The sequence below is a fragment of the Xenopus laevis genome, chromosome 5S, assembly GCF_017654675.1.
Source record: "Xenopus laevis strain J_2021 chromosome 5S, Xenopus_laevis_v10.1, whole genome shotgun sequence".
NCBI lineage: Eukaryota > Metazoa > Chordata > Amphibia > Anura > Pipidae > Xenopus > Xenopus laevis.
The window spans coordinates 82,958,376-83,091,975 of record NC_054380.1 but is presented as its reverse complement, the minus strand read 5'-3'; the positions used below and the strand labels follow the sequence as shown (position 1 = coordinate 83,091,975).

Genomic DNA, 133,600 nt, shown 5'->3' with positions numbered 1-133,600 from the left:
TTCTTCAATTTACACATTTTTTTTACAGCCCTACCCGTTTCAATGCATTCCTGTGGGTGCTTTTTCAGGGTATTACTTTTTTCCCAGATTTTATGTTAGGCTCACTTGCAAATTTCTGTATTTAATGAAAACACTACTTTAAGGGTAGGACTACATGGACTTTTTCGGCGCGAACCGACGCGCTGCAACAAAATGCCGGCGTCAAATTGCATGCGACCGAAAAAAGGTATCTACTAGGATCTAGGGGAAAATTATGTTTTTGAATTATTTTGGATTTTGTCATTGTATTCTTAATATGATTGATGATATTGAATCATCCTTCTGAGTCCTACCCGAAGGCATAGGCTCCGTTGCCCAAGTGACCCAGGCACCGCCCGCGGACAGCTTGAACGGGTGGGTTCGCCGAAGCTAGGGAGGGCCCACCATCCCTGCCCCCACAAAGGGGGAGTCTCCCGTCTACCCTGGATTCTGCCAAAGCTTCCCCCAGGGTGTGTCATGGACTGTGCACCAGGTTATCTATCAGAGGAGGGCTAGTGAGTGCGTTCACACTGTTTCTACGAATATTCCCCCAGGGCTTGTCATGGCCTAGGGTCCAACCAGAGGGACTAGGACACCTATCCAGGGTGCTCAAACCAGGCACATAAAAGGTGCTGGAGAGTGCAGTGCAATGCAATTGATTGCCTTGTTAAAGGGATACTGTCATCGGAAAACATGTTTTTTTCAAAACGCATCAGTTAATAGTGCTGCTCCAGCAGAATTCTGCACTGAAATCCATTTCTCAAAAGAGCAAACAGATTTTTTTATATTCAATTTTAAAATCTGACATGGGGCTAGACATTTTGTCAATTTCCCATTTGCCCCTGGTCATGTGACTTCTGCCTGTACTTTAGGAGAGAAATGCTTTCTGGCAGGCTGCTGTTTTTCCTTCTCAATGTAACTGAATGTGTCTCAGTGAGACATGGGTTTTACTATTGAGTGTTGTTCTTAGATATACCAGGCAGCTATTATCTGGTGTTAAGGAGCTGTTATCTGGTTACCTTCCCATTGTTCTGTTGTTAGGCTGTTGGGGGGGGGGTGATATCACTCCAACTTGCAGTACAGCAGTAAAGAGTGATTGAATTTTATCAGAGCACAAGTCACATGACTTGGGGCAGCTGGGAAAATGACAATATGTCCAGCCCCATGTCAGATTTCAAAATGTAATATAAAAAATTATGTTTGCTCTTTTGATAAATGGATTTCAGTGCAGAATTCTGCTGAAGCAGCACTATTAACTGATTCATTTTGAAAAAAATGCTTTTTCCCATGACATTATCCCTTTAAGGCTCTGGCTTGCGGCCGACAAAAAGAAAGAAGAGAAAAGGAGTAGTGGAGAGAAGATTTCCCCCCTAGCCAAGCAGCTGGGCCATATGGGAAGTGAAGCAAGATTAAGCGTGTGCGTGTATTATGCAAGACCCAAAAAAAGTGGATCAAGCACTTCTCCATAAAGGATTACTGCACATTGCTTTGGTCAAGCTTCCACTTCATCGGCCTATGCTAGAGGATCAAGCGTATCTGACTACACATGATCTAAGTGGCCCAAAGACCAAGTGTTTCCACTTCCTCACATAGGATCATAAGAAGGTACTACACTTGATCTTAGCCAAAAGGCCAATGATGCCTCATATAATCTTTATACCATCTTGTTTTAGGTGTATTAATACACAGGGGGAAACCCCAGCACTATTTTGATCGGTGGAGCATTCGGCATGTGGTCACTTCTTCAGCAGTAGTTAGTAACACCCTGCTAAACATTTTCACCTTCTACTCCATCCTTTTCTGTTAGCTTTGGGAGTGCTTATAGACTTTCTGTATTAGACCTAAAGAAACTGCCTGTCCTTCTTGCCTCTACAAATGCTGGGTATTTTGCATATATTAGCTGCAGCACATAACAGACTTTGTTCTGCCTGCTTCGTTAAACGTCATTTCTTACTACCTGTTGTTGTTGCTATAACATTGGCTATTGTGCTACAGGCTGAACCCTACAAATATGTTACTAGTGACATTGCATTGGAGCGAGATATAACACCCAGGGCTGCCATTAGAAATCACGGGGCCCCACCCACCACCCGGGGCCCCACCCACCCAAGCCCCAACCCACCCAAGCCCCAACCCAGATCTCACCCACACCACAGTAAAAAGACCACACATCGCTAAAAAAGGTAACCCCCCCACACACAAGTTTATAAAAAGCTGTTGATAGCCAGGGCCCCCCATAAAAATTTTTCCCCAGAATGGTGGCAGGGACCCCCTGCAAGTAGAAAAAAATACTGATGGCCTGGCCCCTCCCCCCACAAGTTATTAAAATCCACTGGTGGATTAAGTTTAAAAAAAAAATGGTGGACAGCACCCCCAAATTTAAATAAAATTGTTTGCCACGGTTAAGGGGGGCCCGGCCATGCTTCACTTACTTTATTAGCCGGGCCCCCCTACAGTCAGCGTGCTGAAATCTTCAGAAAAGAGCAGAGGAGCACCGTGTGTGTATGACCAGTCTCCTTTTCACTTCTCTGTATCCTCATTGGTTGAGGAGGAGAGGGGAAGATCCTACTTCACCAATCCGATCCCTGTACAGCTTTACCGGGACTTAAACTTAATCAACCAATGAGGATACAGAGAAGTGAAAAGGAGACTGGTCATACACGCACGGTGCTCCTCTGCTCTTTTCTGAAGATTTCAGCACGCTGACTGCAGGGGGGCCCGGCTAATAAACTAAGTGAAGCATTGCCTGGCCCCCCTTATACACAAATACATGCAGGGGCCCGGGACAACTGTGCCCCCCTGATGGTGGCACTGATAACACCAGTTATTGTCCTGTAGCCTGTTGCAATACATCACTGTGTTTCAGCCTGGAGTGCCACCTTATTTATGATAAAACCAGTTATGGACGGCGACAGAGCACCCATAGAGGCTGCGGTGAGGCATATGAATGAGCTGTGGAGCAGGGATGTTGGGCAGAGGGTGGATCTGGAGTGGCTGTATTTGCTTGCCATAACACCAGTTTTACCTTTCTGAAAGCATTGGGACAATTTATCAATGCTGATTTAACAGAGCGAAAACAGAAGCATGTGATATGCAGCCCTGAATACTATCACTCCGTAGCACAGAATGGTGTTCAGCTGCTCAAATCAGTCACAGCATTCTGTGAAATTTACACAGTTATCAGCATTGATAACATTGAGAACTTTTTCTGACAGGAATATTTTGATACATGGAGAAAATATTGGACAAAACTCCTTCAAGTTTACCAAGCACCAAGGTATTTTTGTGTATAATATGAATATAATGTCCAGGAGGTATACAAAACACCTGCAAAATCCCATGTTCTTGTCCACAATGCAGGTCAGGTACATCTCTTTGCAACTTATTTCAAGAGTGAATTTAAATATGGACTGTCTAAGCACACTTCTATTAGCAAATTAAATATAGCACACTAACAACCTTGAAAGACAGTGTTCAAAGTGTCTTGAGAAGCAGAGCCCATCTCATGAAAGTAAATGGGCTATTATAGGCAAAATAACACTCTCATATCATGACTATGCTTCTTAAGTGGGGCTCTGGGTAGCCACATAAAACCTTTTAACCTTACCCTGAGCAAGAACTGTTTGACATTTCAAAAATGTTTAAGTGTAAAAATTGTTCATGAACAATCCCCACTGTGCCAAATAATAACACAACAAGTAACCACTTCTTTAATTGATTTATTGAATAAAAAAAAAGATGTGAAGAGATATTTACACACACTGACCTTAGAGGGACTTGAAGTTAAAATGGGGGGTATTTTCCCTTAAATGGACAGTGTACCATAACAAATACTTTTTCAGGGCTCTGCTAATTGTGCTGACCATGTATTACAGCATGTGTTTTTTCTTTGCTTTTCTTTATTGATTCAGATTGTGTTTGTTGACTCATGCACAGATGCTGTTGATCATATGGTGATATTATACACTGTACAAATAAAATAAATCAACTATTTCCCAGCACAGGAAGTTTACATTTGTTTTGCATTGATTTCTTTGGCAAGTCACTGTTAAATAAGTATTTTTTCACAATTTCTCTTCGGCTTCATCCTGCATGCTGTTCGAAGTCTAAAACTAATAATATTCCAGAAACCATTTAAATAGGAAATTAATGTAAACTGTAAAGTTTCTCAGAGCACAACTCACCAATTCATTTCTTTGGGTTAAGACCTCCTTTAAATGATCTGTATCCACGGATTGTTTCTATGCATCTGTTGCTATGCTTGTTGATATTCTTAGAAAGTCCTCACCAAAGCTGCAACTGTCCCATTGAATTTTCATCCATGCTTTTACAATACCTGCTCCCTACTTACAGTCGGAATCAGTGGGGAGTCCCACAGGTTGCAACTAAAACAATATTTTTGTCCAAAACCATACCATATATTATCGTCCATGCGGCTGAGCTTGCAGTTTTACCCACTGATGACAGTTGGAAGTAACCCTAGGTAAGTATCCTAGATATTGATCCAAATGGCCCATGTAACTTTAATGAACCTACTGTGTTCTGTTTTTTAGGTATTTTTAACTGGGATTGTTGGCTTTTCTCTACCCATAAAGCAAGTGTTTAGCAGACCTTGATGATGCTTACAAATACATTTTTATTTGGTATATGTCTCACAGCTTTCCAATCACCTAAGTTAATTTTCTAGATTTGTTCATTGCTAAAGCTACATTTAAATAAATAAAGTCACTTGAATAGCCATTATCTGTTACTACAAACATTCATTACACCTAAACAATAGGCTTCTTTCCCAATGGTTTCTCCCTTTCTGCTATGTCTTGGATAAACCTACAGAGAGCATGATGTAAACATTTACCAAGAAATATACAACTGTATTTCTCAACCTTTCTTATTATGCCTAGTACAAGCCTTACTTTATTCCCAGGTAAGGCCTAGCCCAGTAAAGTTAAATAAAAGCACAGCAAAATTACTATTATATCAAACTTATATTGAAATGCACCCAGTTATCTTTTATTGATAAAGTACTGAAATACTTATATAAAATATATTGCAGAAACCCCATAATTATGCAACATCTATGCATGAGTATAACAAACCCCATTAATTGTAAAGTCTTCAATGTTCCAAAAGAGAGGCCTTTATATATTGCCAAAGGCAACACCCAGGAACGTGAGCACAATAAGCATGATACAAGCTTGATACCCCCAGAAAGCAAGAGGTAAGAAGACACCCCTGCACAGATACTTACTTCCATAATCACCACTTCATGTGTGCAAAGTTCCAATGCAGATCAAAAGGCACCCATTTAGTAGGAGTTAAAAACAAACCTACAGACGCTCTTTAGGTAAGAGACCTGTCTAAAATATTGCAGAAAGCACTGGGCATATAAAATACTTTGTACAAATGGGGCATGGCCATCAAACCCAGACACATATGCCTAAAATAATCAAATCTGCGCAAATGAACAGAAATATGATCTTCAATATAATCAAAATATTTCTACCCAGAACAGAACTAGTATATTTTATAGCCTGTGTGTGGTCACATACAATAGAGCTGAAGCTGTCAGATTCAAATAAATGGAGCAGGGGCACTGAGCAGATCTGCTTTTCTCAGCCTGTAAACATATGCAGGCTAACAATTGCTGGAGCCAACAGCCTGTGTGCCCATAGCCGTAGAATGGTAGTACACAGAGAGGCATCAGAACTAACGTGATAACATGGTACATTTTCCCTTAGCATTCAACTCTCTGTTGATTTAAAAACAGTTTCTATACTAATCTGCAGCGAAGGAAAGTTCTTGCATTAAGTGGAAAGAGGCAGTTTATTAAATGCTGTTGTATAAACATACATGAGGTGATGTACCCTGGTAAGGCATTGCCCTTATATTTACCCCTATCTCACTAAAGCAATTGTAAACTCCTTGGGGCAAAAATACCATAAATGCATGTCATTTTGTTTGTATGACCTCTGCCAAGAAAATCCTGCCCTTTAAGGGATAGAGAATCTCCTATCTAGAAGTGACGAGACAACAGATAGATAGATATATTATTGTTATGACAAATAGATATATTATTGTTATGCTTTATTTATATCATATTCTGCAGCACTTTACATACATCATTCACATCAGTCCCGGCCCTAATAAAACTTTACAATTCACACTATAGTCACATTTAGCAGGAATCAGATAACTAAACTCATGCACAAACTAGGAAAGTATGTAAATATGTATATTTGCTAGATTTAAATATTGGACCCCAGCACTGCAATGATACAATTCTAAATACTACACTACTATGCATTTGCTTTACTTGTAAAAGTGCTAGCTTTCCATTCAGCATGAGCGCCTTTTCACTTAGAAATTAAAGGGATACTGTTGTGGGAAAACAGTTTTTTTTCAAAATGCTCCAGCAGAATTCTGCACTGAAATCCGTTTTTTTAAGAGGAAACAGATTTTTTTAATACTTAATTTTGAAATTTGTCACGGGGCTTAATATATTGTGAGTTTCCCAGGTGCCCTCAGGTCATGTGACTTGTTCTCCGATAAATTTCAGTCACTCTTTACTGCTATAATGCAAGTTGGAGTGATATCACCCCTCCATTCACTCGCCAGCAGCCCCCTTCAGCTGCATATCAACAGACCAAATAGCAGCTCCCTGACATCCCTGCTGAATGATTTGTCTGCATTGCTAAAGGTGCTTAAACCCAGCTCTTTCCTTCTTGAGTGCTATTCTCATGTTTACCACTATATGGGCTTAGGGAGCTTGACCTAGGTCATGGTAAATACAATAGGAAGGGGAGAAACAATAGCTGGTGTCAAAGCAGTTCCATCCTGAAGTGCTGGCTCCTTCTCAAAGCTCAGAATCAGGCACAATGCATTGAGATGTCTGCGTTCACACCAATATTACAGCTAAAAAAATACATTTGTTTATTTAAGAATAAATCTTTAAATGGTTAGAGTGAATTATTTGCAATGTAAAAAGTGAAATTTAGAAATAAAGAGTAAACCATAAAAACCATGACAGAATCACTTTAAGAAAGAAACACTGGACTTAAACACTGAAAGCCCTTTCAGAAATTCAGATAAAAGCTTTTTAAAGGAAAGCAATAAATATGGCTATATATTTTGTATTTAAAGTCTCCAAATAAATAAGGCTATAAATATTTTATTTTATGCTTAATTTACAGTGCCTGCAGAGGGGTTTAGCAGACCTGTAACAGTAGTGATCCATTTCATCAAATTTGTTCAGAGGAACTTGCTATAATTTTTGGGTGTCAGTGACACTGCACATCAGTATGACCTGGGCTGCCGTTGAAAAAGTTATAATAAGGTGTTTGGGAAAATCGTACAGCAGAAAATAAGGTTCAACTGTCACAGAAGTTGATGCTACAATGCAATTATTAAATTTACTAGTTTGAAAGCTGGGATTCTGAATGAATTACTGATTAATTGTCATAATTTATATTTTATATATATATCCTGTATATTGTGAATCTGTCCCTAAGTTCAGTAAGTGGCAGCAGCACAAAGCATGTGTTGTAAATCAGCAGAAAATGAGATGGGGAGCTACTGGGGCATCTTCAAAGTCACAGATCTTTACTGCTAAAAGGATGTGGTTTCCTAGGGCTACTAATGAAACCCTAAATATAATGTGTAGCATTTCTAGCTTTATTCTTTGTTAGGCTTTAGTTCTCCTTTAATGAGACACATTTGCGATTTATTATAAGTATTTGAAATTCTAATATATAGACTGCCTACAGCAAATGCAGAGTCAAATAGTACAATACACTGGAATGTTGTGCCTCTAAGTACTTTTTGTGTGTTTAGTACTTTATGAACATCTCTAGCACTAGACAATCCAAAGGGACAAAATTAATAGTGGTGGCCACATTTGACTAGTTTATGATTAGTAAGGGTATTTGCTAAATACGTTTCTGCTTAAACAGAATTTGAAGATGTATTAAAGGGCATCAAAGCAAACATGAGTATGGAGATATAGAGAGATTATGGAGATTATATACTGCCACGACATTCAGACTACATCTTGGAGTCATACATGAATGTATGAATCATACCGATTACAGTTAGGGGTCTATTTATTATGCTGTGTAAAAAGTGTAGTGAAACATTACTAGTGATGTTGCTTACAGCAACCAATCAGATATTTGCTTTTGTTTTCTAACTGTTGAAATCTAATTGCTGATTGGTTGATATGGACAACATCACTGTTAATGTTTTACTCCACTTTTTACACACCATGATAAATAGACCCCTTAGAGTTTGAAGGTTCCATTAATCACAGGTGGCAATTGTTGATTTTAGGCTAATGGCACCTGGGTTGGTTTCTCTATTGGTATATATACAACAGCAGAGAAAAAACGATCTGGACACCCAGAGCAGATTTTGGCATGGAAATGCTTAAATATGTGTGCCTGCTGATGGGCCTACTGAAACATGGAGGCTGAGAATCAGCCCATATGCTGCAAAAGGCCCTTTACCTTGCCTGCACCCAGATCCATTGGTAGTACTTCTGTACAAGGGACAGAAGTTAGTGATCTGTGAGGAAGGGGTTGGTCCCTGAAAGTTTTTGCTTCAACTTCTGCAATAAAATGTGGTAAAGGCTTATGCCAATATTGGTTGTTGTACTTCTTCCCTTTACACACTCCCATACCTCCCAACATTGTTGAAATAAAAAGAGGGACAAAAAAGATGCCACGTGCAGCAATTTTTTGACCACAACCATTTTTGTGGCCACACCTCCTAATTACCATGTTCATTTTACAAAATTTGGCAGGTTATGAAAGTATGTAGTTATTACAGTTTTGCTTATGAAGGTGAATTGCCCTTTAAAGGGGATGTATTGTCAAAAATTAAAATCCCCCTTTGCCCTTGGGGAACCGATATAAGCCTTTTACTAATTGCAATCAATTATTTTTTATTTGCGGTTTTCATTTGCGCTTCAGTTTAAAGTTGAGCGCAGTCCGTTCCCCCACATACCTGCTCTTTCAGCTGCGAGCAAAACCTTCACGGCCTGTGGCCGTCTCTGCTGTCCGACCCACCCATCTCTTCTGCTGTTCCTGCCGGCCTACCAATGAAAAACGAGTAGCCAGTCAAGCAACGGTGGGAGTGGCAGTGACGTTCTGCAAACAAGACTGCCTACTCATTCTTCATTGGTAGGCCGGCGGGAACAGCAGAAGAGATGGGTGGGTCGAACAGCAGAGACGGCCACGGGCCGTGAAGGTTTTGCTCACAGCTGAAAGAGCAGGGATCTTATCTTCTGCTGTGGCTGTTTTGGGCTCTCTGCCAGAAGTCAATTAAGTTAGAAACATTGTTTTTTTTTCCTGGCTGTTCAGTGCAGAGAAAAACGGGACTTTCAAATACAAATGAGGGACTGCAGATTGAGCTGTCAAAAGAGGGACTGTCCCTCTAAAAACGGGACAGTTGGGAGGTATGCAGTCTGGACATTATATATGCCCTGGAATCGGTCAGGGTCTTTAATCATTACTGTACATTTAAGCCATTGGACATAAATGTGTAGAATTTTTGTTTCCATTATCAGTTTTTGGTTTTTACTTTTGATTTATTTTACAGCAGTGGTTGCATATAGTCACATATTAGCTAAGATTCTATGGTTGTTTCATTTTTGATGTGCATATATAAATCTGAGCAGTAGTTTGCACAACAGCACCTTTACTGTATAATGAGTAGAAAAAAAACTATGACCAAATATCATTTTACTGTCCGAAATCTGATTCATAAAAATGGAAAATGTTTTAAAGGAGAAGGAAAGCTCCAAGACAGTTTATTGCCAACAGATTAGCCACAATAGTGGAAGCTAGAACGCTATATTTATTCTGCAGAATGCTTTACCATACCTAAGTAAACAGCGCTAGACACTGTCTCTGTTTGTTTAGGATAGAAGCTGCCATATAAGCTTGGTGTGACATCACTTCCTGCCCGAGTTTCCCCCTGCTCACTTACAGCTCTGAGCTCAGATTACAGCAGGGATGGGAGGAGCAAACTGAGCATGCTTAAATCCTGCCCTGGAGGTTTATGCTGAAAACAGGAAGTCTGATACAGAAGCCCATGTATACACAAGGAAAGAAATGCTGTGTTTCTTTTGACAGAGGACTCAGGGCAGCATTACTTTGAGGGTTTACTGGTGTATTTATATAAACCTTTCTGATAAAGCTTACTTAATTTTAGCCTTTCCTTCTCCTTTAACCAAAATGTATTATTAATAATAATAATGGAACATCCTAAAACCGCATGGTAAGACAGGGCAAAGTTGTAGGGCAAGAGACAGAACACAAAGAACTGAAGTAGGGGATTGAGAGATGACAGAGGCACAAAGATAAACACACAAACATTGGGGAGAAACTACAGAAGGAACATACCACAGAGAGATGGTGCACACTCTCAGATACCACAGACAGGCAAAGTAAAATAACAGCAAACTTTATTTTAGGCATTATTTAGGCATATGTTTGTGAAAATGAAGTTTTCTATTCTTTGCCTGTCTGTGGGATCTTTGAGTGCCTGTTATCTTTCTGTGGTATGATCCTGCTCAAGTTTTAGGTCTGGAGCATGTGCTCAAAGACCTTACGTTACTGATGAGCTAATTAACGCGTATGTGGGTACAATCAGTTTTTCTCAGATAATATGAGAAACCACAGAAGCATAAAGAGTAAAGGCAGAAAAAGCCCTGCAGGATTCTGGTGCAAAAAGATTTGACAACGCTACGATTGGTAGCGAAACGCCTGTCTGCATCTGGGAGACGGGGCCCCTCTCTGAGGACTTGTGGCGAGCCTAAAGAACAATATTGGAGGATCCGAGGTGCAATGGACCTAATAGACGTAACATGGCCCAGCGGTGATGCGACTGGACACACAGTCTGTAAAAAATCTTTTATTTTGCTCGAGCGGGACATTGCCAGCATTTGGAATCTCCTTGATAAAGTATCCACAATTTCAGCATAGATTGTTGAATTGTTGTTCGCAACATTGCGACTATAAAGTCGCTAATTCAGTCGTTGGACCTAACACACTATATTGCCTATGGGTACATAATCCAACCGATTATAAATCACCACATATAGACTCTACTGCCAGAGCATTTACACAATAACTACACCGGGTCTTTAATCCTGGCAAGCTGGGACTCGTTCAAGCTCCAAAAATACTTACTGGGACCACCAGCCCAAACAATCCAACATTTTCAATACATTCAAATGCTGGATTAACATCTAGATTGGATAATTTGTGGTCATTATGTCATCATTTGATTTAGCGCATTACAAGGCATCTGGACTTTTGAGACTAACTTTTTTCATGCTAACAAATAATTGATACAATATGATATATGCTGTTTTACCGTTATCGTGCATTACTAAGGTGGTCATAATATATAGCACATAATATAGGCAGAATTTATTGTGCATTTATTATTGCATTGCTAATACGGATATAACAGCAGTTTACACATTTTAGCTTATATGCATTTTCCTCACTTCTGATTTACATTAATTGGGTGGTAGGGTTAAGCATCCTCATGAGAAGGATCCCCTCTCCCATATGCAATACCTCTTGATTTTAATTTGGTTTTAACAAGTGTATTGTGGAATGGTTGTAAATAAATGTTGCCTTTTTACTTTTATGTTTTGATTATTTATAATATTGTGTTATTCACGGGCTTATGGTTGGGGACTAAGTCCCATTTTTATATATATTTAAAATTGTTTTGTTTGTGGACACTCCAATCCATATAGTCTTTGTTTACAACAATTATTGATATACTTTGCTTGACTCAATTTGGTAATAAGGCACAAAGACAAACATACAAACATTAGGGGGAACTACCGAAGGAACATACCACAGAGAGATGGCAGACATGCTCAGGTCCCACAGACAGGCAAAGTAAAATAACAGCAAACTTTATATTAGGCATTAAAAACAGCCTCAAATGTTTAATACACCAGGTCACTTATTTATATGCCTATGAATAAGTGCTCTGGTGCATAAAAATACATACTGTATCAAGTACTTATGTTTGCAAAAATGAAGTTTGCTATTCTTTTACTTTGCCTGTCTGTGGGATCTGTGAGTGCCTGTTATCTTTCTGTGACATGATCCTTCTCAGGTTTTAGGTCTGGCGCATGTGCACACAGAATCTACGTTACTGATGAGCTAATTAACATGCATGTGGGTGCACACTAAACAGTTTTCTCAGATAATATGAGAAACCACAAAATCATAGATAGTAAAGGTTGGTGCAAAGAGATTGCTGATTTGCAAGAAATAGTTGCAGAAGAAGCAAGTAAAAGGAAGCTGAGTTTGGTAGGGAAGCGAAAACAAAGTTGACAGAGGTGACATGGAGTAGTGAGACAGAGAGAATGATCATTGGGTGGGAAAGAAGAGAATGAGACTAATGGAGGCAGGAGAAGAAGAGGCAAGTAGAGATATAAAGTGAATCAAATAACAAAAGGCTGTAACAGCTCTAGGCAAGGCAAGTTGTAAATTGTGTTATTTTCCTCAGTATATGTTACCTGTTTGGGTGTGTTAATTGTTGGATGTAATGGTGAGGTGTGAATCTGTGTGGGCATGTAAAACCTTTAAATGGCTGTCCATGTGATTGCAAATGGTAATGTGTAGAGGTGTCTGGTTTTGGACATAACTTTCTTTTCACGTACTATATAGTGTATCTAAAAAATAAAGAGGGAGAGAGTGAGAGAAAATTTAAAGATGCTTTTTTTCATGCCTCCAAGTGAAGCATCTTCAAGTACTCCATTATCCCAGGATCTGATGCTTACAGATCCAGCTTTGTCATCTGACCATTGCTCGACTTGTGAACTTCATTCCAGAATGCTTTCCTGTTGTACTCTGCCAAGAAGGCTTTCCTTACAACTAAGGTCTCCTTGCTCTCCCATGTTTCCTGAATTTTGTGTGTCAGCCTCATAAATACCCAACCCCTTGGTATGACCCTGACTGAAGCTAGATTCCTTAAACTGTTGGCAGGTCTTTCAAAACCTTTATTAAACATTGCAGTCTCTAGGCCTATTTACAAAGCAAGAGACACAGTGCAAAACACATGTGGGGAATTGTAATATTCTTTTTTGTGCAATAATATGAAAAAATGGTACAAGTTTTTTCCTGCACCAGATTTTTTCAAGTAAATTTATAGGCAAATATGGTAAAAATGTGCCCTGGAGTTTGGTCTAAGTGATTTTAAGAAAATAGTGAGAAATTTTCCGATTTTAGTAATTAATCCCCATAATTTAGTGATTCCTATGCTTACCACTTGCTAGGGTTGTATCCACAATGGACACACTAAGGGTGAATCGGCAGGAAAGGCAGGTCAGATGTCCATCTTGCCATTGCTTTCTCATAGGGATTACAGTATATGCCTCTAGACATTTTTCTATGGCACATGCAGGCCCCTTTTCTTTTTTTTTCTGGGACCATACAGCTGGCCACAACTTGCTCTGATTTTTCCTCAGCCAAGCCCCGTTTATGTATAACACATGGTGAGGGTAAAGGCAGCTGGCTACTTCTTTGGGACCAGTAACTGGGTATATTTTGCTCCAATTTTTAATTTTCATTGGAATGACCTACAACTTGCTATTTTGTGTGTCCCTCTGGACTTCACCAAACCTCACTGTCCCCTCATTTCATCTTCCTCGCTTAGCCCAGGCCTGCTTACAGTAAAGGACCACCAGACATATCACTAGTGAGACCCGTGTTGACTCTTTACATAAAAAAAGCTTCTTATAAAAGGCATCAAAAAGTCAAGCCCGATCTTATTTACTTTGGCTGTAAGAACTATTCCTGACATGAGTCATTTGCAACATCCCTAATAGCCTTTGTCCCTAATGTTCTTGTAACAATATTTCTTGCATGTGGGAATGTTGGCACCAATTTAATGAAAGCATTCTTATTAAAACACATGTATTTTCTGGCATCAGTTGGTTTCAACATTCTAACAGCAATTAGCTAATTAAACATGGATTATTTTCTGGGCTTAATGCATTCTTTTCCGATTAAAGCAAGTTGCTGCCATTGTGGGCATGCTGATATGTTTTACAATTTATTTGATTACATATACTGTAGTATTACCTTGTGTGATCTCATGCTTTCTGGCTGAATTACAGGGAAATGTGTTTATATATTTCTGCTACTAGATTAGTTTTTTCGAACCATTAATTTAAAAAATCTTATATTTTGAGTTCTTATTATTACTCAATAACTGGGTTTTATTTAAGTTAAAAAGGGTATTAAAAGCAACAAAACGGAACAGAAAAATAGTGGGGCAGTGAGAGAGAAAATATATTTTTAAATAAATGATTAATAAAAACTATTATATATAATTATATTTCCATAGACAATAGAGAATTAAGAATAGATTGCTGTTTGAAGTGTTACAGAAGAAAAATAGATTTAGGGGCAGATTTATCAATGTTCAAATTGTAATTTTTACAGCGATTAACTCAAATTATAGTTTCAGAAACTGAAATGTTTGCGATTTAGAAAATGCAAAGAACCTAAATGCAAATATTCAGCATCCAAAACGGCAGAGTTTGTGTGAATGTAAATTCAAGTTTTTTTTCAACTTTATTTTAAAGTAAACTTATTGCCAATGATGAGTAGATTTTAATTATGATGCTTTTGGATTTCCTTTCATGCTTTTAACAGATTGAGTTTTTGAGATTCAATAAATAAATTTGCAAAAATGTATGTCCTATACCGGATTCCATATTAGGCTCAACAACATGGTTTGATTATACATCTGCCCAGAGAGGGCTAGGTTCCTTCCATGTATTGGTTAGATTTGGGCACATCTCGCCGCTTTATAATATTTTTGTAGGTTCGGTACTCCCAGTCCTCCTTTTGTTTTATGCAAGAACATAATCCAGTTGGGGAGACATGCCCAGAAAACAGGTAAAGATAGAGGAAATTAGTTGAAGATCCTCATAAAGAGTTATTTTTAATATGTAATTTGAAGACATGATACATACACATTGCCAGATGTTCCATTGCCAAGGCAAATAATATTTTAAACAATGGGCACCCCTGTTGTAAGGACTTTCCCTGGTGGACTAGTGGGGGTGCGACGGGGTCGCTCTTCGCACCCACAGCGCAGGCGCCTTTTACTCATTGCCCAATGTTAGGTCTATTTTATAATCCCTGGGTGTGTTTTCTGCTGTATTACTGTTCTGTTGCTGACCCTGCCTGTCCCTGATTGCGTCTAGTTTGCTGCCTGTCCTGGTTTTTGACTACATTTCTTGTTGCCTGTTCCTATATCCTATGCTTGGTTACCTTGCTCGCTCAGAACTCTCCCCTTGGGCCTGTCACGTTAAGACCTGGTGCTTAGTCCCAAAACCAAAGGCGGCTGCTATTGGAAGTGGAAGTTATTGGAAGTGGAAGAGTGAGGTCTAGTCTGTTCTGAGTTTGGGATACCCTGTGTTACACCTGTCTTGTGCCTTTTTGTATATCTTTGGCTTACTGTGAGGATGAAGGAGTTTTAGGCTGTCTGAGAAAGTCGAGTAGTAAGTAGAAGGTATTTTAGTGAAGGGTTCCCCTATCCCTAGTAAGTGCAATACAGTTTCAAGATATTCCTAATTAAGGGAATCAAAGGCCTTTTCTATGTCTATGGCAAGGGTTCCTAATTGCATTTTGGTAGCTTTTGCCTGATGAATTATATTGAGGATCTGTCAGTTCAGTCTACTGAACCTTTTGATGCTCAATATGCATAGATTTACCAAAGTAGGTGGTATGTATGGACCCCGAATAAAAATAGTGCATATTCATTTTCTTGCTTGCCAATTCAGCTTTTGCAATCTGAGCCACTTCGTGCATAGGGGGTGCAGCAGGTTATTGTCAGAGAGGAAAAGTGTTAGTAGGTTATAAACTAGGCACTCAAGTAGTTCAGAGATGAATGGTAGCAAGAGAGGGTTTCTTCAGAATGGAGGTGACAAATGCATAAATTGAGAAGGAAAGAATCCAGCTGAGAGGGAGATTAAATAGATGAGTTAAGACTTTGATTAGACAGGGATTGGCATTGTGGCGTTTGCAAAGAAGTTTGGAAGCAATGGGATCAAGTGGGCAGGTAGTAAGGTGAGAGGAAGCCAAGACTTCCTTATCAGTCACAGGGAGAGAAGGAACACAAAAGAGACCGGGGAGTGAAGCGGCAGGCAGTGAATGTCAAGGGGGGTTAGTAGTGTAATATCACTTCTGATGGTGTCAATAAGTGCTCAGCTATATCAATATTAGCAGAGACCAATGCACACAGAGGGAGTGGGGAAGGGGAAAGAGTGGTAAAAAGTTGTGCAGTTTTTTTTTTAAAAAGAGAGTTAATGAGTGTAGTAAAGTATTTTGTTTATCTAGACAGAGGCTGGTATTGTAGTGGAGCAGATTGGTAGCTGCAGAAGTGTGATTCTAAATAAGATTTGCACCGGTGATGTTCAAGTGTACATGAATGTCTTTGAAGAGCTTTTTTATGAGCAGAATGCCAAGGTTGAATCTGTTTGTGTCAAATGCGTTGTCTTGACAGAAGCAAGCTCACTAAGGGCAGTGGTGAGTGTGCTGAAGTAGATAGAGGTTACCAGATCAGGGCAGGGATATTAGAATGAAGAGAGTCAAAGGAAAAAAATAGATGTGACACGCTGTTTGCAGATTTTGGTAAGTAAATGTCTGGGGAATTGCAGAGAGTTTGGAGGGAGTTAGTGAGATGTGAGCGGATTATGATCAGAGAGGGGGAAAGGTGAGTTAGTAAAGTTGGAAATTTTACATAATCTGGGAAATATAAGATCCATAGAGTCACCACTGGAGTGGGAGGGGGAAATCAGAGGATAGACATAAGCCTAGGGAGGATGTTAGTGAAAGAAGTTTAGAGACAGCATGGATGTTAAGATAGTTAACAGGTGTCTTAAAGTCACCTAGTATGATGGATGGGGGATCAGATGAAATGAAATAAGGAAGCCAAGCAGCAAAGTTGTCAAAAAATTTTTTGAGGTTGGTCAAGGTGGTCTGTATATTATAGCAATACAAAGTGATACAGGAGCCTAATGCAGTGAACCTCATATGAGGAAAGTGATAGAGAAGGAGCAGTTGGAAGAACTTTAAAAGGTACAGTGGGGAGTGATGAGTAATCCTACCTCACCCATTGCTTGATTCCAGGTCTGGGAGTATGAGTAAGGTGTAGACCCCCATAGGACAGAACAGCAGGTGAAGCAGTATAAGTAGAAGATAGCAAGGTTTCAGGAATTGTAAATAGATTGAATAAATTGGTGATGAAAAGGTCATAAATAGAGGTAAGTTTGTTGCAAAACTGAGTGGGTGTTAGAGAGAGTCCTGGAAAGATAAACTGTGTTTTTGGGTATAGGGAAGAAAATAAAGCCATGATATACAGGGATAGCGTAATGGCTAGGGTTATGCAAAATGTCCCAGCTGCTATGCAACAGAAAGGAGAGAAAAGCTTGGTGAGAATGGGATTGGTAAATTCATTGTTTGTTTGAAAGGAGAAGGAAAGCTACGGAGGCATTTTATTGCCAATAGATTAGCTGCAATAGTGCAAGCTAGAATGCTATATTTATTCTGTAGAATGTTTTACCATACCTGAGTAAAAAGCTCTAGAAACTCTCTGTTTGTTTAGAATAGGAGCTGCAGTATTAACATGGTGTGACATCACTTCCTGCCTGAGTCTCTCCCTGCTCTTGGCTCAGATTACAGTAGAGAAGGGAGGGGTGGGGGGAGAGGAGCAAACTGAGCATGCTCTTGCCCAGGGCAAGGAGGTTTAAGCTGAAGGCAGGAAGTCTGATACATAAGCCCATGTGTACACAATAGAAGGAAAGAAATGCAGTGTTTCTTTTGACAGGGGACTCAGAGCAACATTACTTTGGGGGTTTTCTGGTATATTTAGATGGACCTTTCTGATAAGGCTTACTTAGTTTTAACCTTTCCTTCTCCTTGAAGAGGAGGAAACTCAGGAGGATTTTCAAAAAACACCACATCCCCGTGTTTTTCAAACCTAGCAACACACTGAGACAAAAACTGATACACCCTAAGGATCCAACGCCTAAAGAAAAACAAAGCAATGTGGTATACGTAGTCCAGTGCACTGATCTATACATTGGGGAGACAAAACAACTGCTCACCAAGCGAATGGCTCAGCATAGGAGGGCAAACTCTACATGGCAAGACTCGGCTGTCTTTCTACACCTAAAAGACAAGGGACACTCCTTTGAAGATAGCAATGTCCAAATCTTGGATAAAGAAGACAGCTAGTTTGAAAGAGGCATGAAAGAGGCGATTCATGTCAAGGTGGAGAAACCATCCCTGAACAGAGGCGGGGGGCTTCGACATCACCTGTCTGCTAAATACAATGCTGTTCTGACATCTGTACCCCGGCGATTTCAGAACACTTCACACATCCATTCATGCAATTGTCAACTCTCTAGGAGTTGCATGACACATTGCTAATCCTATCACAGTAACTACACAGAATCAAAACCTCTGTGAATTTCAGAGGGATACCCCTCTCCGAAAGTTCCCTGGGGGAGGAACCAGCCAGGGGGAGCCCAGGTCTGGGTTCCAGGATCCATATACCAGTGAGGAACCCACTGGAGACTTGGTGAGAGAAGCTGGCAGCCTGACCTCTCCGGAGTCCCCAGGTAGAGGAACCGGCCACAGGACACCAGCAGGAACCGGCTGTTGGGAGCCAAGGGCTGGATCCCAGAAGCCTTGGCAGTCCAGCCTCTCTGTTGCAGCCAGGGGATGCCCCTCTTTGGAAATCCCCAGGGGGGAGGAACTGGTTGCAGGAGCCCAGGGAAGGGTTGTGTGAGCCTGGGGACTTCTGGAGAGGTGTGTCTCCTGGCAAGAACCACCATATACCTGGGTGGGTTTGATGGGCAAAGTAAGGACAAGCTCTTGATTAAGGTCCACCATATACCAGTGAGGAACCCACTGGAGCCTAGTGCAGGTTCCCATGAGCCTTGGCGAGAGAAGCTGGCAGCCCAGTCTTTCAGTTCTCTTGAGAGGACACATCTCTCCCGAAGCCCCCAGGGTAAGCAACCAGCCTGGGAAGCCCAGGGCAGGGTACCCAAAGCCTTTGGCAGTGAAGCCGACAGCCTCGCAGTCTGGTCTCTGTTGGTTCCAGAAAGGGCACACATATATTCAGATGTCCCCAGAGGAGCAACCAGCTGTGGGAGTCCTGGGTAGGGTCCTTAGATGGGGACGCACCATATACTTGGGTGGGTTTAAAGGGCAAAGTAATGGCAAAGTAAGGGCAATGTAAGATAAAGGTCTTAATGGGGATCCATCATATACCCAGGATGAAGTACTGGCTGCGGGGGCCCAGGGCAGTGTCTCAGGATCCTTGGGGAGAGAAGACAACTGCCTGAACCACTAACCAGGGTGAGGAACCAGTTGCTGGAGTCCAGCATAGGTTCCCATGAGCCTTGGGGAGAGAAGTTGGCAGCCTGGCTTCTCGGCTTCTGCCAGTGGACACACCTCTCCAGAAGCCCCAGGGTAAGCAACTGACCCCAGAAACCAGAGTACAGAGCACCAATGGAAGCCAGATATAGTTCATTAAAAAAGTAGAAATTTATTAGGCACATTTAAAATCCAAATATAGTGTGCCCAGACATGATAGGGGCCTTGCGCTCAACGCGTTTCCTGGCTTCAAGACACTTCATCAGGAGCTACTGACCACCATCCCCCTTCATCCTTAAATCCCCCACAGTGACTAGCCTGCCCCTAAAAACATTATTAACCCATTGAGGGTATGCAAAGCAATGGCAATTAACACAGTTAAAAAGGCGCAGCCCATGAGTCAATTTCAATTCTGTTTAACTAACAGAAAAGCATTAGAATATTTCAATTCCAAATAGCTCGCCCCAGACTCATCGAGCCCTACATGGTCATCACTTCAAGAAAAATCATAAACACCTAAAAATCCAATCGGTCAAAACAAGACCTAAAAAAAAACCAGCTCCCAATGACAGGATTCAGAAAAAACACGATACTTCCCATTCCTTATTCATGCCTCCATATACTTCAGTAGTTCTAAGGTGGTAAATCCAATAAGCCTCTCTCATCAAAAGTTTTCGGTCTAGATCACCACTTCTTATATGAAAATTTGGTTAATCTGGAACTGTATCCTCATATCCCCCTCATGTTTATCCATTATATGAAAAGCTACAGCCAATTTAGAATCTTTTCTCCTAAAGGACGAAACATGCTCCAGAAAACGTGTCCCCACTTTCCTAACTGTTTTTCCCACACATTGTGCATCACAAAAGCAGGTCACAGGATATACGACCCCCCTAGAGGTACAATTATAATATTTTTTGATCACATATCTTTTCCCCGTGTTGGTAGCTACAAACTCTTTGGATACCTTAAGAAAGCTGCATGACTTGCAGCGCTACCTATCACATCTGTAGTTTCCTTTGACCCTTAACCAAGAGCTCCCATCTTCCATAGGTTTTGAGGTATACAGGCTCCTAGAAACCCATGATGCTATGTTCCTATTTTTCCTAAAAACAAAAGAAGGTTTACTATCAAGAACTCTCGCCAGCACCGGGTCCTGTCTCAATACTCCCCAATATTTCATAATACTGTCCTGAACCAAACGGATTCTCTTACCATATGTTGTACAGAACCGTACTGGGGAGTCTCTAACACCTTCACTGATGTTAAATTTATTGGGATGTTTGGCTTTCCCCAATAACAAATTCGGTCTGTTCATCGCTACTGCTTTGTCATAAGCTGATCTCACTACCTCCACAGAATAGCCACGTTCCACAAAGTGATCCCATAGCAACATCGCCTGTTGATGAAAAGTATCCCAAGTGGAGCAAATACGCCTAAGGCGCGTGAATTGCCCCACAGGGCAGGGTCAAGGTCCCAGGAGCCTTGGGAGACAAGTTGCAGTTCCAGAAGTGCTGATAGATTTGAGGCAGGTCAGGATGAAAGTATGGGCAAGATCTTGGGGTAAATTTATCAAAGAGTGAAGTTCCGCCACTGGAGTGAAATTCCGCAGCTCACTGGAGTGAAAATTAATTTCTATGGCATTTTGAAAGGCTTATTTATCAATGGGTGAAAGTTAAAGTTCACCCTTTGATAAATACGCCTATAAAAATCCCATAGAAATGAATGGAGAGTGGCGGAATTTCACTCTAGTGGCGGAACTTCACTATTAACTTCACTCTTTGATAAATATACCCCATAGTTGGGGAATCACTGTGTGCCCAGGCCAGGGTCCCAGGAGCCTTGGAGAGGGAAGCTGGCAGTCCAGCCTCTCAGTTGTTGCCAGGAGATGCCCATCTATGTAAGTCCCCAGTGACACCCAGAGCTCAACCTCTAGGTTTGTGCCAGGAGATGCCCCTCTACAGAAATCTCTACGTGGAGCCTTGAGGAGAAAAGCTGGCAGCCCAGCCTCTCGGTTGCCACCAGGAGACACACTTCTACAAAAGTCCCCAAAGTGCAGAAACATTCGTGGGAACCCAAGGCAAGGTCCCAGGGGCTTTGGGTAAAGAAGCCAGCAGCCTGGTCTCTCTGTTCCTACAAGGGTATGCCATCTGAGTGAGCCCAGAATAGGGTCCCTAGATTGGGAACCACCATATACTTGAGGGGTTGTACGGGCAAGTTCTTGATGGGGAAACACCATATGTCTAGTGCAGGATCCATGGGGCCTTGGGGAGAAAAGCTGGCAGCCCAGCCTCTTGGTCCCCCAAGGGATGTCCCTTTCTGGAAGTCCACAGGAGGAGGAACTGGCCGCAGGAGCATAGGGCAGGGTCCTAGGTGCCTTGGGGAGGGAAGCAGGCAGCTTCTCCTTTCCAGAAGTCCCCAGGGGGAGGAAGCATCTGCGGAAGCCCAGGGTAGGGTTCCTTAAAGTGATGTGCGGGCCGAACCAAAGTCAGGGGGACCAGCAGGTTGTGTTGGTGCACGGCACTCCCATGCTGCAGCTTTCAGCATGGGCATCCACATATGGCCCCCCCTGGACTTGTACTTCATTCCTATCTTGCCCATGTGCATCTGTAATGGCACAGCCTGGGACCCTGAGAGAGAAGGCACTTACCCCGCCACACGATCATCAGTGTCAGACTGGGACACCAGGGGTCCACCCAAAAACCTTAGACCAGGTGCCCACTCTCAGTATTATTATTCTTCCTCTGCTCGCTCAACCGCTATTCTCCTGGTCTCTTTACATAATATAATACTATCATCTATTATTCCATCTACTTAGCCTTTTTGTTTTCATAGAAATAAAGAATGACTATGAAATATGCCAAATGTTTAGCAGCATGAGGGCCCACTGACACCTGGGCCCACCGGGAGTTCTCCCTCGACACTGACTCTAGGTAATTACACCTGGTGAAAACATTTTTATTATCATACATCCTTTGTCTTTGTGTTGTCTGTGAAAATGTTATGTGCTGCTCAGACACCATATGACTTTAAGTATTTATATAACGTAAATGATACACTTTGTCCCAACTCACTGCAATGTTGCTTCATTCATCCCACATCCCACTATGCTGCACAATAAAAACTGCCTAGATAGTATATTAAAAATTAGTATATTTCTTTTTTTTAAAAGGTATTGTGTTGAGTTACAAACATGAAGTATAATGTGGGGCACTTTTGAGTAGTTAGGGGCCCCTGAAATACACACAATAGGCTTAACTTGTTCGAAAGTGTAGCCACATTAACAATAGATATCACTTGCAAACAGAGATCAGAGCTAATGTACTATTTCATGTTCTGAAATAAATACCACAAGCAGTGCTGTTGGTTCACTTTACTAATATCATGAAAGATTTCATGATATTGAATATTTTAAGGTACTAACATTTAATTTCATATAATTTGTTTCTCTCCTAGGGCTGTATTTAAGTCCGATGCCATCCTAGGCACCTGACCTAAACACGCCCCCTACACTGTGCGCATGACATCACTTCCGCCAACCAATTGCCTGCATGATCCCTTTATCTATAATACCCTCATTCATACTGTATGTCTAAACTGCTGGTCTTGCTGTCATTTAACCACCCACAGTCTCAGTATTACCCTGTTGCTTTATCAGCTTTTTACAGAGGGAATTGTATAATGCACTTTTAGCTTGTATAACCTTCCTCCATACAGTACAGCTAGCTATGTTCAACCCTGTGTTCATTCCAGGAGGCTGACTCTCAACATCCGTTTCATAAAACCCTCTATAGATTATTCCTTCTTACACTAAAAAATGGGTGTGATAAAGGCTGGGCAGTGTCAAGTCTATATAAATATTCCACCTAATCCAGCTGCAACCCAGTATAACTTGTCTTTGTTATCATCTACTGAAGAGGTTAAATTAGTAGATTCCTTTCTAATTACAGGGAATGTTAGACAACTAAAGTAAAAGAGCATGAGATGATGATTCTAAAACAGAATTTGAATGCAGATCTGCATGTAACTGGTTTTCTCTCTAAATATTAAATTTCCATGGCTTCCTTAAACCAACACAGACCATCAGGGCCCTTCTAAACTGTAGGGCCGGCCCTTTTCCAAAGGCCCAAAGGGAAGAGTTGTCCAAAGGCCAGTTAGGGTGGCTCTCAGTATTACATAGGTTCCTATAAGTCCTATGGAGGATAGTAGGACTGACACAGCAGTTATATGTTGTTTCAGTTTCATTGTTAGGAACCAAGGAGAAACATAACCAATGCAACCATTTCCTGCTCTATAAGAGCCTTATTCTGACTTTCTCCCTCCCCCTCTATATGTTATCCCTGCCAAATCCCTAGCCCAATACCCACAATAAAGATACACACAATGACTTTGTGGTTAATCTGTGTAATCCACAGCTTTATTAATAATTAGATAAACTGCGCTTTTTGATCGCAAGGAAGGCAAAAAACCTCTGAAAAGCGAATTTCCTTCACTAGAGGGAAAAATTCCTTCCTGACCCCTTAAAGGCAATCGGTTTTGCTCCCACGATCAATGCGCCACATTGAATCAAGGGAAGCGGAGGGGGGGGAATATGGTAAGGTAAGGGACTGCGGTGAAAGGATGAGAAAGAGAAGGGAATATGGCAGCATAAACACGGGCACATTTAAGATGCACAATGAATGCTGCATTCCTTTCCATTCCATTGGACCACGGGCATCCTGCAGACCCCCATCATTTGCAGTCTGAGGGATGGAATGAAAAGGAATGCAGGGTCTACAAAGTGGCTTAAAGGAGTTCCTGTGTTTGACACCATATTTTGGATAGGGGAGGGGAAGGAACCACTGGTAGAACTACGGTGGCTGAAAGCACCGCTGGTGAAAGTGCAGTGGATGAAAGGGGGGCATCACTGGTGGAATTGAGATGCCCCATACTTACTGCTGTTTCCTGAGGATGTGGTACCTAGACTGAGGTGCATCTGTATTTGGTACCGAGGAAACTGCTGGTGGTGCTGGTATCATGTGCCGTTTGTGAGTTGTTCCGAGGACCATCTGTAAAACAAGATAACTCAGACTATGTATTTTTTTACCTGAGCAAGTGATATCCCTGTAAAATCCTTATACGGGTATGGGATCTGTTATCCAGAATGCTTGGGACCTGGGGTTTTCTGGGTAATGGATCTTTCTGTAATTTTGGATCTTCATACATCAAGTCTACTAGAAAATCATGTAAACATTAAATAAACCCAATAGGATGGTTTTGCTTCCAATAACCATATCTTAGTTTGAATCAAGTACATTAAACTGTTTTATTATTACAGAGAAAAAGGAAATCATTTTTAAAAAATTGGATTGGTTGAATAAAATGAAGTCTATAGGAGATGGACTTTCTGTGATTCGGAGCTTCTTGGATAATGGGTTTCTGGATAACGGATCCCACAGCTGTAATATTTAGGAGCACATTAAGCACAAATCAGGTGATTAAGCAAAATTAAATGATTGACTAAGTGTGGGAAAGAAAAGGATGGATTATATACTGCACCTGAATATCTCTCATTGTTCTTAATCAGTATGGCCTTGTTGATCTTCTCTAGGTCTTTGTAGAGGTGTTTCAGGTGGGCCTTGATGTATCTGTAGTCCTGCCAGAACTCGTTCTTAAGGTGTAATTTCCACCATTTTGTAATCTTCACACAGTCCTTGGCCATCCACAGATCGTAGAGTGCAAACCTGATGTCACAGGTGATCTTGTCCCTGATGCACTCGAGATAAGGGCCCGCGAGTGGATCCTCAAAATCCCTGATCTCAAAGATGTCCAGATCAGGCGAGATCCACGGTGAGGGCTAGAAAAATGTAAGAAGCAAAAAAACATTGAGGTCAGGGCACACACTATGCTAAACCCTGTCAAATTTCTGTTTCATTGTATTTACACAGAAGATATGCCATGTTTAGCATTGGGTTGGCCCCTTCATTAACCCCTTGGATACCTTTCTCAGCAGTCAGAAAATAAAATGAGGAAATTAGCTGTAAGCAACCTTTACCTTTTCATAGCGCCACTGGTAGTAAAGCCTGCTACTTGCACTCATGCCCATCTTTGATGTTCCTGTAATATAAAATAGAGATTTGGGAAGGTAAGAGTTAACGTAAAGATGTAAGACCCCCAAATAAACACAATTAAGAGCAGAGGTAAAAACAGCAGCATATTTACACCTTATTTAATAAGAACCCTTTTCATTCAGAAACTATGGTTTTAATATGGATCCAATTAGAAACAAATGTTTACTTATGTAAATAGAATGCCCCTTCCCACCAGCTTCCCATGCCCCCTTTTTAAGACAATACCATCCCATTTTATTTGGTCCACAAATCAGCCCATTATTTCTGTCAGGGTCCTAATTTCCTCTGGATCATATACTGTACATATTACAGATGGGAACAGGGCCGCCATTAGAAATCACGGGGCCCCATATAACAAAATTTTTGGGACCCCCTGGGCCCGCCCATACTTGCACCATAGCCCCACCCCAGATCCCACCCACTCCACATCACAGTTAAAAGACCACACAGACATCAGCGCTAAAAAAGTAACTCCCCCACACACAAGTTATAAAAAGCTATAGATGGTCAGGGCCCCCTTATAAGTTCAAAAAAAACATTGGCGCCAGGGCCCCCCATAAAAGTTTCTTTTTAAAAAGCATTGGTGCCAGGGCCCCCCTTACAAGTAAAAATAAATTGGGGCCCCAAAGAATATTTTTAAAAAAAACATTGGCTCCAGGGTCCCCCTTACAAGTTAAAAAAAATTGGGGCCCCCAAAATTTTTTTTTAAAAAAACGTTGGTGGCAGGGGCCTAAAGAATATTAAAATAATACATTGGTGGCCAGTGGATTAAAAAAAAACCCCACAAATTGGTGTTCAGTAGAATTGAACTCATGGCTTCAGGACTTCAACTTTGCCTCCTTTAGTGACTTGGGTCTTTTCGCTGCTTCAGGACTTCAATTTTGGCTGTTTTCGTGACTTCAGGTCTTTTCGGCGCTTCGGGACTTCAGCTATTTTCTTATGCTTTGGGTCTTTTTGCGACTTCGGGAGTTCGGCTTCGGCTGTTTTCGTGACTTTGGCTGTTCGGCTTTTTGGCACTTCCGCATTTCGGCTGTTCAGGACTTGAAAAATGGCCGCACGGCTCGGGTGCTCTCAAGGGGGGCCAGGCTCTTTCAAAAGTGCAGCACTGCTGGGGCCCCCCTTCATGCCCGGGCCCGGGACACTTGTCCCCCTGTCCCCCCCTAATGGTTGCCCTGGATGGGAAAATACAGGACCCTTACCTTCCTCCAAATAACCCACAATGGGTTGGGCAAGTTGTTCTTCTGCTCCTGATGAAAGTTGATAGTCTTTAAAAAGACTTTTGTGTTTCTTCTTTATCTCCTTCTGCTCCTGGGAATCGCTGAGAATTGCTGAGAATCACTAGGAATCGCTGAGAATCACTAGGAATCGCTCGTATTTCACTTTATGGGGAGAGAAAGAGAGGGAAGAGATTATGAACTGAACCCTCTCTGCTATATATATCTGGATATACTGGATTTCCCTTAATAGCTCAATACTGCACTACTGAATTGTTATTTATTGGTGCAATCAAGGGCCCTAGATACCCCTGCTAACCAAGGTTGGGTCCTGGTGACACAATGCACAAACTAATAGTTAAATGAACACTTGGAATCACCCTCATTCATTTCTATGCCAATTGCTTTCCCTAGGGCTCAATTAAATTGAATTTAGAAATGAACGGGAGTGAGCATTTGATTGGTCATACACTGAACTGGAAATCACATGGGGACAAAACATCCCAAATCCCCCTCTGTGCCATTACTGTAAAGCTGTATGTTACTGGCAGGGTGTAATAGGGGCAGAAGACACTGGTTCCCATTAGAGGCCTAGGTGAGTAATGGGCCCACTGGGGCTTTTCATAAGCAGTCAAGCTTTGATCATTGCCCCTGCACCCATACCACAAGGCACCCTAATTCTAGGCATGTAACTATAATTCTGGTTTGTGCTACTTGTCCTCCCTTACCCATTATCTACTCTAATGCTGAGGCCACTAGGATGAGTGATGAGTGGGACAGTTGGCCAATGGCAGTTGGAAAATGGCAGTTGACATTAACAGCTAACACTTCAAAAGCTGTAACCAGGGCCGGATTTACATAGCGGGCGCCCTAGGCCCACTGCCGTTCATCACCCGTGCCCCCCCTTTATTCATGCAAATTTTCATAATCGGGACCAGAGCAATGTGGATTGGGCACGGAAAATTTATAAAATGACTGTATCTTCTGCGCATCCCCAGTGTTCTTGAACAAATGTGGGTGTGGTTGGGAAGCATGCCGCCCCCTAAAATCCTGCTGCCCTAGGCCCAGGCCTTGGTGGCCTCTCCACAAATCCGGGCCTGGCTGTAACAAGTAAACAAGAAATACCAAACACACTATATTCTATAACTACAAGTCAGCCACAGGGGGTGCTTGGAATTGTAGTTAAGGCACAGCTAGATAAGCACAGGTCAGTGTCAGTCAGTGGGACAGCAAGTTCTCATGTTGTCTCACTCCCCTTAGCAATGGCACACAGGCAGATTTTGGGTACTTTGGCACTCACAAGTTTTGGTAGTTTGGGAAGGGGCAGGGCTGCCACCAGAAACCATTTTTAAGGCCCCATCATTGATTGTCCCCCTCCTTGTAGTTGTACCCCTTTGTACCCCATGATGGCTTATCACCAAAACTGACAACCCCCCCCCCCTTTTCCATTGAAGTTGGAAAAGATGGAACTGGAAAGACAAACTGATATCTCCAATGGACAATTTCATGACAAGCACCTTCCCAGACAATTAAATAGCAGGCAATGGTTGGGCAATTTTGGGAGTTTTGGCTCTAGACTAAAGTCCGGACTGGGATTTAAAAACGGCCCTGGCATTTGAGACACACAGAGGCCCTCACAGCCCCCCCAGCAGCCCAATAAATAGTGTGTGTCTATTACAGCACCCCCTTTGGCATTTGCCAGAACCCAAAGATTGCCAGTCTGGGCCTGGCTCTAGTCCCCAACTACTATAAATCATGAAAGCCACACTGCCCAAACTATCCCCTTGTATCATTTACTTTATGCCCTCCCCCCATAAAGTCTGCTCCACTTACCTCTGAATCCAGAAATGAAATACTGGTCACTTGTGCCTGAGCTGTTTAGTCACCTTCCCTGGCAGCTTTCAGCCAATCAGTGCTGAGCTGGGAGTGATGTCATCCTCAAGTAAGGCATCATATACCAGTAATTGGCAGCCAATCACATCAGTCACACACATGTGCATTTATGAAAATACAACAAATAGACATCAAACATAAGCAGTCATAGAACCAGGGCCACTATCAGAACTGATTGGTCCCTGACTGGACTCACCCATGCCCAATGAATGAAGGTCCTGTTGAGATCTCCTCTCTTAGCCCATCAGCTACAACTCTGCTACTGGTTCTGGCTTTGAATGCTGGGAATTGTAGTTTAGCAGTGGCTAGAGAGATACAGTTATCGGATCACTGAGGCAGACAGTAGTATTCTGTTGGGAATATGTTTTTTCACTTTAGCTCTTTATGTTTGAATTGGAATAGTTTTCTTGTTTTAAATGTTCTCCTTCCCTAGCAACCAGGCAGAGGCTTACATATACATAGAAAGGCATAGTATCCCTTGAAGCTTGCAGCCTATTGCCACAGCCTATTGTCTATAGAGACTGAGACTAGAGCTGTACCCAACAAATATGCTTTAGTAGGGTGCAGCAGACCCAGCAAGGGCCTAAACATTCCCCCTATGTCGTGCACCCTAACACCCACACACACACACACTCTCTCACACACACACTTCACAATTGAGGATATTCTCTTGCCATATGTAAAAAAAATGGACCAGAAAAATGGTGTAAAGTCAGTGAAATGTATTATGCATTAAATATCGGTGGGACCACAAAAAGTTGTATAATAAATGGAAATACTTAAAATTAGGGATGCACCAAATCCCAGATTCGGTTCGGGAATCGGCCAGGATTCGGGCTTTTTCAGCAGGATTCGGATTCGCCCGAATCCTTCTGCCCGGCTGAACCAAATCCTAATTTGTATATGCAAATTAGGGGCGGGGAGGGAAATTGCATGACTTTTTGTCACAAAACAAGGAAGTAAAAAATGTTTTCCCCTTCCCACCCCTAATTTGCATATGCAAATGCAAATTAGGGTTCGGATTCGGCTCGGTATTCGGCCGAATCTTTAACGAAGGATTTGGGGGTTCGGACGAATCCAAAAAAGTGGATTCAGTGCATTCCTACTTAAAATGAGGGTATGTAAAATGGAGGCTTCACTGTATGTATCTAGTTGTAACTAGAACTCTAGAGGGAATAACATTCTACAAACCTCTGGCTAGTCATTTTGTTAAGAAACTAGAAAATACCAAATGTTGTCCTGGCAAACAAGGAGTTTGTGTCACTAATAGAATGGCAATGCTATACATGTGCAACAGTTACTACTCTATATATAGAAAAGCTGTTGTTAGGTTTGTGTGTAAACCAAAATGTGGGTTCAAGTAATTTGTGTAATATGTTTTCTTCCTTGTCCCCCCCTGGAAAATTTTCTGTGGATGCCCATGGCTTTAAGGCATGTGTGGGTAGGAGACCAGGGAGCCATACCCTCCTGGGCAAATAAGGGAATGTTACCTGCCACACTGCACAGGCCTTGGAACAGGGGGACAGCAGCAAATCACTTCCTACTGGTAAACTGTGTTTGGGACCAGCTTCTAAGTGAAGTCCCCAGGGGGAGGAGCCAAAGGCATTATCTCAGGAGCCTTGGGGAAAGAAGCCTTCAGACCAGCCTCAAGCTTACTGCCAGAAATTCTCCTCTACAGAAGCCCCATGGGGAGGAAACAGCCGTGGGAGCCCAGGGTAGAGTCCCAGGTTCCCACCAGGATATGCCCCTCTTTGGAAGTTAACAGCAAGGAACCCACTGCGGGAGTGCAGGTCAGGGTCCCAGGAGCGTTTGGGAATCCAGCAGCACAGCCTCACAAGTACCACCAGGAGATGCCCCTCTAAAGACGTCCCTAGAGGCAAGAACCCGACGCGGGAGCCCTGGGCAGATTCAGAGGTTTGTCTCTCTTTGATACTACACAGTTACTCTGTATGCAATCGTATTGGAGTGGGTCTATTGCTCTTGATTAATATTTGAGCTAACAAATATACAAGTGCTCTTTACAGTTATCAATAAAATTTAATTTAAACTGTTAATTTACATGGAGGGCATTAATGAACATTCTCATTGCACACAACTTGCAGAGTACACATATGTAGTTTGACAGTAAAATAACAAGAGGCCAGTCAAAAGCCCTAATAAAATAAATGCTAATCCTTACTCAAAGGATGTGCTTGTTTTCTTTAGCCTTCTGCTTTGGATTTCCTTCACATTAACCAGATTGCTGATTGTGCAGTTGTGCATAGCTGGAATAAAGTTTGATTATAATAGTACTGAATTGATAACTGAACCAGAAATAGCCCCCCACGTGACACAACAAGAACTAATACACTTTTGTTAAATATATATAATTTTCTACCAAGCCTGTACTGAATTAAATGGAATGCATAGTACTGAAATATGGAATACGAGTCTAGGTTAACAGTTTTCTTCTTTTACTCTTTTATGGTAATTAATGTTTTTTGAAAATTTGTTTTAAAGTAACAAACTTACAAACAAATTCTGCGGAAACATTGGGCCATATTGAGATCAGCTTCTCCTGGTGTAGATGAATTTCAGTCATTTTCCTCTAATTTCGTACAGGAAGGGCCATATATATATGTTATGCAGAAAGTTCTTTTACAACTGGAAGATCTTCTTTGATTTGTGGTTTTTTTTTTCAAAAGGTAAAGACTGTTATGCAGTGTCGGACTGGGACAACAGGGTCCCACCCAAAAACCTTTGATCAGGGGCCCACAAATTAATTAGACAAGAGGCACACTCTTAGTACTATTATTCTTCCTCTCCTCACTCAATCTCTATTCTCCTAGTCTCTTTTCTTTACATACTATAATCTATTATTCCATATATTTAGTCTCTTTGTTCTCATAGAAATAGGGAATGGCCATGAAATAGGCCAAATGTTTAGCAGCATGAAGGCCCACTGACAACCGGGCCCACCAGGAGTTTTCCTGGTATTCCGGTGGGCCAGTCCGACACTGCTGGTATGTATGTTTTCAAGGTTACGGTTCTAAAACAGAACCTTTGTCAGGAACAGCTCCTCAACCTACCATTTTTTGTTTGCTGTTCCTGACGAAGGTACTGGTTTAGGACCGAAATGTCAAGTAAACTCTCCTATTTTGCATAATATACAAACCCTGAATGTGCCAGTGTATGGAGCAATAATTCTTATGTTCTTCTGATTTTGCTCTTCCTTTTTGTTTTTCACTTCTCATTGAAAGACTCATTTTCCTTTTATTATGTACCTTGTTTTTACTCTTCCGCTTTTATTTTTCTCTCTCTCTCTCTCACATTACTCGGCACCTTTCCTCTTCAGCTATTCCTCTTTCATATAACTTCTAGTATCTGGCTATAAAGTTATCCCTTCTCCTTTCTTCCTTACTTTTTTACTTTACCTCCCCTTTTTACTTTTTTCTCCCCATCTTATCAACTCTTTCCATTTTTATGAAATCTAAGGCTTTACACAATTTACATAGCTTTAGCTAACCTACCAGGCCCCTCTTCAGATCAAGATTTCACTGGGTCTGGGAAAACAGTTCACCTCCTGCCATGATGGCAACCCTGGACCTCATTCACCAACAAATAGTTTATATGGCACAGGCAGGACAAAAGGATCCATATATTTAAAAAAAATATTTGATACATACAAAACAGGCATCTTCTCATCTGTCCTATGAATATTGTATTGTGCATTTTAACATTCAATCTTTTAGGCTAGGGGCTGGAGAGTGAGGACATGGTCGAACTGGTCCGGCGGGATGCCGGGAAAAAACCCAGTGGGCCCCCGGCTCTAGTGGGCTCTACCTGGATTTCTTCCTGGGGCTTCTGCCTCAGGCCCCCCTCCAGACCCTGAGAGCTACTGCAAAGTGAATGCTGCATTTGCTTCCATTTCATTAGACCCCCAGGCAGCATTCAGACCCTGGCTTCTGCTTTCCTCTCACTCCTCTCCTCTGATTGGAATAGAAGTGTCATAAGGGGGCTCCTGTGTATTAATCCATATTTTGGATGGAAGGGGAGGCACTGTTGAGGGAACTGCGGTGGATAGAAGGGGGGGGGGGACTTCAGGAAGGCAGGCCTAATGTTCAGCCGCATTTGAAAAGAGCTCTGCTGCCACTCAAACTACGAGACTGAAACAGTGGTTACACACTTCGCAGGTTGCTGAAAGGACAGAGATGATTTTTGGAGTGCCATGGACATGTTGGTGTGGTATGGCGCTTGTCAGTCATCTTCCCCAGAGCCCAGCACACAAAGTGGTGCACACTTTTTACAAGAGTACAAGAAAAAAGCACAAAAAATTTCACAATGCCAGCAACAATGAATACTGTGTTTTATACAGCAAATAAAAGTAGGGGGAAAGGTCACCTTGACAATAATAAAACTGGAAAGAGTAGTGACATAGTAAAAACTACATCTACCGTAAGCACATTCCCTACACATCTGTCTTATTCTATTAGGTTGTAGGTGTAGGGGGTGTATGTCATCCAAGAGCCCCAAATTCTAGGAAATTTAGATCCCCCTTTTAGTGTACACTAATTGCTCAACACTACAAGTGTCCTGCATCACCTGCTTCCAGTTATAAAAGGTAGGGGGAGCAATATTTCTCCAATTTTGATCAGTTAGCCTCTTTGCCAATAGTAATGCCTCAACAAGAAAAAGTGAGTAGTATTGATTCAGTTAAGGTCTTGTATTATGGCCAAAATACAGAATTTGGGTGTTCAAGCAATTGTAACCTGTAACACTGCCTCCAGGGTGTCTAACATTTCTCCCCAGTAGGGAGTGTTCTTATTGCAACTCCACAACATGTTTATCAAGGTCCCTTTAGCTAAGGCACATCTGGTGCAGTCATACGGATTATTAGCATTAATATGGTGGAGGCTGACAGGAGTATAGTAAGCCCTATGGATAGTGTACAATTGAATTAGGTGTGCCATGTAGTGATGGACAAATTTGTCCCGTTTTGCTTCACCATGAAATTTGCGAATTTCCCGCAAAATTTGCGAAACGGGCGAAAAATTTGCAAAACAATTCAGACGCCGGCGACTTATGATGCACATTGAACTCAATGGGCGTCCGTTAAATTGACGCCAGAGAATTTTCGGGCCGCGGTGAAACGTACAAATTTGCCGCGAATTTGCGCCTGCCGAATAAATTCGCCCATCACTAGTGCCTTGTAATTAGAGGATGCTGACTGGGGTATTCTTGTGCCTCATGCCACTCCTCATCTAGAACCCTGCCCAGGTATTCCTTCCAATATTTCCATAGTCTTTCTAGGTCATCTCTATGCACATCCTGTTGCTGCATAGCATATAGCATAGTAACAAGGCCTTAAGTGTGTCCCTTATTACTGTTGAGCAAGAAGAGAGTGGAGACAGATAGATTTTGGCCCTTGTGTGTGGCCTTAAGGGCACAATTGAACCTATGAAAGTTCAGCCATTGACTTAACACAAAGTGCACACTTTACCCACTGCTGACATCTTGGGCATCAAGGCTGGAACTAGGGGTAGTCACAGTAGGCGCCCATCTAGGGTGCAGTCATAGGGGGGTACACTTTTGAAGGGAAAGAATTTTTTTTTTTTAAATGTCTTTAAGTTTTAAGGTTCGCCCCAGGCTCCAGCAGCATTCTGCTCTACTCCCCACCTCCCTCTTACTTGCCCTTTGCCCGGCATCTGACTACTGACTGCCCTCTCTCTAGTAGTACAGATTTCTTCTAATGCAATGTGGAAGCGGATGCGCATGCGCTGTAGTAAGCTGGGAGTAGTGATGTCACTCTGCATAGTGAGGCAGAGAGCTGTGCTGGCCTGGTGCGTTGTTGTGCAGCGTATTGAAGAGAGCCAGGCAGTGCCGGATTCTTCTGACTGGGCTGGCTCTTGTTGGAGAAGTTGCATTTGGGGGCAATACAGCTGCACAACGGGTACAGATTTGGGGGCAGTATTGCTGGCACAACAGTTACAGATTTGGGGGGCAATATGGCTGGCACAACACAGATTTGGGGGCAATATTTTGGTTATTGCTGGCACAGGTATAGATCTGGGGGCAATATTTTGCCTGTTGTCTGACACAGGTACATATTTGGGGGTAATATTTTGGCTGCTGTCTGGCACAGGTACAGATTAGGGGCAATATTTTGGGTGCTGCTGGCTGGCACAGGTACAATTTTATTCATTAATGTGTTGTATGGTTTCTTTATTAAAAAAAATGTGATTAGGTGGGAAATGGTCATACAGAATGGGGGCAGGGGGCCACTGATTGAAGCCCTTGCCTAGGCTGCCAAACTATCTTGTCCTGGCCCTGAGTTCTATACTGCAGAGTTTATCTGTTATGTGCTGTGTATCCTGTGCCTTTTCTCCTTTTTCAAATTTGTCCACAAGATGGCAGTGGTGCAATATATTTTACTTTCGTGCATGCATAAAAACTAATATGGCCTCATTTACTAATAAAAACAGCAATGTTTTTTAATGTTTGGCGTTAGTGGTCTTGGCAACCAGGAAAATGTTGTTTAAATCTGTGTTTACCTGTAAGGATTAATATTAGGGATCATTTTACTTAACAGTGCTTTCTATGTCAAATCGATCAATATGAATTATCATATAAAGTTTTGGTCAAAATACTTTTCACTTGGGGGCATTTGCTTAATATGTGAATCACTGTATCTTCCTAAAATATTGTCTAAATCAGTACCAATCCAGTTGGTGATTTATTTTTTTATAAGCTTGTAGGAACCATATTCCTTATAAAAAGGACTTTGTAGAAGTGTTTAGTGAACTGTGGATTCGGGATATAGGATATAGATTGGAGATCAGACCTCTAGAAAATGGGTATTTCACAGAGGTTATAGTGTGTCTAGACATGTGCAAGATCATTGGAACAGCAAATCAAGATAAAATCAGCACCACAGGCTATGGAAAAAAAAGAAAAAACAGAAACTAGCGCAATGTTGTTAATATTCAGTGCAGTCACCAGTGTGTTACAACACAAATCTGTGTGTGTCTTGAACCATAGAAAGTCTATGCACAGAATTGTCTTGAGTGTTCTAAAGTGCTATGGTGATTTTTTAAAGTGCTATCTCCAGAATAAAATTATTAATAAATAGTGCTTTTTTTTCAAAAGGTTGAATGAATTAAAGCATGGTACAGTGGTGTTTTCTTCAAACAATAAAACTTCTCCACTCTCTGGTGGGATTAGCAATTTACAAGATTCTTGATTTCAAAACCGCTTATCACTATCAATTCCAGGGTATTTCTTTTTCTGTAAAGACATTAAAAAGCAGGGACAGGTCCATAGTGTAATGGTGCATGCCATGATGCAAATCATGGAGGTGAACCTTTAAAATACAAAGAGATGGATTATGCCGGTGTCTCCCTCTCCCGTGTGTTTCACCTTTGCATCAACTCACTGCTGCAAACAGTACTAATGTCACACCCAAATGGTTACACTGAGGACAGCATCTTCAGAGGTGGAGCCTTTCCTGATAATAAAAAGATCAGCAAAGGAAAAAATTCTGAGGGTTTACTTTCCCTTTAATCTTGCAATTATTTGTTTGTTTTGCAATTTTAAATCATTGGAACAGCTCATGGTGAGTATTACACACAGTGGAAGAAAAAAAAAACGCCATCAGTGACAATTGGCTATTGCAGTCCCTCTATTTGATTCAGATCTAGTATGTCACTGTATTAAGGAATTTACATATATTATGCATGGGTCCACATGGGGGTACATTGGCAATTATACACTGGTCACATGTGGAGGAGCCCTAAAAGTGGGGCCTTATTCAGTGAACTCATATTGCAGTCAGAGCCCTTTACATGCAGGCCTTCTGAGTGTGTATAATCTTTCTTGCCTGTTTCCTATCTCATGAGACAAGCTGTTGGGCCCACCCAAAAACCCTAGACCAGGGGCCCACTCTAAAACCTTAGACCAGGGGCCCACTCTCGCAGGTTGCTGAAAGGACAGAGATGATTTTTGGAGTGCCATGGACATGTTGGTGTGGTATGGCGCTTGTCAGTCATCTTCCCCAGAGCCCAGCACACAAAGTGGTGCACACTTTTTACAAGAGTACAAGAAAAAAGCACAATAAATGTCACAATGCCAGTAACAATGAATACTGTGTTTTATACAGCAAATAAAAGTAGGGGGAAAGGTCACCTTGACAATAATAAAACTGGAAAGAGTAGTGACATAGTAAAAACTACATCTACCGTAAGCACATTCCCTACACATCTGTCTTATTCTATTAGGTTGTGGGTGTAGGGGGTGTATGTCATCCAAGAGCCCCAAATTCTAGGAAATTTAGATCCCCCTTTTTTTGTACACTAATTGCTCAACACTACAAGTGTCCTGCATCACCTGCTTCCAGTTATAAAAGGTAGGGGGAGCAATATTTCTCCAAATTTGATCAGTTAGCCTCTTTGCCAATAGTAATGCCTCAACAAGAAAAAGTGAGTAGTATTGATTCAGTTAAGGTCTTGTATTATGGCCAAAATACAGAATTTGGGGCAATTATACACTGGTCACATGTGGAGGAGCATGTGACCAGCTCTAAAACCTTAGACCAGGGGCCCACTCTCAGTAGCAATATTCTTCATCTGCTCAATAAACTTCTATTCTCCTAGTCTGTTTTCTTTACATACTATAATCAATTATTCCATCTATTTAGCTTTTTTGTTCTTATAGAAATAGGCAATGACCATGAAATAGGCCAAATGTTTAGCAGCATGAGGGCCCCCTGAGTTTTCCTGGTATCCCGGTGGGCCAGTCCGACACTGCAAGCTGTATATGTGCTGCTCTGCCCTTCAGTCCTGATGTGAAAAGCATTAAGAGCAAAACTGACCCGTGATGCTACTTTTAAATAACAAGCAGCAAGATGTCAGATGGCTTTTATCCGGACACATGCAGTTTTGTATTTATAAGAAAAAAAACTCCATTTAACTTGATACTTGGAACAATTTTAGGTAGGGTTTTTTTTTTAAATTATAGAATTATTCTTCATTAGAATAACACCTGTACATTGTAAATTTATATTCACGTTGCTCTGAACATCTACAAAAACCCTTTGCCATCCCCACCTTCATGCGACATTGTACACAGCTACTCATACAGTAATGTGCGAGAGGTCATTTTTCTTGCAGTCACATGCAGGAGTTAACACACCCATTATATTCTATAGGGACAGTACAGTGACAGCCACCTATTAACACTTAGGGGCAGATTTATCAAGGGGCGAATTGTAAAATCTAATTTTAAAATTTTTAGTGTATTTCCACTATCGAATAGTCCAAAATTCAATTTGAATTTGAAAAAAATTTGACTATTCTGTACTGTCTCTTTAAAACTTCGACTTCAACCAATCGCCATCTAAAACCTGTGAAATTGCTGTTTTAGCCTATGGGGGACCTCCTAGAAACTAGTCATTTGTGGACTTTGAAAAATCAAAGTTTTTTGGGCCAAATCCTTCGATCCAAATTCGATCAAATGCGCTAAAACTTCGATTCGAACGATTCGAATACAAAAACGTTGATTTTTTTAAATAAATTTTGATTGGTCTTTTTTTATTCGAATTTTGATTTCATAAATGATGTAATCATTTCATAATGCAGTCACCAATGATATTAAAGGGGACCCGCCACCCAAAAAAAATATTCCAAATCCTATTTTATCACATTGGTCAAGCAAAATTAACTCTAATTACACTATATAAATTATTTGAATTTTGTTTGCTTCAGTCTGGGATGTCCTAATTATAGCAAGTAGGAAGGAGCCATTTTGTGGACACTGTTATTAAGAAAAGCCTTGCATCAGCTCAGAATCTTGTTTCTGCAGCAGAACAGGGAACCTGATGTCCATACCCATGCACTAGTTACACAATTACATGGTTAAAAGAATGGGGGAAATGTGTGGAGAGCAGTGACATCTAGGAAGAGCTGAATGGAAAGTGAAAGTAATTGCCTGCCCCGCCTCTATGCCTAAGGCATAGAGGAGTGGCAGACGATATTTGATTGACAGTTGAGATTTTTATGAGCTTACAACAGCTATGAATACTTTAATAAAAAAAAAGAATTTGGATTTCATGTTTAATTTGAAAAGGACTTTTATTATACAGTTTTTATGTCTGGGTGACAAGTCTACTTTAAGGAGGCAGTTCACTTTCACAAAACCTTTTGTTTTCATATAGAATACTACCAATAATGACCCTTTTACTCTATTCTTACAGTTTTTCTAATATAAACATTTAAAAAACATTGCATTATGCCTTTCTCATGTTTCCCATTAGCAAAACATTTATATATTTCCTATATATTTCTCAGCAGTAATTTCACGCATGAAACGGTAACTGTTACGCTAAGCAGTTTTTGAGAAAAAACATTTTTTAAAGTCATTATTTTTGGTATACTATTTGAAAATGTTACGTTTTTGCGATGCGGAACTGTTATTATTTTTGCAAAGTGGCCTGTTTGTTGAGATACAATATTCAAATTACAAATCTAAGGGCTCATTTAATAATGGAAACACGAAAATGGGTCGTCTAACCTTTATTTCCAGTAAGCTCCATAAATTAAATAATTGTAGGCTACATAAAGCTATACATTACACAAACTACTTTTTTTAAAAATATTTTGACTTTTTATACAGAACAAAAAGCTGCATGTTCCCTTGTGGTCATTTTCAGTGATTATGAACTTAAAAAAAACTTCAAAAACATGACAGGTGAGGTGGTTGATACCTCAGTCTATAGTAAAGTGACATACTGTTGCACTGCATAATGCCACGTCTATTTAATTTTATTTAGCTGGGATTTCGATAGAACTGAGAATAAATTGAAAATGAAACATGTTCTAAAATGTTACATCTGGGTGATGCCAGTGTAGTATTTTTTTATGAAATGTACTTGCTCTTTTACTATGATATGAACAGTTATTGAATGTTTTATACCACATGGCCTAGGTGTGTCCATATTAAACATGTGACAATCCAAATATTGCTGAACTACATAAATAACCATAAACTGAGAGTTATAGTCCGGCAATAGTTGCAGATTCACAGTGTTTGATCCATTTTCTATTTCTTTGTATTCAAGAAACCAGAACATATTTCACTTATAATACCCCAACACTGACCTTCAGAGACTTACATTGCTGCTGATTCTGCTGCTGGAGCATCATTGGTGATGTTGCATATGCTCAGATCTGGCTCCATGTTTAAGTGTGGAGTCAGGGTTCGTAAGAAACACAAGAGTCACAACATTTATTTGCAATGCATGTGCTAGCACGCGTGCAGTAACAAAGTCCACTCATATGTTAACCTACATTGTGCTGTCCTCAAGTCAATATACTTTTAAACGTGACATTTTAAAGACATAACTTTTACTGTGCATTTTTCGTGACATCTTCCATAGCCAACTGCATGCAGTTTAATTCAATTTAAAGGGAATCTTAATAGCCGTCAGTGACCAACTGATGAACACATACAGTTCGGGTAATGAGTATATTCTAAACCTTCTGATCTAACATTCAAGAAAATATATAAAATACCCAGCAACAGGGACAGCCAAAAGGGGGCAGATTTATCAAGGGTCGAATTTCGATAAATACTTCGTAATTCGACCATCGAATGGCTTTACTTCGACTTCGAATATCGAAGTCGAAGTTTTTTTCATCAAATTTGAACAAAAAGTAAAATTGTTCGATCGAACGTTGAAATCCTTCTAATCAAACAATTCGAAAGTATTTCATCCATCGATCGAACGATTTTTCTTCGACTTCAAAAAACTTAGAAAACTGCTCTAGATGGTCCCCATAGGCTAACATAGCACTTCGGCAGGTTTAATTTGGCGAAGTATTGAAGTCAAAGTTTTTTTAAGAGACAGTACTTCGATTATCGAATGGTCGAATATTCAAACTCTTTTACTTCGAATAGAATTCAAAGTCGAAGTCAAAGTATCCTATTCGATGGTCAAAGTATCCAAAAAATTACTTTGAATTTCAAATTTTTTTACTTTGAAAATTCCCTCAAATTCACTTCAACCCTTGATAAATCTGCCCCTAAGGGTCGAAGTGAATTTTTTGAAGTTAAAAACTTTGAATTTCGAACTATTTTTGGGTACTTCGACCATCGAATAGGTCTAAATTCGACTTTGACTTCGATTCGAAGTGAAAATACTTAGAATATTCAACCATTCAATAATCGAAGTACTGTCTCTTTAAAAAAAAACTTTGACTTTGACACTTCGCCACCTTAAACCTGCCGAATTGCTTTGTTAGCCTATGGGGACCTCCTAGTACCTAAGTTTTTAGAAGTTGAAGTGAAATCGTACGATCATACGATTAAATCATTTGATTTATACACATCTATGGCAAAGGGAGCATAGTTGAAAACAGAATACCCTTCACATTTATGTGGGATGGACTCCTACAAAGACACAATAAATCTATATAAACACAGATGACACTACAACAGGCACAATATATTCAAATGTATTACAGTGATAACAAAAACTGAAATGAATCTCAAAATATGCCACATATCCCCTACCCTTTTCTAATCTACCCCAGTGGTTTCTGAGTTCTAACAGTGGCAAAATACAATAATAACAGGAGAGCCTGGTGCCAGTGTAATGATTCAGCTACCACATCTGTATCCTTAGAGTAGATTGTTATGTACTGTACAAAGCATGTGCATCAGAGAGCAACCCAAGAAGAGAAAAATAGGATGCAACAGGTCAGTTATATCCCAGTAATCTAGTGCGCGGACACGGGTTTTTGTAATAAAAGGTGCAAAGTTTGCTCCAAGTCCTGTCACCTATAGCAACCAACCAGCATTTAGTATGTACTGGTCACCTGTACATTGCACCTTGGGGAGACTTTTATTATATATGTGGGAGAGAAGGGTATAGAGCACTCCTATGTGTAATACTTTATTTCACTTGCCTACTCACCACTCTACAGCAATGGCACATGTTGACATTTTGAGCACATAGTGTCGTTTATGGAACTGTTGCTTTAACAAACAGAAAGACTGCCTTCATAAAAAGGCTGCATTTAATATTGATTCGTGCAAATAATGTTTATTTTTTCTTGAACAGTTTAAACAAACAGAATTTTAAATACAGGCCTAATGTTGCCTATTGATTGATCCACAGGATTAAATAGCTATAGTTTTTTTTTCACAGTTCTAATTAAACAAATATGTTATTGTAATCGCAAATGACTGAGCTCTAAATGAACTGACATCCTTGTATAGTCATTGCTGTATCTTTCAAGTAATGTTACAGGACTAAATAATAACAGTGTTCCTATTAATCAGATATACTTTATGATATTTACTTGGGGGCAGATTTATCAAGGGTCGAAGTGAATTCGAGGGAATTTTCGAAGTTAAAAAAATTCGAAATTCAAAGTAATTTTTTGGATACTTCGACCATCGAATAGGATACTACGACTTTGAATTTGATTCAAAGTAAAAATAGTTTGAATATTCGACCATTCAATAATGGAAGTACTGTCTCTTTAAAAAAACTTCGACTTCAATACTTCACCAAATTAAACCTGCCGAAGTGCTATGTTAGCCTATGGGGACCTTCTAGACCATTTTTCTAAGTCTTCGTGCGCTAAAATCGTTACAATCGTTCGATCGAGCGATTTTACTTTGATCGTTCGATGGCCAAATTCAGTGAAAAATCCCGACTTCGATATTCGAAGTCGAAGTATTTTAATTAGATGGTCGAATTTCAAAGTATTTTTTACTTCTAAATTCAAACCCTTGATAAATCTGCCCCTTATTGTTATGCAACTGTTTGATGAAAGTGTGTAGGGCCTGAGGGCTCACATTTCTTAAAGAACGCTTTTCAAGGCCATTGCACTCTAAATGCCTTCCCTGAGTATGCAAATTATTATTAAGAATCAAACTTTTTAGCCCTTGATTTCATGGACGTATATTTATGTGTGTGCTTATGTGTATGTATACTGGTAGGAAACCCATTATCTGGAATCCTTGGAACCAAAATCTACATTAATGCGTTTAATGAGTTTAAGAGTTTAAATATTATTATATCTGTTTTGCCTCCTCTGCTAGTTCCTCTTTCAGTTCCAATTATAAGTGATGTGGTAAAGGGGAAAACAGCCAACAACTTCACAAAATCCAGCAAATTCACAGTTTTGGGGCAGGATTTACTATTGGAAGCAATACGCAGGATACAGGTTTTTAAAGCATTACAAATCATGAGACATAGACAATAAGGTATCCTATTTGTAGCTTCTTGATTTCAGATAAATATACAAATATTATGCTTCAATTGGACTAGTTACTAATTTACCTTCCAAAAGTCCTACCATACTCACAGGTCTTTCTCCACTGCAAATAAAAGACATCATACACCGCTTTGTGCACAGTATACTATATTTAAATATAAAAGACCTGCACTTTCTAAGTTATGTTTTAAACTTCAGTGGCCACTTTTGCTTCTTATGGGATATTACTAAAAAGTTCTCTGTCAAATAATTGTATAATTTACAGTGCATTTCTTTAATATAATTCCTTTCCTAAGACATTTTTTAAGTAATATAATTAAAAACTTCAAAATAATGGGCACAAGGGGTTGAAGTTGATCTGTGTAAAAAAAAAACCAAACAGTGGCACTAACATAGTGTCAGGTGGTATTTATATACTGATTGGTACAGAAGACACTGAACTTGCCCTAGATTCTCGTGTTTTAAAATTGGGCATGTTAATGGAGCAGCATGACACTCCAACTGTTGCTTCAGGTAACTCATCTTCCTCTGTCCATTCATTTAGATCAGGATTGTAGCTCTGGATGCATTTCTTATATTTCTTTTCCACTTCATTCCAGCCACCAACTAGATAGATTTTTCCATTGAGAGTTGAAGCACCGGCTGTACTAACTCCATTTTGAAGAGGAGCAACGTAGCTCCACTGACCTGTGTGGGGATTGTAACACTCTACAGGTAGGACATCAACTCTCTCACCACGACCACCAAGTTGACTGCCACCCATGACATACACCCTGTCACCAAGTGAAACAGAGCAATGCCATCCTCTAGGGGTACTGAGGCTTGCTTTATCTTGCCAGCTATCCATAGATGGGTCATACATACACACAGATCGGGAGTATGCATTATTTATATATCCACCTACGACCAGGATTTTACCATCTATTACGGAGCTGGAATGACAGCACCTAGCTACTTCTAGTGGTGCTTTCATTTGCCACTGATTAGTTGAAGGCACATAGCACTCAAATGATGCCAGACCCCCTTCAGAATTACGGCCTCCAATTGCAAAGATAAGCCCGTTAAACACATTGAGACTGAAATGAGTGCGTTTCTGATTCATGTTTGCCAGATGAATCCAAGTGTTGAAACGAGGGTCATATCTAAAAATAGTTGAAGTGAAAAAGAAAACAATGATAAAACTTATAGCTGCAAATATTTCTACAAGCATGAAAACATAAAATTACTTGCTAAATATAATATGTACCATTTAGTTCATACTTTTGCCTACCATAGGTGATCTCCTTGAACAAACATGAGTGACCTTTATGGGCAGACCTATCAGATTTTGCATGGCATGTGTAATTGAAACTTTCATTTGCAGACAGTGTGCCATCTGATATTCAGAATGAATGGCTATAAAAGTTCAATGAATTTTTGGTGGAAGATATGGCAGCCTCCAGTGTTTGAATTGTTTTACTGCTAAAAGTCAGAGGTAAGGACAATTTACTTTGTACACTATACTATACTATATGGGTTAGTGTACTTTAATATATGTTCTTTAGAGGCTTAGATATTGCTACAGATCAACAATGGCTACATTCATACACAAATCAAGGTACAGTTTTGCATTACCTGCAAAAATTGCTGACGGCATGTTTGGCTTGGTTTCTGGCATCATTCTGGTCTTCACCACCAGCAATATAAAGAAATCCATCCATTACAATGACACACTGATTAAAACTCTTAGCTGGAAGCTCTGACAGTCTTTTCCATCCACCCTCAGGATCTCTGTATAGGATTTCCCTACTTAGGGACTTTTCTGCTAGAGCTGGGCGACCCCCCACAGTAACCAGGACCCTGGAACCACCACGTATTTTTGTTCTTCTAGACTGCAATGTGTTCTGATGAAATGGAAGGAGATGATAATTCATGGCTTCTACTAAAAGCCTGTGGCAATCTGTATCTTGCATCATACGAGGCACTGACTGAACATAGTTGACAAGGTCTTGGGCTGAGATGGTGCCAAAGCGGATATTGCTGAGGAGGCCAGAGGCATATTTTATTCTCTTTTCATCAAAGTCTAGCCATTTCATTGCAATCTGGAAAGCCACAATTTCAGAAGGAAGCTGTAAATAGTCATCTATAAGCAGTTCATTGATTTGATCAAAGGTTAATTTCAGAAACTGGTCTGTTTCAGAAAACTCAATGAAGTTGTCTCTGATAAATTTCTGTGCTGCTTCTTTTGTACTTTTAAGTCCATAGGTTTCTGCAATATTAGCAACATACATGCAGTTTTCAACATTCATTTCTTGCATTAGAAAATCACAGCACATGTTTACAAGGGCATTTATCTGCAGATAAATTGCTGAAGATATGGTGCTGCCAATAGTATATAAAGAAAGGGTGATCTTTCCAGTGTATGCATATGTTATTACAGTGGCTAAGCCTAATGGAGAGATATCATTCAGATCAACTCTCTGAGTTGAGGGATCCTTCTTGAGGATGCCATTGAAGTATTCACTGCAGGAGGCCATAACAACTTTGTGAACCATAAAAGATTTTGTTTTGGTACCAATAGTTAGATCACAAAGGAAACTGTCCTGTCTCATTCTGCTCATCCCTTCCATAAGGGAAGTACCATAGTTGGAATCGGTAACTTCTGTTGAGATGTAACTGAAGCCATTCCCACCATCAATTAGACCACTCAAGCCATTAAGTTTGCTTAGAGGGCAGTCCTCTACAATGATGGTCATCTCATTGATGTCTGCCTTATTCTTCTTAACGTTCTTCTTCTTTGGTGCCATGACTGCAATGAGGAATCACAGCCAAGACCTTCCTGAAAAAAAAATCACGTTATGAAATACAGTTATATAATTGAAAAGAATTGTTTTATGCAAAAACATTACCATAGTCTTGTGACATATAAGTAAGAAGATTGTTTTCACTATACTAATTGTTTTCACTATTCTAACTGTGCCAAACCTGGTAGAAGGTTAAACAGCTACAAGAAACATTGCCTGTACCCCATACTGTGTGTCCATGTCTGTGTTTGTAATATTTTTTAATATTTATTATTAAGTAATTACAGTTCTTATATATCATTGTAAAGCCTGTAAAACTGCAAACCTTAGTCTTCTGACAAAAAAATCCACTTATTCTGAATTTATCATTACCATACATGTTCCCATTCACATCACAATGTTGTGCTGTGGTCCATACTGGCATCTACATCAGCAGCAATACAAATAGCAGTTTGGCACATAATCAAGGTTGTTATTGGTTGACAATAAATGTAGATTCTGAATATATCTAATGTTAATCTCATTTTCTATCTGCCTTCCAGTATAGATCCTTTTATTTGTTTTAAGTGTATTTTAGGTTTGTGTTTTAGAACTAAGTTATAATGGAATGGAAGAAAGCACGTGAGTATTTTGTAAAAGTTTTTTAGTAAGTAATTCATTAAAGATACACCAATCCTTTCTCCTGTCTACAAACTAATTTGGCGAGTGCTGACACATATTCTTTTTCAGCATTTCTACATAGTAGTAAATATGTAACTATATGAGTAAGTTTGTGATAAATGGAGAATGGAAAGGTCAATCCTTGGATATCTTCACCAGTTTGTTTCACCAGGTCTCATATTACTTACTATATTTAAATCAAAGTCAAATGCAGCATACTAACATCTGACATCTGTTATTCCGAAACAGTTTATGACAGTACATGTGGGACTCACAAGTATGTGTGTGTCTATATATATACATAGTATACTTTAATAATTCTTAACATTCATTGTATGTATATATCTATATATACAGTATATATATATATATATATATATATATATATATATATATATATATATATATATATATATATATATATATATATTATATCTGTATACCTTCACAAGAACCATGAATAATCTTTAAATTATATCCTAATAATACACAATTACATAAGATACAAGAAAGAGATACAAGAATATCCTGTAAATTAAATCCTTATAAATGGTGCTTAGTGGTGTCATCATTTCTAAATAGTGCATAGTGCTATACTTTCTGTCATGTGACTCCCATGTGTATTATAATAAAGTGCCTCCTGTTGTAAAATATGAGGATATTAGAAGTCATATATTTAATATCCTTATATTTTACAATAAGGAATATTTTATTCAATATATAACACTCAATAGCAATAAATATCCTGTAAATTATATTTATAACTGGTGCTTAGGGATGTAACTTGTGTTATATGACTCACAAATTATGCACCATCTGTTGGAGTCCATTACCTGTATAAAAACACTCAACCTTTGACCTTGTGCTTTTATATGGTCATGGAAGTCATCTGTGACTCCTTATATTTTCGTCATCTGCTTATACTGTATTTTACAATAGGGGGTACTTTATTCACTATATAAATGGGGCTTAGTCACCAATTATAACTGGTGCTTAGTGATGATAAATGATATCCCCCCCAATGAAAAAAACCCTACCCCCCACCCCAAGTAGACCCCCCCTCCCTCCCCCCCAGCCTAACTGCTCCCCTGGGGAAATGCCCCTAACTTTTTACTTATCCCTGGCCGCAGATTCAGGCATCGGAGTTCCACACAGCCATCTTCCGAGTCTTCGGTAAGCTGAGACAGAGTCCAGCAAAGTGGCGCATGCACAGTTGGAGCAATTTACCTGTTTGCGACAACTGCGCATGCGCGAGATGGACAGAAATTGCCGAAGCGCCGGAAGAAGACACAAAGACCTGTAAAATGGCTGCGGTGAACTCCAATGCCTGAATCTGCGCGGATGGGTAAGTAAAAAGTTAGGGGCATTTCCCCAGGGGGCAGTTAAGCTGGGGGAGGAGGGAGGGGGTCTACATGGGGTGGTCGGTAGGGTTTTTTTTTGCTAAAGGGTTGAATTCTCCTTTAAATCACATAATGACATAACATGCTTATCAGATGTTACTGTCCCTGCTTTTCCACCATTATATTCAATCACTGTAATAATACCACCTTCCTAAGAAATAGTTCTTAATTTAACCTTACCCTCAAAATACCCAGTATTTCCAACATCACCAAACTGTCTCTGTACCAGTCCATTGCGAATATGTCAATATGGATATTGATATATTCACACAAATTACACCACAGATCTATATTGACCATACATACACTGTTGTCTAGAGATCCCTATTATTTATAGTTGGACTCCAACAGATTTTAGTCTGTCAATGGTTTTGGAGTCATTCTATGTGCAATGGCTGAACAAATTGGAGATAACCTACTAGCAACCAAATACAATGGAGCATATAAGCTAGTGATCTATTTTGCTCAATTTTCATATAAAGTAAAGTAACAGACTTCAGAAAATTTAGTAAACTTGTTGGCCACAGATTTTCAAAGGCCATGATGGACAAAATATGGTGGAAATGGCATCAACCATGGGCCTAAATATTTTTACTAACATGCAGGTAATTACCCAAAAAAAAGAAAATTAAGGGCAGTTGTTGAGTTAACTGCCTGAAAAGACCTTAAAGAATAATGCAGTTTTAATTTATTAACAAAAGCTTGGTGATTCCCATACTTCAGTCCAGCAGTTCACTTTATTGGGGTCTGTCACTCTGGGCTTTAGTGACTCTTAAAGACTAAGAAGTAGGCTTCTCATGTTTAAAGGAATGGCGAATGAGTCAAAATATATAACTTTGATTTACTTCACCAGCATTCGGTAAGGGATTAAGAATGTCAGCCCAGTAGCTGAGTAGTTTCAATGGCGGAACTACCGGGGGAGCAGGGGGTGTGAGCCCCCCAGCAGCCCACGCGCCACTGAAATGCAGGCCGTACGGAGTGGGGCGGGGGCCCGGCTGTGCGTCACGCACCAGGGCCCCGCCCCCGTCTAGTTACGTTACTGAGTAGTATATTAATTACAAATGCACAAATATAACTCAGACACTATAGAAACCTGTCTTGGGATTCTGAACTAAATTAAGCTTTAGGGGGTTATTTATCAAGGTCCGAATTTATCTCAATATCGGCTGCTACAAAATCCGATCTAATCCGCTCGGGTTTTTAACGCTTATTTATGGAGTTTTCACCCGAAAGCTCCGAAAACATCGTAAAATTGCCTGAAACCCCCGACACAACCAAAAATCAATGGGACTGTTCCAATTGACTTTTATTCAACCTCAACAGGTTTGAGATGCCCTGTTTTTATATGCGGGCTTTTTAGCCCTCAGGGTTTAATAAATTCCAAAAAATTCTTGATTTTTTTATAAGCCTGTTATAACACAAAAAAATCACAAATTTTTGGGATTTCGGGTAATTTCGGGTATTCGGAGCTTAGTAAATAACCCCCTTTGTGTTCTTCCTTAACAGCAGATAAGAACATAACCATTTAGCACTTTTTTAGACAGAAATAAGAAAAATTGCCTAAAGGCCACCTGAGTGATTTATGATATCACTTTTTCTCTATTGTTAGTGAGTAGCAACGTAAGCATTGTAGATTTCTGTATTTGGGTAGTTGGCAAGACACAGAATTTTGGTTCTCCCATGTGCAGATTAGGGTTTAGCCAGTTCAGACAGTCAGTTACAGTAGGCCTGCTCCCATACCAGGCTATTAGTTTAACTCTAGATAAGCCACAGGTAAATGAAATGCTGTAAAGAAATTTACATTCTGGCCTTAGCTATTATTTGGTCAGCTCTTAAGGTTATGGCATTTTGGTTGCCTTATACCAGTGATTAGTACTTGCTTACTTACTTATTCCAGTTCTAATAGTGTGTGCCAGACAACACGTGACAGTGTATGGTAGGGTTTTGAATATTGCCAGAAGAAGTTATGTGCCTAGGGTGCAATGATGGGTGGGCACTAGGCACATATCTCTACTGTCTATCTATCCCTAGTCCAGGCCATAAGTCCCCCCTTGGCTGCTTGTCAACACGCATGTCCCCTCACCTTGTGTCATCATTGCGCATGTGTCACTCATTCTCACACTGTGGAGGGGAGTGAGGTGGTTACCTAGGGCACGCGGTCGCCATTGACCAGCTCTGTTTAGATACAAAAGCTGAAAGGTGCTCTGGTGGACAAAGGCTACAATGAAGCCCTTTACTTACTGCTTGTCCTATGCAGATCTTAGTGCCGAAAGCACCACTGGGGTTTTGTAATAAAAGGCCCTACGTTTGCCCAGGAGCAGTAACCCATAACAACCAATAGGATGTTTGCTTTTATACAGGTGACCAGTAAATGCTATCCTCTGATTGGTTGCTATGGGTTACTGCTCCTGGGCAAACTTAGTGCCTTTTTTTACATAATCCCCAAGACTCCAAACAGAAGTGCTTTTTGCTTGACTGACCCTTACATTTCTTGTACTTCTGTTCAGGGTCTTGGTTTATTACGCCAAATTACGCCAAAGTGTTCTGGTAATATTGCCACAAGGCCATCGCATCTATTAACCATAAAATAAATAGACTGCCAGTAACTGCTATTTCTCAAATCTACTGGCCAATGAGTTTTTCTCAGATCAACTAATCAAATCTCAAAAGTGGAATATAGGTATACAGTACATAAAATAATGCGACTAAAGAAAAAAAAAAGAAAAAAAAGCTTTGCTGCTAAAATGGAATTTTTACTATCTGACACAACATGACTGGCTGAGCTAAATGCTAGATGCAACATCTTCATCTGTACCAAAGGCAGCATGCAGTATCTTTTCCATACAAGCTAAAATCAGATGGGAGTGTATCAATCCAATACACTGATGTATGCACTGTGCACAATAGCAATTTATCAGTGTTTGCACATATTTTACTAAAACCACTTCTGCAAAATGTTATATTACTTGCTGTCATGTAGAATGAGGTATTGCAGCATCTAACAAAGTATGTTATAAAATGTTGACTACAGTTTTGTAGGACAAACAAATCCATCCCATCACAGATTGCCATAAGGTTCATTACTTAAATGTCTAAACCTGCATTTCTATCCCATACAAATGGACCAAATGCTAACTTTGCATTATTAATGATCGGCTATCATTTTTGTTGAATATAAAAAGTGCCATGATGGAGATTGGATCAGTACACTGCATTAATATACAAAATATCCTAATTCATTATTGATTCATTATAGATTTTAACATTAATAAAACAGACATATAAATAAAGGTATCTAATATCTGAGCCCCCTATAACTCCTCACCCCCCCTGCAGCCACGGGGCCTGCTTCATCTATAATTCCTGAAAATTGGGCACCCTGCACATTGCCCTATGCTGATGTTTTTACTTTAGTTAAAGAAGAATAAAATGCATGTCAGAGCTTTAATAACACCATTACATACCAGTTGATTTAGTATTGCAGTGTGGCTCAGGCTAGGATGCTGGAGTTAACAACAGCAGGATAATGAGTTTGATATACCTGTATTAAGAAAACATGGATGAAATCACAGGCATGTGTAGTTTCCACAAAGTCCTTCTTGAAAACATGCTTGTGTGTGTGTTTTTTTAAACAAGAATTGTGTGAAAATTACACGTACTGTATCCTTACTAATGTTGCCACAGACATTTAGGTAGAAAACATCCCAGACCCAATCAAAGCAGGTGGCACAGATTGAGAGGGAAAAGTCTAAATCAAGATGTAGAACCTGCAACCCCTTCAACTGCCTTGCAGTTTTTGGGATGCTAAGAGTCCCGAAGAATTCAGCCACAGCTGCAAGAATATAGGTTTGATATACCAGATATTAATTTTAAAAATATTCAACAGATATTAAATAATGGTGAAAAAAGTAAATTCTTTTGGTTTTACTTTTTGCAAAGCTTCTGTCTAGCTAAAAGCCCTACATTGGACCTTGGGGAGGGGCAGGCAATGCCCCCTCCAATAAAATATCTGACTTGTTCTCAAACCACCTAATTATAATATATGGAAACATTTAACTAAATTAATGCTATACATAGTTAGCACCTGTGAACAGAGCATAAGAGAATAATGTAGGGAATGGGGTGCTTAGTATGAGAACAATGAAGGCTTATGGGTGCAGGAAGAGGAGAATAATAATAAGAGCTGGAGGTGTTGTAGGAGCATATTAATGAAGACTTGGGGTGCTGTAAAAGCAGAATTTTACTTAGAGAAGAGAATAATGGAGGTTTAGTGGTGCTGTAGGATGAGAAATTTAGGCCTTAGGGTTGCTAAGAATGAGAATATTATAGCTCTTTGGGTGCTGTAGAAGGCAAACAATATGGACTTTGAGATGATGTGGGTGAACAATAGTGATAATGTATGGTTGTTTGGAAGTGAAATAATGTAAGGATGTTTATGAGGAGAATATGTGGGCTATGGGTGCTTTTGAGGAGAATAAGACTCAACAAAATGAAGTGCTGACAAATACGAATAATTCAGGCTATGTAATGCTTGATAGAATGATTATTTAAGCTTGGGGAATTTTGGAGCAGAATTATAAAAGCATAGAAGTGCTGAAGAAGGTGAATTCTGTATGCTTTAAGGTGCTTATGGGTGCTTAGGAGCAGAAAAATGTAAACTTCACTTCCACAGTGTATGATGAAAATCTGAGAAGATGTATACATCTCCCAAAACAGCAAAAGTGGTATGTTTATATAGAAGGAAATATAAGAGGAGAATTATTATAAAATATGGGTAAACTGGATATTAAACAGTGGCCTTGAGAGGCAACTTGATTGGAAATCTCTCCAGGTGAGAGTTGTTAGTAGAAGTACATTTTTAGTTCAGTACTAAAGTACTTTAGTTAGTACTATTTAGTTCACTTGTTAAAAGCATGCATAACAATACCTGTATATTGTAAGTTCTAAAATGCAATGTTGCTCTTTAGGATCTGCTTTTGCCACATCCAGCACCTACAAGGAATCCGTTTGAGAGGCCCACTTGTGCTTAAGCTATCAACTTCACTAGGACAAAACTAGGAATCAGCTGTTCACTGCTTGTCTGCCCAGCCTCCCAAGCTCTACCCCAACCATCTCCCCTCCCTATTTCACATTCCGGAGGCTGCATCTGTTACAAGGAATCATAGTCAGGTCCACAAATAGTAACACAAAGTGCTGCTCACAGGGAGAACATCCAAAGATAGTGGTCATCTCAATGCCCTCAGCTGGGATACATTCCACTGAATCCTCTTGACTTTATTATCCCTACACTCGTATGGTCTCTATCAAAACGTTTTGTTGATGTCTGGAATACTGCAAGCCACAAAAAAGACTCTCAAATAACTGTTAGTCTCCCAAATACATTGTGTTTGTGCTAGAAAACAATAAAAATCCTTCTGTCAAACCTTTTTTGTACTACACTTGATATAATACCATGAACTGAATTTGAGATGGGTGAGAATGCACATGGCATTTTACATGTAGCTGGGAACCAACTTCAGTGCAGCTTGCTGATGGGTTTAAAATAGATATGATTTATAGAAATATTTCTCCTTGCGCTCTTAGACTGTACAAGTGAATTAAACGTATTTTATACCATAAGACGCTAAGTAAAATTAGCTTTATTGCATAGATTCCCATATGCATGCTACTTTATGTAGGATAATAAACACATTTGTTTTAACATTACAATTCCAGACTCCAATGTTGATAAATTCTTTTACAGACTAACAAAGGGTACAGATTTTATTTCCAACAGCCATGGCAGTAGTTGGCAAACTGTTTAAGGATACCATGCTCTCCAGAATGGGGAAGGGAATATGCTTAATAGTTTTGTGTATCATATAGATACATATTTATGCTTGAGGCTGTAATAACTGAATAGAATATGCTGCATGTACAGGTATGAACAAGAAATTAATGAAATCATCAATAAATCATTTGTTTTACTGCTAGTAATCTCATTAAAGAACTCTGCCCCAAAGTAGCAATTTCAGTTCATAACTGGGAACCACTGAAAGGGCTTATTTAACTTACCCTTTGATGTCAGTTCTGTCCCAGTCTATAGTCTTGATGCACAGGAGCAGAACTACTTCCAAATGTAGTCAAATCTTCATGCAACAGGACACACCGGAGTTATAGTCACTTCTCAGCACCGATCACTACAGCTTACTTGCTTCAGCCTTCCCTTGCACATTACAAAGAGATCAAGGTTTTGGGTGAACTGAACCTTATGTGTGACTCCACCTTTTGCTCCTTCAACACCACCTCCTGGGAGGTGCCATTGCTAGTGCGTTGTATGTTTTTATAATCAGGGTAAGACATTGTATTTGTGTGACACAGGTATAGGATCTGTTATCTGGAAACCCGTTATCCAGAAAGCTCCGAATTACGGAAAGGTTGTCTCCCACTGACTCCATTTTATCCAAATAATCCAAATTTTTAAAAGTGATTTCCCTTTTCTCTGTAATAATAAAACAGTAGTTTGAATTTGATCCAAATTGAGATATAATTAATTTGTGTGCATCTCCTTTGTGATGGTGGATGTGTTGGTTAAAGGAAATCAAAATGATCATATTGTCCAATTATATTTTCTTTTATTATTCTGAATAGGATAAGCTAACCACTGAAACTTGGTGGCACTTCTGCATCATGTCCAATACTGTTTATAATATTACCCTTTATGTGAGAAATATATATATATATTGCATATTAATATTCAGTAAAATAAAGAGTGGATAAAGGTAAGAGAAATCACCAAAAATGATGCAGTACCCCAAAGTGACCTGTTATATGTTTTTTTTTAATTGAGTAGGGTACATGGTACTGAGATGTCCCTTAATTTCAGTTCAGAAATTGTTGGTCTTTCCTTTCAGCAACCTGTCTGGCTAAATAACTGATTATCAACCTCTTTGCTGTATTAAATGCCTTGAAACCCAACTCTTCACATATTTTTTGATGCCAATAAGGATGTGGGTCATTGTGTTTATTTGAAGCTCAGAATCCTAACCTTGTGACATCGTAGTAATATGTATACAGTATCATAAAGTGGCTAAACTATCTCCCCTCTAAAAGCAAGTTGCTGTTTAAAACTCATCTGTCCACTAAAATCAATTCATATTGTACAGGGAGTGGAGGTCACAGTGGATCTAAATGGGGTCTGACGGCATAAGGGCTCTTACACACGTGCGTTTTTTTTTTATTTAACGCTAGTTTGAGCGCAAATAAACACATTCAATAACTGGTTCTATTATATTCTACCTGGCTGTACGCATGAGCATTCTGAGTTGTGTTTTACTCCATTTGCATTTCAGTACATTTGTTTAGATGCAGCATGCTGCATTCTCTTGCGCTTGAGACTAGTGATGGGCAAATAAATTCGGCAGGTGTGAATTAGCGGCAAATTTCCGCCATTTCGCCACCGGCGAATAAATCCGCAAAACTCCAACGAAAATTTGGCGGTGGTAAAAAAAATTGGACGCACGTCAGAAAAGTTGATCGTGTCAAAACCGTTGTTCGTCAACACTATTTGGACACCCATTGACTTTAACGCCGAGCATTAAAATTGACGCGGGCGTCAATATTCGAGTTTCGCGAGTTTGTCGTCATTTCGGCAAAGTGAAATGGGAGAAATTCACCCATCACTACTTGATACGTGTTCAGCCATCAGTAGAATAGAGGGTTGCTTTTAGAATGGACAAATATGCACTTAGTTGTTAAACATGCTTAAAATATATATATATATATATATATATATATAGATATATATATATATATATATATATATATATAAATGCTCAGCAGAAATAAACACCTGTGTGTAAGAGCCCTAAGGGGTGCAGAGGAGCAGAAGACCTACAGTAAGCCTATACCTTGTGAATATGTGGGATAAAACATCTTGCAGTTCAGGGGGGCAGGAGTCACAAAGCAAGATTACGCATAATTTTCAGATGGATTATCTTCCTAAATTAGGTGTATGCATAGTATAGTTATAGGATCCCTTATCTGGAAACCCGATATCCAGAAAGCTCCGAATTACGGAATGGCTGTCTCCCATAGACTCCATTTCATCCAAATAATCCAAATTTTTAAAAATTATTTCCTTTTTCTCTGTAATAATAAAACAGTAGCTTGTACTTGATTCCAACTAAGATATAATTAATCCTTATTGGAAGCAAAACCAGCCTATTGGGTTTATTTAATGTTTACATGAATTTCTAGTAGACGAAAAGATCCGTTATCTGGAAAACCCCAGGTCTCAAACATTCTGGATAACAGGTCCCATACCTGTACAAGGTGCAGTGGGGCAGGGTACACAAAAAGGGCCTAAAACTGGTGAATCATTGGGAATAAAGCTTGGTATAGAACAGAGGACACATGGTGAAGCTGTGTCAGTTACCAGGGGTATTTAACTATTTTTAAAGTCAGCGTGGCTAGGTCTGTTTTTAGACAAAGCTACAAAAAGAATAATGCAGTTGAATTTGATACTGGTACAAACAGAAATAACTTGCCTCTAGTAAATTCAGTATTATATAAAATGATGGTGCAGAGTAGTTTAGTTTTGCTGATTTAACATTACAACAAGCTCCATAGTTCTATACTTTTTCTGAGTCAGCTTGTTCTCTCCAGCGTGCAGATCATAAAATAATAAACAAACAAACAAACATGGCTTTCAGCTATGGAACAATAGTATGTCATCAAAAGCATCAGTCGATAGCTCTCTGGAGCCTTCAAACCAACCAGGGATTGAGTTGCTTACTCACTGCAGTGCAGACAAACACATTTATGGAAACAGAGACCTTGCCCATTTGTTTTATATAAAACAGATTTAAAGGAATATTGTTTGTATACATCAAGACAATTTTACATTTAGACAATTTTGCACTAGCCTGGGGAAAGCACGCCTGTGCCTGTAGATTTAATCAAAGAAGACTGAATATTAAGAGTTTTGTGCAGCAATAGCAACTGACCACATGTACTAAGTAATGTTATGCACCTATACCAATAGGTATACTATGAGCACTAAAAAACTGCCTCTGATATAATGCATCCAATAACACCCTCCTTCTACTACACTGTAGGGGGCATTTACAGTTCTGGGCAGAAGTCCAAAAGCACTCCACTTAGTGTTCATTCAACCACTACTTCTGCCCATGGGAATGGCTGTGCTAATAGGGCAGGTGATAAGGACATTGTTGAATTCTGCGGCCTCTCCCGCTCCACAACTTACATGCCTGAATGACGCTGTAGGGCAGGGGGCAACCTCCACCACCTGGTAAGGATCTCCTCTTGCCTCATGGCAGGAACGTCTTTGTATATTTTTATATATATATATATATATATATATATATATATATATATATATATATATATATATATATATATATATATATACAGATCATATACAAGGCCACTATATTAAATCCATGTGGTGGTGTAAAACTGCTTGCATTACCCTCTCTAATGTAGTATTCGGCAGTAGATCCCTTAAGATTAGAGAAGGTTTAATACAAGGTGCATTTTTGGCCACGGGAATTGTGGATTTGTCGAATTTTGGCCCTAAAGTAGCAGTACTGACAGATACATTCAGTGTCGGACTGGTCCGGTGGGCCCCCGCCGGGCCAGGACCCTTCTCCAGATATTTAGAATTGCAAAAATATACTGAGCCGACGCGTCTTAGTAGGGGGGCGGGGGGCCGGAGGGGGGCTCCTGGACAGCAGTCCCGGTGGGCCCCGGGCCCCCCAGTCCGACCCTGGATACATTTGTTTCAGGAACGGGTTGGATGTTTTTGTAGAAAGAGAGGCATGCAGTGATTCTGAAATGATCTTTTAGTACAGGTATGGGACCTGTTATCCAGACCTGGGGTCTTCTGGATAATGGAACTTTCTGTAATTTGGATCTTCATACCTTAAGTCTAAATAAAAATCATGTAAACATTAAATAAACCAATAGGCTGGCTTTTCTTCCAACAAGGCTTAATTATGTCTTTTTGATCAAATACAATGTACTGTTTTAGTATTACAGAGAAAAAGTAATGTTTGAAAAAATAATATTTCAAAATTCGGATAAAATGGAGTCTATGGGAGCTGGTCTTTCTGTAATTGGGAGCTTTCTGGATAATGGGTTTCCAGATAATGGATCCCATCCATATATCAAATATTGGGGACTGGGAGTTCTCTGACCATGCAAGCAGCTAACCTCTAACATCCTGACTTCAAGAGGGGTAGAAATGTATAATGGGTATGTCAGGGATTACACCCTAACCTTGGAAAGAAGAAGAGTTGATTGAGGCACAGAACTCCTATAGTGGTGGATACACCGTTTATTTAAAACATAATTAAAAGCAATTAAAATTCACACTCACATTTCCCTTACGGGTTTTTGCGCATTGAGTCCAAAAAACTGTTTTTCTGGACTCAATGCGCAAAAACCCGTAAGGGAAATGTGAGTGTGAATTTTAATTGCTTTTAATTATGTTTTAAATAAACGGTGTTACACTATTACCGGTTTGTATTCCTGCTTTGGGAACTTGGAAGGAGTTGTGAACGCTGGAGGAGAAACCTGAGAGAGCTTCATGTTAAACGCACCATACCACGGCAGTGGTTTGTAAGTAGGCATTTTATATAGAAGGTGGAGGCATCTGCATCTCTGGAACATATCCCATTTTCACAGGAAAAGCACTCTTCCGTCCCTCTGTTCACCTGTATTGCCACTTTTACTCATTAACAGTCACCCGAAGGAGAAGGGGAAAACACATCCACTTAACATCCAGTGCATGCACGGGGTGATATTTTTACATTGTAAACGTATTGCGCTATGTTTGTTTTTTATTTCTGTTGCCACAGGCGCTGATCGCTTCTTATACGTATTCCCTCTTTGGGGGTTTATATATATTCGATTTTGGATTCATATACAGTTGAGAGACTGTGAAGGGGTCGGCAAGAAATAATCTAAGAGACTGACATTTTTTATTGGGCTGCATTTTGTAAGCTATATTGTTTTTATTGTGCACTAAATGTGTAGTGCACTCCTCATCACTCTACACAGTATTACTATTTAACGAAACGTTCATTTGTATTGGTGTTTAGTATGGTTTTATTTGAAGTCTAATGCATGTTAATAGCTCACTTTATCCACATCATAATATACTATCTATGCTATAACATGGCTGGATCCAGAGATGCCAACACAAATCATCTGAAAGGTTCCAGTATTGCTGTTTTCAAAAATATATTTATTTCACGCAGGCCTGGACTGCAGATGCCAGAGGGTCTAATATGAGATGCAATAGTCAGTCACTGTATCACTGGTGGGGGGGGGGGCTGTTTGGGTCTCCGTGTACTTGAATGCCAGGGCCTATTTTGAATCCCAATCCAGATCTGATTTCATGTTACCTTGCAGTGTGAAACCAAGCCATTGCCCAAATGCCAAAACTAGATTAGTACTTAATAACGGATAGCCTGGTGTCTGCCTTCATTTCAGAAGTGTGGGTGATGATTACATGCAGTTTTATGGTGGGATCAGGCATACCTCCCAACTGTCCCTTTTTCAAAGGGACAATCCCTCTTTTGACAGCTCAACCCGCAGTCCCTCATTTGTACTGGAAAGTCCCTCTTTTCTCTGCACTGAACAGCCAGAAAAACAAACAAAGTCTCTCACTTAATTGGCTTTTAGAAGAGAGCCCATAACAGCTAACAGGTGCAAATAAGATACTTTGTAACAATTTTGAGACACAAAAACACAGTTTAGATTTTTTCAAACTTTCATAACCTGCCAAATTTTGTAAAACAAACATGGTAATTAGGGGGTGTGGCCACAGAAAGGGGTGTGGTCAAAAAATTGCTGCGCCACGTGCGGAAAAATTTTTTTTGCCCCACTTTTTACTTCCAAAATGTTGGGAGGTATGGATCAGGCACAGCATTTTGTGTGCAGCCAACAGATCCATTGTAAAGCTGGCCATAGACGCACAGATCGAGGATTCGTACGATTTTCGGATCATGTGTGGAGAGTGCCGAACATCTTTCGTCTGGCGGAGACCGGTTGTTTGGTTGATAGGACAGGTTTGATTTTGACCCGACCGATCCCGCAGTAGCCCATTGCATATCGTAATTGGATCGTTCGGCCATACGGCCGAATGTTCAGATTACCCCCAATATAGCCATGCTCGTTAATGGCATATCGGGGAAAGATGTCACCAAACGAGCGGATCTTTGAGTCTATGGCCACCTTAAGGGGTTATTTATTAAAGTCTGTATGCCAAAAACTCCAAAAATACGAGCTTTCTTTTAACCATAAAAACTGCAAATTTTTAGTGGAAAAAAACGTAAAATTTTTTGAGGGTGTTAAATCAGAATAAAAAAGTACTCCAACTCAGACCTGCCGAGTTCATGTAGAAGTCAATGGGAGAAGTCCAGAAGATATCCTGATATGAGCAATATTCATAAAAACTTGTACAGTTTGAATTTTTTCACGGTTCTATTGAGTTTTTTTTCCTGCACAGGAATTTTTTGGGAAAATGTATTGATAAATAAGGGGAAAAAAAAATCTGTGCGGATTTGGTCAGACTATTTTTCCAAAAATTATCAGAAATTCCCAGATTTTGATAAATAATCCCTTTAAAGTGTTTGTCACTTGCTTAAATGGCCAAAGTATTGCGCATTGCTGCCTATGGATCAACACAAGTTTAAAAAAGGAAATGATTTGTGGCTATGAGAGCCGTCTCTGCTTGCCCTTCATACCACCAAATTGAGAAACTATATTAAACCCATGCAAAGGTAAAATTCTGTCATTATGCACAGTTTTTCCATTAACAATTTCAGTTACTTAGCCCTCTTTGATTCATTAATAACCAGTAGATCTTTACAAACAAGATAAGGGCATCCCTTAAAATTAGAGAAGGTTTAATCTAAGATGCATTGTTTTGCCATGAGAATGGTGCTTGAGGGATTTTCTCCCTGAAGTGGCAGTACTGGCCACTTTTCAGTTTCAGGAAAGTGATGGATGTGTGTGTAGAAAGTGAGGAAACTGAATCTGAAATTGACTTTTAATACCAGATTGTTTGGGGGCTGGTAGTTTTTTGGCCACACAAGGAGCTGACCTCTAAATCCCTGGCTTAGTATTCTTAGGGATCCCGTTATTATAAATAATAGCCCAGAGGAATGGTATCACTATGCCATGGATGTAGTAGAGAATAAACAGATGAACAATGCAGAATTGTCTCTGCTGTTTTCATTTATTGTGCCTTCATACACAACTTGTTTCAGAGTTTCCCCCCTCTCTCAAGTGGCCAAAGGTGGACAACCCGAACCATGTTGTGTATGAAGGCACAATAAATGAAAGCAGCAGAGACCATTCTGCATTCCGATCAGTTTAAAGAATCATAGTATTGAAGTATCTTCTTTGTTTTGCAAGATGATGATGCTGTCATCCCTGAGGCACACTTTTACTATAAACATGAACTTACTGCACTACAAGCCTAATTAAACAAATGATTTATGCTTTCAAAGTTGGCCACAGGGGGTCACCATCTTGTAACTTTGTTATACATCTTTGCAAGACCAAGACTATGCACATGCTCAGTGTGGTCTGGGCGTCTGTTCGGTGGTTAAGCTTAGGGATCGTCATAAATGATCAAAACAGCTTAAGTCAAATAATTTCTGCCATAGAAGCCTGTACAGCGCTGGATCTGCGGATACAAATCTCTACACATTTGCTGGCTGCTTTACAGTGAAACAAACAAAGCTGCTTGAGTTCTGGGAAGTAAGGTGTTTGAAAGTATGATCAGTTTCCCTGCAGAGCAGTTAGGGACTGTCTAAAGTTTCCTATCTGTAGCTGTCAGAGCAAGTAAAATGAAGGGGGAATTTCACTGCATACAGTCAGGTTTATTATAAAAACGGTAGACATTTTTTTAATTAAAGTACATTGGAGATAGCTTACTTTTTTATTAAAGAAAGTAAAAATTTGATATATTTTTGCCTTTATATCACCTTTAAGGGTAATAAGAATACCACACAGTATCACAGACGGTACTTGATCCCACTGGCAATTATACTTTAGGTTACCCTTTTGTAATTAGTAAATCAAAAGTTGCATATTTCTTTTTTTCATGGTGAACCTAAATGTTGCCAGCATAGTTCCAGAAACCCATGGCAAAAACTAGCCTTTCTTAAATTGTTGTCTTCAGATATAAGAATTAACATTATTCAACAGGTCTGACACTGGGAGAAGTGACATGTTCTCTATAGGAGAGGTGATATTGCGAGAATCTGGACCTGTTGTTGTCTCAGCTTTGTTGTGATTTGGTTGGAATAGTGTGGGGAGGAGGTGCACTGGTTAAAGATGCAGATTTATGAGAGGTCACTGTCACAGCCTAGAGCAGCTGTCATAGAGGAGCCCTTTAGCCTTTTAACCAAACAGCACATGTGCAGTACTGTATGACGGAAACTTACATATCACATTAAATAAGAACAATACAATGTTACATGTATTCAGGCTCAACTTCCTCACAGTCACACACCGTAGAAGCCAACTGTACATTTACATGTTTTGGATCACATGGATCCTTTCTCAAGTGTCACTCTTGAGACAGGATCTGTGTAATCTGCAACATGTTGTGAGACTTATTAAGGTTTTGCAGCACAGTCTGTGTTTTGTGTTGCACTTTCCCACTTTATATTTGTCATTAGACAATTCTGGCCTACGTGGCATTCTATCTATCTATCTATCTATCGATCTATCTATCGATCTATCTATTGATCTATCTATCGATCTATCTATCATCTGTCTATCTATCTATCTATCTATCTATCTATCTATCTATCTATCTTCTATCAATCTATTTATCATCTATCTATCTATCTATCTATCTATCTATCTATCTATCATCTATCTATTGATCTATCTATCGATCTATGTATCATCTGTCTATATGTCTATCTATCTATCTATCTATCTATCTATCTATCTATCTATCTATCTATCTATCTATCATATAACTATCAATCATCTATCCAGGCGATGTTTTGCCAGGGCACCGCTAATTCACTAAAACCCAAAGTTGCGCTCAGGGAGGTGAAAGTTGCGCTAGCGTTAATTCTCAAGCAAAGCGAAGTTACGATAGCGATTTTGCATATGGCACCAAGTTAAAGTACAATGGACGTATATGTAGCAGCAAATACATTACACTACACAAGCCTGGAAAAGCTTCATAAAATAAAATAGAGTAGTTATTTTGCCCTATACATGTGCCCACTGTTAGTTTATGTGCCATATGTTAGGAAATGTAGGGGGGACAGAAGGTACCCCAAAAAATGTACAATCTTTTTCAGCCTATCACCCTTATAAAAGTAAAAGACGCCAGCGCTTTTTGGGACTTAGAAAAAATGTCAACTACTTTTGAAGCAAGCCCTATCTACTCTATTGCACTTCGCCTGGTCTGAGGTGGCAAAGGCAAGTCTGGCGCAAGAGGTAACGCTTGGTAAAATGCGCAAGTTAGTGAATTAGTGTAGTTACGTCCCTTCACCATAGCGCAACTTCGCCTGGTGTAAGGGTGCGAAGTAGCGCTAGAGTACGTCCACTTCGCTAGCAAATTTACACCAGCTAGTAAATCGGCGAAGTAACGAAATTATGTCATGCTGGCGATTTTTCGCTAGCGTTAGCCACTTCGCTCTTTAGTAAATTTGCCCCTATCTGAGGTACCAAACTAATATACAGGTATTACAATATTGAAGCCTGTTGAATCAAACAAAATGGCAAATTGCTGACTTTTATCAAGTTATTTTTGAACCACGCTGAAGGATTTCCAGTAGTTCCCGGACTAAATGTGACTTAACAGGAGCTTCATTTTTCCAGAAAATGTGTTCTGTGCTAAAAATGGGTTTTGCTACATTATTACAATCTTCAGACGTTACAGAGTAAACGTGTACAATAAAGCTATATTTACAAAACAAACATGTTGCTTGCTTGTGTTTGGGACAGCTGAAGCTGATGCTTATGAAGATCCAACACTGGAGCTTACAGATTCACTATATAATCAAGAACATTTTTAGAAGATGATTTATTAAAATGAAAACCTTACAAATTCACTGGCAGAGGACACCTGCTACTCTACTGTTTAGCTTCCCCCATTCACTACTGTTTCAGGTTGTGAGGTCAGCCTGTTTTTACCCATGGACTTGAAGGCATTTTCATTTCCCATTTATAGTCTGTGGTAAACTGAGCTTTCTATTCCCATACATAGCTCCTGAGCTCACTGCACACTCAGCCATTCTAAGCTTCCTAGATAACAGAAGGCCCTTCCCATAAATGGCTGTCACTGCTTTACCTCCTAGGCAAGGTTTTAGCCATTAATGTATCACAGTATCATTTTATGAAATAACTTCACTATCTTGGTGTAGTTTGTGTTTAGTTGGCTACTACACCATAAACCGCTAATCTAACATTTCATACTACTCCCCAGGATAATATTCAATACTCCTCTCCATTTACGAAAACAAACTTAGCTGTTTGTAACTTACCATTACTATTATAGTAAATAATGACATCATTTAAAATAAACCTTTTTTTCATACTAAAGATACTGTACATATGGACTGATAAACAGCTGTTAATTTCCTTCTGCCAATAAATGAGCATTAACAAACAAGGGAAAGTTGTGCTCACCACTAGTTTTTAAAAACATTAGGCGGGGGTGCAATGAGGGTGTGACCACAAAATACATATAGACAAATACAAGATTCCTCAGCACTCAACCCATTATCAATATATTTAAGACAGAGACATTTTGTGCATACTGCTACTGAAAAATGCCTTACCCTTTAAACAAACTGCAACTTACTAGCTGCTTTCAAAGTCCCTTTTATAAAATGTATAATTAAACCATAGAATTCTTAATGAATCAGATGAAAATTGAGCATAGGACTGGCCAGATATGGGATGACTTTGACGTAGTTGGCCAGCTTAAATATATTGCAATATATGGACAAACAATCCCTGTTTTGTTTAAAGGGTAAGGCATTTTTCAGTAGCAGTATGCACAAAATGTCTCTGTCTTAAATATATTGATAATGGGTTGAGTGCTGAGGAATCTTGTATTTGTCTATATGTATTTTGTGGTCACACCCTCATTGCACCCCCGCCTAATGTTTTTAAAAACTAGTGGTGAGCACAACTTTCCCTTGTTTGTTATAGTTCTACAAGAGCAGTGACCAGCTCCATGTTGTAGCTCCCACCCCCTCCAACTATAGTCAGGTGATCCCACTGGTGTCTAATAAAAGGGCAGCCAAGTTTGGGAGTTTTACTTTGAAAGCAGCTAGTAAGTTGCAGGTAAAACGTATTCGTCCCTTTTATAAAATGTATAATTAAACCATAGAATTCTTAATGAATCAGATGAAAATTGAGCATAGGACTGGCCAGATATGGGATGACTTTGACGTAGTTGGCCAGCTTAAATATATTGCAATATATGGACAAACAATCCCTGTTTTGTTTAAAGGGTAAGGCATTTTTCAGTAGCAGTATGCACAAAATGTCTCTGTCTTAAATATATTGATAATAAATGAGCATTGCTAATCTATTATCTGCTCAACTACATTTGTGGGTATGTATTTTTCACTAGTTAATTTAATTTACTTTAAGCTAAAAGGAATCCATCTTGAAAAGCTACTCCCCAAAGCTAAGGTTCTAATGAAAATATCACGTAATCAAGAGTTACACGTTAATTAAGTAGCTTTGGTTGATTAGCTTTTTTCATTATTTGAAGGAAGATAACGAACTGGCTTGCTCAGTAAATTACCTTTCTAGTTACTGTCCTCTCTAATTTACTATACTCATCTAAATGTACCAATGTGCAGGGAACTGGAAACATGTCAGAATGTGTTACACAACCTATAAACCCTCATTTTAATACACTTAACAAAAATATAAAATTTTTCTTGCTATGTCGACTGAAGTATTGCTTATTGTTTGTATTCAATTTTATTTTATCTATGCTTTTAGGACATCCCTTAGTATAATATAACCAATTGTTTAGAAACTTTTTAAGCCTCAGTTGAATATCCAACATGTTGCCAGCAAACCTCTACTTGGGACCTCTGGTCAAGACCCTATATAGCAGCAAATACTGTATATCTATATGTTCTCCCCAAATCTCACCCTATTTGACCTTAAAGCTGGGCTTATAGATATATCTGGGAGTGTTTTCTCACTCATCCTTCAGATAAGCCTCCCTTTGGGGGCCACATTTTAGGTACCGATTTTATACACAATGATAATAAAGGAAACAAGCTCTTTTTTTTTTTTTTTTAACTTTTCTGACTTCTACATTTTCAGGAAGGTATCCTAGTTTTTGGCAGATAATTTAATGGTTAAATACCATAAATGTTTAAGTTCATGGTAATTTGGTATGTCCAGCTGTCAGGTTCTGGGATTTAAAAAAGCATAATTTGTGAACAGAAATTGCAATATTCAATTGTCCTGTTCTGGGGCTCAGTAAACTAATAACTACTCCTCCTCCTACTACTACTACTTTGCAGTCTGTTTATCTGAATTTTTTGTGAGGTATGCTGTGGCTTACCTAAAAATGGGCAAATATTGTATAATAGGAAAAGGAATATGTGTTCTCTTGGGCAGTGTACTGTAAAGGAATTATGCCAGTTAACAACAGTACTACACTGGACCCTCAATATACATTTTTCTATCCATTCAGCGTTAGAATACACCTTGATGTATAAAGCTGGCCATAGACGCAAAGATCTGATCATTCGAATAGAGGATTCGTATGATTTTCGGACCATGTGTGGCGAGTCCCGACATTTTTCGTCCGGCAGAGATCGGTCGTTTGGTCAATCGGACAGGTTAAAAGATTTCTGTTGGCTGCTGAAAATATCTCTGCATGTATTGCCAATCGTACGATTTTCAGAGGGAGACTGTCACCTTCTTTTGTCGGAAATAAATTTTGTATGATTGCTGTCAGGGGCAGAACATCGGCTGATCTGTTCTTTTGTACTTTATTTGATCGGAATGGTTAGTGGCAAGTCGGGAGATGGGGAAATCCAATCGTACGTATGACCAGGACCAGTATTACAAATTTACTAGCAATGTACTTGCCGGTATATTTGTACTAGGTTATGTGTTAATCTACTTGTGGCCTAAATAAAGTTCTCAGTTCTTTTATAAGCCTGTTTGTGGGATCTGTGAGTGCCTGCCGTTTAAACCTTTGGTTGGATACCTCCACCTCGAGCTGTGGGTCTGGGGTGTGAGCACCGTGGCCTGGTGAGACAATAACCTTTTTAGGTTTTTACATTGGGACTTTTTCTTTAAGTGTAGTATAGTGAATTCTGCCCCTCCCAGATCTTTTACACTGCCTTATTTAGCCTTTTAAATCATTGACCTTCACATTCACACCTCTGTGACATCACCGCCCCTCCCTCCTGCAGGCCTATACTACTCAGTACTACTCATAAACCCAGTGTACCCATTACACTAGTGACATGACATTTGTTTCCACGAGAATCCCAAAGCATAGACCATGTATATTTTTATTCAGAGTTGGTACACCCTTATTAAAATGAAAAGTAATGCTGAATTTGAATATCACAAAAGAACCTTCAATCTGTAGAGGTGTTAAACTGGGTTGTGGAGGGCTCACTCTCCAAAATCATGTTCTCTATGCTTCTTCATTCCCCACCCCAGTTTTCTCCTGATGTTTTTTTGATTTCTATGGGAAACTTGAATTGGAAAAACCGTGAATGGTTTACGGAAACACACTGAAGTTGTGAGTTGCTAAATCAATTGTTGTTCACCGGAAAAAAATAGAAAGAAGAACAGTAAGTTATTTTAACATATAGTGTACATAGTATGGCAAATATAACTTAGCAATAAAGATGTATTTTGTGTATATATTCCAGAACCTCTTTTATTGTTAGCCATTTCATGCATATGTCATATAAGTAGGCTTGTAAAGTCCTCTACGGCATACTTTAGGCAAAACCTTGTCCAGTGTTTGTCATTTTATTTTAAGGTTAAATGTTTGCTTGTATGTGGTTCTTGTTTTGCTTAACACATTATAGTTCCAGCAAAGATAAACCAAAAATCAAGAATGAGAATGGCTTCATAAGGGAGAAGCTGTTAGAAACAGTTTCAAGAGAGAAGACACAGTTTAAGGAAAAGACTTGTACAACTGTTACAACAAAATATCTTGAGTCTAGACTCTAGTAGTTGTGTTAGCAAGAAGCTGCCTAAGTAACAAAAGACTCTGAGAATCCTAAACAGTAACAAAGAGCACAGCCTTGATACTGGTAATTTTGCAGGATATGCAGGAGAAGCACAAATCTTCCTTGTCCAGTTACATAGTTACATAGTTACATAGTTAAATTGGGTTGAAAAAAGCAAAAGTGCATCAAGTTCAACCCCTCCAAATGAAAACCCAGCATCCATACACACACCCCTCTCTACTTTTAATTAAATTCTATATACCCATAGCTATACTAACTATAGAGTTTAGTATCACAATAGCCTTTGATATTATGTCTGTCCAAAAAATCATCCAAGCCATTCTTAAAGGCATTAACAGAATCAGCCATCACAACATCACCCGGCAGTGCATTCCACAACCTCACTGTCCTGACTATGAAGAACCCCCTACGTTGCTTCAGTGACAAAAAAAAACTCTCCAAAAAATGAAATGCTCAAAATAAACTATCTACAGGCCTTTAAAGGAGATTTACATAAAGATAATAAAATGGAGATCCTTGAAAAGAAATCAAATCCTACATTTTCTGATGATGAATATGATTCCCCCACTATGTCCTCCAAATCATACCTTAATTATGACCAAATATTAACTTAAAGGAAAAAAATATAATTTCAATAAAATGAGCCCCCAAAATAGGTGTGCAAACAGTTCTGCAGTATACAGTTGGTCAAGACGGAATCAACGCCAGCAATCTCGCTGAAAAATAGCGATAAACACAAAAATAAAGTGGACGTCATACAGATGAGGTAAGTTTGGTTCCTTCATTTTCGTTCACCTACTTTCATGTATACTGCATCACGTCTTAAAGGGATACTGTCATGGGAAAACATGTTTTTTTCAAAATGCACCAATTAATAGTGCTGTTCCAGCAGAATTCTGCACTGAAATCCATTTTTCAAAAGAGCAAACAGTTTTTTATCTATTCAGTTTTGAAATCTGACATGGATCTAGACATATTGTCAGTTTCCCAGTTGCCCCCAGTCATGTGACTTGTGCTCTGATAAACTTCAGTCACTCTTTACTGCTTTACTGCAAGTTGGAGTGATATCACCCCCCTCCCTTTCCTCCCCATCAGCCTAACAACAGAACAATGGGAAGGTAACCAGATAGCAGCTCCCTAACACAAGATAACAGCTTCCAGGTAGATCTAAAAAGAACACTCAGTAGTAAAAGCCAAGTCCCACTGAGACTGATTCAGTGGGACTTTTTTTTTTTGTATGTGATCAGTATGTTCAATGCATACAAACATTTTACAATTTGGTTGTCTCAAGCCCTCCACATATTGACATTGCTTGGAATATCTAACTTTATTCTCTAGTCTACATGCCACTCTGAAATCTTGTCCAAGAAGGGTTTGATTAATTTAGAAAAAAGGTTTAGGCCACTCCAAACTCACCCCCTGCATGTTCTTCTTAGTGCAGCTCCATTTAAGTAGTAAGATATGCTCAGGAAAATAGAAAGGCGGCACTCCAGTTAAGAGGAAAGGTGGTTTATAGGCCCATGATTAGGCCCTGAAACACATCAGGTGCTGTTGGTCTGTAACTTGTTGCAATAAACCACCTTTCCTTTAAACTGGAGTGCCACCTTTGATTAATTTAGCTCCATTAAGGGGATGAGCTGCATGCTGATATTTAAAGTACAAATGCATAACCTTTAATCCCCTAAATCACCCATAGCAGCCTTTTGCCAACATGGATAATTCCCAGCTCCTTAAAATACTTTACTGTAAAGGGTTAACACATTGAATTACAAAGCACACTTCTCAACACCTCCCCTTTTTATTTTTGTCTGATATCTCACCTGCAATACTTTATTTTGAAGGGCGTTGGTCAGGATTTTGTTTGGCATACTGATTGAATTGTCTGACCATAATATTCATATATTTTGTGTTTTGCTGCTATTGCTTTAGGATTTGTATCAGTCTGGCTGTGTGTGTGTGTGTGTGTGTGTGTGTATACGATTGTGTTCAGCATAATACCAGTCCAACATCACTAACCTGATCACTCACAATCACTGTTTTTGGTTGAAATTATATTTCTACATGGCAAATTTACTAGTAGGTGTAGTAGAGTAATAAACCAGTAAAAAAACCAACAATCATGACATGCATCCTGCTGATTCTGTGTAACTGACTCATTAATTGAGGCTTGTTCCAAATAATAGCAGTATGGCATTCTATTAGTGAAGTCATTCATTCATTCATGAAAATACAGGCGCCCATTATGACTCTTATTTAAGATATCCAAATAGAAGAGGGGGATGGTGGTTAGCACAGCTTTTCCAAATGGTATGCGTCCAATTTCTTAATAGTTGCTCTGTGCTGCAACTGCTGCAAATGATCCAAGTATAGGAGAAGGAAGAGGAACTCCAGCAGTATTACTGCAAACAACTTTTTATTCCAGGCAGTGGTAAACACAACATGTTTCAGGTACAATACCCTTTATCTAGTGAATTCTTATTTAAGATAGGAAGACAGCAAATGTTGTGCATGCTGGTTATACTGCATTTCTCTCTAAAATAAAATAGCTCATTCCAGACATTGTTCAGATGAACAGTGTACTATGATTAGAAAGTTGATGGGAAAAGGGAAAACATATAAAAAAAAATGATAGGCTGCTCAGTTAAAATGATCTCAAATGCATCAAAATGGCAATTTAAACCTACAAGACATGGAATAAATGAAAACTACTATTCAAATTGATAGAAGAAAAGCCAAAATGGCAATGATCAGCTCCAGGAAGATCAAAGAAGACCTAGAATTACCTGTGAGTACTGTTACAATTAGAAGACACCTATGTGAAGCCAAGTTATCAGCAAGAACCCCCCCGAAAGTCACAAAAAAAGGTGTGCTGAAGAGGTTACAATTTGCCAATGAACACACTGACTGTCCTAAAGAGAAATGCCTTAACTTTTTGTGGACTGATGAAAGCAAGATTGTTCTTTTTGGGTCTAGAGGCCGCAGACAGTTTGTCAGATGACCCCCGAACACTGAATTCAAGCCACAGTACAGTGTGAAGACAGTGAAGCATGGTTGCACAAGCATCATGATATGAGGATGTTTCTCATACTATAGTGTTGGGCCTATTTATCACATACCAGGGATCATGGATCCATTTCAATACATCAAGATACTTGAAGAGGCCATGTTGCCTTATGCCATAGAAATGGGAGTTTCAACAAGACAACGATTCCAAACACACCAGTAAACGAGCAACATCTTGGTTCCAGACCAACAAGATTGATGTTATGGAGTGGCCAACCCAATCCCCAGACCTTAATCCAATAGAAAACTTGTGGGGTGCCACAAAAATGTGGTTTCTGAGTCAAAACCAAGAAATGCAGAAGAATTGTGGGGTGTAACAGGTGACAGAAGTTGGTAGACTCCATGCAACACAGATGTGCAGCAGTTCTCAGAAACACTGCTTATACAACTAAATATTAGTTCAGTGGTTCAAAGGAAAGCAAAATCTTAAAACATTAAAAATAATTTAGTTTATACAGTGAATGTTTGCGTTTGTAAAGAAGAATGCAGACACTGCTATTTTTTTTTTTAAACAGGCTTATTTTTTGTCTTTACATTGTGTTCATGTAAATAAAAGCTGTTATAAGGATTTTGAGCTTTATTCACATTTTTAAACACACAGCTTTTATTCTGAACACTGTGGGACACATTTACTATTGGTTGAATATCGAGGGTTAATTAACCCTCGATATTGGACCCTCGAAGCAAAATCCTTTGGCTTCAAATATCGAAGTCGAAGGATTTACCGCAAATGCTTCGATCGAACGATTGAAGGAAAAATCGTTTGATCGAACAATGAAATCCTTCGAATTGAACAATTCAAAGTATTTTAATCCATCGATCGAAGGATTTTCCTTCGATCAAAAAAAGCTTAGAAAGCTTATGGGGAAGGTCCCCATAGGCTAACAATGGTGTTCGGTAGGTTTTAGGTGGCAAAGTACGTAGTCAAAGTTTTTTTTAACGAGACAGTACTTCGACTATAATGGTCGAATAGTCGAACGATTTTTAGTTCAAATCGTTCGATTCAAAGTCATAGTCGAAGGTCGAAGTAGCCAAAAAAAAACTTCGAAATTCGAAGTATTTTTCATTCTAATCCTTCACTCGAACTTAGTAAATGTGCCCCCACATATGCATGTAATATATATACTGTATATAATCTTCAGTGATATATACATCATAGTATGAAAATTACAATCAATCAACAATAAATAAGAAGCTGCAGCAGCACATTAAATTGCCCTCTCACTTTATAAAAGCAGATGTAAATCAAAACCTCTATTCAACCCTTTTGGGGCCAAGGTATCTAACCTATCTATCCACTGTACTTCAGCTTTTTTAAGTGCCAAAACACGATTAACACCACTCTTCAAGGGTGGGACATATTGAATGACTCCAAATCTCAGGTCAGTTGTATTGAAAGAATTAATGGTTGATCTATGTTGGGAGGACCTGTCTCTCACTTTCTGAGTAGTCTCCCCCACATATATCAAATTGCAAATCATTCTATTAGTATTAAGGTTGTTGAACTCTGACCCAACATGAACATATCGACATTGGGCACATCCCTTACATCGAGCGATTCGAGAGAAAAAAATCAGAAAAAAATCATACGATTTGGATTTTCACTCAATTTTATCGAGTTTTTACCCTCTCTGATTAAATCATGCTTTTTTTTAATAATAAATGAAATTGTGGATTCTAGTTTGCTCTGAGTTTTTTTTAAATAAAATAATCAGAAACAAATGGATTTTGATAAATAACCCCCTTTTTGTAATTTGTGTACAGGTGTACCTTCTATTAGCACCTACCTCTGGGATGTGTGCAACAGTCCTACAGCTTGTGTGTGTCTACGTGTTTGTATATTATATATAAGTTATATATATATTTTTTAAGTAGTATATACATGTTAATTGTTTTTGTTTTTTGTTCGTATTTGTGTTAGTATTTGCATTTAGTTGTATCCAGTTCTGTAGTTTTTGCAGAGTTAAGTATATTTGCCCATGCAAATAAACTGTTTTGGCACACAGTGCCTTATAGTAGTCGCCTCCACTGGGATTTCATACTTTGTTGTGGTATAGCAAACAGTTCTAGCCAAAGTGCTACCACTTTGATACAAAATTACACAACATATGTTGTGTAAATCAAATGGTAAAAAAAGTACATATTCATTCTGGGTTGAGAAAAAATGTGGGGAAATCATAAATATGCACTGTAGCAGTTAAAGCAGGCCTGGTGCAGGTGTTAAACTAAAAATACACCATGAGCGAGCATACAAAATATTCAGACACCTCCTATTAAAACTGAGGCTATTTATGTATGACTGACAGACCCCTTGTGACTGTTGGATTTTACATGGGGAATTTGTTTGTATGTGCAACTGTATAATATGAAATTAAGGGGGCAGATTTATCAAAATGTGAGTTTACCACAGACAAATTTTAATAAATCTTGCCCCTAGGTGAAAAAAATGAACCACAATCCATTTACCTTCTGAACTGCATACCTTGCCTTGCTCTATACCTCCTGTGTGATCAATGTACTATATTTACAGTACATTTATATATTTTCGAATTTTCCTCTTATAACAGTGTTAGGAGCATTCCTTAAAGGACAAGGAAAGATAACTAAAGAGTGAATCCCCACCTAGAGGCATAACTCCATGGATGTCATCGGTGCCCTGAAGTCTCCCTAGACACAACTTCTTTTCTTGATCTGAAATTTCATAGAAAAAAAAAGTACTTGTGAGCACTCTTTCACATAACAGACCGAAACACGGAAGTTTTGCGCATTTACTAACACGGCGCCATCTTTATGATGTGAACATAACAGAAATTGGTCGGGAGAGGACTGCGGGAGACAGGATCACTATTTAAAAAAAAACAAATCAGGTAGCAATCAGGTACAGGCAAGGATGGGATGCTCTTTTCAAATATTGGGGTATAACATACAACCGTTCCTTCTCCTTTAATAGGATGTTCCTCCAAAAACTTCTGCATAGAAAGAAAATGTATACAAAGACACTTTCCAAAAAGTAGAATTGGAGGCAGATTTTTTGCTCTTTGTTAATACCTCTCAGAAATTGCATCTCCTTCAGCAAAGATACCAGTTCTCGCAATTGTACAGTGTTATCCTCTTACTTTATGGGACTGTTAAAATACAAAATATGCAAGGTATTGATGTCTTGGCTGGAAGAGAGCTGACTGTCATTAAAATATACCTAGGAGAAATGACTTTCAATTGCATTTACTAGCATATCATTTAAAAAAAAAGTGTTTAATTCAAGTTGGAAAATTGCTTAGAATTACATTTTCAAGCACGTTGCAAAAGCATTTTGGGTTTCCCTACTTTTTAAACTGTAAGGTCATTGGACCAAACATTCGACTTTCCCTTCCCATGAAATTAATGTAAATTGTAGGTGGGAGAATATATACATTGTGTATAAATCCAATGTTTCCTCACCATTACAGATTACATATGTTTTCTCCCTCTTAGGATGTTTTGTAATATGCACTGGAGGATATTAAGCACTGGCAATAAAAGTGCCTTTTGTAACTTCTAAGCCTCCTATTTTGTAGTGATTACGAAATTAACTCCTGTCACTTTGAAATACTGATTTCAAAACTGAAACGGGTACATTTGTTTGTTACGACATTCCTTTATTTGGGAAGAATGTTGTGATCCTAATACCTTGCTGTGACTTTGACAACTCTAGATGAAAAATGCAAATGTGGAAATAGGTGCCAAAAGACCCAGTTTTATCTAGAGCTTGCCTTTGTGGCATTTCCTAACTTTTCCAGGCCGTCGGGTAAAATTAGCTTATATAAACGGTGCAGCCAAACCTCCACGTGATATTCGACAATGACAGGAGATCCTTGGGACAGCTGGACCAATTGTACAGCCTCATCCAATAGACAAACTCAACTCATTTTCTTTCTCCTCTTTGCTTTATCAAACTTAAAGGGGCTAATTAGATACACTGTAGTGATTGTAGTTTATGCCGTTTAGAGACATATAACAGTTTCCTATTTCAAGACAAAACTGAAGTTCTTCAAACTGAAGTAATTCATTCTTATTCTTCAATGAAACCTTTAATCATAGTTGCTTCTAATTCTTTTTAGATAACTTAAGCAAAATCGTGAATTATGCATCGCCCTTTATGGTTTCAATATCTGTATATATGTATGTATTTGTATTCATTATTCTACTATTCCGTATGCTACAGCAAGTCTACACATGTAAAATGCAAGAATTGTGTACAGTTTTCTGTCACTATATTATTGTGTTTTTGCCACCCTACCTTAGTAACTACACTAGGGTATAAATCAGGGGTGCCTTAAAAGTAGATCGGGATCTACCAGTAGACCTTTGGCTGGTGATCAGTAGATCTCAAGACACTGTCAACAAACAGCTTGTCTAAATCACCCTCCTGTTTCATGCTTTTCAATCAGATATTTGTGTTAAGGTTACATAAGAAATAGTGATGGGCGAATTTATTCGCCAGGCGCGAATTCGCGGCGAATTTGCACGTTTCGCCGCCAGCGAATAAATTTGCGAAACGCCCGCGAAAATTTGCGGCAAAAATTCCGAAAATTCCTAAAATTTCGAAAATTTTTCGAAAAAACGGACGCCGGCGCCAAAAACGGGCGCCGGCGTCGAGAAAAACGGGCACCGGCGTCAAAAACGGGTGCCGGCGTCAAAAACGAGACGCCGGCACCGTTTCGCAAATTTTTCGCCGTTCCGCAAACTTCGAGCGAAATTCGCGAATTTTTCGGCGAAGCGAAACGGCGCAAATTCGCCCATCACTAATAAGAAATAGTTGTTTGTAAAATAGAGCAATATCCATTTTCTCGTCAATCAATATAATGTTTAAGTAATATTTTCCATGAAACAGATGCTTTTATGCATGTAGATCATAATGGGACACATCCAGTTCTGGACTGAGAATCAAAATAGGCCCTGCCATTTCTCGTACACAGAGGCCCAAACAGCCCACAAAGAGGCCCAAACAGTCCCCCACCAGCCCACTAAGGTGTGACTTTCTATGGCATCTCAGAGCAGCCCCTCTGGCATTTGCCTGCACCCACAGATTGCCAGTCCAGGCCTGGACACATCATGAAAAGTAGACCCTGCATTAGTAAAGTATGGGCACTCCTGGTATAAATCATAGTTTTTCAAATGTTTTTACACTATCCAGTATGCCCCAGAGTATGACATTGTCACCCAGCTATTTGTTTAAATGTACCTCTGTATTTCTAACTGATCTAATCTAAAGCAATGTGCAGCTTGCTGCTAGGCCACTAGAAACTATTTTAGTTTTGTAACCAAAGTCTGAAACCTGATCTGGAAATTTCAGTGAATTCATGAACTGCCTGTTCCTGCCAGTCAATCTGCTGACGCACTTTAGCTTTTAATTGTTTCTTCCTGTTTTCTTTTACTCCTGCAGTTTCAATTTTATCTTGTTAAACCTCTGGATTATTTTGAATGAAACATGAATAGAGTTTAATACAGGAATTGTAGCTGGTAAACTAGAAATAGAGACGGCCGCAATTCTTATTCATATTTTCCAAACTTTCCCAATACTTAATGCATTGTCCTAGCAAAAACCAAATAAAAGACAAATATTTTTTTATTTTTTATATTTTTGAAATTATATTGCTAATAGTCCTGGTAACAACCATGTATAAACGTCACGGATTTAAAAAAAAAAAAAAAAAAAAAAAAAAACAATTACACAGAAGTAGCACAACTTGGAAACCAGTAGATTTTTTTTCCCGAATGTGCGGGTCTATGGGACACTTCCCATTTGCTATTTTTCAGGATTAATAGTTTTAGCTTGGTTAGAAACTTTCCAAATGGAGTGAAAATGTGGCACTCCATACTGTAAATGGAGACTTGTAGTTAAATACAACAGCCTTACCCTCCTGGTAGTTTTTTTCAGGAAGGAGTGGAAGTATTGATTTAGATAGGCCTTGTAAAGGGAGACCCATGTGTTGTATAGTCTAATTATAATCCTGTGAGATGGAATGATGCTTCTGTGCAAGTGCGGAAGAACAGAAAAGGTAGAGCAGCTGTTGCCACTCCACAACCATATTTCAGCTTCCCAGAACGCCAAACACTGCTGTGCAGCAATGGTTAATTGAAGGAACAATCTATTTCAATCAAATCGGTGCCTCTACTTTAATCAGATGTCTTGGAAATTGTATTACTAAAAATCCCACATAAAGGGCTAGGGGCAAATTCACTAACCTGGCTAACCCTAGCGAAAATTCGACAGCGTTAAGTCATTTTGCCACTTCGCCAATATACTAAAAAAGTCCCTGGCGAAAATTCGCTAGTGAAATAGATAGACTAGCGCAACTTTGCAGCCTAACACCAGGCGAAGTTGCACTCTGGCAAAGGGGCGAAACTACGCAAATTTAATAAATTTTTTATTTTTCTGTACGTTACCTCTTTCGCCAGAGTTTACTTCGCCAGGTCAGACCAGGCGAAATGCAATAGAGTTAATAGGAGTTGGTAAAAAAAAAATTTCTATGTCCCAAAAAACGCTGGCGTTTTTTACTTTTTATAGGGTGATAGCCTCCTTCCCCCCTAATTTTGTTAACGTATGGCACCTAAACTATACTGTGGGCACATGTGTAGGGCATTAGAACACATCTATATAATTTTATTAAGGTTCCCTGGCCTTGTGTAGTGTAATGTATTTGCTGCAGCATATACAGCCATTGTACTTTAACTGCACGCTGTACGCATTATTTGCATTATTTATTTGCTGCAGCATCCACATCCATTCAAACTTCTATTTCGCGCTGTATGCAAATTTCTGATTGCTAGCGTAACTTCGAACCGCTGATCGTAACATCGCTAGCGCAACTTCGCAAACGATCGGCAACATAGTAAGTAAGTAACATAGTAAGTAAGGTTGAAAAAAGACACATGTCCATCGAGTTCAACCTTTTTTTTTTTTATTTATTTTATTTTTTTTATTAACTACCTATCTGCCAGTTGATCCAGAGGAAGGCAAAAAACCCATCTGAAGCCTCTCCAATTTGCCTTAGAGGGGGAAAAATCCCTTCCTGACTCCAAAATGGCAATCGTACTAGTCCCTGGATCAACTCGGACTATGAGCTATTTCCCATAACCCTGTATTCCCTTACTTGCTAAAAAGCCATCCAACCCCTTCTTAAAGCTATCTAATGTATCAGCCTGTACCACTGATTCAGGGAGAGAATTCCACATCTTCACAGCTCTCACTGTAAAAAACCCCTTGCGAATATTTAGGCGGAACCTCTTTTCTTCTAATCGGAATGGGTGACCTCGTGTCAGCTGGAAAGACCTACTGGTAAATAAAGCATTAGAGAGATTATTATATGATCCCCTTATATATTTATACATAGTCATCATATCACCCCTTAAGCGCCTCTTCTCCAGCGTGAACATCCCCAATTTGGCCAATCTTTCCTCATAGCTAAGATTTTCCATACCTTTTACCAGCTTATTTGCCCTTCTCTGTACCCTCTCTAACACAATAATGTCCTGATTTAGTGATGGGGACCAAAACTGTACGGCATATTCTAGATGGGGCCTTACAAGTGCTCTATACAGTGGAAGAATGACCCCCTCCTCCCGTGACTCTATGCCCCTTTTAATACAGCTCAAGACCTTATTTGCCCTTGATGCTGCTGACTGGCATTGCTTGCTACAGCCAAGTTTATCATCTACAAGGACTCCAAGGTCCTTTTCCATAACTTGTGGTAACTTGTGGTAACTTGTGGTAACTTGTGCACAACTTCAGATCTTCGTGAATTTGCACAGCCCTGGCGAATCTACGCCTAGCGAAGTATGGCAAAGTCAATGCTGGCGCAACTTCGAAGATAAGTACATTTGCTAGTGTTACTGGGAACACTGATTGCATAAATGACTGTATGGCTTCAGTTACAAACCCTTCTCTTTAGGTAATCACTCAAGCACATATTTTATTGGCCAGATTTCTACATTGGGGAGAGAGTGCTAATATTTACTTTACACTTGAAAGCTTAGTATAAAGTTTGACAAAATGTCTCTGGTAGTTACTGTCTGTAATATGCTTGGAAAAGTTGTGCCAAACATTGCAATATTTCTTGCATACATGAAAGTAAAGTTAAAAAAAAAGTGGAACCCCAAAATTGTGTTACATGGCTACAAGTAGGTTTTTGATAAAGAGGGTTGAGTCTTAGTTAACTAGTTAGTTACATTAAAGGGGACGTGTCACCTTAGGAAATTATTCCGAATGTATTTCTATTGTGTTTTCACGCAAAATAAACTTTTACTGACAATATATAAATTATTTCAATCTTGTTCCTTCAGTCTTAGAATTCACAATTACAGCAAGCAGCTGCTTTGCATCATTCCAAAATCTTGTATGTGTCAGACTGGGGGACCTGACGCCCATAACCATGCCCTAGCTGCACAATTTAATGGTGAGGAGGGAGTGGGAAAGTGGGAATGTGAGGAGAGCAGAGATATCTAGGAAGTGGGAATGGAAAGTGAGGCATAGAGGTGGGACAAGCAATATATAATTGACAGCTGAGATTTATAAATATATTTTTTATAACTGTCATAGATATGTTAATAAAAAAATAAATTTGGGTTTCTTTGAAAAGGGATTTTATTATGCAACTTTTTGTTACCTATATATATATATATATATATATATATATATATATATATATATATATATATATATATATATCCTTCAGAATGGACCAGCACACCAGGTTTCCAAGTGATCAAATTTCTTTATTGCCATAACACTCATGCATGAGTGTTATGGCAATAAAGAAAATTTGATCACTTGGAAACCTGGTGTGCTGGTCCATTCTGAAGGATACACATTATTTTGACCAAAGCACCCACAAAGAAAAACAAAGGCAAGAGTGCAGGTACATTTATATATATATATATATATATATATATATATATATATATATATATATATATATATATATATATATATATATATATATATATATATATATATATATATAATTAAATAAATAGTTTGAGGAAGCGTGATCTTTAAAAAAGGCTGGACTTCAGTTTCTTTGCAGATGACAGGTGCCCTTCAATTTTCAAAATAAAATGGTGGTGTGTACTTAGATGCATTTTATTTTCCCTGATGCACTTAGTGGCCTATTTATTATGCTCTGTGGTGAATTTTGCTGTCAAAGACTTCTACATGACCTCGGCAGGTTTGAGATAGAGTACTTTTTTATTCGAACTCTTAACAGCATCGGGTTTTAATAAATCATAAAAAATTTGAGTTTTTTTTTTTCTACAAAAAAAAAACAGTTTTTCCCCTTTAAAACTCCAACCAGAAAGAATTGGGAGTTAAGTAAATGTCGGTAAAGAAACTAAAAAAGACCACTCCAACTCACCGCTCTTCCTCTTGGCCAGTGTCAACAGTGTCCCCACTGTAAGTACATCAAAACACTCCACAGGCAGACGACACTACTGGACAAAATTTATTTTGGCAAACTGCTGCAAACCGCCTAACGCGTTTCGGGATTAGATCCCTTAATAATACTCTCAAAGCCTATTATTAAGGGATCTAATCCGGAAACGCGTTAGGTGGTTTGCAGCAGTTCACCAAAATACATTTTGTCCACAAGTGCCTTCTGCCTGTGGAGTGTTAAATAAATAACCCTTTTAAACTTGTGATGTCGTTCCTCTCCTGCAAGCCAAACTGGGGACCCTAGATTTGTGTTTTTGCTGATCTGTGGAGTATGCAAGATAGGTAGATTTCAATAGATCTTTCATGTGCCAATGTGCACCTTTTGTGACCTTTTTACTGCCAGCTGCTATGCAGTTATACTAGTCAGGGATTACAGTTTGGAAGTTCTAATGACTATATACTGAACTGGGTAGAACCACATGAATGATCTTGAACATGAGCTGAACACCTCTAAATGAGAAATGATGCCATAATTCTATGTTAGTGTTTTGAAATCGGCATGCAATGGAGAAAGCAAGGTATTGATGTATGCATAACACATGCCAGCTAACACATGCCAGCCCAGCTATAGTCAGAGTCAGGTGATCCCACTGGTGTCTAATAAAAGGGCAGCCAAGTTTGGGAGTTTTACTTTGAAAGCAGCTAGTAAGTTGCAGGTAAAACTTAGTCCCTTTGTAAAATGTATAATTAAGCAATTGAATTCTTAATGAATCAGATGAAAATGGAGCATAGGACTGGCCAGATATGGGATGACTTTGACGTAGTTGGCCAGCTTAAATATATTGCAATATATGGACAAACAATCCCTGTGTTGTTTAAAGGGTAAGGCATTTTTCAGTAGCAGTATGCACAAAATGTCTCTGTCTTAAATATATTGATAATGGGTTGAGTGCAGAGGACTCTTGTAGTTGACTATATGCATAACACATTGCCAGTCCAACTTGTAAACTTTCTATGAATTCCTAGGCAGCAGAAAAATAAAAATAAAGACAGATATGTTACAACCTCGAAGCAGAGCACACCAGCTAGCATGGTTATTACTAAGAACAATATCCATTCAGGAGGATCAAGCCAAGATCCAAAGAAGACTGTTAAGAGTAAGTTCCCAATGAGTCCATCTTGTTGGACTATCATAGAACTATAAAATAAGTATGAGAGAAGTTATCTACTTAACATAAATGATTTCTGGGAAAGTATAGTTAATAGGTATTGTAAGTCCAAAAATTAAACGTTTCCATAAGGTAATGGGATAAAGTGCCTTATGCCTAATTAAAGGAACAGTAATACCAAAAAAAGTAAAGGATTTTAAAAGAAAGACAATATAATGTAGTGGTACCCCACACTGGAAAAACTGGTGTTTGCTTTAGAAAAACAACTATACTTTATATAAACAAGCTGCTGTGCAGCAATGGTTTGATTCAGCCTGAGCTGATCAGTGTGCGGCCAGCTTTAGTCTTCTATCTTGGCCAATCAAGTTATACACTGCCACCTCAATCCTTTATTTTAAGACTTTGGCATAACCTATTGATGGCCACAGCCCTTCCAGTACAAGGACAGAGCAAAGACATAGATCATAAGTAATGAGCTTTCCTCAACATTTTGTGGGATATGTCTGCATGATAAGTATGCGTTAGAGTGCTAGTTGTATGTAAGCACAATATTTTGAATGGGATTTTGGGTCCTTTATTAAATGACTTCTTAGTCTTTGGTTGGTACCTCACATGCAGTTATTTAAAAATGACATATGAATCTGAATCCATAAGTATGTTGCGTTCTTTCTTTAAAAGTGGGCGTAGTTAGTACAAGATGAAAAATTATTAGGAGTGGCTCTGATAAAGGTCATTGACCCAATAATCAGGTTGCATTTTTACACACTGGAAATTACTGAAATATGAATTCTAATAATTCAATAGATTACCTATAACATTCTTAAATGTAATGATAATGCTAATTTCCCTTTAATAATTCCCTTTAATATACTGAAACAACATAATACTGTACTCCTGAACATATGGTTTCGATTTATACTTGCCCCTTGCACCCTTTGTAGCCAGAACTCAAGCCTCATCCAGAGGCCAATAAAATAGCAGCACTGACTATTCGTGCTTTATAATAAAACAATTGATAGTGCAGGTATGGGGTCTATTATCCAGAAACCTCAGAAATATGGGAAGGCCGTCTCCCATGGAATCCATTATAAGAATCTGCGATCTCTGTAAGCTGAGAGATCGGTATTTCTGCGCAAGCGCAGTTGGAGCAGTTTGCCGGTTTGCGACAACTGCACATGCGCAAAATTACACGGAAATTGACGATCTCTCAGTCAGCTTACAGAGATCGCGGAAGATGGATGTGTGCAACTCCACTGGAAGAATCTGCACTGAGGGGTAAGTATGGAGTACGGGGCATCTCCCCGGGAGGGTAGTTAGCCTGGGGGGAGGAGGGAGGGTGTCTACCTGGGGTGGGGGATACGTTTGTTTTTTTACGAACAGGTTGATTTCTCCTTTAACTCAAAGGTGAACAACCCCTTTAAGCTGCTAGTCACAGTTTCTCCAAGAGACCTGCTTATCTTAGATTGTTACAAATGTATCTAAGTGCACCTGCCATTAAGTCAATTAAGTTTTAGAAATGTTGTATCTTTTTCTGGCTGTTCAGTGCAGAAGATCAAAGAGAAAGTTGGGACATTTCAGTAACAATCTGGGACTGTGGGTTGAGCTGTCAAAATCGGGACTGTCCTATGAAAAACAGGACAGTTGGGAGGTATGTCATAGTAGTAGTTATAAAAACATCTGTGACCTTTGTCTTTTCTTCGACAAAAAACAATTAGCATTGTAGCTGGGGGTTGTTGATTTGTGATTCCCCGAATAGTTCTAATATCTGTAGGGACTGGCCAAAGCAAATCATAGGCCCTGGTTATTTTGCATGCTCGTCTTGATGCGTGTCTTGCTCAATTAGTATTGTGTATGCAGCACCATCTAGTGGTTACAGTACATAAAATGTAGCGCACATCTTATTAATATTTCTTTTATACAGGATCCCTTATCAGGAAACAGGTTATTCATAAAGCTCTGATGGGAAGGCCATCATTTTAAACAAATTATTCCAATTTTTCAAAAATTCTTTTTTCTCTGTCATAATAAAACAGTACATTCTAATTGATGGCAACTAAGCTATAGTCATATCATACTAAGCTGTATGAATCCGTATCTATGGCAAAACAATCCTATTTGGTGTAAATGATTTTTAGCAGACTAAAGGTATGGTGATCCAAATTATAGAAAAATCCCTTTTTCAGAAAACCCCAGGTCCTAAGAATTCTGCATAATATTTCCAGTAACGTACACATTAATGTTCTCAATTGATATCTTGTTACTAACCATACTTGTATCAGATTGAAAGTGGATGAAAGATGCAATAATCCCAACCATAAATATTGCCTTTTCATCTTGGCTGCAGAATTACTGTATGTTGCATACATTGTTTTGGGCATGCTAGTCTGTAAGAATAGAATTTTGGGAGAATAAGGCCTATCTCTTTAGGGCCAGGTGCCCACTTCAGTCATTAATGCTTTGTAGTTTGTACTAGCAATGATGAAACAAAAAGAACACAAAGGATTGCAGAGTTGCTGACATAGAATTAGTCCTGGAGGAAGCAACCACACCATTGCTGTTATATATGTATGTTTAACATGTTTCCCTAGACTTCAGTGTCTATCTATAACACTGGAACAACTAACAGAACATGAACTAGGGTTAAGCAGATGAGGCACATGCCTAGGGGCCACACAGTGGGGGGGGGGTGGTTCTAGGGGCTGGTACTTTGTTTTAATTATTATTATTGACCACCCATATCTCCAAGCTCCATCATTTAAGCAACCCCTCATCTCTGCTCACTTCCACTAACAAAACAAAAACAGCCAACTGCTGCATGAAGACAGAATGAAGAGCAACAGACACTGAGAGAGGAATAGTGAACATTAACTTGATTATTTCAGAATCGGTACAGAATTTTTCATTGATTGTATTTAGAAAGTTTCTTATTTCAGTATGATTAAGCTTATATTACATTTTCATTTTCGCAATAGATCCCCTTCAGAAATATAAATTTTATTATTACCTGTGGTGGGTGTGGTTTAAAAAGCAGATGGGACTTGATAATGGAAGAAAGGCCAAATGCAAAAAACTGCCCTTGTAATTAGCTATTCCAACAACTAAATGCAGTGAAATATGGAACTTCACCTCTACAAAGCTGGACAGCACTAATCTTGAATAAAGTAAATAGGTGATTTTTTTAAGTGTCGTTTCCCTCTTAGGCCATATCAATGAGCATATTGTTAATAACATTGTGTACATAGGCAGGGCAGCCATCAGACTTTGGGGTCCTGTACAAGGTGACCAGCACTGGCATTGTGCTACTGTACATAGTACAGTAGAGTGGAGTGGTCCTGATAGGTCTCCTACCCTGCCATACTCTGCCTTCCTTACACTGCCTGTGTGTGTCATACTTTGCCTGCTCTGCCTGTGGTGAACCTTGTGGGGGCTTGTTTGCATTTGGAAATGCTTAATTGCAGGTCCCCAAGGTGTTTAATCGTGTGCTGGGGGGTGCTGTGTTATCCTCAGGGGAAGAAGAGGCATATGGATTTAAGGGCACATCTTAATATGACAAACTTTTTCCACATTTGAGTTATAAGTGAAATCCCTGTAGTGAGCACCAACTTTTTTTTTTTTTTTTTTCTACCTCCATTAATGTGAGTATCATCATTCTTGTAATAACATGGGTGTAGTTTAAAGTAGGTGTGGTTTAAAAATGGGGAGTGGTCAACCCTGGCTTCCATTATTGGCCCTCCACCACGTAGGTCAGAAAAAGTCCAGCCCTTGGTGCCATAGAAATTGGAAAGCACTGCTTCAAGCCCTGCCCACTATAAGCCCCACCCCTTTTGGGCTTTTTGGGGGGCTGTCCTTACTAATGTCAGGAAGAGTGGAAGGTATGAATTTACTGTTAATTAAAGGGGTTGGATAAGATCTTATTTGTGACTATACCGAAGAACCTATGCTGATTAAAATTAGGGGTCCCCAGTTACTAGGAGGTGTTTCATATAAATGTTAAGAAAATGTAAATTGCAAGACTAATTTTTTACATTAACCTTTCAGAAGTGACAGATAGGGATCTGCATTTGAATGCATTCTTTGCCTGTATTTTACGTTTAGCCCAATGTTATTTATGATGTTATTTTGTTTGTTTTCCCCGTTTCAGCCAAGTTATTAACAGATCATCTAGAAAGTTTAACAAGATAGATGAGAAAGACATAGTAAATCACAGTTCTTTGATGTCTCTTTTGCTTGGAACACACGTTTGAGGACAAATACATGAACTCTCTGTACCGCACAAAGTAATATATGCTATTTCCTGCACTTATAAATCTTCTAGCAGTCATAATTCTGTGACTATGTGACTATGACTAAACTGTAGACAAACTGCAAATCATTGTGATGCCGTTTTTTAATAATTTACAATTTTCTCTCCTCCATTTGTTTTCATTTTAAAATACCTTGTATATACATTCTAGCCCCTAGATGTCACAATGCACCAATCTGACCAGCAAGCAATGGCCTTGTAATGCTAAAATAGTCATTTGTTCTCCAAAATCACAGGCAATGGCTGATTTTATTCTGCTTTAGTACAAAACAAGATATTGGCCCTCATTCAATTCAATTGCATAGGTTTAATATTTGTGCTAGGACAGTGTCTCATAGCAACCAATCATGTGTTTTAATTCTACCCCCTCTTAAAAAAAGGCAGTCACAGCCTGATGATAACTTGGTCTGGGTTAAAGTGATACTGACATATTTAGAAGAATATTTATCAAAGCAGCGATCCCCAACCTTTTTTGCACCATGGACCAGTTTCAAGCCAGACAATTTTTACAAGGACCAGGGGGGTGGGGGGATGTAAATGTGTCGAAACAGTATTTTGGTCCTTATCACGATCAGTAGAAATCAAAAGGATGAGACAACTAAACACCTCTTCTTCTGGGCGACAAACTCCCCGAACTGCCTCCGTGTGTCTTACCATCCGCTATAATGAAAAGTTGCCTGCGCTAAAGCACACACGGCGCTTTATTTTCGGAAGTCGCCTGAAGTTTCTTTGTGAGGTATATAGCGGATGGGAAAACATGCGGAGGCAGTTTGGGGAGATTGTTGCCCAGGAGAAGAGGCGACTAAATCTCCCCGTATCTCCTTGTGTGGACTAACCCTAAAGGATTATTTCTGCTATAGAGAGCTCAAGGACCCTATTGACAGCAGAACATGTGCCATGGGTTAATAGATGCAAGCTGACAGTAACACCCAACACTGGGGGGAAATGACAAAAGAACAACCTTCTTTTCATTGGGGTTGACTATAGTATTCTCTCTATGGCTCATATAAAACTATATTTTTACCTAGCTATGGGTTTCATAAATGGCCATTGTTTTTGTCTGTAAATGGTCTTCTACACCAATACTGTGCTGTTTCACAATAAAAAGTCAGCATTGGGCATGGTTTAATGCCAGAGCACCATAGCCTGTATAAATAGGGGAACCACCAACCAAAAGTGTGAGGCAGTGTTAACACTCCATGCATAACATAAGCAGAAACCATTCCAAGTCAATCAAAACTTGTTTAGAGATCTACCACTACACCGTAAAAGCATAGGTAGCATGAAATTGTAAAAGTGCCCTTTGCCATGTTTCTAGAAAGTTAAATATTTTCGATGTTCTTAAAGTTTTATTCTTTGTTCATACTAAAATGACCTTTAAGAACTGTAATTTCAAGTTATCGAGGCACCAAATTTATTGCTTCTGAATTGGTTTCCATTAGGGTGCTGTGAACAGTTGTAAAGTAGAGCCTAAATGCACTGTATATGCGGGGGAGCAATGTTCGAATGTTCATGTTTGAAGTTAGCTTACAAGAAGGTATTATGCTCTGTTTTCTGGTATATCATATTATATTATTATGACGTCTGATTCAGGTGTGAGTGTGTCTGTATGTGTCTAGGCTAACATGTATGTATGTATTTATATTTTTATTTGTATAGAGCTCCTTGAGGGCAAAGCATTGTACAGCAAAACAATAAATTAGTAGTAACAAACAATAAGTTGCTGCATTAATAAGTCACAATAAGTGCATTTTTAGAAACACAACTCACATAAATATAAAATATAATTAAAATACAGATTAAGTGCTCAGTGTCAAGGAGACAAAAGGATGAAGGACCCTACCCCATGGGGCTTACAGTCAATGGGAAGGTAACTTACGTACACAATTCGGAGAGGTATTAAAGGGCTGTAGGTTACAGTGGGTGACACTGTTATATAAGTGCCAGTTCCCTGTTCAGGTGTTATCTATGTGCTCCCAGAGGTAGACATTGAGTTTTGTTTTAAAAACATTGAAGTAGGATTCTCTCCGGAGAGATTCAGGAATGGCATTCCAAATATAAGGAGCCGCAAGAGAGAAGGGTTTGACAGCAGTAGTAGTGGGGGGTGCAACCAAGCAATTGCGTGAGTGGAGGTTTCAGCCAGGAACATATAGAGAAACAAGAGATGAAATCTAATTAGGTGCAGAGGAATGGAGGGCTTTGAAGGTGTTGAGGAGGAGTTTATAAGTTATTCTTTGTTCATGATAAGGACTTCAGCAGGGGAGGGGTCTGTACCCTTTTGGATGAGAGAAGGAGAATTCTGGCAGAAGTATGTAATACAGGCTGTAGAGGGGAGAGATGGAAGTTAAGGAGGCCAGTTAATAGAAGGTTACAATAATCTAGTCGGGATAGGATGAGAGCATGTATGAGATTTTTGTCTCTAGCAGGAAAAAGGAAAGGACGGATTTTCAGTATTGCGTAAGAAAAAGTGACAGGTTTTGACAGTGGTGTTAATATGATCAGAGAAGGAGTCAAAGATTACCTCCAGACAGTGCTGAGTTGACAGGGTTAATGAGCATGCCATCACTAGAGATAGTAAAAAGGGCAGTAGGACGGAAGATATACCGCACTTCTAACAACCATTGCTTCCGAGGATGTAGGATGCCAGGCACGATGGGGCATATTTGGTGGACGTGCCCGAGGGTTATTAGATTCTGGAGGAGGGTCTATCAATTAATATTTTCGGTTTTTCAAATTAATCTAAGGCAGCACCCTTACGAAGCCTTAATGGGACTACCTCCTACAAATATCCCGAAAATTCATTGTAAATTGTTGAATCACATATTCTTGGCGGCCAGACAAACAATAGCGAAATGCTGGAAGAGCCCCAAAAAATTACACTATGTTTAAAAATAAGGTCGATTGGATATACGTGAATGAAAGGCTTTCGGGGTTGGCCACGGACAGGTTACAGACGATTAACAAAATTTGGCAACCCTGGATTAGGTATAGGCAGGGCCGCCATTAGAAATCACGGGGCCCCGTACAACAAAATTTTTGGGGCCCCCTGGGCCCCGCCCACACTGACGACCAAGCTCCGCCCCATATCCCGCCCACATCGCAGTTAAAAGACCACACAGACATCAGCGCTAAAAAAGTAACCCCCCCCCACACAAGTTGTAAAAAGCTATTGATGGTCAGGGCCCCCTTATAAAAAAATTGGGGCCCCAAAAAAAAAAAAATTTAATTTTTTTTTTTTTAAAAACATTGGTGGCAGGGGCCCCCTGTTAAAAAAACTTGGGGCCCCAACAAAAAAAAATGTAAAAAAAACTAAAAAATAAACAAACATTGGTGGCAGGGGCCCCCTTCTAAGTTAAAAACAAATTGGGGCCCCAAAAAAAATTTGAAAAAAAATTAATTTTTTTTTGAAAAAAAAAAAACATTGGCGGCAGGGGCCCCCTTATAAGTTAAAAACAAATTGGGGCCCCAAAAAAAAATTTGAAAAAAAATTAATTTTTTTTTGAAAAAAAAAAAAAACATTGGCGGCAGGGGCCCCCTTATAAGTTAAAAACAAATTGGGGCCCCAAAAAAAAAATTTGGAGAAAAAAAAATTTTTTTGAAAAAAAAAAAAATGGTGGCAGGGGCCCCCTTACAAGTTAAAAACAAATTGGGGCCCCAAAAAAAATTTAAAAAAAAATAATTTTTTTTTGAAAAAAAAAAAAAAAACTGGTGGCAGGGGCCCCCTTACAAGTTAAAAAAATTTGGGGCCACCAAAAAGAAAATTAATTTTTTTTTTAAAAAAAAACCCCCAAAAAAACAATGGTGGCAAGGGGCCCCTTACGAGTTAAAAAAAAAATTGGGGCCCCAAAAACAAAAGTTTTAAAAAAAAGATTGGTGGCAGGGGCCTATAGAATATTAAAATAATACATTGGTGGCCAGGGGATTAAAAAAAAAAAAAACCACAAACTGGTGTTCAGTAGAATTGAACTCATGGCTTCAGTACTTCAACTTCGCCTCCTTTCGTGACTTCGGGTCTTTTCACCGCTTCAGGACTTCGGCTTCGGCTGTTTTCGTGACTTCGGGTCTTTGCGCTGCTTCAGGACTTCGGCTTCGGCTGTTTTCGTGACTTCGGGTCTTTTCGGCGCTTCGTGACTTCGGGACTTCGGCTTTTTCCGTGACTTCGGGTCTTTCGTCGCATCGGCTTCGGCTTTCGGCACTTCCGCATTCGGCACTGAAGAGGCAAGACGTACGGCTCGGGCGCTCGTAAGGGGGGCCCGGATCTTCAAAAAAATGCAGCGCTGCCGGGCCCCCCTTCATGCCCGGGCCCGGTACGCTTGTCCCCCCTGTCCCCCCCTGATGGCGGCCCTGGGTATAGGTTTAATGGCACAGTCTTGGGTGGCATTTGACGGGTTACGATAGCAGGGCAGTCAGGCACTCTATATGCACTTGATTTCCATACTCAGTCCATGGTAACTGGGTCTCCTCCTTTTTTTTCTTTTAGTGTTTTCTGCTTGATTTGTGCTATGATGTTAAACTGTTGACACTATTGTTGAATAGAAAACAGTGGTTCGCATTTATACATAAAATGTAGTTCTGTATCATGGCCGATACCTAACATTCTGTGAATGTATCGGGATTACGTATATTGATGTTAACAGAATGTAATTTGATTTTATATTTCTGTGAGAAACTACACAAATAAAAATATTTAAAAAAAAAAAAAGGGCAGTAGGACCAGGCTTAGGTGAAAGGATGATTAGTTCAGGTTTTGTTAGGTTGAGTTTGAAGTGGCGCTGGTTCATCCATCTGGAGATAGCTAGGAGGCAGATTTGAGCCTCAGTTTCAGCTGTTAATGAAGGGGTGAATAAATATATTTGGGTATCATCAGCATACAGGTGATAAGTAAAGCCAAATGAACGGAGGCGGTCTCCCAAAGTGTAGTGAACAGAGAACAACAACGGACCAAGTACAGTGCCTTGCCATTCATTAAAGGAGAAATCAACCTGTTGATTTCTCCTTTAAGTGAAACTGGCGATGAGGTTTTGTTAGCATAGGAGACAGTGAATGATCCATTAGAAAGGTAAGAAGAAAGCCAACTACACAGCTCAGGTTTGTAGAGCATGTCCCTTGCATTCCTTGGGGTAGTGTTAATAGAACAGAGCCAGGAAGCAGTTAGGATGTAAAGACCTGAAATATATGGGAAAAATAAAAATACACGGACTGAGATATTGTAAAATAAAGCAGCTGCAAACATATTTAAACACTTTTGCAATGTACCTTATTGGGAGTATAGTGGCCCTATCAGGCAGAACACAATAAAAGTGACCATTGGTTTTTCTGTCTGCACTGATAGATATGAGGATGCAGTTCTATCTCTAAAGAGCCAATCACAGTGGCCTGGCATAGATCCTTATATGTTAGATATGAATAATGTTAGTAACTCTCTATATCAAAAGGAAAGCTATTGGATTTATAAATTACAAACCCTTGCTCCACATTGTCTTAACGAATTATCAGATTTTGTTGTACTTTAAACTGTTTCAGTTACATATTTTGCAATCTCTACTTATGGATATTTACATATATACAGTTGCCCCCTTCCTGATTTCTTATTCTTTTGCATGTTTGTCACACAAAATGTTTCTGATCATCAAACACATTTAACTATTAGTCTAAGATAACACAAGTAAACACAAAATGCAGTTTTTAAATGAGGGTTTTTATTATTTAGGGAGAAAAGAAATCTAAACCTGTGTGAAAAAGTAATTGCCCCCTGAACCTAATAACTGGTTGGGCCACCCTTAGCAGCAATAACTGCAATCAAGCATTTGCGATAACTTGCAACGAGTCTTTTACAGCGCTCTGGAGGAATTTTGGCCCACTCATCTTTGCAGAATTGTTGTAATTCAGTTTTATTTGAGGGTTTTCTAGCATGAACCGCCTTTTTAAGGTCATGCCACAACATCTCAATAGGATTCAGGTCAGGACTTTGACTAGGCCACTCCAAAGTCTTCATTTTGTTTTTCTTCAGCCATTCAGAGGTGGATTTGCTGGTGTGTTTTGGGTCATTGTCCTGCTGCAGCACCCAAGATCGATTCAGCTTGAGTTGACGAACAGATGGCCGGACATTCTCCTTCAGGATTTTTTGGTAGACAGTAGAATTCATGGTTCCATCTATCACAGCAAGTCTTCCAGGTCCTGAAGCAGCAAAACAACCCCAGACCATCACACTACCACCACCATATTTTACTGTTGGTATGATGTTCTTTTTCTGAAATGCTGTGTTACTTTTACGCCAGATGTAACGGGACGCGCACCTTCCAAAAAGTTCAACTTTTGTCTCATCGGTCCACAAGGTATTTTCCCAAAAGTCTTGGCAATCATTGAGATGTTTTTATAGCAAAATTGAGACGAGCCTTAATGTTCTTTTTGCTTAAAAGTGGTTTGCGCCTTGGAAATCTGCCATGCAGGCAGTTTTTGCCCAGTCTCTTTCTTATGGTGGAGTCGTGAACACTGACCTTAATTGAGGCAAGTGAGGCCTGCAGTTCTTTAGATGTTGTCCTGGGGTCTTTTGTGGCCTCCAACAGAGGGCAATCGTTTCTGTTGTAATCTATGACACATCCAACAGATGGCGATCTTTACAACTATACCACACACTATAGCCAACATATGCCGCTTTCTCTAACTATAGTCTATAGTCTATAACCCAGTGATCCCCAACCAGTAGCTCGTGAGCAACATGTTGCTCTCCAACCCCTTGGATGTTGCTCCCAGTGACCTCAAAGCAGGTGCTTATTTTTGAATTCCAGGCTTGGAGACAAGTTTTGGTTGTATAAAAAACAGATGTACTGCCAAACAGAGTCTCAATGTAGGTTGACAATCCACATAGGGGCTACCAAATGGCCAATCATAGCACTTATTTGGCAACCCAAGATCATTTGTTATGCATGTGTTGCTCCCCAACTTCTTTTACTTCTGAATGTTGCTCACGGGTTCAAAAGGTTGGGGATCCCTGCTATAACCAATCAATGGTGATCTCTTCAATTACAATCTACTTTATAGCCAACAGATGGCGACCTCTCCTATTGCAACTTCTATTTTAATTCTTGACTTAACCAATAGGCGAGGCTAATGAGAATGTTGCCACATACATATATTTACCAAATGACTTTTTTTTTTATAATTATGGTGATTTTATACCTCTTTGAAGAGTTACAATGTGCCATTTGATTGGATTAGTGGAAGAGTTTATATGCTGAGAACTTCCCACGCCAGTCACTTGAATTTAAGAAGCTGCTCGGATGAGTAGTGAAACTTCTTCATTGATTACTCAGCAAGTCCAGTTGTTTTAGATTGACCTATACTAGATATACCATGACCTGGATGAATGAAAATCTTCATAGTAATATACATGAATGCTTCCCATTCCGATAACTACAGGTTTCTGAACCATGAGCCGGGCCTTAGTACATGGGTATACTCACACAATTGCACCTGTGAAACCATAATTGGAGGGCAGTACAGAGCAATCCACTAGTGCAATTAGGACGGACGTGCTTGACAACATCAGCAAGTTACTAGAGCTGGAGTGCTTTCATTCATTAAGCACCTTTTTTCTTGGAAACTGTGCTCTGTATTAAAGGTATTGTAAAAATAAAAACTGGGTAATTAGGCTGTGCAAAATAAAAAATGTTTCTAATACAGTTAGTTAGGAAAAAATGTAATGTATAAAGGCTGGAGTAACTGGATATCTAACATAATAGTCAGAGCACTACTTCCATTACATTTTTGGCTAACTAGCTATATTAGAAACATGTTTTATTTTGCACAGGCTATCTATTTACACAGTTTTTATTTTCACATTGAACTGTTCCATTAAACATAAAGGGCAGGTGATTACTCAGGATACACATCCTTGGTGAAAACTGGAACCGAATGGACCGATCTGTGGACTGATCATTTGAATTAGTCATTTAGCTGGGAAAAAAAAATAAGTTACAGTTTCTAACAGTTCATTAAAAATGTAAATCTCTGCCAAAGCAAAGAGTTCTTGTGCCCGAAATCAACAGCTGCAACGGGCCAGCCACACTGTGTGCATGGGAAACAGTTCACTCATCCGTAACAGATACTGTCAATACAACAGGATTTCTGTCACTACTCATTATTGAGTCTGGCTCAGTAATCAAATCAACTACAAAGCATAACCTTGTCGTTTTCTATCATGGGACAAAAGGCAGAGTCAGGCTGTAGGTTCATGGAACCAAAAGACACACAGCTTCGTTCTCATACAACTAACTGTGCGTGTGGTTTCTCTAAAAATCCAGGACAGCAATTGGAGGTGCTGCTGAAAACATAGATTACCTTGTAGTTGCAGTTCAGCAACAGTTTGGAGATTGTGGATGTTTTAAAGTAACCTTAAAATAAAATGCAGTGCTTTTTAGCACTTTTGCAATTTACATTATTTATTTTTTCGTTTTAGGGGCAGATTTATTAAGGGTCAAATTTCAAAGTACAAAAAACGTCAAAATTCGACCATCGAATTGAAAAACGTCAAATTTGGCAATCCTACGATCGAATATTAACTCTTTCGAATCGAACGATTAGAACGATTTTAGCGTACGATTGAAGGATTTTTATTCAATGTGTAAGGTTTGTTGAAGGTCCCCATAGGCTAACATAGCAATTCGGCAGGTTTAATTTGGCGGAGTATTGAAGTCGAAGTTTTTTTAAAGAGACAGTACTTCAATTATCGAATGGTCGAATATTCAAAAGATTTTTACTTCGAATCGAAGTCGAAGTAAATTCCAAGTCGTAGTATCCTATTCGATGGTCGAAGTATCCAAAAGATTACTTTGAATTCCGAACTTTTTGTACTTCGAAAATTCACTTGAAATTCACTTTACCTATAAGTCATGTTTATTTTCTGGTGTCAGTTTCTCTTTAAGTTTTTATGAACTGCCAATAGTATTCATGTAACAATGGTACCACCTGTTGGTCAGTTATTACCTGTAATTGTAGAAGGAAGAAGGAAAATAGAGAATTGTTGTGTTGTTGCTCTGCTCAGGAAGGATGTTAGAAGAGCATTTAAGTGGATATTATACAGTATTTATAGAGACTGCCTTGTCACCTGTTATTAGCGGTGAGTTTGGCCTGGCACTAAGTAGTCATTGTAATCAGAAGAGTTAGTAGATTTTTTAACCCCTGATTCCGTATGGGGAAACTGTAGGCAATGAGCCCTATTTTAATCATGCTGTAAGATTGTAGAAATCTCTTTAGGGAATACAGTTTAACTTTCAGAAAATAATTACATGCTTTCTGAACACTATGTATTATTACATGTCAGCAAACACAACATAATGGTCCTTTCAACTACTGTTTGTTTTCTGAGCAGTTTAATGAAAGGTTTGCTATGAATGTCAGTATGGCACAAGTGCATAACAATAGCGCCATGTTAAACGCAAATATTCTTTTAGTTTCCTTTTAGGTCTAAACGTGTTCAGGGACAGAACTACAGGGGACTGCAAAGCCTTCAGACATGGTCCTGGTTGGAGACCACAGCAGCAGATATAACATAGTAAAACATGTCAGCCACCAGCCCAGCTTTGCAACCCAGCATTTCAGGCACAGGTATGGGGATCAGGGACCCCTTTAGGGGATCAGGCTGGTTGGGGAGGAGGCCCTTTTGTATATTTCTCACTCAAAATAAAAAACAATAGTTGTGTTGTTGCATTTTATTCCCACCTGCATCCTCCTGGTAACCATAGTACTAACATCATTTAGTAACTTTGGTAAACGGCAGTAGATGTTCTAAAACTGCAGTAGACTCCTTTAGCAGAGATATCAGCAAGCCAGCTCCACATATGAGGAATATTATTTTATAATACAGTATTATTATTTTATACAATACCTGTATATATTTTTACTCTAAATTCATTTCTTGAGACCCTCACAGTGTCTTTCAATCTGGTTCCCAAATAATGTAAAGAAAAAGTCTTGAACTTGATGGACCTTTATCTTGTTTCAAGCCAAATTCACAATGTAACTATATCAAATTAAATAACATATTGTGTTGCAGAAAAAAAAACAAAACACAGAAGCACTAGAAACATTTGTTTTAATGATCTCAAGCTGTGCATCCAGAACAAGCTTCATTAACAAGTAATAAAGGCCACTGAACTCTCTCTGCAGGGAAAAGGTAAACTTGCAATGCAGAGTGTTCTGAAGGCATTCTATCTTATTTTCCTTTCTGGAATGTATGTGTATGATGCCAGACTGTCTAACATCACTAATTTACAAACACTACAGCTACCAATCATATTTTTTCCCTGCAATTATTCAACTGTATAAACCATATACCTAAAAAAAAAAGAATCCATCCCGACAGAAGTTATCATGGCACATAGTCTTTTGTGTAACTTATCTTCTTCAGCTGACTGCTGAGATATGTTACTTAGGGTAAATATAGTGCCCTGTGCAAAAAGTGCAGTGGCCACCAATCGACAACATAAAGTGGTCTCTTTCCTACTGCCTACTTGAATGCTGGCTATAATAGCTTACATTTTCAGAGGTTGGTATTAAATGCACAGGTATGGGACCTATTATCTAGAATGCTTTGGATCTAGGGTTTTCTGGATAAGGGATATTTCCCTAATTTAGATCTTCATACAAAAAAAATCTTCTTAAAATTAATTTAAGCATTAAATAAACCTAATAAAATAGTTTTGCCTCTAACACTGATTAATTATAACTTTGTTTGGATCAAGTACAAGGTACTGTTTCTTTATTACAGAGAAATCAAATTTTAAAAATCTGAATTTATTGATTCAATTTGTATTAGTAAGGATAAATTAACACTTCACAATCACAATAAGCTGGACTCTTCAGACACTCAAGGAATTTTAACACACAATTTTAAAATAAAAGAAGGTATAGAAAAGAAACCTTGTTTGTGGCTGTAAAAAATCTTTTTTTTGCCCACTAAAAAACTCGAGGATTTCCTCTCAAAGTTTGAGGCCGACAATTACTCCAGTTTTGTTATGTCTCTTAGTTTTCTCCTTTACAGTTACAATGAATTATAAATTATAAAGAACCCTCCTATTAACACCTTATGAACTATATATATCCAGTCGATTGATTGTGTTCAATGTGTTTTTAACTCACAGGATTCAATTTTTTTTTAAGAAATACTTGTTTGCATTAATACATTATATGCACTCAATTAATCCATTCAATTATTTTTTTAAAAAAAAAAACAACTGTGTTTGTGTGCAATTAATTATAAAGTACCACATGCTTTCACAACCCCTGTGTAGTTTCAACTTAATCACACTCCATATCTCCCATTAATTCATTAATTCAATTAACGAAAATACCATCAATTTAACGCCTTAATCAATTATATACACCCAATGAATTAATTATCTTCAATGAATTGAAATTTACTCAGTCACATTAATGAATTAATTATAAAGTGACAAGTGCTTTCAAACTGCTTCTATATATAGTTTGTTGTTTAACTTAATCACCCTCCATATCTCCCACTAATTCATTATTTCAATATATCCAATATAAGGTGACTAGTGATATTAAAATTATTCTAATAGATTACTGTAATAGGAGTATTGTATCCTTTGCCAAAATACCCCAAGATTACTCCTTAGTTGGGGGCATAGAAAAGTGAAAATATATAGTAGGTGGAGTTTCTCCCAAGACTGGAGAAAGCTGGATAAAGTTGGAGAAAGCAGAAACTGTAGGATTGCAGTCTTCATCTTTACCTTTCCTACTTCTATCTGGAAGGAGGCTAGTATAACCGGAAAAACCGCAAACCCAACAGTTCTTGGAAGATAAAATAGAAATAGAAAAAGAGTCAAGGAAAAGTTGTATAAAAATTTGTTTCCACAGTTGCCAAACACCCTCTGGTGGATAAATGTCTAAAAACAATTAGAGCCAATCTTTGCCCTGAAGCACGTTTCACTATCAGCTTTCTCAAACGGCAATTGCTTTTCTATGTTCATGTTGGTTTGTCACCATCAAGTCTATGTCTGGATGACCTATTGTCTTGAGCATTAGATTGGTTGATATCATTATTTACAAGGATGCTGGTTAATGCGCCTTCATCAAATTGTCATAATATTTTGTGGTGCTCAATGCTGAAATTTCTGAGGCTCCTCTGGATGTCAGTGATGACTATGGCCTAGTTACTGGAGTTAATTAGGGAAATATACAGCAGTAGTTTTTGTATCGACTTTTTTAATTCAGCGGTTTATTCATAAAGTTGAGTAATGTATGTCAAACATAGACGTAAAAATCATTGAAATTACAGTTTGTCTTTATAAAGCTGGGTTGTTGTCTTTATGCCATTGTAATTTTATTAGAGAATTAATCCTTACAAATAAATCAGCATATTTATAAACATTGCTTTCATTTATTACACCAACAATTATACAGCTATTCTACACCAGAGGAGACTAGCATGACCCAATGAAGTCAAAGGGACAAATTCAGGCAGCATAGAATGTTTGGAACGGTAACTGTAAAATTGTCACGGTCGGCACCCAACACCAGAAACAAATGCCAAGCACCCTGGTCTCGGCTTGTGCTTCACCTGTAGAGTGACCGCCTTTGGCCTCGGGAGGAGCCCTCAGCTACTTGGATGCCACCAGGACTTAAAAGAGAGGTGCAAGGCTAGAGGTTCTGGATAGGCAGAGGGGCACGACTGTTAGCGAGAGTCTTTGGGCAGAAGGTCGTAGTACAAGGCATTAGGCAAAAGAGCAGTCAGGTCAGGGCTGGGTCGAGGCAGGCAGAGAATAAGCGAAGTCCGGCAGGCAATGGTCAAACCGGAATATCAATCAGAAAGGATATAGCAAAAGAGGTAGTTGGTATTCAGGCAAGGGTCAGGATCCAGAGGTCAGAATAGTCAAAAACCAGGCAAGGGTCACAACAGGAATCAAAACAGGTTCAGATTTAGTTCAAAGCTCAGAAGTAGAGATGTCGCGAACTGTTCGCCGGCGAACTTGTTCGCGCGAACATCGGGTGTTCGCGCTCGCCGGAAGTTCGCGAACGTCGCGCGACGTTCGCCATTTTGGGTTCGCCATTGTTGGCGCTTTTTTTTGCCCTCTCACCCCAGACCAGCAGGTACATGGCAGCCAATCAGGAAGCTCTCCCCTGGACCACTCCCCTTCCCTATAAAAACCGAAGCCCTGCAGCGTTTTTTCACTCTGCCTGTGTGTGCTGAAGAGATAGTGTAGGGAGAGAGCTGCTGCCTGTTAGTGATTTCAGGGACAGTTGAAAGTTTGCTGGCTAGTAATCGTTTTGATACTGCTCTGTTATTGGAGGGACAGAAGTCTGCAGGGGTTTGAGGGACATTTAAGCTTAGGTAGCTTTGCTGGCTAGTAATCTACCTTCTACTGCAGTGCTCTGTATGTAGCTGCAGTGGGCAGCTGTCCTGCTTCTGATCTCATCTGCTGACTGCTGCAATAACAGTAGTCCTTGTAAGGACTGCTTTTATTTATTTTTTTGTTGTTTTACTACTACTACTACTACTACTATAAGAGCCCAGTGCTATTAGTCTAGCAGTGTTGGGGAGTGGGACTGGTGTGCTAATCTGCTGCTCCTAGTAGTTCAGCAGCACCAACTTTAATTTTTTTTTTTAATATTCATTTTTTTTTATTTTACTTTTTTTTATTTTACTACCGCTGTAGTAGTGTATAAGTTGACCTTTTAGGCATTATTTGCCCTGTAGGCATTATTTGCACACTGTTTTCTTCAACCCGCCATCTAGCTGTGTGACCTTGTTCACATTCTGTCTAAATATCCATAATATTACCGTCTCCAGAAAAAACACCGGAGTGACTTTTTTCAAGCAGCCATAATATATTTTACGTAATCCGTATCCACCGCTGTAGTAGTGTATACGTTGACCTTGTAGGCATTATTTGCACACTGTTTTCTTCAACCCGCCATCTAGCTGTGTGACCTTGTTCACATTCTGTCTAAATATCCATAATATTACCGTCTCCAGAAAAAACACCGGAGTGACTTTTTTCAAGCAGCATTCATATATTTTACGTAATCCGTATCCACCGCTGTAGTAGTGTATACGTTGACCTTGTAGGCATTATTTGCACACTGTTTTCTTCAACCCGCCATCTAGCTGTGTGACCTTGTTCACATTCTGTCTAAATATCCATAATATTACCGTCTCCAGAAAAAACACCAGAGTGACTTTTTTCAAGCAGCCATAATATATTTTACGTAATCCGTATCCACCGCTGTAGTAGTGTATACGTTGACCTTGTAGGCATTATTTGCACACTGTTTTCTTCAACCCGCCATCTAGCTGTGTGACCTTGTTCACATTCTGTCTAAATATCCATAATATTACCGTCTCCAGAAAAAACACCGGAGTGACTTTTTTCAAGCAGCATTCATATATTTTACGTAATCCGTATCCACCGCTGTAGTAGTGTATACGTTGACCTTGTAGGCATTATTTGCACACTGTTTTCTTCAACCCGCCATCTAGCTGTGTGACCTTGTTCACATTCTGTCTAAATATCCATGATATTACCGTCTCCAGAAAAAACACCGGAGTGACTTTTTTCAAGCAGCCATAATATATTTTACGTAATCCGTATCCACCGCTGTAGTAGTGTATACGTTGACCTTGTAGGCATTATTTGCACACTGTTTTCTTCAACCCGCCATCTAGCTGTGTGAGCTTGTTCACATTTTGTCTAAATATTGATAATATTATCGTCTCTAGAAAAACCACTTGAGTTACTTTTTTTCAAGCAGCATTCATATATTTTACGTAATCCGTATCCACCGCTGTAGTAGTGTATACGTTGACCTTGTAGGCATTATTTGCACACTGTTTTCTTCAACCCGCCATCTAGCTGTGTGAGCTTGTTCACATTTTGTCTAAATATTGATAATATTATCGTCTCTAGAAAAACCACTTGAGTTACTTTTTTTCAAGCAGCATTCATATATTTTACGTAATCCGTATCCACCGCTGTAGTAGTGTATACGTTGACCTTGTAGGCATTATTTGCACACTGTTTTCTTCAACCCGCCATCTAGCTGTGTGAGCTTGTTCACATTTTGTCTAAATATTGATAATATTATCGTCTCTAGAAAAACCACTTGAGTTGCTTTTTTTCAAGCAGCATTCATATATTTTACGTAATCCGTATCCACCGCTGTAGTAGTGTATACGTTGACCTTGTAGGCATTATTTGCACACTGTTTTCTTCAACCCGCCATCTAGCTGTGTGAGCTTGTTCACATTTTGTCTAAATATTGATAATATTATCGTCTCTAGAAAAACCACTTGAGTTGCTTTTTTTCAAGCAGCATTCATATATTTTACGTAATCCGTATCCACCGCTGTAGTAGTGTATACGTTGACCTTGTAGGCATTATTTGCACACTGTTTTCTTCAACCCGCCATCTAGCTGTGTGAGCTTGTTCACATTTTGTCTAAATATTGATAATATTATCGTCTCTAGAAAAACCACTTGAGTTACTTTTTTTCAAGCAGCATTCATATATTTTACGTAATCCGTATCCACCGCTGTAGTAGTGTATACGTTGACCTTGTAGGCATTATTTGCACACTGTTTTCTTCAACCCGCCATCTAGCTGTGTGTATTATCGTTTCCAGAAAAACCAACTGAGTTTTTGTTGTTGTTGTTGTTTTTTTAAAAATAATGCCAGGCAAAGGCAGGCCGCCACGCAGAGGCCGTGCTAGGGGCCGTGCTGCTATGCAATCCTGTGGCCCTAGCAAATTGCCCAGTTTTAAAAAGCCAATGACCCTGAACTCCCAAAATGCTGAAGAGGTAGTTGACTGGCTTACACAGCACACCCCATCCTCTACCGTTTCTAACTTTACCACAACATCCTCCTCATCCTCCACTGCTATGGCCACCCCACGTAACACTTCCTCCACCACCGGTGCCCCTTCTTCACTGGGGTCAGAGGAGTTATTTTCCCATGAGTTTCTTGAACTGAGTAATGCGCAACCATTATTGCCAGAAGAAGATGAAGGAGATGAGGACCTTACACCAGATTTAATTCTGGCAGAGAACACGATAGAGATGGACATAATGAGTGATGAGGAGGAGGTCCCCGCTGCTGCTTCCTTCTGTGATGTGTCAGAAGAAATTGATGCATCTGAGGAGAATGATGATGAGGAGATTGATGTTTTGTGGGTGCCTAGTAGAAGAGAGCAAGAGGAGGGTAGTTCAGATGGAGAGACGGAGAGTCAGAGAGGCAGTAGGAGAATAAGACTTAGAAGAAGCAGGGAGGACAGCCCGCAGGGATCAGTAGGGCAACAACATGTATCGGCACCTGTGTTCAGCCGGCCAACGCACCCGCCATTGCCGCCAATGCCGCCAACTTCTACTGTTACCGCCAGATCGCACACTTCCAAAAAGTCAGCAGTGTGGGATTTTTTTAATGTGTGTGCCTCTGACAAAAGCATTGTAATTTGCAATGAGTGCAGTCAGAAACTGAGCCTTGGTAAGCCCAACAGCCACATAGGTACAACTTCTATGCGAAGGCACATGAGCGGCAAGCACAAAGCACTTTGGGAGCAACACCTCAAAGGCAACAGGCAAACTAAAAGCCACACTCCTTCTGGTCCAGCATCTTACTGCTCTACCTCTGCTCTCCTTGACCCGTCTGAACCACCCTCCACTCCGCCTTCCACCTTGACCACCTGTTCCCATTCCCAGTCATCTGCCACCAGCCAAGTTTCTGTGAAGGCCATGTTTGAGCGTAAGAAGCCAATGTCTGACTGTCACCCCCTTGCCCGGCGTCTGACAGCTGGCTTGTCTGCACTCTTAGCCCGCCAGCTTTTACCATACCAGCTGGTGGACTCTGAGGCCTTCCGCAAATTTGTAGCAATTGGGACACCGCAGTGGAAGGTACCCAGCCGCAATTTTTTTTCTAAAAAGGGAATACCACACCTGTACCAACATGTGCAGAGCCAAGTTACCGCATCTCTGTCACTTAGTGTTGGGCCAAAGGTCCATATGACTACTGACGCATGGTCCTCCAAGCATGGTCAGGGCAGGTATGTCACCTACACTGCCCACTGGGTGAACTTGGTAATGGCTGGGAAGCAGGGAATGGGTAGCTCAACAACAACAGTGGAGTTGATGTCACCGCCACGGATTGCACGCGGTTCTGCCACCACCTCTACTCCTCCATCGCTCTCTACCTCGTCTTCTTCTTCTTCTTACTCTGCTGCTGGGTCCTCCTTCTCCTCCTCCACACCTGTGCACCCCCAGCTCCCCCTAGGCTATTCGACGTGCCAGGTACGCCGTTGTCACGCTGTCTTGGGGATGACGTGCCTGGAAAGCAAAAACCATACCGGATCTGTACTCCTGTCATCTCTGCAGTCACAGGCCGATCGGTGGCTGACCCCACACCAACTGCAGATCGGAAAAGTGGTGTGTGACAATGGAAGCAATCTGTTGGCAGCGTTGAGACTAGGCAATTTAACATATGTGCCCTGCATGGCACATGTGTTAAATTTAATAGTCCAACGTTTTGTCTCCAAGTACCCAGGATTCCAGGACGTTCTCACCCAGTCCAGAAAGGTGTCGGCCCATTTCAGACGTTCCTACACAGCCATGGCACGCCTTGCTGACATTCAGCAGCGCTACAACATGCCAGTCAGGCGTTTGATTTCTGACAGCCAGACTCGCTGGAATTCAACGCTCCTTATGTTGGAACGTCTGCTGCAACAACAAAGGGCCGTCAACGAGTACCTTTTTGAACTGGGTGGTAGGACTGGATCTGCACAGCTGGGGATTTTTTTCCCCCGTTACTGGGTGCTTATGCGCGATGCCTGCAGGCTCATGCGACCTTTTGAAGAGGTGACAAATATGGTCAGTCGCACCGAAGGCACCATCAGCGACCTAATACCCTTCGCTTTCTTCCTGGAGCGTGCCGTGCGACGAGTGACAGATGAGGCTGTAGACCAGCGTGACGAGGAGCTGGAAGCGCACGATTTCTGGTCGGAATCACCAGAACGAACCCAGGCACCTGCTGCAACGCAGGGAGAGGTGCCAGAAGTGGAGTCAGAGGAGGAAGGTGGCTTTGTGGAGGAGGAGGAGGAGGACCAACAGGAGCAGGCTTCCCAGGGGGCTAGTGGTGACCTTTTGGGGACCCCTGGTCTTGTACGTGGCTGGGGGGAGGAGACCGTGGATGATGCAGTCCTTGATAATGAGGAAGCGGAGATGGATAGCTCTGCATCCAACCTTGTGAGAATGGGGTCTTTCATGCTGTCATGCCTGTTGAAGGACCCCCGTATCAAGAGGCTTAAGGAGAAGGACCTGTACTGGGTCGCAACGCTACTAGACCCTCGGTACAAGCATAAAGTGTCAGAAATGTTACCAACATACCACAAGTCCGAAAAGATGCGTCATTTACAAACCAGCCTGCAAAACATGTTGTACAATGCTTTTAAGGGTGATGTCACTTCAGGAACTCATCAACATTCCAGGGGCAGAGGTGCCAGTAATCCTGCCACGAGCACACCTGCAAGGACAAAGCCCTTTGGCCAGTCTGTAACGTCAGACATGCAAATGTTTTTCTGTCCAAGGCAGCGCCACAACCCTTCTGGATCCACCCTCAAAGAACGCCTCGACCGGCAGGTAGCGGACTACCTGGCATTAACTGCAGATATCGACACTCTGAGGAGCGATGAACCCCTGGACTACTGGGTGCGCAGGCTTGATCTGTGGCCAGAGCTGTCACAATTTGCCATGAACCTCTTGTCTTGCCCAGCCTCAAGTGTGCTCTCAGAAAGGACCTTCAGTGCAGCAGGAGGGATTGTAACTGAGAAGAGAACTCGCCTAGGTCACAAAAGTGTCGATTACCTGACCTTTATTAAAATGAATGAGGGGTGGATCTCGGAGGGTTACTGCACGCCGGAAGACTTGTTCTGACTTCTATGCAGCTGTCCTTCTCTTCAAGCCTCATGACTCCACACACAGCTGTCCTTTAGCGTCCTCCTCCTCCCTCCGCCACCGTTACAAACTAGGGTGCAAACCCTACTGGTTTAATTTTTTCTGGCCTCTGTGCTTCAGTGGCTGCAACCAAAAAAACTGGGCAAACAATGTCTACAAGGTCAACGTATGGCAAAAAATGACTATTTTCAGCATTTATATGGCATATTTTTTCTGGCAACTGTGCTTCAGTGGCTGCGTCCAAAAAAATGCATATTTTCAGCATTTATATGGCATAATTTTTCTGGCCTCTGTGCTTCAGTGGCTGCAACCAAAAAAATTTATATTTTCAGCATTTATATGGCATAATTTTTCTGGCAACTGTGCTTCAGTGGCTGCGACCAAAAAAATGCATATTTTCTGCATTTATGTGGCATAATTTTTCTGGCCTCTGTGCTTCAGTGGCTGCAACCAAAAAAATTTATATTTTCAGCATTTATATGGCATAATTTTTCTGGCCTCTGTGCTTCAGTGGCTGCAACCAAAAAAATGCATATTTTCAGCATTTATATGGCATAATTTTTCTGGCAACTGTGCTTCAGTGGCTGCGACCAAAAAAATGCATATTTTCAGCATTTATATGGCATAATTTTTCTGGCCTCTGTGCTTCAGTGGCTGCAACCAAAAAAATGCATATTTTCAGCATTTATATGGCATAATTTTTCTGGCCTCTGTGCTTCAGTGGCTGCAACCAAAAAAATGCATATTTTCAGCATTTATATGGCATAATTTTTCTGGCAACTGTGCTTCAGTGGCTGCGACCAAAAAAATGACTATTTTCAGCATTTATATGGCATATTTTTTCTGGCCTCTGTGCTTCAGTGGCTGCGGCCAAAAAAACTGGGCAAACAATGCCTACAAGGTCAACGACGTTGACCTTGTAGGCATTGTTTGCCCAGTTTTTTTGGCCGCAGCCACTGAAGCACAGAGGCCAGAAAAAATATGCCATATAAATGCTGAAAATAGTCATTTTTTGCCATACGTTGACTCAACGTATATGGCAAAAAATTACTATTTTCAGCATTTATATGGCATATTTTTTCTGGCAACTGTGCTTCAGTGGCTGCGACCAAAAAAACTGGGCAAACAATGCCTACAAGGTCAACGTATGGCAAAAAATGACTATTTTCAGCATTTATATGGCATATTTTTTCTGGCAACTGTGCTTCAGTGGCTGCAACCAAAAAAACTGGGCAAACAATGTCTACAAGGTCAACGTATGGCGAAAAATTACTATTTTCAGCATTTATATGGCATATTTTTTATGGCAACTGTGCTTCAGTGGCTGCGTCCAAAAAAACTGGGCAAACAATGCCTACAAGGTCAACGTATGGCAGTTGTTTAAAGAGAACAGTAGATTACTAGCCAGCAAAGCTACCTAAGCTAAAATGTCCCTCAAATCCCTGCAGACTTCTGTCCCTCCAATACAGAGCAGTATCAAGCAGATTACTAGCCAGCAAACTTACTATCATCTGTCCCTGAAATCACTAACAGCTCTCCCCCTACACTATCTCTTCCAAGCACACACAGGCAGATTTTTCAGATACATTTTTGCCCTTGATCCCCCTCTGGCATGCCACTGTCCAGGTCGTTGCACCCTTTAAACAACTTTAAAATCATTTTTCTGGCCAGAAATGTCTTTTCTAGATGTTAAAGTTCGCCTTCCCATTGAAGTCTATGGGGTTCGCGAACCGTTCGCGAACCGCTCGCATTTTTGCGCAAGTTCGCGAATATGTTCGCGAACTTTTTTTCCGACGTTCGCTACATCCCTACTCAGAAGCACCAGGAACAAACTCCTATAACAGGCAATGAGAACCAGTATGATAGCCCTTTAGATATGCGCCTATATAAACAACATAGGCATGCCATGCGCGCCCTTAGTTGACCGGTGCAAGAGGAATAGGACGTACACGGGGCGGGCGTCCCCACTGAGGGGGTGGCAGGCGTCCCTGCCATCCCCCCACTAGACCACCACGGTATGTTACATTACCCCCCCTCTAGAGCGGCCACTGGACCCCCAGGTCTCTCAGGAAACTTTTGATGGAATACTTTCCTGAGACGGTCAGCCCTGATGTCACTAACTGAAACCCAAGAGTTTTCCTCAGGGCCATAGCCCTTCCATTTAACCAAGTACTGGAGTTTACCTCGCACAAGGCGAGAATCGAGGAGCTCTTGGACTTCAAATTCAGACTGACCTTCAACCAACACTGGGGGAGGAACAGACTATTTCACTGATGGTATATGGACCAATGAACCTGGGCCCCAACTTGAGAGAGGAGACTTTAAGCTTAATGTTCTTTGTAGACAACCATACAGAGTCTCCTACCTGATATTTGGGTGCCTCTCTGCGAGACTGCTTTTTTTCTGAGCGGTTGTAGCTGCAAAAAGAGAGTCATGCTGTCTGTTTGACAGAAGAGTTGACAGAGAGTACAGGGAACAAAGAACCAGAAAAAGAAAATGCTTTAGGATGTAAAACATTAACAATAAAGAATGGAGATTCACCTGTAGAAGAATGATTTGCATTATTGTAAGCAAACTCTGCCCAGGGTAATAGTTCAGCCCATGAGGACTGGTTGTCAGACACATAACACCTTAAAAATTGCTCAAGGGATTGATTAACCCTTTTGGTTTGACCATTTGTTTGAGGGTGATATGCGGTAGAAAATGATAATTCAATACCAACCAAAGAACAGAAAGCTCGCCAAAACTTTGAAACAAATTGTACCCCTCTGTCAGAAACAATATTGTCCGGAAACCCATGCAACTTAAAAATGTTAGAAATTAATAATTTGGCTAAGGTTTTGGCAGAAGGGAGGTGTGGGAGGTAAATGAAGTGGCATATTTTGCTAAACCTATCCACCACCACCCAAATAACAGTCTTTCCCTGAGAGGAAGGAAGATCGACAATAAAATCCATCGAAAGATGGGACCATGGTCTGTCAGGAATTGGGAGTGGCCTTAACAACCCCTGTGACAATTTTTAGAGGATTTTGACCTCTGACAAATAGGACAGGAAATAACAAATATTCGGACATCCTGCTTAAAGGAAGGCCATCAAACATTTCGAGACAAAAGGGACACTGTTTTAGCAATGCCAGGATGTCCCACCATTTTGGAATTATGGGCTTCACCCAAAACCTGTTCCCTCAAATCTTCAGGAACAAATAATCTGCCCGAGGGAGTCTCTACAGGAGCAGATGACTGAATAGAGGATAAGAGTGTGGCAAGGTCAGATCCCAGAGCTGCCACAATTAACTCACCAGGAATAATGGGAATGCACTCACTAGTTTCAGATGGATTGGACTCAAAACTTCTAGAGAGTGTATCCGCCTTTGTATTTTTAGTACCAGGCCTGAAAGTAAGAGAAAAATTAAATCGGGTGAAAAACAAAGCTCATCTAGCCTGCCTAGGATTCAGTCGTCTAGCAGATTCAATATATAGCAAATTTTTGTGGTCGGTAAAGACCCTTATCACATGCTTAGCCCCCTCCAACAGATGACGCCATTCCTTAAAGGCCCATTTAACAGCCAACAATTCTCTATTCCCAATGTCATAATTAGCCTCAGCAAGGGACACATTTTTAGAGAAAAAAGCACAGGGATGTACTTTGTTGGTTGTCGGATGCCTTTGAGAAAGGACTGCTCCAGCCCCAACTTCAGAGACATTGACCTCCACAATGAATGCAAGCGAGGTGTCAGGATGATGAAGAATGGGGGCAGACACAAATTATTTTTTAAGGGTTTCAAAGGCCTGAATCACATCGGGAGGCCACATACTCAGATCTGCACTTTTCTTTGTTAAATCTGTGATAGGGGCTACAATCAAAGAGAAGTTTTTAATAAATTGGTGGTAATAGTTGGCAAACCCTAAGAACCTTTGGGTCACCCGTAAAGAAAGAGTCTGGGCCCAGTCTAGTACCGCTTTAACCTTCCCAGGATCCATTTCTAGACCCTTACCAGAGATTTTAAACCCGAAAAATTGGACAGACAAAACCTCAAGAAGACACTTTTCAAGTTTAGCATAAAGGTTGTTTTCCCTTAGCCTGAGTGATACTTCCTGAATGTGTCTACGGTGATCACACAGATTAGAAGAAAAGATTAGAATATCATCTAGATAGACCAGTAGTGGCCGTCCCTGGTGTTAAAAGCCGTTTTCCACTCGTCCCCTTCCCTGATACGGATGAGGTTATAAGCACCTCTAAGATCAAGCTTGGAGTAAATTTTGGCATTTTTAACCTGATCAAATAGTTCAGAAATCAGAGGAAGGGTATAACTTTTTTTATGGTGATCTTGTTTAGACCTCTGTAGTCTATACAGGGACGAAGACCACCATCTTTTTTCCCAACAAAAAAGAAACCCGCCCCAGCAGGGGAACTAGAGGGTCTAATGAAACCTCTTTCTAGGTTTTCCTGGATATATTCTCTTATTTCCTGGGCTTCAGGCAAGGAGATAGGGTAAGGTTGACCACGAGGGGGAGTAGACCGAGGAATAAGGTCGATTGGACAGTCATACTGTCTATGTGGGGGTAAGGTCTCTGCGGCCTTTTTAGAGAACACATCAGAAAAGCTTGCATAAGCTGCAGGTAACCCCTCAAGGAAAGGGACTGCCACCACCGGAGGAAGGCAAGAAACCTTACATTTAGAACCCCATTGGAGAATCTCCCTTGTTACCCAATTTACATGTGGGTTATGTGCTTGAAGCCAAGGTAACCCTAAAATTAGAGGAGAAGAAGCACCCTCAATAATGAAAAAGGCTAGTTCCTCATAGTGCAAGTTATTGGAACACATGGATAAAACAACAGTTTTCTTGGTTACCAGGCCTGAACCTAAGGGTTTTTTGTCCATAGCTAAAATTATCATCGGAGGGCTTAGAGAGGTTAAAGGGATACTGTCATGGGAAAATAGTGCTGCTCCAGCAGAATTCTGTACTGAAATACATTTCTCAAAAGAACAAACAGATTTTTTATATTCAATTTTGAAATCTGACATGGGGCTAGACATATTGTCAATTTCCCAGCTGCCCCAAGTCATGTGACTTGTGCTCTGATAAACTTCAATCACTCTTTACTGCTGTACTGCAAGTTGGAGTGATATCACCCCCTCCCTTCCCCCCCCCAGCAGCCCAACAAAAGAACAAAGATAACAACTGCCTGGTAGATCTAAGAACAACACTCAATAGTAAAAACCCATGTCTCACTGAGACACATTCAGTTACATTGAGAAGGAAAAACAGCAGCCTGCCAGAAAGCATTTCTCTACTAAAGTGCAGGCACAAGTCACATGACATGGGGCAGCTGGGAAATTGACAAAATGTCTAGCCCCATGTCAGATTTCAAAATTGAATATAAAAAACTCTGTTTTCTCTTTTGAGAAATGGATTTCAGTGCAGAATTCTGCTGGAGTAGCACTATTAACTGATGCGTTTTGAAAAAAACATATTTTCTGATGACAGGATCCCTTTAAAGGAACATTAAACCTTACTGCGAAGGCAGCATCCAGAAAATTTCCCCTCCGCCCCAGAATCCACAAAAGCGGAGACCTTGACAGAGCCCGTAGGCCAGGTTAATTTAACCGGTATCCTAATCCTAGAGGAAGAATGGGGAGAAGAAACTTCTACACCCAAATGGAGCTCCCCTTCTCCATTTAGGCTTGGAAGTTTCCTGGCCTCTTAGGACATAGATTTAGAAAATTACCCTTTTCTCCACAGTAAATGCAAAGACCCAAATTTTGCATGCGGCCTTTTCCTCAGGAGTTAGATGTCCCTAGAACAATTTCATAGGGAAATTAACTCAGCATGCTCACATATCAAGTTTACTGTCCATGTAAATTCACAGGAGATTGCTTTCCTTGATACCAGAGTATACATGTGTGATAACATACTCCATACTGATTTATTCACCAAAGAAACAGATAAGAATACTCTGCTTCATTTCTCTTCTTTCCATCCACCACAGATCAAAAAATCACTTCCTAAATCACAGTTCACACGAGTGAAACGGATAGTCTCGGACGAGAAACTGTCAAAAGTAAGGATGGATGAAATGTCTGAGAAATTTCTTTCTAGACATTATCCTAGGATGGTGGTGGATGGACAAAGAGGGGAAGTCGAGAATGTTGATAGGGAACAGCTCTTAAGAAAAAGAGAGAGAGAAAATCATGCCAGAATACCATTTATTTCAACTTATAACACGTTGAGTGATAATATAGGGAAAATTATTAGAAAACATTGGGGTATTTTAAAAACTAATCTGGGGGGCGTCCCTGCTTTCCAGTATCCACCTGTTATGTCTTATAAAAGGGCCCGTACTATAGGCTCCATGTTGGTGAAGTCAGATTTGGGCTCAGGGAAAGAGAGTAGACAGACGGTACTACGTCCGGTTAAGAAGGGCACATTTGCCTGTTGCTCATGCAATTGCTGTAGCAATATACAAAAGGGAGAGGTGATTCACCACCCTAGAAGTGGTATCCCTATTCCTATCTCTGGCCATTATTCCTGTACTACCACATTTGTGGTTTATGCGATAAAGTGCCCTTGTGGCTTAGCTTATGTGGGTCAAACCTCACGCATGGCCAGAGATAGGATTAGAGAACACAAATCAACTATAAAATGTAAAAGAGTGGATCAGCCGGTCGCCAAACACTTTATAGAATTGGGACATACGATATCACAATTAAAATTTCAGATCTTGGATGCTGTCCCGAAGTTGAGAAGGGGAGGTGACAGGGTCAAAAAATTGCTATATAAAGAGGCATGGTGGATCAGGAAATTAGATACCCTAGCACCGAATGGACTTAATCTGGAATATGATCTATCTCCTGTTTTTAGATAATTTATATTATTTCTTTTAATCTGGTTTTAATGTTCTCCTTTTTCTACAGTTTATCTGAGGATACATTGTGTGTCTTTGACTGAAATGGGACTACTAATTGACGTATTGTCAGATAAGTGAAACATTGTGCTACAATTTTGATACTTAGATGCAGCCCCTAGAGGGTGCTATGATGTTGGTGTATATAAAGGAGACTTTGTATAATGATATGCTAGCTTGACAAAGAGCCGTGCGAGGCTCGAAACGTTGCTATGCTGCCCTGCTGTATGTGAATAAAGGCTTTTTTATCCTATCCTGGAGTGCTGCCCATCTCTTCTCTGGCTTTGGCAATCTGGTGTGGAAGGACACCACGGGAGGTGCACCCAATCAAACGAAGTAATTAACCAGGTGTGTGCCCCTCAAATCTTTTTCTGGAATTGTTTTCCTTCTGGAGGTGAGCACCACGGTGGAAATATGAGTTTTGCATATACTACTGAAGAAGTTTTACGTATAACCACTGCAGTCAAAGGCAATAGTGAGTTTCTTTCCCAACATGATGTGTTATGTGATTTTCGAGAGATTGAGAAATTACACAGAAAAAGTATTGCTTGGGACTTACATTTAAGAACCATGGCTGAATATGTACGATTGCAACGGATTCCACGTGGTCTGCGCTCTCATCTGAGACCCACGCTGTTTGCGGATGATGAAGAGTTTACTAAAAAGTGGGAATCCATTCTAAACAAGTGCTCGCTTGACTTAATGGTGGCCCTGATGGAAAAGATCCAGAAGGAATCGCCAGCGCTGACACTGCATATCACCAAGAAGGAAGCAGAGATGCGGAACCATTGTGCTGAGAAAGAAGTTTCCGAGGGACAGCTTACAATGCAGGACTCGCTCAACAAGTTCCGTGTGACCCTGGAGGTGCGGAAGCGGGACAAGTTCCGACGCGACGCTGAAGATTACAGCACAGGCCTGGTGTATAGATGGCGGAGTATGAAAGACCAGAGGCAACACGTGGGCTGGAACCGCGGCCGCATTATTAATAGAAATGGCGGAGGTGAGCGTATGGAGGCTGATGGCGCAAGGCCCAAGAGATCCTCTGCGAACGCACCAACGACGGCTTTTTTATCCAGCTCCCAGACATCGCTCACTACAAGCGAAACAAGCGGCGAGGAGGCAAGCGGGCACAACACAAAAGACAGCAAACTGCGGAAGAAACATCGCCCACGACGGTGGTAAATACAACCGAAGTCACGCTGGAGGGAGAGGAACTTAAGGTACTCAGTAAAGGTTTCTCTTTTGCGTTAGTTACTGGCCCGGACTTTTTTGAACTGGACTTGGCGTTATTTAGATTCTTTAGGAACCTAAGGTTAAAAGCACAATTTGCTAATGTTGATGTTTATGAGGAAAAACTGGCCATGGGGACCTTTTGTGCCAAAACATTGGGCCTATCCAAACTTAGTAATTTTATGCCTGACAACAAAAATGCTCCAATTGAAACGTATGTACACATGGTAACCACTGAAATTAAATCATTAGAAAATGCCTATAGGCGTGGGGAAATACACACAATGACCCCTAACCTGACAAAAGATGAATTTGATGCACTAAACAAACTTACAAATCGTAAGGATTTAGTTTTTAAAAGTGCTGATAAGGGGGGTGCAGTGGTTATCATGTCTACTGAGTACTATATTGGAGAAATTACACGATTACTATCTGATGATACCACGTATATTAAACTGAGTGGGACCCACTGTCTGACATACAAAAAAAGATTGGGACACTTTTACAAAATGCTAAAGATGTACATGTCATTGATGAGGGATTGGCGGCATATTTGACACAGGGGAACCCCGTGACCCCTGTGTTCTATATGCTGCCGAAAATCCATAAAAATGTAAAAAAACCACCTGGAAGACCAATAGTGGCTGGGATCGACTCAGTTTTTACCCCTTTAGCAAGATTTGTGGACACCATTATCAGACCACATGTTATCTCCCAGTGTTCCTATATCCAGGATACAGGTGACTTTTTAAATAAAGTGGCATCTATTTCTTTACCTGAAAGGGAAGTGTGGCTAGCCACAATGGATGTGGAAAGCCTCTACACCTCCATCCCACATGATGGGGGTGTGGAGGCGGTTCACATCTGTTTGGAACAAGATGAGACCCTTGATGGAGCCCAAAAGAGAATCACCTTAAGTTGCCTGGAAATGGTATTAAGATGGAATTACTTTTTGTTCAGAGACGAATTCTTTTTGCAATTGAAAGGGACGGCCATGGGATCAAACGTGGCTCCTTCATATGCGAATATATTTATGGGTAAATTTGAAGAAAAATTCATCTACACGAATCAACTTTTCAAAAAACATTGTATAAAATGGCTACGCTATATAGATGATGTATTCATAATATGGGAGGGGCCACGTTTGTCCCTAGAACAATTTCATAGGGAAATTAACTCAGCATGCTCACATATCAAGTTTACTGTCCATGTAAATTCACAGGAGATTGCTTTCCTTGATACCAGAGTATACATGTGTGATAACATACTCCATACTGATTTATTCACCAAAGAAACAGATAAGAATACTCTGCTTCATTTCTCTTCTTTCCATCCACCACAGATCAAAAAATCACTTCCTAAGTCACAGTTCACACGAGTGAAACGGATAGTCTCGGACGAGAAACTGTCAAAAGTAAGGATGGATGAAATGTCTGAGAAATTTCTTTCTAGACATTATCCTAGGATGGTGGTGGATGGACAAAGAGGGGAAGTCGAGAATGTTGATAGGGAACAGCTCTTAAGAAAAAGAGAGAGAGAAAATCATGCCAGAATACCATTTATTTCAACTTATAACACGTTGAGTGATAATATAGGGAAAATTATTAGAAAACATTGGGGTATTTTAAAAACTAATCTGGGGGGCGTCCCTGCTTTCCAGAAACCACCTGTTATGTCTTATAAAAGGGCCCGTACTATAGGCTCCATGTTGGTGAAGTCAGATTTGGGCTCAGGGAAAGAGAGTAGACAGACGGTACTACGTCCGGTTAAGAAGGGCACATTTGCCTGTTGCTCATGCAATTGCTGTAGCAATATACAAAAGGGAGAGGTGATTCACCACCCTAGAAGTGGTATCCCTATTCCTATCTCTGGCCATTATTCCTGTACTACCACATTTGTGGTTTATGCGATAAAGTGCCCTTGTGGCTTAGCTTATGTGGGTCAAACCTCACGCATGGCCAGAGATAGGATTAGAGAACACAAATCAACTATAAAATGTAAAAGAGTGGATCAGCCGGTCGCCAAACACTTTATAGAATTGGGACATACGATATCACAATTAAAATTTCAGATCTTGGATGCTGTCCCGAAGTTGAGAAGGGGAGGTGACAGGGTCAAAAAATTGCTATATAAAGAGGCATGGTGGATCAGGAAATTAGATACCCTAGCACCGAATGGACTTAATCTGGAATATGATCTATCTCCTGTTTTTCGATAATTTATATTATTTCTTTTAATCTGGTTTTAATGTTCTCCTTTTTCTACAGTTTATCTGAGGATACATTGTGTGTCTTTGACTGAAATGGGACTACTAATTGACGTATTGTCAGATAAGTGAAACATTGTGCTACAATTTTGATACTTAGATGCAGCCCCTAGAGGGTGCTATGATGTTGGTGTATATAAAGGAGACTTTGTATAATGATATGCTAGCTTGACAAAGAGCCGTGCGAGGCTCGAAACGTTGCTATGCTGCCCTGCTGTATGTGAATAAAGGCTTTTTTATCCTATCCTGGAGTGCTGCCCATCTCTTCTCTGGTTAGATGGGATATGCCCAGTTGCATAGGTTCTTCCTGAGGCAAAGGCACAGAGGGATTAGGAGGTTTGACATTAGTAACCACATTGGGAAGGAAAGACTTAACATAAGTAACCCCTGAATGAAAAGAAGTTCCCCTCTCAACCCTTCTCTCCCTCTGTCTTCTATCTACTTGGATGGCAAGAGACATGAGGTCATCCAGGTTAGTAGATAGAGGGTAATTTACTAGGCTGTCTTTGACAGAGTCTGAGAGGCCTATCCAGAACTGGCTATAAAGAGCCATGTCGTTCCACACAGTTTCTACTGCCCATCTGCGGAACTCAGTGCAATACACTTCTGCATCCTGCTTACCCTGGCGTAGCTTACGAATCGCGGAATCGGCAGAGGAAGCACGATCCGGGTCATCGTAGAGAATCGCCATGGACTTAAAGAAAGTTTCTAAGGAAAAGCGGCAGGGTCAGTGGGAGGTAACCTCAGGGCCCAAATTTGGGGATCACCCTGTAACAGGGTCATCACAAACCTCACTTTTTCCTCGCCAATGGTAAAAGATTGAGGGGAAAAAACTGAGGTAAAGTTTACATGCCTCTTTATATACAAAAAATTGAGTTCTGTCCCCATTAAATTTCTCAGGGAACACAATCTTGGGTTCATGGGTTTTAGGCACGTTGCCCATCAAAGCAGGAGAACCCACAGGAGCGGCCACAGGAGGGTTGTCTACTGGACCTGGAGACTGAACAGAAGCATCCAGTGGACGGGTCAAATTGTGGCAACCTTGCATCAGGTAATCTTGCCTCTGCACATGTTCTTCCAGGCGCTGTAACAGTGTTGTGAGTAGCGCTTCAGTGGTGGAAGGAGCAGTGGCAGCAGCGGCTAGACCTTCTTCGTCCATGGCCCGTTATAATGTCGCGGTCAGCACCCAACACCAGAACAAATGCTAAGCACCCTGGTCTCGGCTCTTGCTTCACCTGTAGTGTGACTGCCTTTGGCCTCGGGAGGAGCCCTCAGCTACTTGGATGCCACCAGGACTTAAACGAGAGGTGAAAGGCTAGAGGTTCTGGATAGGCAGAGGGGCATGACTGTTAGCGAGAGTCTTTGGGCAGAAGGTCGTAGTACAAGGCATTAGGCAAAAGAGTAGTCAGGTCAGGCTGGGTCGAGGCAGGCAGAGAATAAGCGTAGTCAGGCAGGCAAGGGCCAAACCGGGATATCAATCAGAAGGCAAGGGTCAGGATCCAGAATAGTCAAAAGCCAGGCAAAGGTCACAACAGGTATCAAAACAGGTTCAGACAGATTTAGCTCAAAGCTCAGAAGCACCAGGAACAAACTCCTATAACGGGCAATGAGAACCAGTATGATGGCCTTTAAATATTTTAATTTTCGCGCCGTTGTTTTTGCGCCTATATAAACAGCAGAGGTGCTCCGCGTGTGCCCTTCGTTGACCAGCGCAAGAGGAAGAGGACGTAGACACGCGGCGGGCGTCCCTGCAGTCCCCCCACTAGACCACCACGGTATGTTACAAAAATGCTGTGTACAACATGGTAGATTTTTTTTACATAGTTTTTTTCAAGCCTTTTACTCTCAACACTTTAATTTCTGAATTTTAAATAGCATATTATGCAACTTAAGGGCAATTCACCTTTATAAATATGATCCTTGATGTCAATTTTTTAATTTGTGTGAAAGCTACATTCAACATTCATATGTATAAACAGAACTGAGATTTAAGTGGGATCATTTCCCATGCAGAAAAAATTATCTGCAGATGTAAAAATAGGCTATTATATTTTCTTTAAATAAATCACTTTTCATATTGTACTTTAGACAACCAAGATAGCAAAACATAAGGAGCAGCAGGGCACAACTTTGGAACCATGGTTTTTCACTGATGTTTGGGTAATCTAGAGAGAACATATTTATCAGCATGTCAAAAGTGCATTCACAAGAATGTAAATTATGTTATTTTAAAGAACTACAAAAGAATGCTGCTCAATAATACCCTGTGTACTCATGAATGAAGAGGCAATAGGTAAGCAATTTGAGAAGTGAGATAGATTTGGAAAAATGACACCTGAGATTTAAACTCAACAGAGAGCGTGAAAGACCTGGTTAAAATTGATTGTGCTTGGTATGTATATCACATTGAATCTATTATATTTTAAGTAAATATTGTCAATTCCCTTTTATTTAATATACTAGGTTCAGAAACTATGCCTCGCCTATATTCTTACTTTGTAGAATTTCTTAAAGTGATTCTGTAATGATTTTTATGATGTATTTTGTATTTCTAAATTACACTGTTTATACTGCAAATAATTCACTTTACCATATAAAATTTAATTCCTGAACCAAGTGCATTTTTTTAGTTGTAATATTGGTGTGTAGGCAGCCATCTCAGGTAATTTTGTCTGGTCATGTGCTTTCAGAAAGAGCCAGGACTTTAAGATGGACCTGCTTTCTGGCAGGCTGTTATTTCTTCTACTTCATGTATGTGTCTCAGTGGGACCTGGATTTTACTAACTGAGTGCTGTTCTACCAGGGAGCTGTTATCTTGTGTCAGGGATCTACTATCTGGTTTCCTTCCCATTGTTCTGTTGCTGGGCTGCTGGGGGGGAGAGAGGGGGGGTGATATCACTCCAACTTACAGTACAGCAGTAAAAAGTGACTGAAGTTTATCATAGCACAAGGCACATGACTGGGGGCAGTGGTGTAGTCCCATGTGAGATTTCAAAATGAAATATAAAAAAAATCTGTTTGCTCTTTTGAGAAATGTATTTCAATGCAGAATTCTGCTGGAGCAGCACTATTAACTTATTTTTTTCCCATGACAGTATCCATTTAAGAAGGGTAAAATGCATGTTATACAGATTCTGGGCAGATTCCATTTGATGAGAAAAGTTTATCTCCTAATTCAATTCCAGTTTTTCCCATAGAGCCAGATGCAATTTAATGAGAACTCATGTCAATGTTTATCACGTGAACGTCTATGGGAAAGTAATGGAACTGAACTATGAGAAATGTTTTTTTCACTTCAAATTGAATCTCTACTATAAGTTTTCATGAAATGAACCAGGAAATAACGTTTTTGCATTGATATGAATTTGGCTTTTTATCTGGTATGGTGTGTTTGTTATGGGAATATTGCAGAATGTAAACAGTACAGAGTTGTCACACATAAACTGACCTGATCTGAACTGAGCTTAGTACAGGAAGCCGTTCAGCAGTAGCTCAGAACCCATCTGTTTATTTGCAGATTCCTCTGATTATCATGTTGCCAATAAAAATCCAGCAAGATCAATTGTCAATAACAACTCCTTTTTGAAAAGGGAAAGTATTTTTATAATAGTATTCAGATATTATTAGTATTTAGACAATGACATACAAGCACTGATCAACAATTTGAAACAAACCAAAAGCCATTATTTTTACACATATTTTGGCCAAAGTTTGGTACTAAAGGCTAACTTTTTTCTACCAATTGGTAGCAGGCAGAGTCTGGTTAGATGAATCTGTCAGGGGCTCGAGAGGCCAGCAAAGGAACTGGAGGCAAGGCAACTGGCAAAGAAGCTGAAACAGGATCTTGAAAGCTGAACAGCTAACAAAGAAACTGGAGGCTATAGAACTGATAAAGGAACGTGAATCTGTATGGTTGGTACAGGAACAGATAAAAATGGGGTATAAGCTGGAATCTTATGAGCCATCACAGGAGCAGATGGATGATGGGTAACTGAGACTGGAGATCAAGGAGTGAGAGCCATAAACTCACTAGTCATATACTCTGAATATGGTCTACCTATTTATGCTTGCCATAGAAGATATCCACAAGCACAGAGGTTTTTGCATAGCATCAAGCCAAGCATACCTTGAAATTAGAGGGGTAAATTACTCAGTGTCAACAGATACGGATGTATTTAGAGGTGAAAAGACAAATCGGAAAAAATGGTCAATAACAATATTCTTTAGCAAAGATACCATTGAACCAATAGTGGGCTTCTTTGTCAGTTCATCCCTCAAGCCACTTGTTTCTCTTTTCCTCCATTAGGAATAGAATAATAAATCTGTTCTTTCTATTGCCCTTTCTCGCTCATACTTCTTAATGGAGGAAAGTCTTGCTGCAGATTGATGACAAATGATTGATGCAGACAGTTGTCTAGAATTGAAACCTTTTCTGTTAAACAGAGCACAGACTAATGCTGTGCCTAAAAAACAGGCAGCGGCAAAGTCTAATATACATGGGCAGAGGTCAAGGTGGAGGGCAGACACAAGCAAAGTCTAATACATAGAACAGAGATCAAGGAGAGGTGCAGACACAAGCATAGACTATATACAGGCAAAAGCTGGGAACAGTAAATCCACAGAATTAATTTAAGAAGTAGGCAGAGACACTGGAGACATAGACACAAAACAGCTACAGAAGTGTATATATATATATATATATATATATATATATATATATATATATATATATATATATATATATATATATATATATATATATATATATATATATATATATATATATATATATATATATATACAGTCCGAAGCTGGTGCACTCGTTACACAAAGGTAATGCCTGGGTGCTGGTTAGAAAAAATCATCTGTATTGCACAAAAGAACCGCACACACAGGTCTTTGTAGTGAAGAAAATAGTTTGCTTTATTGCGACGTTTCGGCTCCTAAACTCGAGCCGTCATCAGGAAGTGAAACCCCAAACACAACCGCCCCTTTTGAACCCTGAAATGGCGCCAAAAATCAGGAAGTGACATCATAGGTAACAGCATAAAAAGCATTAGTGCATTAGCCATATTCCAAGTGATACTATGTCAGTAAGACATCCCCGGGGATCACTTGGAATATGGCTAATGCACTAATGCTTTTTATGTCACTTCCTGATTTTTGGCGCCATTTCAGGGTTCAAAAGGGGCGGTTGTGTTTGGGGTTTCACTTCCTGATGACGGCTCGAGTTTAGGAGCCGAAACGTCGCAATAAAGCAAACTATTTTCTTCACTACAAAGACCTGTGTGTGCGGTTCTTTTGTGCACTATATATATATATATATATATATATATATATATATATATATATATATATATATATATATATATATATATATATATATAGCTAAAATGACATGTTTTATATACTGAACTTATTACTCGAGCCTAGTTTCAGCTTCTTAATAGCAGCAATGATCCAGGAATGAAAACTTGCACAGGGGGTCACCATCTTGGAAAGTGTCTGCGACACCCACATGCTCAGTGGGCTCTGAGCAGCTGTTCAGAAGCTAAGTTTCAGGGTCGTCACAAATTATCCAGCAGAAAATGAGTTTGGACTGTAATATAAGCTGATGCTACAGGACTGATTGCTAGTTGCAATGGTTCCTGTGCTGCCATGTAGTAATTATCTGTATTAATTACTAATCAGTATTATACTGTCATGGCCGGATTTACATAGTGGGCGCCCCTAGGCCCACTGCCATTCGGCGCCCCTGTCCCCTCCCCTTTATTCGTGCAATTTTTGTCATCTGGACTGGAGCAATGGGGATTGGCGCACAGGAAATTAAAAAAATGATTGTATCTCCAGGGCATCCTCAGTGTTTTTGAACCAATGTGGTGTGGTTAGGCAGCATGCCGCCCCCCTAAAATCCTGCCGCCCTAGGCCCGGGCCTAGGTGGCCTTTCCACAAATCCAGGCCTGTATACTGTGATATTTATTTTCTATGTGTCCTGTATATTGTGTGTCGATCCCTAAACTCAGTAAGTGACAGCAACACAGAGCATGTGCAGTGAATCAGTAGAAAACAAGATGGGAGCTACTGGGACATCTTTCGAGGCACAGATCTTCCCTGGCTGTGGTTGCCTTAGACTGGGATGATAGAAGCCCAAAACAACATTTCGAAACTAAGTCATTAGTTAAGCTTTAGTTCTCCTTTAATGAGAATAGCCAGTTTGTATGACCATTTTGTTTTGTTTATTATAGGACTGCAGGAATCTCAACCACCCTGTGTACCATGTTCCTTATATGTATTCTTTTGTTAGAAGACTCTGGAAACCCTCAGTACTATATAAATATATATAATATATTATAGTGTTTTACTAAATAATTTATATATAGTACACTGTAGGACTTTGAAATCTGACAACACAGTTTTGATCTCTTGTAATGTATCCCTACTGGCCCAGCAGCCTGATCTGATAAAGTAGTGGCCTCCATGTTCATGTGAATGAATATTCTGACAAACCCTAATCCGATGCCAAAGCAGGATTTTAACTGCTCCTTGCACAAGACTGGAATATCAGATTCACAGACTCTAACTTTATGAAAGAGTATGTTGTTAGCAAATTCACAGTGCCACGCACTGACCCCTATATGTTTCCTTTAATTAATGTATTTATTTGTGTAACAGGTATAATTAAAAGGGAGTCACCCAGGACAAGTCAGGTAGGCGAGGCAATCCTATCCCGTGCATACATGAATATAAATTCACACAGTAATATCTCTGTGAGAACTGAAAGTGAAAAATCTTGCCTCACACCACTAGCCAGTTCAGCACTGACTCGCAAGGTTCCATAAGCGTGAAACACTGGCCACCTCACAGCAGCAATTATCCTGAGGGAAAACACAAATTTAGTAAAATGCAAAAAGGCATTTTAGCATAAAGATAAAAAAATGAATGAATTTAACTTAAGGTGAAAGATATTTGCACTTCAAGAATTTTTTACTCAGATTTGCACAGGCAGGGCCGCCATCAGAAATCGCAGGGCCCCATACGAAAAAATTTCCTGGGCCCCCTGGGCTGCGCCCACCACAAGCCTCACCTACAGGTCCGCCCTCCCCCACCCCACATGTCTGAAAGGGCTGTAGCAGGGCGGTGGGAGGTGATAATAAAGGTTTTAGAATAATGCCATCTCATCAAATGTCGAATCTACTCACAGTAGCATCGTCACAGATTTTAAGAAAAAAACAATGGGAGAGGAAAATGTACTTCTAAATTTCTTATCTGGATACAGGGATCCTGTGAATTTGTTATATTTAGGTTCTACTGGTGGCATTAGGAAGGCTGACTCTGCAGTAGTGTAGGAACCTGTTTGAGATGGAGTCTCTATATTATTCTTATTTGAATGCCAGTTTCTTGAAACACACCACAGAAACAATAACAGGTGATTATAGTAGGCATTTCATGTTTTGAAGCAAGAGACACTTAACCATGCTCACGTTTTTGAAGTGGAATTTAAGGGGGATGGGATTTGTGCTCCTGTCTAAAGAGAGCCATAACTACTGTAGATGCTGAAGTAAAGCTACAAGTATGAGATAGAATACAGTAGAAATTTATGTCACCAATGTTTTTTAAAAAAAAAAGTCTTTAGGGCCCCCAATTTTTTTTTTAACTTGTAAAGGGGGCCCTGGCGCCAATGATATTTTAAAAAATATTCTCTGGGGACCCAATTTTTTTAACTTGTAAGTGGGGCCCTGGCACCAATGTTTTTTTTAAAAAAAAACTTTTATGGGGGGCCCTGGTGCCAATGTTTTTTTTTGTCACCAATTTTTTTTAACTTGTACAGGGGGCCTGACCACCAATTTTTTTTTATGGGGGCCCTGGTGCCACAGTTTTCTTTTAACTTATAAGGGGGCCCTGACCATTAATAGCTTTTTATAACTTGTGTGTGTGGGGAGGGTTACCTTTTTTAGCGCTGATGTCTGTGTGGTCTTTTAACTGTGGTGTTGAGTGGGAGGGGCCCCAAATATGTTGTTGTACGGGGTCCCGTGATTTCTAATGACGGCCCTGCCCATAGTTAAATCATAGTTAAATTGGGTTGAAAAAAGACAAAGTGCATCAAGTTCAACCCCTCCATATCATGTAGATTCTGAAATGTCAAATGCTTTATGACAGTGCTGTCCAACATTTTCCATTCTGTTCTTATCTGATCTACATCATTCTTATAGACTAGATATGGCTCTCATAGAGAGCTCTGCTAGAAGCAGGAAGACAATCTACCCTTATATTCATGTTGACTAAACACAAACATTAAGCTATCTCTTGGTGAAATCAATAGAAGTTGAATAATACAGTTTACCAGACAAAGATAACCTGTTCTGCAAGTGTGTTCAGCCTCTGGCAGTACAACAGAGTGGTTTTGTTTCATATGCAGTACTTTGGACATTGTGAAATTAGGAGCTGGAGTTTTATGTCCCAAAACAATAGTTACTAGCAAGAGGTGTTGCATGGATAACTAACAATGATACTAGATAAGAGTAATATACTTTGTCATGTTTTCTCAGTTACTGGAAAAAAGAGGCAAGGCAAGTATCGCAGTTAAGGGGAAACTCTTAGGAGTAAGTTTACTAAATGGCAAATTTTCGCCTGGGAAGGCTTCGCCACACTTTTGCCACTTTTCCAGCCGTTAATTTACTACCACTATGCTAATACATTAAATACATAAAAGTTGCGTCTCGGCAGCCAAACACTGGCGAAGTTTTGCTAGCGTTAATCCGTCAGTGAGAGCATTTCAAAGTGAACTTTTGTTTCTGCCTAGCAAAACTTTTTTAGTACAATTATGCTTAGGTCAATTTGTATAGGGTGGGTACATATACTGTAGGTCTTATATATGTCGTTATTAGAGATGTTGGTGCAAATGCTTGAAGTGGCCACTTATTATTAAAAATATCCAAGGAAGCAAAATAAAGGCAAAATAGATCCTCTATTGCCCTAGACTTGAGCCCACCCTAAAGTAAATGTGGCATGCCCCTCAAGTGGTTAAAAAAATATTATAACAAAAAATCAACAGTTTTAAATACAATCTCACCTTAAAATATTAAAAAACACCAGCTTTTTTTTATCATTTTTATATCTCTACAGCACTCAGGATATGATGTCACTGACATAAATATTGAGGAGGATGTAGCTTCATCTATTCAGTTTGCCAGGTCTAGGCTGGCAAACAAAACTCTGGCGAAAGGGGTAATGTTATGGAAAATTCACACAAACAAATTTTAACAAAAAAAAGGGAGCAAAACATCGTTAGCGATGTACTCTTTCGCATAGCGAATTGTCCTCTACACCTGTAAATTGCCAATGTCTGTGCGGATTGGATTTCTAGCTAATTTTTCGCTAGCGACGGCCACTTTGCTCTCTAGTAAATCTGCTCCTTAGGCTACGGGCACAAGGAGTTCTGCTGCTGTCAGCCTTCATAGTTTTTGGTATTTTTGCAGGCTGAGAAAAGCGGATTCAGCTATTGGCATACAGGTTGATTTTTACCCAGAGAAAAGCTTCTGTTAAAGGCAACACATACATTTGGGGAGTGGAATCAGATTTTCTTCACATTAGCACAGTATTGGTTTGGTTTCAAAATCAATGCACCACTGAGGGCTCCAGTAAAGTATGGGTTGTTCTTAGCAGCTAGGTTAGTCAGCGACTACATACTGAATTTATTTATTTATTGACACAGTAGCCCCTCTCTACCTTAGCATTAACATTTGCAGTAGCCCATCTCTCTGCTTTGTTATTTGAACTAAGACACGCCTGTGCCACGTCAATCTCATTGTCATGAGTTAATGTACAGTACCTGCAAATGCCCCTCTTTTTCAATCCTAGAACTAGCATTCTCAGTCTCAGTCCCATAATTATTTCCATGTATTGGAATTGTATTGGAATACATAGAATATATTCCATACACAGTATTCTGTGGTAGCCACAATAATTAGTGATCAAGCTCTTCCTCTTTGTATAAATTATACAAAGGGTCCATAATACATGTTTTGTCTATTGCAGCCCTCAGATGGTGAACAATGGCTGAAATGCCCTTCTCCACCCCTTATTCTACAGAATGGAAGGAAGGTCCTCCATCTGATGCACAGAGAGCAGTGACAGACTAACCTAGTTACCAAAACATTCTCTTAAATGTTGTGGCACCAAAGCCTGCTTATGTATTCATTCGGGCTTTTGTTATGCAGTAGTATTAGAATCAATGACAGACAGAGAGGGGAGTTTTATCTACTGCTCTTTTGGCCTGAGGCAGAGGTGGATAAATCTCCCATGTGCCAGTGGCTTATGGGCTTGATTCACTTGATCTTATACCAAGAAACTACATTAACTATGTTATGGTCCAAGAAACCTTTCTTTCTAGCACCCATTAGTGTACATTAAATAAAACCTGCTGAGGCCTCAAATATAAAATCTGCCTTAAAGGAGAAGGAAAGCCATTGTACACTTGGGGGTGCCAAATGTTAGGTACCCCAAAGGGATTGCATTGACTTACCTGAAACCCTGGGCCGGTGCTCCTATCAGCAGAAAACTGCAACGTCCTGGGGTTATACCAGTGAGCACCACGGAGCGATCCTCTTCCGTCTTCCTCTTTCCTCTTCCTCTTTCCTTCAGTAGAACGTAAAGCCAAACTTTAACTAAAAAGTCGGCTATTCCGTTCATTGAAATTTGAAGAAAGAAGAAGCCAGAAGAGAATTGATCCGTGATGCAAATTGTTGTATTCATATAAAAATTCAGGGTGTGAGCCAGACCCAAAAAACTGAATGAAATGGTCTGGCACATTTAACAGAACTACAGTATCAATAATAAATGTATAAATCATTAATATAGCTTATCTCTTCACATGGTCTCTCAGGCTGCTGGTATTTCAAAGGAATTGTTCAGTGTAAAAATAAAAACTAGGTAAATAGATAGGCAAAATAAAACATGTTTCTAAAATAGTAAGCCAAAAATGTAATGTAATGGCTCAATGGTTTGCGTCATCTGTAAGGGTTTGGTTAAGTTTGTTCCTTGTACAAAATTTCCTCTCACACATAACAAAACCCACATGAAAGCACAAAGGCAGAATAAGTGGTTCAGAAATATGTAAATACCCTGTGTTTATGGGTTTACTACAGGTATTCTGGTTTCCGTCTACACTCCGATCAATTCTTTAGGGAAAACACTTAGAACAGATTCAACTAGAGGCCAAAAACACAGTTCCTAGTATCATAAATAATAAGCAGTACAAAGATTCCCAGGCCACATACTGTAGCTCTCTTCTGCTTACTTTTCTTATACTGATGTACAGTGCTTTTTTTACATAGATACTCTTCCTACAGATCAGGTTTCTGGCACAGGATCAAGCTTGCATTGGGGTGTTGCCTCGGCAGGAATAGGCGTTATCTTCTATCTAATCCATGCTCCCTAGACAATAAGTCACCATCATACACTCTTTTCTACATTAGCTGAAGAGGAAATAGACCAGAATTCCCCCATTGGCAATAATATCACTTGCACACTAGTCAGTAGAATTATGGAAATAATGGTAATTTAGACAGCTACACAGAAATGCAAGCAGCGTATATAAAATCTAGTTGCATTCAAGTTTAAGTGCTGAGTATTAAAAAATACAAGAGGAAGGAGGTCACTGCCCTGTATATCCTACAATATAAGTGAGAGGGTAACTTACAAACACCAATAGGAGATTAATAAGTGCTCTGGTTTATTGAATTATATAAATTTTTTCCAACATTACAGCATTTACCATTATTTTAGCGTCACTGATATTGCAGACATATTCATAAATAACCCTATAGTTGTCTATCCCTTTTTTATTTCATGTACTCCATGATTCTGACTTTCCTTGGCACAGGAGACTGCTCTCCCCCAGGCAAGATATCCTTTCCCACAATGCTTTGCATGCCTCTTCACAGGTCTGCAAATCAAATGGCTTCTGCTACATTGTTTCATTGCAGTGCACATTGAAGAAAACAGAAGACAGACGTTGCTTTCAATAATACAAAGTTTCTTAGAACTTAATTCTTTTTAATTACATTTTTGTCAGTGTCACTTAGCTAGGCATACCCCTATACCCCTAGAAGTGACATAATACTAACTGGTTATCAAATGGCTGTTTTAGCAGTTTCTGTCATAAATATAGATGAACAACATTTTTTCAATTAAAAAATAAATAATTTATATATATATATATATATATATATATATATATATATATATATATATATATATATATATATATATATATATATATACTAGCCCTGTCTTTACCAGCTGCCCTATGGCAGGTAAATAGTGGACAGGTTATAAGTGGGCTGTATTAAGGACAAATTCTGATGTAGGCACTGGACCTGAGCACCACCCCCTCATTCTGCAATTGGCGCATGCACAGACAAGCCTGTTGTACAGCAAATAGCATAGAGGGTGATGGTGCAACCCCTTTCTCCTCAGCTGCACCTATGTATTTAGGAGCTGGGCCCCCCTTTAGGGCTGCTTATGCTTATATGGTAAATATGTCCTTGTTGGTAGGGACAGGGCTGGTCTATCTAGCAAAATTACTAGTACACAGTTATTTGTTTAAAGGAGAAGGAAAGGTTAAAACTAAGTAAGCCTTATCAGAAAACGTACCCTTCTGCGCAGGTCCAAGGAGTTCACAGACGACATCTTCTTCCACGTGATCTTCTTCCTGCTGTGAACGGCGTTTTGGCGCATGCACAGTAGGATCATTTTGCCGGTACGGATCTACTGCGCATGCGCCAAAAGTCACGCGCATGCGCAGTAGATCGTACCGGCGAAATGATCCTACTGCGCATGCGCCGTTCACAGCAGGAAGAAGATCGTGTGGAAGAAGATGTCGTCGGTGAACTCCCTGGACTGGACCTGCGCAGAAGGGTAAGTAACAAGTTAGGGGCATTTGCCCAGCGGGACGGGTAGGCCAGGGGGGAGGAGGGAGGGTGGGCAACAAACGGGAGGGGGGGTGGGGGGTTTGCGCTGACTAGGTTTCCTTCCCCTTAAACCTCATTGCCCAGGGCGTGAGCATGCTCAGTTTGCTCCTCTCCCCCCCTCCCTTCTCTGCTGTAATCTGAGCCCAGAGCTATAAGTGAGCAGGGAGAGACTCAGGCAGGAAGTGATGTCACACCAAACTAATACTGCCGCTGCTAGCCTAAACAAACAGAGAGCTTCTAGAGCTTTTTATTCAGGTATGGTAAAACATTCTACAGAATAATATATAGCATTCTAGCTTGCACTATTGCAGCTAATCTATTGACAATAAAATGCCTCCGTAGCTTTCCTTCTCCGTTAAGATAGTGCCCACACTAGTTTTTGGGAATGCAGAGCTAAATGTGTGACAGATAAATTGTAGTGATAACAAATGGGAAACGCATCCATTGAAATGTCACATTGATTATGACAGCAAAATGACATAGCGTGCTGCTAAAAAAGGTACAACACATGCATAATTAATTAGAAATAATGAAACCTTACAGGAATATACCCACGTATTACTGACTGGCAGATTTAAGCACAAGTCAGCAATTGGCAAGAACAATATTGGGTTAAGAAACCAACTGATAAAGCGTTTATATTTCAAAAACGATACAATTATCTTGTAAGTAGTGATGGCCGAATTTGACCCATTTCGATTCTCCAAAAATTCACAAACACAGAAAATTTGCCAAAATGCATTGAAGTCTATGGACGACAAAATATTTTTTGACGTGCAACAAATTTTTGACAATAATTTTTGTTCATCCATTAGAGTTTATGGGTGACATTTTCATGCCGAAATTAATCAAAAAAATTCTCTCATCACTACTACTAAGAATTTAGCATAAATTAGAATAGTCATTGATATAGGTACCAGAAAAGGAATATGCAATATGCATCCTGAAATTTGTTGTTTATGTGATATTTTTCAGTTCCTTAGTTCTAAGTCTATGCAATTTTCATGTGTTTTGTTTTTTTGTAAAAAAAATAGCCCATTCCCTTATTTATATTTCTATTATAGCATTACAAAAATAGTTCATAAAGAAAAAGGTATAAGAAGTAACATACTGTTTAGACACAGAGGGGAAAAATAGATTAGTTTAAAGGACAATGCACCAAAAAATCAATTAGCAGCTACAACATTTTACCTTTTGTACTTTTTAGGAGCAAGTTTACAGACTCGGACTACATTCCTTACACAGTTAACTTGCTTCTTATATCTATACTCTAGCAGTACTTACAGGGGCGTAACTACAGAGGAAGCAGACCCTGCGGCTGCAGGGGGGCCCAGGAGGTACAGGGGGCCCCATGAGGCTCTTATTGATGAGCAATTTGAACATATATTGGTAAAACAGGACAAACACTGGATATGTTTGGGGCCCTAAAATTAATTTGCTGTGGGGCCCAGCAACATCTAGTTACGCCACTGAGTACTTAAATTCAACTGCAGTATATTTTCTTTGCACATACCAGAAAGGAAATCAAGAAAAACATGTTTTAAACAAAGCTTGACTTCTGTAACAGTGGAATGCAAGTCATAACCTGACCACACACCTAAAGCAGACAGGAAAAAAACATTATACATAAACAATTCCTAAAGTTTTCATATATATGCTGGTGAAGGTAAATTAAATAGATCATTTTTACTGTGTTCCTTTCAGTGGATCTTGTGTGTGTTCCACCACAGGGGAATGAAGGAAGAAACTCAAGCCTGTATTTTCTATTAGGCTGTACTCATTGTGGTGCAGGCAACCCCTGTATGCAGGTGAAATGCAACTTGATGCGCTCCACCTTTGTATTGTGCTTGCCCAGACAACCTCATTGAAATGCACAGACCAACTTTCTTCCTGTGTTCTCCTGAGGTTGAATGCACTGAAAATGCATGTTTTCTTTGAGACTGGGATTTGTATATGTATTTTTAATAATTTGTTGGCAATTTCAACAGAATATTGTACATTGGAAAATAGTCCTGTGTGAGCCCAGAGGTACTTGATTTATTGGGAATGAGGATGTTAACAGTGGAAACAATGATAAGGGTGGTTAAAGCTTCTTAGTCTTCCAAATATTTATTCTAGGTTTGGCCATGCCTCTCTGACTGCTCCATTGAAAAGGCTCTGTAGCCTGTAAGACAAGCATTCGTTTTGAGGATAATGTCAAGGGGGGAATTCACAAAAGTGGAGATAGCAATTTTTTTTGGAGTAAAAGTAGAATTTACAAACATAAATCTGCAAAATTCAGACTCTACTTTTACGGTTTTGGTGAAATAAAGATAGTTTTTGTGAATTTGCCTTTAACGACAACAAAAATTGAATAAAAAAACAGCAATTTTAACAAGATTGTCCCCTGACATTTTTAAAATGTAGTTTACCTCAGTGTTACTCTTCCCCCAATCCTCACGTTTTTTTCCCAGGACCTCAAAATGCCATAGCAATCAGGTCCATTTATAGATAAGGAGCTGCCTGAGGCGGTTCCTTCAATGCCGCACCCCCAACGCTTACCTTTCCTGCGCCGGAGGTGGGTCCAGGGGGGGGAAGCATTGCTAGTGCAGAGATCTTTATTTTGCTCTCTCGCACTAGAAGAGCTGAATTTCTGGTTTAAAAAATGGAAATGTGTCTCTTTAAGTTACCAGGAGCAGCTTTTTGCCACCCCTGCTAACCTGAGGGGTACTGCCATCTGAGGTGAGTTGTTCAACTTGCCTCATTGCTGATAACAGTAGCATTTACCTTTAAGATGTATGACACCTGCTATACCTTCTTTTCCAAAACAATTCATCTTTCAATCAGTTTAAAGATTTATCATTTTATTATGGTCTGACAGAACCATCTGATATTGGAAAGGGATGGCTGACCCTGCCAGAAATTATAGCTCTAACTATACATCTAACAAAGCTTTTCATTGGCATCATTTAAAACTGCATGTACTTGTGCTTCTGAAACTGTTTTTTAATCTGAATAGGAGATGAATTTTAGTGAAAGATATAATTCCCTTGTAATAACTAGAACCCATTTGTTGGATGTTATAATTTGAAAAACGGTAGCTATTGTGAATGAGAAGATATACAAATTGTGGTCAGCGGCAACTCTTTTCCTGTAATTTTTGCAGCACACTTTGGCCAAATGAAGATCTCTCCAAAAACCATTTTTTTTGCATCATTAAATAACTTTTAATTCTTTAAGTTACTTTCTAAGATATATTAAATATTTTGAGCGATTGAAACATGTAAGTTATTTGCATGAAGTTATTTGAACATGTAAATGATATTTGAAAGCAGTATGTCGGTTTATATTTTTTGACTGCTGAAACAATGCAGCATGTCACCTAATTAACAGACCTGACGTATAAATTACTTCTATTTTGTTTCAAAAGTCATAACCAGAGAACAATGAGGGATAAACAGATACTGCCTTGAGTTTTAGTTACCTTTACAAATATAGGTAAACTGTAGCAAAGCTTCAGTTCATATATATATATTGGAAATTTGCTTAGAATTAAACTTTCTTTCTTATGTAAAAAAAAGAGATCTCTCATTAAAAGCTCTGTGTGGAGACCCATTTCTACATGATGGGATCTAATGGTCAATATTTTCCAATATTCAAACAATATAGGTTTTTCATATTTGATTTAACTTAATTATTAACATTTTAATCAAATACATTAGTATTTTCAAAGTCTTGAACGCTTAATGCTGGTGCAAGGTCAGACATACCAATAATTTGTTGTGCGGGGACTCCCCTTATGCTTGACACATGATGTATCATTAGAATGCCCACCCCTGATCCTAGCTTTCAAAAGTGCCAATTTTGAAGACTCTAAAACTTAAGGGAAGCTGTCTGGTAAACTCTTACCTGAGTTGGAAAACAAATTAAAACACCTGATTAGTGATGGGAAAATCTGGCCATTTCGATTTGCTGAAATTTCGTGAAAAATTTGCCAAATGCGACGAATTATTGTTGTATATTGGAGTCTATGGGAGTCTTTTTCGCAGTGAAACCTGATTGATCACTACTGGCAACTGCACTTGTGAAATGTATGTTTGATCTGATTTTGAGGGTCAGACTTTATCTGGCCTACAAAATCTTGTCAAGCAATAGCATGAGTTTGTGGGATCCTACAAAATCAAATTACCACTGCTTAGAAGTTTATAGTGGACTTCCCAGACCAGTGTCGAACTGGCCCACAGGGAAAACAGGAAAACTCCCGGTGGGCCCAAGTGCTTCATATTTCATGGCCATCACCTATTTCTATGAGAGCAAAGAGACTAAATAGATTGAATAATAGATTATAGAATGTAAAGAAAAGAGACTAGCAGAATAGAGGTTGCTTGAGGAGAGGAATTATAATAGTACTGAGAGTGGGCCCCTGGTCTAAGGTTTTTGGGTGGGCCCCTGGTGTCCCAGGCCGACACTGTCCCAGACAATATTAAAAATCAAATACTATTAATTCAATGACATGGGATCACCAGCCAAACAGGCAGTTAATGGGACAGCACCTTAGCGGCAGTAGCTAAGTCATGGGCTTCGCAGTAAGGGCGAAGTCACACTGGGCGTTTTTACATGGCGTTTTTAAAAACGTGCAGTCAAGTGTAAATACGCCAATGAAACCACATGCACATTATAATGTGCATTTTTCAGCCTGTAGTTTTCTTTTCCCAATATGCATTTCGGTTTTTTCTCGTTCCCCACAATTTTGCTCGGAAGAGTTTTATCAAACTTTTGTGAAAAAAACCCAAGTGGAAAAGCAATTTACATTCCTTCCACTCTACCGTGCATGCCCACCAGTCAAGAAGAAAGAAGCCGAGAAGATAGCAAAGCATCAAAAATGAAGTACCCCAGGGCTAGTGCAGTTATCAGCTGACAGGAGCACCTGTTTGAGATATCAGGAAAGCAATTTTCCTTGTCTTTTAATGAATGTATATAGGAAAGCTGCTTAGAATTACAATTCCTTTCATTCAGTAAATGTTTCGTTTTGGGTTTACATACCTTTACATTTGGTAAATAAGCAATGTAAGTTTTACAGAAACACATTCTGGCCTTCTTAACTTAGTTACTGCTTTTCCTTATTAACATTGGCAGCGAGCACCATTATTACTGTTTAGGTGGCAACCCTGCTGTTGGACAAATGTATTTTTTTCCTTCAACCCAATAACTGTGTAACACCTGTCTAGTTCAGACATCATAAAAGCGTAAGGCGGAAAAACACCTCCATATTGCACCCACCGCCTTCTTTCTAAAATGGTAAATTAAATGGTCAGTAATACAACAATTTT

At 39.7% G+C, this 133,600-nt stretch overlaps 1 protein-coding gene and 1 pseudogene across 4 annotated transcripts; one reads left to right on the top strand and one right to left on the bottom strand.

The window, feature by feature from the left end:
* Window positions 1–42,818: 42,818 nt before the first annotated feature.
* On the bottom strand, window positions 42,819–53,987 carry klhl31.S (kelch like family member 31 S homeolog). Of its 4 annotated transcripts, none has more exons than XM_018265553.2 (4): window positions 53,818–53,987; window positions 51,228–51,304; window positions 44,535–45,738; window positions 42,819–44,062 (listed from the first exon to the last, which is right to left on the bottom strand). In XM_018265553.2, the coding sequence occupies exons 3-4, from the start codon at window positions 45,704–45,706 to the stop codon at window positions 43,330–43,332; spliced, it is 1,905 nt and encodes a 634-aa protein (XP_018121042.1). In that variant the 5' UTR covers window positions 45,707–45,738; window positions 51,228–51,304; window positions 53,818–53,987; the 3' UTR covers window positions 42,819–43,329. The 4 variants fall into 4 exon arrangements, with proteins under 4 accessions (XP_018121042.1, XP_018121043.1, XP_018121044.1 ...); XM_018265554.2 differs by lacking the exon at window positions 53,818–53,987 and adding an exon at window positions 52,691–52,843; XM_018265555.2 differs by lacking the exon at window positions 51,228–51,304.
* Window positions 53,988–66,820: 12,833 nt separating this feature from the next.
* On the top strand, window positions 66,821–111,843 carry LOC121394109 (annotated as a pseudogene).
* Window positions 111,844–133,600: the final 21,757 nt, after the last annotated feature.

Coding starts and splice junctions, on each gene's coding strand:
- klhl31.S (XM_018265553.2), bottom strand. CDS start 45,706: ATGGCACCAAAGAAGAAGAACGTTAAGAAGAATAAGGCAGACATCAAT. Junction 44,063..44,534: donor GCCGTCAGCAATTTTTGCAG/GTAATGCAAAAC, acceptor AACTATTTTTAG/ATATGACCCTCGTTTCAACA.